The sequence below is a fragment of the Pagrus major genome, chromosome 21, assembly GCF_040436345.1.
Source record: "Pagrus major chromosome 21, Pma_NU_1.0".
NCBI classification, from domain to species: domain Eukaryota; kingdom Metazoa; phylum Chordata; class Actinopteri; order Spariformes; family Sparidae; genus Pagrus; species Pagrus major.
In genome coordinates, this window is record NC_133235.1 from 23020162 (window position 1) to 23162451 (window position 142290).

Here is a 142290-nt window from a genome sequence, read left to right on the forward strand (position 1 = left end):
GTTTTTTTTCTTCTGCCCACATCTGCAAACTCGTTTTTCAGCATGCCTTTGCAGGTTTACTAGGATTTGTCTTATTTTCCAAGTAAAGATTTGTCATACAGAACGCAAAGTTTAAATTTATGGGCTAATATGGCACAACAATATGTTTATCCCTGTCTACATTCATACAGAAGCTGTTGTGCAGTACAGAGAAAATGGTAAGTTGAAGGGGAAGAGCAGTATTTTTAAGATCTACATGGTTTGGTGTGTAAACGGTCAGTGTTTCTGGTAACACAAAGGATTGCTTTTTTAATTCTGTAGGAATCATTTTCCGTATTGTTGTCAGACACACAGAATAACAACCTCAGCCTGTTAGTGGCAAAAACAAGCACTTTTAGTGGGCGTAACTTAACAGTTGCAGTTGCCCCAGAGGATTTGCATTGCAGCCTGGTCAAAGCCTTCAGCTGAGGTGATCCACTGGACCAATGCCCAAGTTTAAAATACAATGAATTTCCCTTCAACTTAGCATTTTCTCCAATATTTTCTACCTGTGTTGCCGGACAGTTTCTGTATGAATGTAGGCAGAAATAGAAGATGGATTAAAATATCTTTGTGCCAGAGTCGCCCCATTTCCCCCCATTCTTCCCCCTGTAAACTCCCTCATACATACATGCAGCATAACTGAGACCTACATCCAAAAACAAAATCATCGGAAACATGACTCCAGACATTACCAAAAGGCAACATTTTAATGGCAGTGCATCAATCACTCCCTCTAACCGTGTTTCAGTTTAAACACGGCAAGGATCAGTTGTATGCACGTCTTGATTGGGTATTTTCCTCCCTCTTATTTAACACTCGTGTGTCGTAATGCCACTGCAGGATGTGGGGAGTTAACCACCTCGCTACGATTTGTGAAAAGCACCTAATGGCATTCAGTAAGCATTTCAAATCCCTTCCACTTCCTCGCTTCGAAGCTCAATTAGGTGTGTGTGTGTGTGTGTGTGTGTGTGTGTGTGTGTGTGTGTTGTGGGGGGGGGGGGGGGGGGTGGGGGGTGGGGGGGGGTCGATTTGCATGCAGAATCTGAACCACCTTCCGCCTGGGAAGCTCAGACGAAGGGGAGACACTGGACAAAGGATGGAGAGGGATGCTGCCCTGTTGCTATGACAACCACCGGAATGTACAGGCTGGATCTCGGTGGTTCTTGTGTGAAGTGGGAGAAAATGAAAAAAAAACGCATGTTACGTAAGGAGGGGAAAAATGAAATGGGGACTCATAAATGGAGCTGCACATTAAACCCCCCCTGGCCAAACACTATGTTAAGATGCTAGTCAGTTAGCACGCACTTGCACTGTGGCGCGCGGTGCAATTGCCCTCCAACTTTGTGCAATTTTTTTTTTTACATTTTAAAAATAATCACTGACTGCTAATGTTAATCTTTAGCGCTGCGAGAAAAACACCACGTGCACTCAGCATCTATCATTTCTAGAGGTTATGGCTTTGCTGTCAGTGCATGTTCTGTATGGTCCTCCTCACTTGTGCTGTGTTGTTGTGTAACACATCGTACTAGTTCAAACCAGTACTGCCTCCTCTTCCTACACTGCGTAACAGGAGAAGGGACCTCTGCATTAAGGACACGTTTTAGGAAGGATGAGGCAAAGATGAAATTTGTAAAACAGTTTAGAAAAGGAAGCTTTAGCGTGGCGTCTTTGTGCAAAATCCTGTATAGGACAACTGTAAGAAATGGAGAGTAAATGTCAGTCTAGGACAAAGTTGTCTCACGGCTCATTTCTTGGCAAGAGGAGTGTGAAATCCTATTAATGAGGAAAAGACAACAGGATGAGTTTGAGCTTATCTGAAGGGAGTTTTCTTTTGAATAACAGGGAGAAAAATGTGAAAGGGTTTTGAGAAAGAACAACTTTAGCCATTCTTGCAGATCTCTCTCCCACACATTCACTCTCACGTGCATGTGCACACAGGGGAGAACTGTCCACACGTGCTCACGTTAACTTAAGGAAACACATGTGATAACACAGCCCTGTCTGCAGCGGCTGAGAATAACAAGCTGCTGCATGTTTACAACCCCCGTCAGTCGCACAGTCAGAGTGATCGGTATTTTCACACGGACAGATGCTGTTCCCTGACCAGGCGCATCCCGATTGGCTAAGCACTCTGGTGCGATTGGGCTAATGCTGGATCTCTTTCAGCCACTCTTGCTTACCTGCGCCGTGATTGGTTACGCGATTACCCATGACACAGTGACACAGTTTTGACTGTGCTGCTGCAGCACACAAACAGTCGTCTGCCTTTGTTTCTATCAGACAGCAGGTAAATACAACGGATGACTGGTTGTGCTTTTTTGCAGTGCTGCAGGGTAAAGAAAGGTAAAGTGAACAGATAAGTGATGGGGGTTTATAGAAAACAATGATTCTGCATCATGAATGTGTTTTTAACCCTGCTTTTGCCAAATAACGTTTGATTAAAGCTGCACGATGTAGTTTTGAGGAAGAAATTTTAATCAGAAGAGAATTTTTTTTATGCCAAAACAAACTCTCCTCGTTTTCATGATTGAAGAAACAACAGACCTTAAAGGAAAACACGATTTCATACTGGACATACAAAACTGTTAAAATCAATGCTTTATATTTTAGTGCACAAACTCTTCTGCTCACAAGCCGTTCTGCTCAGTCTCACATCAGTTCAATCAGTTCACACTTCCATGACTTGAATAGTTGGCAGAGCGGGTGGCCAGACGCCAGTACTCTCAGTTCCTAATTCACAAGGAGGGAGAGTGCTCCCCTCCCCCCAAAAGCCCTCCTGATGATTTATCTGCAGGGGTTGTCCCCTTCTTTAACACACAAAACAATGGATGACCCGCACACCCCCCATGAGTCCACTTTCTGTGTAATTTTCCACAAGAAGTGGAAAAAAACATCCATGTCCGAACAGAAATCTGAGGATGCTGACAAAAGGTTTTCTCAGTTTCACACTTTATCCAGTGAAACTGTGTCGAGTCAATTTAAAAAAACTTTATTGTTTTATGTGGGGACTTAGCAGCAGCAGACAGTATAAATATAAAGAGCAGGAAGATAAGGATGCTCAGAATACTAATACATGCAGATTATTAAAATGTATTGAACAATTTAACATTTACATAATGAAAAATACAAATATATCACACATTCAATTACTTACATAAACATGCCTAGATATTTTTTGAATGAGAGTCAGAGAGGATGGACTGAAACCTGATCACATGTGATCATAATTGTTGGTGTAATTTCTAATAATTAAAAAAACAAGAAAACACATCTTGAGAGATTGTGATTTTATAATAATATGTAGGAGATGTGTTCAATAAGATCTGTCCTGATGTCCTTTTTTATTTCATATTCCTGTTCTTAAAAGAAATAAACATATATATCCAAAAAACATAAACGCATTCATGTATGAGCATAAGTTGAATTGCATGTTGGGGTTTCAAAAGGTGTAAAGAAGTCATGTTCATGCTGCGTGACGCTAACAGCTGCCTCTCACGTGACAACATTGCACTGGGCCTGTTTAAAAGATTGACCTGCAAACAGACCAACATTTTATGTCAATTTCAGCAGAGAATGGACACTTCTGCTGAGCAGACACTTAATGAACCACAACCACCGTCGCGTGAGTCAGCCGTAAATGCCTGCACACTAGAAGCACACTCCCTGACATGCACTCTCCCTCAGTGTTAGTCACAGCTGTACACACCTTGTTCTGGATAAAGGTGCAACAAGCAGTTCTGACGTAAGGTTGGCCCGCATCGTCAAATACCAACGCTCCACGATGGTGCTGTCGGTGTTTGCCTCACCTTTGGTGAGGCATCGCTTCCTTGATCAACACGTGTGGGGCTTTTTGAAGAACAGGACTAACTGGATGTTCGAATGTCTGGGAAAGACAGAGGTGGAAGAAGTGCTCAGATTCTTTACTTGAATAAAAGGAGCAGTACATTAACGTAAAAACACTCCATTACAAGTAAACACATTCAAAACCACACATGAGGTGCAAGATGTAAGAATTTTGGTTCAAAACATTAAAAACTGATCTAAAAATATCAACAGAATGTGATAACGTGCTAACCAGCTAGCCCCAGCCAATCCTGTCTGGTAATTTAACCCCGACCTCCCAGTCTGGGCTGATAGCTGTCTGGATCGCTAGCTGCACAGCTAACTGAGCTAGCTAGCTAACGCACCATTTACCGGCAACTGTGGTTTGATGCTGCCAGCTACTCGTTTGGAGTGACCTTGCTTCAACAGGTGGCCAATTCTTACATATTGCACCTTTAAGTAAAACAGCAGAAGTCTTATCAGCTGAATTTACATTAAAGGACCAGTGTGTAAGATTTACTAACTCCCTCGGGAGATAGAAAAGACTAACGCAACAATTTTTACATTTGTTTTATTCTTAAACACTTTTCTCTATTTTGTATATTTCGCTAATATTTAATATTTTGTTGTCTACATTCTCTTAAAAAACCTGAGCCCAGTTTGTGACCCTGACCTGGCGAACCCACTGGTTGGTACTGGTTGGTACTGGTTGTCACTAGTTGGACTGTACTTTTTTTAGAGCATTTTTTGGCACAAGAACAAACAAGGATTGATAAAGTTCTGTCTTATCTTATCTTATCTTATCCGTATTGTATATATGAAAGGCAAGTTGCCTTCTTTGTCTACAGTTTGTTAGTTTAGTCCATTGGTTCTGAACTTTGGGGTCAGGCCCTTCAAACATTCATAAGATACATCTAAGAGGTTGTGAGATGATTAATGAGGCTCGAAAGAAAAACATCCAAAGTTCTGGTGCCCAGATCTGTTTTTTTGTTTTTATAAAAACCTTCCTCTAATTAAGGAGCCAGGTTTGTTTTTGTTTTCGTGAAACATGTGACTTTGGCCTCTTTGGCCCTCAAAAAGCTGTTTAAATGAAACCATCTGAGGAGTCTGGAGGGGAAATGACTCTTCGGTGTGAGTCCAAACAGCTAAAACATGACAAGGAGCTCCGCCCAGACACTGCTTTCTTGGAAAGAGTCACGAGGCAAAAATGTTGACATCTTTAACATCACGCTATATTCTGTTTATGTGAAAAGTGACCTGAAACTATGGTTGTCAGATAAATGAGTAAAATGTACAATACCTCCCCTAGTAAATGCACTTACTGACTTTCCACCACTGGAGAAGCACAAATCACTGGTGGTACAGTAATGCACTTTCACTATATGTAGTATGACCTGTAGCTGCTGGGTGGGACAGGGGGTAGATGAGGTAACTTCATCACATGACTCACGTGCAAGAGGAAACTAATTAAAACCGCATGGTCGTGTGTGTTAGAGGGTGTTTTTGCAGCTGCTCTTGTGGCAGATGTGAACAATAACATATATACATCAAAGTCTTTATTTGTCTATGTACAGACATTTCCTCACTTTGCCAACAGTTTCAGGATTTCAGACACGTGGCTTCAGATGCTGTGTGTTGACCTGGATCCTGTTTGAACCTGTTGACACACAGCTGTCTGTTAACTGCGGACAGTGGACACACTAGACGTATCTTGTTTCGGTACATTGACTTACCTCTCCACGATGAAACCTATCAGTTGATTATTTACATGTGCTTTTTATGTGACCCTGGCATTTGCCTTAGCACTTCCTCGTTTGGTCTTTGGTGGCTGGTGACCCTATGTGCAAATATCAAGCAACAGCAATCAGGTCAAGACCATATACTAAAGAAGAAATACAAAGTGGATGTCTCATGACAGAGTGGTTGGCTACAGGGCTAATTCTTGATTGTCTATTTGTCATGTAGGAGTATACAGTAAAACACCCAGGCAAGCAAATATTTGAATCAACTTTGGACATGATTCATGGATCAGGTTGGAAAAATAGGTCCCTGTCAAAAAATATCAGGATTTATGTTTTAACAACTGACCAGAGATGAGTAATCTGGTGGTGTATTTAAATAAAAATCATGTTTAGTACTGTGCTCTGATTATCTTATACGAGATACTGTGTTGAGAGAGGACAGATGTTCGTTGAAAATCTTGTTGGCAGCTTGCAAAAAGGTGCCATCACACAGAGATGGTATCAAACTGAACCACCAACACAACATGAACGGCTGAAAATTGTGACTGAAAGATATGAAATGGATCAGTTAAACTCATGGGTTTGAACTCAAGAGGAACAATGTCGAGAGAAACGGGAAAAATGGACAATCTTTACATATCAACGACAAGACTAGGGAATGAAACACTGAATATAAAATAGTAATCTCTCTACGACCGATATCTCCAAAACTCTGCAACACAGACCGAAACAAGATGTAGATGGATAAATACTATAAGCCTACAACCAACCCACTACTTTCTATATAATAAACACTTACTTTTAGTTCACTCTGTAGCGAGTAGTGCACTGTGATTGTTAGCAGAGAGTAGTATACATGATATGGACACTAGTCCGTTTGTTTGTTTTTGTCTCTCCATGGGAAAAGGTTGGGCACCTCTGGCGTAAAGCATAATGTGGTGAATAAGGAATTAAACAGTGTTTGTGATCTCTTTAAAAGACACAGAAAAACAAAGAGAAGTGCCGCAGCAGCAGTGCTTCTTGATGTAAGAAAAAAGGCTCGATAAAAAACTTTCAACATGTGGGGACTCAAAGATGTGATGTGGGAGTTGATTACTGAAGTGATTTATTACCCATGTTGTCAAATGGGTTGGGTTAATGTTCGGCCTGACCCACTAACCGAGAACATCGGTATATGATCACCAGCGTTGAGACTCAACAATCAATTATCTTTCTCCAAAATCGCTTATTGCTCCTTTTTTCTACAAATAGAAAATAACGGTGCAAAAGCAAACTTCCTCATATCTGAATTGGCTCATACTTCTGTAACCACATTTGTACTTCCCAGCGACTACTGTAAAACCTACTGACGTCAAAGCTTTGTGAGGAAATGAAAATATTACAGTAAACACATGGAAACCAAGGAACTGACAAAATGATGGTACTGTAGATAAAGATGATAAGATCGGCTCAAATACCGATGAGTCTTCTAAACCTGTGATATGTGACATTCAATAACCTACTCATCTGCCAGTGTATTTCTCTATGTGCTGTTTTCACTAGTTTAGTTAGTTATATAACCTAACCAAGTAGTTTTAGCTCCTTAACCTAACCAAGTACGTTAAGCTCCTTAACCTAACCAAGTAGTTTTAGCTCCTTAACCTAACCAAGTATGTTAAGCTCCTTAACCTAACCAAGTAGTTTTAGCTCCTTAACCTAACCAAGTACTTTAAGCTCCTTAACCTAAACAAGTACTTTTAGTTCCTTAAACTAACCAAGTACTTTTAGTTCCTTAACCTAACCAAGCAGTTTTAGTTCCTTAACCTAACCAAGTACGTTTAGTTCCTTAACCTAACCAAGTACTTTTAGTTCCTTAACCTAACCAAGTAGTTTTAGCTCCTTAACCTAACCAAGTACTTTTAGCTCCTTAACCTAACCAAGTACTTTTAGTTCCTTAACCTAACCAAGTACTTTTAGTTCCTTAACCTAACCAAGTAGTTTTAGCTCCTTAACCTAACCAAGTAGTTTTAGTTCCTTAACCTAACCAAGTAGTTTTAGCTCCTTAACCTAACCAAGTACTTTTAGTTCCTAAACCTAACCAGTACTTTTAGTTCCTTAACCTAACCAAGTACTTTTAGCTCCTTAACCTAACCAAGTACTTTTAGTTCCTAAACCTAACCAGTACTTTTAGTTCCTAAACCTAACCAAGTACTTTTAGCTCCTTAACCTAACCAAGTAGTTTTAGCTCCTTAACCTAACCAAGTACTTTTAGTTCCTTGACCTAACCAAGTACTTTTAGCTCCTAAACCTAACCAAGTACTTTTAGCTCCTTAACCTAACCAAGTACTTTTAGCTCCTTAACCTAACCAAGTACTTTTAGTTCCTAAACCTAACCAAGTAGTTTTAGCTCCTTAACCTAACCAAGTAGTTTTAGTTCCTTAACCTAACCAAGTACTTTTAGCTCCTTAACCTAACCAAGTACTTTTAGTTCCTTGACCTAACCAAGTACTTTTAGCTCCTAAACCTAACCAAGTACTTTTAGCTCCTTAACCTAACCAAGTACTTTTAGTTCCTAAACCTTACCAAGTACTTTTAGTTCCTAAACCTAACCAAGTAGTTTTAGCTCCTTAACCTAACCAAGTAGTTTTAGTTCCTTAACCTAACCAAGTACTTTTAGTTCCTTAACCTAACCAAGTACTTTTAGCTCCTTAACCTAACCAAGTAGTTTTAGCTCCTTAACCTAACCAAGTACTTTTAGTTCCTTAACCTAACCAAGTAGTTTTAGCTCCTAAAAATAACTCTTGTTTTGTTATGTTCGAAAAGGAAAGAAGGAAATGACTGTGATCATTCAACAGTTTGAAAATCTGATGGGTTCAGCAAAGAAATACCAAAATTGTTTGCTTTCTTGCATGCAAATGCTCAAGGGTATTATTTCTTCCACACATTCAATCCCTTAGCCCACTGACCCTGGTACTGCACTACACAAACAGCACACTGCATGCCCTGAGGATATTAAGACAGGGCTGAGCTCATAAGGCAAACAACCTGGTTAAAGTCCATTGGTGGTTATGGTGAACAGGCAGAAAGAATGGCACTGGGACAGAGAGTAAAAACAACTGCTTTGTCTTTCTTTGTTCATCCATCCATGTGCTTCTAGTCCTGACCAGCTAAGACAGGAGAAGCCTGTTTGTCATTTTCCTATTGAACACCTCTCCCTATTGTTTATAGGTGTCACAAAGGGAATGCTTATTCTTCCAGGATTCATGTTGACCTGACTTTCACCTCCCTTTAAGCACACACACACACACACACGGATGCTAGAATGCACACATATGTCTCTGGCAACTTGAAGCCGTATTGGGGTGTGTTAAAGTTTGCTCAAAAGTGAAGGGACAAAAACACAAAGTCAAAGTGTTTCTTCGTCATTAAACAAGATCATACCTGACCGGACTGTTGATAAGGCACATAACAGAGAGATGGAAAAAAAAAAGAGAGATTACACACTGTATTAATTTAATCTTGTTTGTTTTGGCTTGAAGGCGCAGATATGGCAAACTAGTGTTACATAAGATGACCAGGTGACTGGATGAGGCCGAGAGGTAGATGACGTGACTTTGTGACGTCAAAGAGATTAACATCCATCAAAGTTGATGGAATGAGTCAATTAATATTTGCATTTTAAAAAGGCTATTGATACACTTGATGCTTCTGAGGGGGAAAAAACGTTCTTCTTTCATCTGGCTCTTGATTAAATTCTGTTTTCCAATTTAATCATGCTTTTTTTCTGCGTTGATTTTATGTTATATAAATTTGTACATCATGGAGCGTTCTCATCATTTCTTTCTTGTTAACCACAGTGGTAGAAGAAGTATTCTGATCTTTTTGTAAAGCCAAAAAACCTTGGTGTCTGTGCATACTGCAACATGAAAGCAGAATCTTAATGTCATAGTCAGTTTTACCTACCTTATATATTCTTTGTCATGCTAGTAGCATTTGGCCCAGATTGAAATATCTCAACAACTTTTGAATGAAATTTAGTTCACGCATTCGTTGTCCCTGGAGGATAAATCCCGATTACATTTTCAAATCAGGAAATTCCTGAAAAACTATAAAAAAAGGAACTGCTGTCAAGTCAAAAGGAAGACAGATCCGGTAACTATTTGGCTTATTTCCGGCCTAAAATGGATTCAGAAACAAATTTCGGTCAACTATTATCGTTATGTAAAAGAAAGTTTCACAATCAGGTGGGAGACTGGGAAAGACTCACCTTCTATACACACACAGGTGACTCACAAAGGAGAGGCTTGGCTGGTAACACGAGTGCAAGTAGGTACATGTTTGCTAATTAGACATCGTAGCCAACGTACTATGAGTTTAATAACCGGCTTAGACGTTCCCACTTTATTACACAGCACCTAAAGATGGGGGGACAAATAGGCTCGTTGTACCCTACAGAGTCTCTAGCATGGCTGACTCTTGATTTAAACTGATAACCTGTTCTGTATGAAATCTTAATTGCAAACTAACTCTTAAATAAATGCACAGGAGAAGCACATACAACGTTTACATCTGAAATGTAGTGAGGTAGAAGTATAAAACAGTAAAAACACTCAAGTACCAACAAGTACCTCAAAGTGGTACATAAGTACAATGCTTACAGGTAACTGGATGTACCTGTGCTCCACCATGGGTTATTCATAGACACATGAGGTATACCTTGTTTATGTAACATAATTTACATGTAAAAAACTAAGCAGGAAATGAAAGACACGACAGGAGACTTGAAGGCCTCCTCCCCTGTTAGTCATGCTGGGGCGGTTACTTCAGGACAAGCCTGAGGCCTGAGAGTTATGTCAACCAGTCCAGTAAGACTGACAAACACCGGTGAACAGCCCACAGACTGAGTGTGTAAACCTCAGATAACCCTGTGGTGTAAACAGGCGATACAATGGAATCTGTAACGGTTCGATTAGTAACGATTACAGAAATAAACATATTTTGAACCATATTCTGCTCTGCACCTGTGTTTACTCATCGCCTTTTTATGGGTGATGGTGACCTACTACACTGGGATTATGTAATCTCCAGGATGTATGGCATGTCCGGGTGCTACAACACATGAGCAGATTTTATACACATGATTAGGCATGTAAAAACACACTGACCCTCTGTGAGCAAAGCTGCTGGATTTTGTACCCGTTCACATAATTAGCATGTCCCCTGCCATTCATGTTTACATAACGCACAAAAAAACGCTTCTGTAATTGCTCGTGTGTGAGACGGCGTAAAAAAGACAAAGCTCACATGACGGTTATAATTTGATTATTACATAACGTCCTAGCAATTAGTTTCTCGGTGTATTTGTGTCATCTTTCCTGTGCTTTGGCTCGAGTCTACATGTGTTGTCTGTGGGGCTTACCCCTTCAAATTGAAAGGGGAACTAGTCATAGCCAGTATTACTCAGCCTGCGAGAACAGTTGTGTAAGGTGAATTTGTTAAGTCAGAGAAAATAACTGTTAGGCTTAGAGATGGCACATTTTTAGCCACACTACTTCTAGGAATGGCAAAGTGAGTCAGTCGGTTGGTCATTTTGTCAGTCCACCCCTCTGATCCTTCAACTACTGGATTGCAATGTGACTTTGTGCAGACATTTATGGTTCCTGAAACCCTAGGATTTTGGTAGGGTGACTCCACGGATGTAGACTGCTTGTATTAGGGGTGTCAACGGTTAACCATTAACCCAGGAGCGATTCAGGATCAGACCTTTAGGTTTAGGGTGCTCAGCTCCCACACATTTAAAAATATATTAATGAAGTGTTTTTTTTCCTCTCTCTGATAAACAGTTACTGTCTTGCCGCTCAACAATCTTCACTATCTGTCCACTTTCTTATCTGGTTCTTCCTACTCTTGCTCTTTCTCTCTGTTCTCATCCTCGTCTTTCACTTTTCACACTGACAATCAAACACAAACATACCGTATGCAGCTAGAAGATAACGTATAATCTGATAATAAATCATGAAAACAGAATGTTTTTGACGTAAATACACGTAAGAGGATGTTCCACATTTGATAACAGAATATCAATACCCTGCTCACTCATGTGAAATCATTGTGGCGTCCACAGCAATTAGTTAAACAGTAGCTGACTTGGCATTATGACTAGAATGCTAACACACTAATGTAACATACTAAATGTTATACCTGATAAGTGTCAACATTTCAGCATTGTCCTTGTGAGTATGTTAGCATGCTAACACATGCTAATGTTTGCATTAGCTCAAAGCGCGACTGTTTTAGGGACCACCACTTTCAAAAAGCTTTATAACGGGCTAGCCTCAGCTGTAGGCTACCTGTGAGCAAATGCTGGCATGCTAACACGCAAAACTAAGATGTACACATAGTAAACATACCTGATAAACGTCAGCATTTTAGCACTTTCACTGTTACCATACTGATATTAGCATTTAGCTGAAAGCACAGACTCAGGAAGCTGCTTGCATCCCCGAAGGCCTTGACTTGTTTAAAATCTATCTCTCATGAATACCCCAACTATACTGAACTGCAGGAATAACCCATTAAAGGTCCTATTTGTAAGAAAAGTCCATTTTTGAGTGTCATTCCCAACTCATCAAATACTGACACTTTGGGATGGCGGCCGGCCCGACGTACGTACAATCCCAGTGCTTCAGTATTTGACGCTTTGGGAGTGAGACTCAAAAATCAACTTTTCTGACAAATAGCACCTTTAATAAATCTTATCTTTCCATCAGTCCGTGAAGGATATATGCATTAATCTCATATCATCTCTACCGTGATAGATATGTAACAGCATATAAAGAATTGAATGGCCTTTAGTCGATTTAAAATAACCATTTTTTGTCTTCAAATTACAACATGTACATGTCTCCACTGAGCTGTACATTTGCACTCACAGCCTCGTTTGAGTGTTTGTAATCATCGGTTACATGGATTTCACTAAAGAAATGTGAATTAGAAAAAATAAGAACTTTACAGCATTAAAATGATTCTTTCTTTCTTTCTTTCTTTCTTTCTTTCTTTCTTTCTATTATTTGGTTTATTTCTTACTCTCAGTCTCATTCTTATTCTAAACGTGGTACAATTTGCATTGTGGTGAAAATAAACCACGCTCAGCCCTTTAATCTTTGTTCCCATCGAGTGTTGATGCAAATCACAGAAGCAGACTGGTTGCTGTTGTTACATAATTGCCAACAGTGTGTGAGGGTATGCAAGTCATCTAAGACAGACAAAAGCTGAGGCCACACACACGCGCACATACGCACAAGTTAGCATGCCATTGCAGTCATTCAACTCACTACGTCTTTTGTCAGATTCTTGCAATCTGCCTGCACAACAACAGCAGATGAATTGCTCGCTGAACACTTAAGACCTGTCTCTAACGCCAGAGATTTAAAAATGATTACACGAAAGCAGTGCCCTTTCCAAAGCCCCACACCCACTAGAGCTCTTGTAAGATTAAGGGCTGATCATGTATCTGATGGTGCCACAGCAAGTTTCCAACTGCCTTTAGTCTGTTGCAAGGGCATAATCCCAGCAAATCCTTTATTTTCCTCAGTACATCCAACACACACTGCTGCCAGCCTTAACACAGGCACAACAACAAGTGGGGTAAATGAGCGAAGTACGAGCAAAGAATAAAAAAACTGCTGTGTCGCTTCTCAAAGGATTGTCAGCATGGTGAATCAGTTATCTTCTAATCCACGACCAGTAATCAAAAAACAACGCACAGCGGACGGGAATGACGCATTTTCCCATAAGGCTGTGTTCTCGATGTCCGTCTGCGACCTGTTCAGACTAATAGGATCACTGCGGTGGAGGGCAGAGGTTTTAGGGAGGTCATGAAGCAGTGGGGGTGCAGCAGGCCGCTGAGAGACCTGTGATTGGACAGATGCATGTCTAGTCCTCTCCGAAGCCGAAAAACATGCGTCAAAGCATGTGTGGCGAGAGCGAGAGCTGCGAGAGCAGACGACGCTCTGAAGATACATTCTGACAATGTGAGTTGAGTTGGTGGTGTTAGCCATGATAACTTTCATTACTGTTTTAATGTTGTAAACTCACATTAATGTGATAACAATCTACTATTAACTGCATAAGTAATAATAATGTATATTTCAATTATGTAACTGTATTTGACAGCACTGTCAAATTGTTTACCGATTGGACTCTTCTTAGTTAATTGAGTTAAATGACCATAAATATAAATAACAATCTTAAACTTAGGAAAACCAGCAAAAAAAAGCATGGGAAACATTTTTCAAATACAAGCAGATTTAAGTGACCTAAAGGCGCCGTTCCTCCAAGAAGTTTTGTTTAGTTCCCTTATTTTTACGTTTCCATTATCAAAAGTTTTGGATGGTACCAACGGTGCCACTCCTCTCCATCCCGTTTTTTCGTTATGCTTCTGTTGAGGTATTGAGCACGCTGCTACGATGCTATAAGGTGGAGTTAAAACACTGCAGACCACTCGAGTGAATCGAGTAACCTACTATTTCATTGTCTGCCCTTATTTTCTCTTGTCTTGCTGTCTACAGTCTTATCTCAGACATAGCTCGCATCTGTGCCGTAATAAACAACCACATCAGGAAGGAAGATAAAGATCGTGTGGTTGAGTAAGTGAGACCGACAGTGGCAGAAAAGTGACGTGATCGAGTCTCGTCTGTTGTTTCCCAGCTTCTGGAAAAGTGAAAGGGATTAACCCCAAAGCCCCGGTTACAACCTTCCCAGTAACGTATGAGTTTATGAGGAAGTATACAAAAAGTGCTTTGGTGGAAACGAGACTTGAGAAAACATGAAGACAGAAATGCTGCAATTTTTACGGAATAATGAAACTGAAGCTCTGGCTGTAGTCAAAATGTCATCAGATTACTTCTGAAGGGAAACACGTTCACGGTTGTTCCCAACACTCGTGGATGGAACTAAAAATCTGAGGCAGTCTTCAACCCTTTAAAATAATCCGCACTGCCTTCACACCACTTCCTGCTGCTCTGAGTCTAGCTCTAACCTTGAGGGCTCCTCTGAACAGGCTGAACAGTTTCAGGGCCGGTCTTTGCAAAGTAAATAAAGTACATATCACATTGATAATCACTCTTGTAAAAAAAAAGCCAGGCGGAGCAGCTGTCTCTGCAAGACAAACTACGTCAGCAGCAAGGTGAAAATACTGAGATTACAGGGTGGATAGACGGAGTATAATCTTTCTCATACATGTTTGACTTTCACCGGCTCAAACAGCACGCTGAGGAGACGGGGACATGCAGCTCTACAATTAAGATAAAGAAATGTTATCAGTTTATTGTTTTTATCATGCATGAGTATGTTGTCACATCTGATACCACTTGTAGTGACTACATGTTAAAGCCTATCAAATCTGTGAACGTGAATTCATTGGACCCGAGTGTGAATGCACTGTGAGAACTCTTCAGAGCTGCAGGAGGAGGGAGGGTTTGTTGCATCATGTACTTCCTCCCTGCAGGCGGTTTTGTTTTTGCACCTGCTAGTTGTTGATCTGTCAGCAGGACATCCCAGAAAGATCCCATAACATTTGCTGGAAGTGATTTGCATTTCTGATACTTTCAGAATTTGTTGAAACATGTTGTCGTGCACATACAAGGGCTACAAAATATATTATATTTATATGATCTTTTTCCATATGAGAGGCATTGAGAGAATTGTTCAATAATGCAGAGGACTTTCGTGCCACCCAGAAGTATTTATATTAGATCAGAATGATTATTTAGTGTTAGTTTAGTATTTGTTCACAAGCTCAATAACGTTTGCTGCAAACTGTAGCTGACGTTAGCGAGTTAGCTCAGTTAGCTTGCAGCTAGCAGTGCTTAGCTTTTTCAGTCCGGACGATGGACGTACAGTGAGAAGTGGATACGGTGTCAGAGGCCGAGCCAGTGGCCCATGAAGCCAAAAAAGTTTGACCTACCTGCTAACTTCTGCTTTAGCACCTGGCTAACTTGAACGGGGATAAAATGATTTAATTGTGCAGCTCTTCTAGATTTTTCCAAATGATATCCGACTGAATGGATCAAATTCTGATAGTGACATGAGTCATTTTGTGGGAGTTGTGACGAGAAAATGTATCCACCATTTTACAACTGCTTCTTTCATAACGTAAGCTTATAGGAAAAAGTATTTTTGTGCGCCAGTGCATCATGCAACGTTGTTATTGCACCGCTTAGTCGCTATTTAAAATTGCTCTCTTCTTGGGGGCTTGGTCCGGACCGATAGCTTGTAGCACTTGTGGATTGTTGGCGGTCCAAAGCTCCGTGAGCAACCGGAGCTTTGGACCGCCAGGGGAATGAGGTTTTCAGGCACGCGGCAGGCGGGAATGCCGGCAGGGAGCAGCGCGGAAATGGAAACGGACTCACCGGCCTGCCAGTGAATGGGGCCAAACCAGCACCAGACACAGCGTCTTGGACCAACAAAGGCTAATTTGACCGTTAATTTTTGGGAATTTTAAAATAAAATTCATACATATTGCACCTTTAAAGTTACACCTGCAGTTACTTGCTGTTTGTCCACCAAACCACAGGCTCATGGCCTCCGCCAACAAATAGGAATTAATTTATTTTAAAGAATGTGGGGAGTTTGTTCATGTCACCAACTGGCCAAACAAGATCTTGGCATCTCTTTGTAAGATATTCTGGTGAGTTCCTTTCTGTTTTAGACTTTCAGACCAAACTGTCAACTTCTACAGAACTTGGTAGATTGGTGGGATGGTGTTAATGGCTTTAAATCAGCTTTGATCCTTTTTAATGTGCTTACTATCATTATGGGAACTAACAGCAGCTTTAAACTGACAGACTTTGGTTATCATTTGACTAAGTGTGACTGAGGTTACAGAGTAGAGCGTGAAATATGCACATCATACCTGACATGTTTGGAGAAAAGCCCCACGAGGTCGGTGAACAGAACGCCCCTCAACCCGGTGCTTAAACTTTTCATCCCGCCTCAAAACCAAGTGAAACCACTGTGAACTCTGAAGCTAGGGATTGCCCTCCAGTGGTCAGAGGAGATGGGCTTTAGTGGAATAACCTCAAGGAAACACTGTTTAGGAATATCATATATGTGTAATATTTCCGAGCAGTGCCGTATAATGGGCCCAACTACATTTTATGCAACATTAGAGCATAAGAAGTAAAAGTTTAGAAACAGATGAAGCAAACCGAAATCTGGTCAAATTATGGTCACAGTTAATTGATCTTGTACACTGAACATTGAACTGTACATTTAATCAGATTTCAGTCAAACATTAGTAGATGCATTCAAGAGTTTGTTAACTCTCGACAAACAGAAATCTGGTCATGTTTGGTTTTAAATAAAGCTGAAGGGAGAGACTGCCTGAGTCAGCCTCACAGGATTTACAAAGCCTTTCACTGTGCCGGTCGCCTCAAGGGGAAATTCTTTATGTTCAAATCCCAAACAGCCTTGAAGACTACAGCAGAAAAACACACACCTTGACCTAGACGCACTTTGTTTCTCTTTTTCCTTGTCTGGGTCAACTTCCTCTGCAGCATTTTCACATCTTCTTTGTCATTTAGGGTTCCCAAAGAAAGTTTTCACAACAGCACTGCAGAAAAGGGTCATTCTCTTCTTATCTTTGTATAAAAGCTTCACCAAAAAAAGTGTTATTGTCTGCTTTTTCTTTAACATTTCCCCTCCCTGTTCTCTGAGTGTCATTTAATCAGTTCCCTGGCATGCTAGGCTGATAAACAGAAACTCAGGTAAGCACACACTGGTGCTCTCTTACACCATTAACCACACAGTGTGTCCCAGGTTGCCCACTGTATCGTGGGAACTGTATCTGCGGAGAGCGGACCATTGTGGCACAGGAGCTGTCAAGAGGGACAGGGGGATAAAACGGGAATTGTCCTCCAGCATGGACCCAATTCATTTAGCTGGCACACAGCAGCCTGTTCGTGTAACATCACCCGACTCGGCCCGAACCGAGTCAGGCTAGAAGCATCTGATTGTTCCTCTCGGGGGTGCAACACTGAGTACAGACTGAAGGCACTATTATTCAATTTTCCCTGCTACAGTGCAGCACATGCACACACCGGCAGACATTTAGCTGAGCCATCTTAATTAAAACTCAAACACAAAGACAACAAATGGCCTCTTTATGTTTCAGAGCTGAACAGGAGACACGGTCAAGTTGAAGTTTACTCTCTGACACCTGTTTTCTGTGGCAGGACTTGAACCTTTGATGGCGTCTTAACACACACAGATTGCATCTTTTTTTATACTAGAACTACAACCAGAGTCTCCACTGATTAAACATTTTATTGTGGAGGATTAACGCGTATCAAACCAGCCTTGTATTCCTTCCTTTTTATTGACTCCTCACTGTTCTCAGAACATTGTGATGATGATGATGATTAACTTTGTGGAAAATGACTTTGAACTTTTGAACTGCGTGATCTGTTCACTTACAAAATTCTGTGGTTGCTGACTCTCTCTTGGGGAGTTATATTTGTGTCGGTGATAAGTGATAACAGCAATGGTCATTACATAAAAATAGAGCTGAAGCAAGTAGTCACCTCATTGCTCAGACCAAACTTGTTCCCTTCAAGGGCCAAAATAGAAACTTAATGGTGGATCATGTGCCAAAAGCAAGCACCTGTTGAATGGTATTGTTCAGATGCAGAAATTGTTCTATGACTGTATTCCTGCACAGCGTCTCTCTCTCAAGTCCGACCAGTGGCCCTCTGCTGCATGTCATCCCCCCCTCTCTCCCATCCCGTTTCCTGTCACCTCTCAATGCTGTCCTTTCAATAACGCCATGAAAAGGCCAAAAAATACATTTAAAAAAAGAAAAGAAGAAAAAACAAAGAAACATCTGGCGTACAAATGGGACCTTTTGGCAGCGGAGCCCCCAAAGAGGGGCCAAAAAATGTGTCAGCAGACTAATTGATAATGAAAATAATCAAAAGTTACTAATTTCACAATTGCTAAATCAATCATATGGTAAATTATTTTATTTTGGCCTGCAGCTCATTTTCCTCATTGATTAAACTGTCAGCCATTTTCTCGATTAATTAATTTGTCGACTGGTCTGAAAAGTGTCAGAAAATAGTACAAAAAGTTATCAGCATTATTTTCCACCGTCTTTATTTCTCATTTATATTTTGGTTGTATAAGATACCCATTGTGATATAATTATGAAGGCCTAAACATTTTTGAAGAAAGAAAGGTAAAGATAAGGTCATTTTTAACAAACTTTTTGAAACCACTGTGTTACATTTCTGTTTAAAAAGCTAGTTGTGGATCTACCTTTGTCCTCGGTTGACTGTGTGCACCCTGGTGTAAATGTCAAGAGGTCAAGGAAAGGTCAACAGCGTGAAAAAAGTGGCAGCTGCTTTTAGGAAACCTAATATATAACTTTGGACTACGGGACCGAGCAATGCCTGCAGGATGAAAAACAACCCTGTGGTCATTGTTCTGAACTCAAGTGCAGAGAGTTACATGTATGTGCATTAAAATTCCACGAAATCGGAAAAGCTTTGAAATCAGATCAAAACGTTTGAATCCTATTACTGTTTTTTAACGCCAGATGAAAAGCTCACCTCCTTTCAATGCAGAGACGTATCATTTGCATCAGCTTTGGTTTTAATGATTATATTACACTGCAAAGGAAAGGCGAGGTTGATGTCGCAAACTCGTCCGAGCTCATCATAAGACAAAGTTCAAACCAATTCCGACGGCATGAAATTCAACTCGGAAACTCATTGTTTGTGGCTGTATGATAATTAGAGTTGGCCTTCCTGGCTGTTTATGTAAGAGGGACTTGTTTATTCATAGTGAGCCCCATCGGATCTCAATGGCTCCATTATTAGGCGAGTGGCTAAAGCCTCTTTCAAACTTCAAACATACGAAGCCTCCTACTCAGGCACACTGGCCCTGTGATCTGCAAAAACTGAAATGTAATCACTTTGCATATGTGCAGCAGAATGAGAAGATCTGAATACACGAGGCCCGTTCTCCCCCAAACGTTATGCAAGCTCTTTAATGGGAAAACACCTGAGTATGTTCCTGTTTCATCTGCGGCCATTTCACCACAGAAACACACACGGCTGAGAACTCATTACATCTCCACTGACCTGCTAACAGAGCTCTCCGCATGTTCTCCAACACCAAAGAGTAAAAAAAGGGCCGCACACAGCTGGGTCATTGTTCTTGACGGGGGTCCAGGAGTGTGCAAAGCCTCATTAAGAGCGGATGGCTATAAGCCTCTTTGACTGTACTCTCTGCATCGCACCGGCAGACACTGAACCAGGTGGAGCGCAGCGAGTAAAAACCAGAATGTTGCGTGTTCAAATCCCGGTTTAAGGAAGGAATAGAAACGGAAATCTTTAGCTTGGAACATTCCCACAGCAGATCAATATATTAGCTTTATTGTTGGGTTGTGTATGGTGGTGAAAGCTGGTGGGGGATTAGCTCAAAGAGGAAATCTGAAAATGGAGCAAGTCTTCTTCCTCTTCTCCATTGGCTACTCCCATCCTGTTTTCCTGTGCACAGGGGACACTGGTTCCCAATAGCTCCAACAAAAATGCCAAAAGAGAAGATAATCCTCATACAATGATCTGCTCAACAATGTCTTCGAACAGTCTGATTTCCTTTGCACAGGAAAAGGGGATGCAGCTGATGTGTGAAGCTCTTTCTCATGATGCCGGTGCATCATATCAAATAAAATATTATTGCGCTTTATGCTGTTTTGATTTGTTTTGATTGTTGTCTTAGTTGCCAGAGGGGATCTGAAGATGAAATGACAGGGGCCATTCATCGTCTGGCTGTGTGAAACCACTGTCTCTTTTACGGCTTCTTGATTACGCTGATCTCACCATCACACAGGCTGCGTCACATGGCCCGCCACATGCCAGTCACAGGGTAAGTGACACTGACACCTGGCACAGTGATCCTGGCATCTCACAGAGACTTTGAACTCAGCCGACAGGGAAAGTACTATAAGTGACAAACGTATTTGAAACTGTACAACTGAACTTCATCATATAACATGGTTGACTTGAACTCATATTTTGTTCTCCATTGCTGGTGTTGTAAAATGGCCATTAAATGAACCTTTAACCTTCAACCTTTAATCGAAAGTTCAGAGCTCTTTTAATTATGTAATTTAATTGCACCCTACTCTCCTTCTACAATCTTTTAAAGGCACCTGACTGGAGAATTAGCTTCATCAGCTGTTTGTCTCAAACTACCCAAATCCTGATACTCACATTAAAGTAGAACATGCATGAGCATTTTATTTCACCAATTTCCTGGAAATTAAAATGTATGGGACGTTCGGATGGAACCCAACTATGCTTTCCTCCCCATCCATGCAAAACAATGTATTTATTTGGAAAAGGCTTTTGTAAATATAGCGTTAAACTGTTGAGTTGAGTTCTAGGTTAGCGTTACCAATAAAACTGTAAAGCTTTTGGGTAAATATGAAGCTGTTGGTCACAGTTGAAAAACTAAAATGGCAGACATACTTAGCTAAAAAAAAAAAATTGTTGAGTTAACGTTACTGATAAAACTTTTGGGTAAATATGACATTACAAGCTAACACTGTTGATGTTAAACGTCTTTGAACAGCCACACTCTCATTTTATAGTGCAGAGCGCCTTGATTTACGATCACACCCCTTGTCACCCTCTTCAGTCTACTGGAGCATGAAATCCATTTTGTCCGAGACTTGTTAAAAGACTCAAAGTGGAACCAATCCCCCCTTCCTCCCTCGCACAATAATGACATCTGCAAACACGCAAAGGAGTAAAACCGCCACCTCCAGTGTCTTCGCAGTGTCAGACTCCTAAGTATGCAGTATGTGAGCATGATGCAAGGGATGTGACTTTGTTCTTCATGAGTCAGCTGTGTCAATGCCATGAGTCAGGGAAAGTCAAGGAAACACCTGCTTCCGTGTGTCGTCTGACTTTTCTATTTCCACTGTGAACCAGAAGCCCTGTTGCCTCGATAAGAGCAGTTGTAAAGCTAGACTTGTAAAAGCTCAATCGGCTTTCCAACATATAGAAAGACACGCAGACTCAGACGATACTACGCATGATAGTGTGTCTTAATAATTTTGTTTGACCTCTTTATGCCCTCTCCAGGTGTTAAAACAACAGCCCTTTCATTCTCAGTTACACATCCTAATGTATGGTTTCCAGTTTCACGCAGTTCTTTCTTTACTTCTTTCTCTCAGTCTTCATTCAGCTCGGACACCAATAGGTGATGTAATCGGATCATGAAGAGAGGAGGAGTTGAGTTTTGTTCAGCCTGTTCAAAACCAATTTGAAAAGCAACAGCACAGTAACTGGTCTGGTAAGGACCTTGATTTCACAGCCTGTTGTTCAGATATGAACTTATCAACTCTCTCAGTTGTTTTCTTATCTTATTCCGTATTGTCCGTGCTCCTGCGGGTGAGAACAAGATAACTGTGGCGCTCATAGCAAATATAAATTCATTATTATTGTTAATGAAAAGCGCAATTCTTCAGTGTGATAAGAGTCCACAGCCGTGCTCGTGGCTCCGTAAGTTGGTACTCGTTTAGCATTTATCTTGAAACACAGCAGTGCTTTAAGCTAAATGCTAACGTCAGCATGCTCACAATATCAATGCAAACATGCTAATATTTAGCAGGTATAATGTTTCCCACGATCACTAGGGACGGAGAAATAATCGATTGTAAGACTCGGTACTCTCTCAAAATGTCTTCATGCAGAAAAGTCAATTATTAGACATTTTAAACCCAACATACAAAAAACATGTGCGTCACTGCATCATATTTATGTTCCCTATAATTCATGCTTTTATTAAACTATGGATAATTACAAAAACCCTTTGTTTTAAAACTGGCAAGTAGTCACAGTGAGGAAAAATAAATCTTGTATAGATATCAAAAATGTTGATGGATCAAGATGCATGGCAAAGTGTTTTTAAACAGCATCGGCGCCTTCTGGATCGAATGGTTGCCGTCTTGTTTTAGCATGTTAGCATGCTAAGTTTTGCTAATTAGCACTAAACACAGAGAGCGTCAGAAGTTGATGAGACTGGTATTAGTTTTTTACTGTAAATTTTAAAAAAGTGACCTTACTTTATCAAACTCAGGAAACCGATTACGTCAGAAATACAAAGTAAAGTAGATTATTAAATTTAAGTTGCACAAGCTAAAATGTTTTGACAACTTAAACTTATTTTTCTGCTTTACTTGGTAATTTTGAGGTAATCCGTTTCCTTGACTTTTTAAGTAAAGTCACTTTGTCAGATTTGACAGTGTATTTGGTCAAAAAACAAACTAGCGATGACGGCACCTGATGATGGCACTAGACGAAAGGTAAAGAGATAAAGTTATGACAGTTCACGGACATACATTTCAGATCCAAATGTCTTGGTAACTGCTTATAGTGGCTATCAAAGATAAGTCAGGAGATCATTGATCTTTTTGTCTTCTGTTGAGTACAACATGTTCTTCTATGTGACAGGAGGACTACAAACAAATGAATACCATTCAGATACAAGTCAAGCTATTCATTGTCAAGGTGTATATACTGGTTTTATCATGTGTGTATAGTCTGATTCCTTTTCCTTCCTATTTGTGGTGAAAGCAGGTCATTCTCAGCATGCATTAAGCAGATAACAGGGTAACATCCTGGACAGGTCACTTGTCTATCACACAGGTTTTTAGATAACAGATTTGAAGGACGTCAAAAGATTAAAGACTACTACTACTTACAGCAGCATCAGAAACACGGTTTCATTTTATTTGAAAGTTGTTAGTATCGCTATAAGTACTGAATATTGTATGACACCAGGGTTGTAAAGGAAAGGTTAGACAGAATACATACATACCCTCCTGACTGATTTTAATATACACAGACACACACACACAGCAGGCTCAGGGAGGATTTATTACGGCGGAGATTATGTTTTATTACATACAGTATGTCATCATCGGCTGTAATCCACTTTAACGGCGCCTTGTTTGCTGACGTCTCGCAGAGAGAACACGCAACTGAAAGAGAGAAATATTCACTCCAAGTTATGGCAAGAATTAAAACTGTTAACTCGTGAAACTTCGACCTGTGACGACACAACAGTGACAATAATGTGGATTTTTAAGATGACTCAACACCTTTGCAAGTCAAGTAGCAATCGTGTCTCAAACCAGGAGTTTAAGCTGCCTCAGCCTGTCTTGATTCACGGACATACATGAACTAATCATTACCTAAGGATTCGTTTATATAGGACCTCCCAGTCTGTTCTCTGGTAACTCATCATTATTGAATCACAGTTATTCAGGCTTGGTTCATTAACAATTCATTAATTATCAAGTAGTTCCTGATTCATTCCTCACTCACTACTGAGTAACTACTCACACCGTTTCTCTGACGTCTTTGTGAAGGACTCGGGTTGGATTTTCGGCGACAGTCCAAAGGGTGTGACTTTATGGACGTTCTCGATTGCCTCGTCTCAGTGCCTCCGCTAATGGAGAACAACAGTAGCTGACATTAGTTTACAAATGGAGTCTGCTAACATAAACTAACAACTAGCTTCCAGCGAACCAGAAAAAAATTTAATGTTCCTTGCTAAGTTTTACGTAGTGCTTTGCATAATTTAGAGGAAATGTGAAACATTTTAATAAAGACTCAACATATTTGAATCATTTAAAATAAAAACCTCTTTATGGTAAGAGTGTGTTAATCTATTTTCATAAAGTCCTGGCAGATTAAGATTGGAGAAACCATGGCTGCACAGTCCTCTACTTCATACATCTCAGCTGTTACGTAACTGGCTTTGAAATCAGCGTTTATCTTGCAGAGCAGACGTGTATAGTTTGTTTAATGTTAGGCTTGGAGCAACTGTTGTTGACATTGCTTCCTTGTTTCCATTTAGTAGAAATGCATTCTCAGTCCATGTGCTCCATTTCTCTGGCAGTGTCATACTTTGGTCGTCGTCCATTTTGTTCTTCTGTCAGCAGTCAACTCCAGCAAAACAGATAATCCTTTTGCAAAAGATTTTTTGGAAGGAGACAGTGGACATGTGATCACGTCGAGCCACTTAAACCACAGCTCTGGGTATTTACTTCTATAAACCTGCCAAAAGGATATCTAAACAAGAACAAGTACCTGGAAAAAAGGCTATTATTAAATTCCACGTGAGATCATTGGCCTCGTCTATTTGCTTTTAAACTGGACATCCACTGGCTGATGGGTCAGGGTTCGTTCGGGGAAGTAGAAGCAAAAAACCCTAGTTTAGGTTGTGGGGGTTTCGCAACGTGACCATGTGTTGGATCCAGAGGAACAATCAAACCGGGATAAGGGAGGGTGCTGTGGGGACAATACTGAGGCTGTCCCCTGTAGGCCCCATGCCACATAAAGACCTGATTATCCCCCCCTCCTGTTGGCTGGCCTTGCAGAGTGGACAGACAGTGGACTCAGTATTTCCCTTCCTCTGTTGAGCAGTGGGGACTCTCCTCTCGTCTCAGCCAGGGCACAGCAATTTAAGGGGTGCTGTTGTTTTGGAGAGCCACTGTGGGAAAGTCATTAAAGTGTAAAGCATCTCTCTTTTATTTATTTCTAAAGGACTGCTGGAAGAGGCATCCACCAAGACGGTGGATGGTAATGAGTGCTGACACAGACTGGCCACCCCCACAGTGCCGTGTGTGCCGATAGCCGCTGCCATGGCAAACTGTTTCTCAGCTATGAAACCGGCCTGACGCACGGCGAGAAGGGTTTCCTCTCTTCCTACAGGTGGCCAGTGTCTACCAGCACACTACTAAATCAGCCCTTTTCTTCCAAAACGGAAAAGGACTTTTAGTCGCTTTGAGAGTTGTGTGGTGGGTATCCTGTCATGAGCTCCAAAGATCTGCCCTGTCATTATTTATTTAAAAGGACACTTGGTGAATACCTGATACGCAACACATGGCTCTCAGTGATGCTGAGACGAGGCCTTTAATTTAATCAAGGGTCATTCCTCAGCCGTCTCCTCTCAGTGATCATATCATTATTATTCCATGCAATATATATTTAAGTGGTGAACTGGACAAGTACTAAACTACCTGTCGTCCTTTCACCTGTGAAATGACCCACATGGGAGGCTATTATCATAGAATTACGAAACCACAGAAGAAGACGTAAGAGCAACGTCGGGTCAAGGGCACAATAAGTACCCATTTGCACAAAAGATTGCCTCAACAGCAGAAACACACCAGGGAGGTCCCTTTTGTGCAACTTCAATTGCGGCATATAAAACAATACTGTGGAGACTGTGCTGCAGTAAAATGATGGCACAGAGACAGCTGATGTTGAATTGAGTATGACAGCCTCTCTTAAATGTGGAGCACTGAAACCGGTCTGAAGCAGTCTGCTGTGCTGTGGAGAAGTGTTATTCATTCATTGTTCCTCAGATTTCTTTGAAAAAGGGGGGCCTCTGCTGGAACCGAGCGGTACCACATGTTGTTTACCAGCCCTGTCGCACCGCAGGTCATCCCGATACTGTACTCAGTTGTGTCGTTCCTCTTTGTGGCCATGCAGCTGTCTCATCAAAAATAATCTAATAAATTACAAAAACGCTGTCCTGACCTGACACCAGATTAATAATACACACAATGCCCCTAAAAATCATGTGCAAACCCTCTCAGTGATGTTTACCGCACAGCCCCCCTCAAAGCAAAACATTTTGGCTTTCTGGACTCACAAGTTGAATATTTTAGCATCCGTCAAACTTAACTATTGACACGCCACCAATCTATTTTCGTGTATTGATTTGCTTGGTTAAACAGTGAGCCGAATGCAAGAGGATAACATTCACAGAAGAGGTCACAGACAGCCAGGCGAGGTGAAGGGAAGAGGCCTAACTGTGGCACGTTAGCGGAGCATGACTGACGCAACATTGATCGGCTCTGTTAATGGCTGCATATACGAAACAGTGATGGATTCGACCGGCCCTGCATTAATGCAACTCACATCAAGCTCACACTGTTATGTGTTTTCTTGTGCCTTTATGTTTCCCGGAACCTCACTGGGATCCTGCCTCTGTGCACGACTGTGTATGTTTCCTTCTCCCAGGGCCCACGTATAGACTCGTGAAAGGCGAGGTTATGCAACAGCTCCGGCCACTTGAATAAACTGCCGTTTACTGAGTGTGAATGGAGGAGTTGAGAAAGGCGAGGGACCCATTGTCAGATGTCATTGGTATGCAGAGCACTGCAGCAATACTACGAGGACCCCTCAATGGTTCTGATCAAAATCTGCTGCATCTTTACCCCCTGAACTGTGGGGCGCCTTCTTCTCCATGTCACCCTCAAAGAGCAACAAAAACAGCCCAGTCAGGAGGCCTGGCCATGCTTGGCACATCGAGGACCAAAACACCTCTATCTGTACTCTAACTGAAGCCAACTCTGATATGTTTTCTCATCACATCGTGTGCTCAAAGGTGACCAATCTTAAGTAAACACTTGGGTTGCAGGGCTGCAGGGAGGGCCTGAAATATGTTGTTGTACTCACCAGTGCAATGAAGCAACAACCAGTGGGGGACATGCAGTCAATGAGAACAAAATCATAAGTGCCAAATAAGTCAAGGCCCTTTTTTCTGACAAAGCAATCTGTAACCTCCTTGCTGACCTGAGTAAAACAGCTTTTGAATGAGAATCGTGTGACACCCATTGTTATCTGAATCGACGGTGCATGGAGATAACCAACTGTCCTGGTTCATTTTGGTCTAAACACTAAGGATTCACCCCACTTCAGTAAATCCTCGTTATCCTCCCTCCCAGCCCGTCTTTGGAAGCGGAGTGAACTGGGTTAGGGTTATATAACCAGTGTCTGCTCTCATAGATCCTCAGCAGCTCGTCTTCCCCTAATCTTTTCAGCTTGATTACACCCTCCATCCCCCTCCTCCGCCGACTCATTCAGCTGAGAGCGTTCTCACACACACAAGCGCATCCACATCGGAGCGCATGAACAGAGCGTCGGGATCCGCCACACTCCGGTTTAGAGCGGATGGGATGCTTGCGATTGCAGGTGTGAGTCCGCAGTGTGTTGTCAGTGTGCAGCATCCTTTCATGACAAACAAGAAGGCATGCGGTTTGCTGTGCAGGTTCGACAACCTCTGATTCCTTTCCAGTTGTTTGCACTGTATCTTGGCATCACAATCAGGCTCAGTCATTACTGCAACTTGATATCAGCATGAACTAGAGTCGTGTTCCAAGATGTCAACAAAAAGAGACTTTACACCGATGGTATTTGATGTACTAACAGCCTTGTCAGTGATTTTGTAACACAGTAGTGCTGAATATAGTGTTATGGAAGAGGTGGTGTCAACATTTACTATGGCTTGTTTACGGCATGCCTACGCTTGTGTACTCTTCGATATTCGACGTTAGACATCGCTCTGTTCTCATTGTTTGCTCAACATTTTGCAACCACTGCTGTGATAAAATACAAATCCAGGCCCAAAGCTTAGATAGTGTGTCATCAGAAAACATTTCTCATCTTATATATTTGGCACGAAAGCAGTGACGTCAACTCTCAACAACAACTCTCACTTTATTTTAGCAATAAAGAAGTTCTTGAACTCAGGAACTGTAAAACAACCATTGCTAAAAGGGATGGAAAGGCCGAGGGAATGTGATCTTTTGACACTCGTGACAACAGGCAGACTTTGCTCTTGTGCTTATAAAAATGGATTTTAAAAGAAGGACACAGGGTTCAACGGGCAAAGGGTTGCTTCCATTTGGTCCCTTTTTTGTAACAAGTCAAAGATGTGCAGCGTTAAACCATGACCTGACCTTTGTCCACCAGGAGCATAAACACGTAAATATTCTCCGCAGGCCACAGCTTACCTACAAACCTGTTCACCTCCAGAAGGCAGTAAATCTTCCAGCCGCCAGCTGGCTAAACATTTAATATGTTTTATGAGCCTCTTCAGTGAAGGCCAACAAGCAGAAGATGCAGGAAGTAGGCATGTTTGACAGCAGTCTCATGGGAAGTGTTCGGTGTAACGCAACATAAACCTGGAAGCTGCAGACGGAGAGGGTTTGAGAGGAACAGCGGCTCTATAGATTTTGTGTTTTCCCGAATTTTTAATTGTTCCACTGTGAGCTCAAGCACAGAAAATCCTGTTACTTTCTGCTGATATGTGACAGCCTCAGTGTCTTGGCTCAGTTTCCCCCTCCTGGCTCATACAGTAACCAGCCTCAACCCACCATCTGCTGCTTCAAACTCTTACAGTTTTTTTTTTACCTCATTTTTACTGTAAATTTATGTAAAAATGCACCAGAATAGAGAAACGGGTCAGTGTTTTTATATGAATGATAAAGCCAAATTAAACATGATTTTAAAATCCCTTTAGACTCAACTCAATCTAAAACTCCGACTCAGAATTGAAACTTTAATCAAAAATCCAACTGTGAAATTGAGCGTCAGTGGTTTTTGGAGCCTCTCTGATAGAAAGAAAAAAAAAATCATTCTCACAGAAGCTCACAGTCATTTGTGAGCTTCCTCAGAAAGTAGGGCACCCTAGATCTGTGCCTTCACCATCTTGTGTGCACGAGGGAGCTTTATCAGCATCCTGAATAATCAAAATGATGGCCATAAAATTAATGCAATTACTCATATCAGCTGCGACTTGAAAAACGACTCACGTTTTTAGCACCATCATAATGATTGTTCACGATTCAGACGACTGACACACTTGGCAGGTTCATCTTGGCTTCTCCTCAGCGCAGTGCTTTGTGAAAGCAGCAAACAGCTTCTAATGATTTTTTGCGATAATCGATATGCAGTTAACAATGTCACCAAATTCTCTCACATACAGTCTGCAGCACCATTAGTTCTGTGACAGCCTCAACAATAGCCAGCAGGGACTTGTAATGATCTGCTGACATCTATTGGCTTGATTTTAAACGCCACATTTATGTAACCTCACTGGAGATCACAGATGGGGCTCTGGCGCCCTCAAGTGGCAGAAACTTTAAACACACACACGAGCATATTGAGGTCGTTAATCAAGGCCGTCTTCGTGTGTGTTAGAAAGACTTCAGACTAGATTTTCAACCAGCCTGCCTCAGATTTTCACAGTATTGAAAAGTTGATTATTTGATGAATTATTTGATTAGTCAATCGACAGCATTCTGAGGGATTTATTACCTCCGCATGTGTCCGTTTGTTTGTTTGTTCATTGGTTTGTCAGCAGGATTACACAAAAACTACTGGACTTTGATGGATGATGGTGTCCTGGCCCAGAATAGACCCCATTAACTTTTGGTGCAGGTCCAGAAAGGAATTTCTTCTCACTTTCTTTAATACTGCATGATTTCCCAACGTTTTCTGACATTTTGCTTAATTTTTCAGGGAATATTGCGTGGATCCAAATACAAATGCACATCTAGTGGATTTCAATATGTTTCATTTGTTATTGGATTAGCCTTGATTGAATTAAAGAGGGGAGCACTCTACTGAAAAGTGCAAAAACTTTGCTGGTCCTGCTTCCTACTTGTGAAGATTTGCAGAAATTAAATGACTTGGGACTTAACGACTTGTCAGTGTTCATGTTGTGTTTTCAGTTCAGCTTTTCTTTAGTATTTCACTTTTTAAAAGTGATACATACTACCACTACTATCATTATAAGATACTAATACCTTGTATTTTCCAGATATAAGACCAGATACTGCAGGTAACCAGATACTCCTTTATTTTGGAGGACTTAACTTGTGTAAAGACTTTACTTGACTTGACCCGAGAGAAAATGGAAATTGCTTCAGACTTGGACCAAATGACTTGAATCAAATGTCTGTCAATAATTAGTTTCATCCCTAGAAGTGACACTGAAAGGAGCCATGGAAAGATGTACTGAATCACGAAAGTGTCCTTTTTAGGTTAACACCTTTTCCCTGACACATCTGGAGAGAGATTTGAGCTTTACGTCTCACTGTTTTCCTACAAGCTGCTGTGAAAGAGTTTTATAGACGCCCTCTTGGGATAAACAGCGCTCGTAAAGACGATCCTGCCCAGTCGCCTGAATAAAATGTTGGCAGTTTACTTCTCTGCAAAACAGGGACAAGTGTAAATTTGACAAGTGACATTTCTACAAAACGTTGAATATCACGGTCACATTACATGTTTGAGATCTTATTTTCATGTCCAGAGGTGGAGGGGATTGTGATGGAGTTACATGCAGGTGAGAAGGCTGCCGAGCCAGTGACCAGAGTTTGTGACTGTGTTTCAACATTTGTGCTGTAAAATCTGGGTATTGTTAACAAAAATCGGGGTCATCTACCCAGTTTTTAACAAGATGTCGAGACATGTCTAGCCTGCTTTATGGCAACAAAACAGGTATTTTAAGCCATAACAAGATCTTTTCTGAACCCTGACCAAGCAGTTTTTGTGCCTAAACCTAGCTAGACCAAAAGAAACGTAAAGTTGCAACATAAAGAAAAAAAAAAAAGATATCTGTGGTCTGCAGAGACATACAAAGGTGACATTTATTCTGGCGACTGGGTGCCGTCATCACGTCCCAAGAGGCGATTTTTATCCTACAAGATCTCACTGAACTTGTTTTAAATTTGAATCTGTAACAAACCCAGTTGGCCGTTTTTTATTCATTCCACTTCATGATGACACAAAATGCAATGTAGCAAGAACATGGTGTCACGCCACCCATACATAATGAGCAACAACCTCATGTTCTACTGAAAGAGCCTTTTTATTCAGATCTTTTGAAGGATTCACATTTGGATCGGTTACTTTTAAAATAAACAAAATTATAATCTTCACAAAAATATTCTATCCTTTTACATTTTTCAGATGTTTGTATATAACTGCTACACAAATTAACATACACAGATAACACCAACACTTCACAACAGGGTGTTTGCATTTCCATGAGTCAGTTCTCTGAACATGCAAAAAATAAGCTCAGCACAAGAGAGAGCATTGACAGAAAAACTGGTCCCTTTGAGGAGCTGTATCACAAATAACAAATGTTAATACTGTATAAGGGAATGCTCTGGTCACTGTGTACCTGTACGCAGGTGTTCACGCCATATAAATCTCTGAGATGGAACATTTAAGCCATTTGCATGCATTTGTTACGTCCACAAAAACAGAAACTTGAAGCTTTCTAACAATATGGAATAGAAATCCAGAGCCAAACAAAGGCTTTCTGAAGAAAAATGCTATTGTGCACTTCTGTTATAGCCCTCATTAGTTTGATCCTGATATCTCAGTCTAAGGCAACTTTCCTTTCAAAGGAAATCAGGGTTTGAATGTCTCATTTGACCAGTCAAGTTCATAACTGACAAGAAGACATCACAGTGATGGGGAACAGATACTTCTTTATGCAATCTGAATATCTAAACTCTTGTCTTGGCTTCTTCATATTGTGTGTACGAGGTCCAGCGGAGGTTAACTTCAGTAGAATTAAATACCGTGGAAATTCACGTGTTCCCGTTTGTAAAAGATGAACTAAAATTCAATAAATTCAAATTCATGATGACAAAATCATCATCAGGACATATTTTAATGCCTTACAGTGAGGTAAGTCCCTATTCCACCTGGATCAATGAATATAAATCACTGAAAACATCATGATCAATGTGTGATTTCAGTTGCAACTACCTTTTTACGAATGTGGGAACATAATATTAAAGGAAAGTTAACAGATAAGGTCACCCAAAAAGTCATTATCCTGCCCCCAGTCGGAAAGTCGGGTGAAGTTTTGTCGTTCTCTGGATCTGGATCCTAACTTGATTTGAAAAGACGTTATTTATCCACTTTTTAAAGCTGAAATCTTCACTTTAGCTGCTAAGCTAAATGCATTAGCGTGCACCCCATCTGAAGTGGGGTTGGGCCGATGGATGATGCCAACGTCCATCGCCGATGGCTGACAGCTATCATAACACTGTGATCTACAAAACGCCCCACCAGAGAGAGAATAAAGTGGTGTGTCCCTTCAGAGCTGCTGTAAGGCAAGAATTGTTGGTGTTTGTGACATGTGGGAGAGAAAATGAAGCTTATGTTGCCGCTCAATGCACATACGTTACGTCTCATTTGTTGTACCATTTATTATTTGCTAATTAAATCAGCTAGGTTAGGGGTGTGGGCAGCTGTTAATGTGTTTCTTTCAATCGATCCGTTGTTATTCAAGTTTTCATAGCTTAGCTTCCTTAATATCGCTAGCTGGCTAACTTTGTTTCAAGCATCTGAGGCTGAAAACAGCTAAGTTATTGACAAGCAAGTATAAACCTGGCACGCAGATGTATGTCGGTAGTAACAGGGTATAGTTTTCTATACTGGGTGGGACAGGGAGGAAACAGCAGTAATGGCAACACTGAGGGGATACACTGCCTGAAATTCAGGTACACATATTACAAAACTTCCTCCGACTTTCCACAGGCATGAGGGTGAGAAGATAATGACTAAATTTAAATTTTTGGGTGAACTTATCCTTTAATGTTGTTGTGAAACTACAGGAACAATGCTCCCACTATCCAACAGTGTACACAGTTGCATGTAAATGTGCTGTTCACATTGTTCTGTATGCACCATTGCTCATTACAAATGTATTGGCTGTAGACGAGCAGTGTATGAAAAGAGCTGTAAATGCCAAGAATTTAATCTTAGGTGAGAGAATATTGCTTTGGGACCCATGTGACCTATAATACTTTATGCCCCCAAAACAAGATCAGCACTGAGAAACGGCACACAAAATGCCAAATGTCACTACAAATGTACCTGTACAGTTCACTGATGACCTTTCACATCTAATCTTTAAGTCTTAAGAACAAAACGACAATCACATTCTTCAGGCGAGCCCTCTCGAAATCACCGCCGACAGCTGAGGTTTCCGTAAACCAGAGTAACAGTGAAAGATAAATGTTTCTGTTTGATTTCTACATGAAAACTTGTCAATAATGCCCCACGTTAAGAACAAAGACCTGTAGGAAAACAGCACGAGAGAGGTAGGAAATTGAATTCCAAAACCTATGATCCACAAATACTCGGATGTTTCATTAACTTTGCATGCTAATTACCAGTTGGCTGCACAGCAAGAAAATCAAAAGCATACTGTTGACGACTTGTCACGACCAGAGATATGGCACTACGTAAACTAGAGGACACAATCACACTCAGCAAGCCCTAGACCCAGAAGGATATTTACACTGCCAGCACTCCGGCCTTGAGAGAGTTTGTGTGCTGCTAGGTGACCACCTCTTCACGTGGCAGGTTGAGCCTCACCTCCCCTCCTGCTGCTGTGGAGGCTGAGTAGACTGCGGTGGCGGAAACAGAAGAAGGGCCGTTGCTCTCCATCATGGTGAAGAGCTTGCAGGGCCCTGGTAGAGCCGCATCGGGAGATTCCTTTTCTGGGCTGGACGCCTGGGATGATCCGGGGGAGGATGTGGGGCTGAGCTGCACAGCTGTGGTATCCTGCAGCGTGTGCTCGCTGGTCTCTATTTCAAACGCCGCCCCACCCGCCAGCCCACCGTGTCCCATCAGCCCCGTGCCCCTGCCTCCCACCTTCGACCTCCGTGAGCTGTGAGGAGGAGGAAGGCGGCTGCACACGCAACAGGCCCCGAAAAAGGAGAAGGCCACCAGCAGCAGGATAGGTCCGATGATGATCGGGGGATTGGCTGAAGGCACCAGTGTGCTGAAGGCGAACGCTCCCACCAGGGTGATGTTGAGTCCAGCCAGCATGATGCATAGGCCACAGGCGCAGCAGAGCGCCGGAGAGGGCAGGCCATGAGGGCGAGACTTCCTCCTCGTCTTCTTCTGGGGCTCCTTTTTAGGTACAGGGGTGCCAGTGTTTCTGTCGGTGATGACCATGTCTTCACCTCCAGGCTCTCTCTTCCTCTGTGTTGTCAGATCTCCCCGTGTCTCAGTCCGAACTCTTCCCCATGGCAACGTTTAAATAAATTCACAGCCAGGAAACATCTTTGTCTGTGAAATGACAACACATGACAGCTGTAATAAAAATAAACTCATTATGCTGCTCTTGTTCTATGCACTAGTATCAGTCTGTGTAATGATCATGGTGGGCAAGTGTCCTCTCTGAGAGGATCTCTGTGTAATCCATCAGTGAACTCTGAACATTCATCACTCTGCTACTCCTGCACGATATAAATATCATAACAATGTTTTTAAGTATAATTACATCCACCAAGGAGGTTATGTTTTCGCCCTTGTCCGTTTGTTTTTTGGTTGGTTGGTTTGTCAGCAGGATTACACAAAAACTACTGAATGGATTTCCACCAAACTTGGATGGAGGATGAGTCTCAGCTCAGAATAGACCCCTTTAACTTTTGGTCCAGATCCGGATAAAAGTGACGGATCCAGGATTTTTTTTTTTTGAGATATTTGTGATTTGAGATTTTTTTTAAATCAGGTGTATTTATGTGTCCAGTATCTATAAGTGAGGACAATTTGATGCGAATCCAAATAAAAAATAGGATGTAGCTTATTTAAATGTTTTATTTAAAATTGGCAGAGGTATACGCTCTACTGAGTGCTATTCTAGTTTTACTGTTTCATGTGAAACTCGAAAGGCACTCAGTAGAGCATGTACCTCCACCAAGGCCTAACATTCCCCTTTTCTACTCAACAAGATCAATGAATTATTCCCTGAGAAACTGAAACAATGTTAAAGAAAGTGAGGTGGAAAATCCTGGATCTGCCCCTTTTTATTGGATCCACACCAAAAGTTAACCGGGTCTATTCTGGGCCGAGACTCATCCTCCATCCAAGTTTCGTGGAAATCTGTTGAGTAGTTTTTGTGTAATCCTGGTAACAAACCAACCAAGGAATGAACATGGGTGAAAAAAACATATTGAAACAAACAATAACAGAGCAACAGTTGAGCGGTATGAGTAGTCATGATTACATGATAACTAAGCCTCAGTGTAAATTAGATGCATGCACCCCATGACTCTTGCGTCACCATTTTTAAAAAGTACTAAGCTGCTACTCAATAATTAAACATGATTGATCAGAATCAATCTTATAGCCTTTAAGATCATGTCTCGTGAAGTAAAATGTGTGCAATCGCACTGCAGCTGCTTCATTCGTGCCAACGAGGCCACTGGAGGAAAAGCATTTCAGTATTTATTTGCAATCAGATCAACCCCTTTTATTCCAACAAAGGCACAGAGGAGGATATCTTCTGTAAATGTGTGTATCAGTAAACATATGAGCTCAGATATGTCACAAACAGGAGCTTTAATTGCTAAGAAATGTATCCTTGCTGCACTGATGTGTTGCATTCCTGAAAAATTAAACGGTGAAGAAAAAAAAAAAAAAAAAAAAGATCTTACCCTTCATGTCGACACACTGAAGGTCTTTCCATGGTTTTCATCAGATTTTCACCGAGATTCCCCAAAATCTAATTACCGCCTGTAATTACTGAGAGGCTGAGAGGACGCAGAGACACCAAACGAGGGATTTTCATCCTGCTTTCGTAGCTTCGCAGCCCTGAGGGCACAAGTCATGACAGCCATTCAATCAGAGGCGGGCGGAAACACACATGAGTGGAGGCGATCCGACCTGCTGAGGACGATTAAATCCGAGGGGAGAGGCAAGAACACTTAGGTGAGATGGCATTTCCCTCCGAGCCGAGCCGAGCCGACACGGCGGCGCGCTGCTCCTGATGTGGACCGAGACGCGCGGAGCACCTGACAGGTCGTCCTTCAGCGGAAATGGAGGGAAGCCGCTAAAACATGCGAGGCGTCATCTCTCCGGCAGACGGTGTGAAGTCCACATGTTTCATTATTTCATGTGTGATCCGCCGCGCAGAGCCTCGACCCTCCTCTGTGGACCTCTGAGGCGACTGTCCTGCCTCCTCCTCCTCCTCACACGTCCATCCTTCACTGTTCAACCTGGTGTGTGTGTGTGTGTGTGTGTGTGTGTGTGGCTCACCAGCTCACCTTTACTCAGGCTACTTGTTGCTTATTTTTATTTAAAAGGTAACTCCACCAATCTTACCCAGTAAAGTGTAAAGTCTTGGAGAGTGGAAAAAGTAGGATAAAACCTTTTGTGGCTCCAGAATCTTGAATCTGATTAATTCACTCCAGTTTATGTCTCTCAGTGGTTATGTTGCATTGTGGGTAATGTAGGCGCCAGGTCTGACAAAGGAATAAGAATGTTTAACCCTTTTCAACCAAAGCAATTCAAGTGCTGGTTCAGAGCCAGTGCCTGCTCTGGAACCAACACTTTGCCGGTCTGGAACAAAGAACCGCTTACGGGTTATGACCACCATGTTTAACTGGTGTAGCGTGTTCTGACCAAAACCCCCAGGATGAGCACAAGGCTTTAAAGCCAGTTTTCCTAGTGGCCAAACCGTGTAAGTACATCGTGACGTGACGCACTGGGGCCCAAAAACAGTTCTTCCCATTAACAAACATGGTGAAGAAGCCTCTTAAAAACGGTGGATACATTTTTTTTCCACGGGACAATAAACCAAAGATTTTTTCGATGGATGCTAAATCGAAGCAACAGTATACAGGTATGCAGTGACTGAATGATGTGACTCTATAGTGGCTCTCGTGCCCGTGGAAAAGCAAACCGGTTCTTAGAAGGTTCCCCTGTTGAACAAAATCTGGTCCGGCACTAGCACCAGCCCAGAACCAGCACTTGGTACACTTTTGGTTGTGTGAGATATCTCTGGTTCTGCTGTATCACATTTGTTTTTAAGCTGTTCAACAGTGTTATAGGATGACAATACCAGACACCTACATTACCCACAATGCAATGTAACCACTGAGTGACATCACTGGAGGCCATTTATGTGATTGCATGCAGCTTCCTCTGTGGCCCCAAAATACTACTTTTTCCCACATATGCAGTAAAACTCTCCATTGTGACTATTAGTTGACATTTTATTGACTAATTGATTAATTGTAAACAATATCTGTGGATAAATTTGGCCAGTGCATTCTCTTTTGCTCAGACATGATTGGTAAATACTTTGATGGACGTCGATATCTCTTTAAATTAAACGGAAAACGTGGATGTGGCTGCGAAACCTTTCAGGGTGATTGGGAAAATGTGTTCTTTGTGGGTGATTTGGGTGGACTGACCCTTTAAATGTTCCTAGTTCTGGTTTTAAGGTGAGGTCCGGGGTCTTTCACTGCCATTTGACAAGTGCATGCTGGGATAGGTAACTGGGTGCCATTGTTTACCTCCGCACAGACACAGAGGGATTGAGGGATTGAGGCACTGTGATCCGAGGCCTGACAATCAAACGGCTGGTTGTCATCAAGGCGCCGCCGCCTCCTCGGGCTCCCGTCGCCTACATTATTCAGCCTCGCAGCACGTCACAGTTTTTGTCAGAGCACAGCATTCTTCCCCACGCCACTTCCCATGCAGCCTCCATCCTGCTCGTGCTGTCCTGAATATCAATGTATTATGTTTCTCTGCGGGGGTGCAGTTCACTGTATGCTGGCAAAAGAAGTAGCTGTTTGTATGTCTGCCTGTTCACATGCATGTAGTACAATTAGTTTTGCTCATGACAAAATCCAAGCAGGGATACTTGAGCTGAAGAGCGTACGAGTCCCTTCATCACATAACGACCGTAATAATTTCCTAATTGCTGGCTGAGAACATTGTGCGTTGATGAGATGAGCTGCACACAAGTGGGACCACTGGGCTTAATTTGCTTCACTCGGTGTCACGATGTATGAAAACACATTACTAACAATCACAATTGCATCTTTGCAGATATTTATTAGAGCAAGTAAGCACAACTTCGCAAGCTGATCTCAACACACAGGACGAGCAGGTACAACAATTACACAAATCGGCGTCTTTTGTCCCACATTTGAAAGAAACGCAATGAACTAGATCAGTTGAATAATTCGTCTGGTCGTGTCAGGTCATGTGATGACGTCATGGCAGGTCTTGATCGGAAGGTGTCTGTTTTAGTTTCCGTCTTGATAGGACATCTGGCATGTCTGAGGACGTCCTGCAACACACCACAGCATGACTCACGTAAGCAGGGAAATAAAATAAAAACACCATGAAGGGACAAAAATGAAAACTTAGAAAATGATATGTTTGAAGGCATCAGTTTACAACGTCTTCCCTCCATTTATGACAAACTGAATTATTTTATCCCCCTAAGTCGTCTGAAATCTGATATAACGCATTAAAATGAACCACAGCGAATGAATCCATTATTTATTTTTTAAAGAGTGAGACTTAAAACATTCTTGTAGTATTTGTTGACAAACGATATAGATCGGTAGACAGCAGTGTGGAAAAATTGTATAATATTACACTATTTTGATAAGTCCTCCAAATGAAATGAAACAACAAAACAGTAACATAAAATTCTATGTTTATTTCTTTTTTTTTAATCCGCCGCTGCAATTAATAAAATTTGGTTGGGTTGAAGATCTTGAAAGAAGAACTACTTGACTAAGAAGAGGGAAAGATGCCAGTCATGGTTCAAAGAAAACAATGTTGACTGACACTACCTCACAATTCACATGGCCGCTACAAGTTAAATGTTAAACATAGCAAACAAACGACTGATGCTGTTCTGGCCAGACAGCTCAAATAAGTGCTTCAGTCTATTATGAGCGAGAAATACATAGATAGTTTGTAAACTGAGAATAAACTTAGGCCAAGCGCTGACCCCTGCTGGATCACAAAGAGCTCTGAGACTTCAACTAAACCCTGTGTTAAACCTGCCACAGAGGCAGCACTTGACAAATAGCAGCAGGAGCCCACCCAGGGCTTATGTTGGATAATCTGATCTTCATGATTTTGGACATGTGTGTGTGCATGTATTTCTTTTAGAGGCACGATTGTGTATTTTATATTTTTCTACTAAGAATATTGTTCCTAAGCAATATTTTTGGATTAGTTTAATATGTTTTGGAGGAAATGTAATGCTTTTTTTTTTTAATCAGTGTTTCAATAAAACAATCATATTGAATATATGTGCACAGGGATGAAAATCTAATATCTAATATCAATGTTAGAGGTGACATAACATTTTTCTCAGGAGCTATTCCTGAAGGGAACACCAAAAGTATTGCCTCGGCTCTGGTTGCGAAGGATAAATACATTTCTACATTTGCTACTGTAAATACAGGCTAATGTTACTGTGGCACAGCAACCAGCTAACCACCAGCTAACATAAACTGACCTAAACTGGAGGTCAGCCACCAACGACAGACTCAGATTCCCACACGGATACCGTAGGCCTACCTGCATCATGCGCCACTGCTGACGGCTATGTATGTGCTTTTATTGTATTTTATTAATATCACTGAAATTACATGGTTGTGTTTACGCCGATATATTGGGAAGGACAAATAATATTTTTCCCAGGATGGGATTTACACCTATTTATCTGCAAAATGTTATTATTTTTCTCTCAACCTTAACGTAACAAAAGCTGAATAATGTGAAATTACGTTTAGGGACTTAAAATTACTTTAAAGATTAGGGACGCATTATGATCTTTAAGGTAACAATCGGACTCAACTCCACCTCTCCATCCTGCTCATCCTGCCCTTTATTGCACTCTGTGAACATCACATCGTCACATCACCTCTTGCTCTTGTGTGTAAGTCCCTCAACTACATTAACTTCATATGAACATAAATCACAGGATATAACACTGGTCTCATACCCCTCCTCTGGGTTGGTCTCCGCCATTGGTCCGCCCTCCACAAAGGTTCCCATTCGACTCTTCGACCGCTCCAGGTTGAGCTGACTCTGAGTTCCTGCCAAGAGCAAAGGAGAGCAGATAAACACTGCAGCATTCATTACAACATGACATGTTTCACCAGTCTGTGGAAATCTGAGAGCTGTACTTAGACAGTGCATTACGATTTGTAATTACAGTACATTGCTGTATGCTGCTAATATAGAGTTTATTTTGGCCTTGATTTTTCCATGAACTGACATTTGTATGAAAATGTCCACAAGGAGTTAGTAAGTGTCTCTTGTCTCTTGTTTTTCTTCATAAAGTAGTTATGAAAAAAGAAACTGTGCCTTTTTTGTTGCTATTCAACTGCACCCCATGAGGAATTAGAGAGATGACTGATAATCTGCAATAACCACCTAGACACAACACCTCTCTCCCTGGTGTTAACTATTAGCTCTCCAGTGTGCACACTGGTGTCAGATTTGTCATCAACAAATAACAGACATGATGGCTCACGGCTGAGCGCAGTATCTGATGTTATATGATAGCTACACATGCTTGGCTGCCACTCTGCTGAAGCATTAAGAAAAGGCAGGCTCGCTCACGCACTCACTCACCTTCTCTTCTTATTGTCTCTATGGGTTGATCAGGAGCCGGGTTGGCTGGTGTGGGGTGCACTCTGAAGTTTCCTGGGAAATGTTTATATTAATCACAGAATGATATCATGCGATGAAACAAAAAGATTTTAAAGTGAAGTTAAACTGGCAACAGACTTATTTTCTGCTTTAAGTTATAATTCTGAAGTAAATGCTGATTGCACAGTGTAATGGCTGAAGCACAATGACACCACCCGCGTATAGATCCAAAACAGGAAGAGGCATTGCTTTCCCCGGTCGCTATCCTCAGGTAACGGTGGGATAACTAGAAGAACCCCGCTGATGGAGGAGGTTAAGAAGGTGAAGACGGAAAGTGATAGAAACCGAGGTAAAACAAGAGTGAACGAACAGGCATTCACTCGATGGAGAGCGCTGGGGTTGTGTCAAAATCTGTTCCCCTGTTGATATGTTTCCAGGTTTCCCCTTCTACTTGATCAGTAAGTAACAAAACCTGCCTTTTTCATACAACCCGAAGTTTAACTCCTTTTCACAGAACTGAGATCGAGGTTTCTTGTTTCCAGGCTGCTAGCGGTAGCCATGTTGCTGACGTGTTTGCGACAGCGGTGCCAACAGAAATGGCACAAAGAAACTCTGAGAGGTTGACAAGTTATAAAGTTGTCTACTTACACTTTGAATTTAAAAGTATTTAAATTGAATTTTCAGATAATAAATATATCAAACAACTTACCAAAGGATGGAAGAATATGGTTGATGTTCAGCCAGGCTTTGATGAAGGGGTAGATCGATATGAGCAGGCCTGGACAGCAGACAGCATTGTTAATTTGACAAACGATATAAAAACACTGCTTTTGCTACAGTTTCCTAATCACTGTTGGTTGTAGGGTTGGGTGTCGTAACTCAATACCTTTAAGGTATCGACCCAAATAACTCAGTATCAAGTAGTATCAAAACGTATCCAGTCAAACCATACTTACACTTGATCCTTTTTGTACCCAGATCGAAAACAGAAAATACTATTTCTGTGGTTTTGCTTGCAATCAATCACCACAAGCATTCTTAGATTTAATGCGACGTGTGAAGTCGGTGAAGTCGAGCGCGGTGTGTTTGACAGAGCTGACTAATTTGAACACTTTCGAAATGTATTTGTGTAAAAACCTTTTGGATTCACATGATGGTTATGGAGAAAAGTATTACGTTGATATCTGTATCACTTTACAGATCGGTACTGGTATCGTATTTTTTTAACGACACCCAGCCTTAATTGGTTGAATACATAAGACGTAGTAGACGACAATCAATCATATTTATTCTTTGCCCTGAAAATATTGCGCACTGCAGACTGTAAGAAAAGATATCAAATTCCACTGTGGCACAGAAGCACAAATCTAATCACTTGCATTTCCTCATTTATCGCAATCTGCTAATTTTATTTTCTCATAGATACATAAATTGCCTGTGAGTCACACAAGAAGATTGAAAAACTCTCTTCTTCTTTATAGAAGTTCTCATACTTGAAGACACCACGACCAACAATGAGATTGTTTGATCTAATAGCCTTCAGATTATTTTTAGTGTAGCAGATAGAGAGTGTGATGTTCCTTCCTGTTCAACTTGAAGTACAAAGTAATATCTGAACCGCGGGGCTTGTGTGCCTCTCAGTGGCACTCTGCTCCAATTCAACTCAGTTATTGATTTCCCTTACAACCCACAAAAGCTGGTATTAAACCCTGGCAGGTCCTGCGGGTGGCTGTGATGCATGTATGTGCTTAAAATGTCATGAAACTGCAGAGGGAGTGAAAAGGATCTGCCGAGAACACTCTGTTCATACTCATTAGTCAGCCTATGTGTTGGAGGAGGCATCAAGGCACATAAGCCCCAAAACACATAATTAGATGCTGCTTATCTGCACAAGTGCTGCCAAAGTGAGTGTCTCTGTCAAGCTGCTGTGCACAGTTTTGATTTGCCAAATTCTCGTGTACATTAGAGAGACAGACTCATTATTGAAAGCTGATCAAATCATCAGTGAGAATACCTTTCACGTTATCAATGCATGCTAATGTTGGCGCCTCGTATGAAACGGCGGTGCACTTTGCTGTTTCTTTCCTTCCAGCAAAGCAGTTTTATCTTGGCAGTGCAACTAGTCAGGCTGTCAGCCGGTTCCAGTTACACTGTTGTATCAAGTGATCAAAGGGTGTGTTTTTCAAGAACGGTGGATGGAAAATGTCACAGACCACAGATCTTTCATCTGAAGTTTTGATATACAGTTATAAAGGCATTTTTTAAAATAAAGCCAGACAAAACTCTGATGAGATTTTTTTAAGCCTTGTGCTTTGTTGACGTAAGTTTTGTTTCTTCGTTGTTTGGCGTCTTGCAGATCTCACTGCTGCATGCATGAAAGTAATCAGTCTCTTTTCACCTCTATCAAAACCATAAATATAGAAAAGTATCATTTTTATATGTTTAATGAGCTATGCTTGAAAAAAGATGGATTCTTTTTGTTTTCCAGTAACTCATCAACAAAGACATGTAGAGTAGCTTATCACACATGGTGATGCAACGTAATGTTTGGATTTAAACTAATTTGAGAGGCCCACAAATCAAAAGCTAGATAACAAGTTTTCCTCCCTGGTTAAATATGCTGATCACAGCCACACACACAGCATACTCCCGCCACCTACCAAGCGGAGTATATGCTACCTATTTAATGTACAAACAAGCAGGTATTGGACATTATGGTCATTATTGATGGATATAAAAAACTAAATTTAAGATGTTTTAAGACAAAGAGACTGTGATTGTATTTAACGAACAACTTAAACAAAAGCAATTTTGATAAATTAGAAAAAGTCATTAAGTATTAAGGTAAGGTAAGGTAAGGTAAGTTTTTTAAGAGGGGAGGGCCCCCAATCAGACCATCACGGTTTATCCACTATTACACAAACTAATCCTTAATCAATATTCAGTGACATTACAGAAATAGACTCGTCTCTGGCTTTAGAAACTCAACTTCTAACAGTTACTTAAAATCTTTCCTACAACTTTCAAACACACTCACCGAGGCCTCCCGCTCCCAGGAAGATACCTCCTACAGCATCAGCATCACACTCTCTGGACACCCCAATGATGATGCAGCCCGCCACAATGCTGAGCAGGGCCGCGCCCACCCGTAGCCCATGGTACTCCCCGACGCTGACGGGGTTCATTCAGCAGGTGGAGGCCCCCCACCTGCCCTTCACACACACACACACACACACACGCACACACTCTGTCCTCACACTGCACTCTGCCTCGACTTGGGCCCTCACTGCCACCTACAACTTTACTGTCATCTGCACGAGCCTCGCCCCTCCCTTTCTTTCACTCTCTCTGACACAGAAAACACTTTCTCTGGCAGAGCCTCTGTCTCTATTCTCCGTTGCTCAAGACGTCTCATGCATCTTTAAAGATGGAGCTCTGGTTTCCATTGCCACCGAAAATGAGAAAGCGTGTGCCGCTGACTCTTATGACAGCGATACGCGTGCTACAAAATCTGATCACAGTGCTCTTCCTACCAGCACTGGCATCGAGTATCACGTACGCTGATGAATGCCTCCGAGTGCGGTTTGGGACGAATGTAAACGAAAACTACAAACAGCTGTGTCGGCTGTCTCAAACATGTGCAGTGCGTCAAGGACTTAAAAGTGAGGCAGCAGTATGACTACGGGGGCAGAGGGAGAGGGTGACAGAGTTAGAGCATGTGCTACTTGTGTGATTTGTCTGTGAGCTTGAAGGGAATGTGTAATGAAAGGTTCAGAGACTACTCTACGGTGGGGGCCCGAGGCCATCCATAAAGGCCTGCAGTTGCCATAGGAATAGCATATCCATGGCAACAGAGGGAAAAAGAGGGTAAGCACGATAAACACCGGTGAATAGGATAACAAATGAACTTTCTGGGTAGAGGAGAAACAGTGACATATTTCCTGTTCAGCAGGTAAACTCCTTCTGTCTTTGTCTAAAGCCACGTCTACATCTATTATTAATCAATTCTGGGGAAATGGCGCGCACCTGTACGTTGCGTGTGTCTGTGACATACACAGCTCATACCTATTGAGTAATTGGATGGTTTCTTTCCACCAATACACCTTAAGTGATCAGTTCGGGAGGCTGAGCACACTCATTACATGTGAGGCAATAACCACAAATTAATCACACTAATGAAACTCGTCTCTCTAACGTCCCTGAGGTTGTTAGCAGTGTGGCCTCTCAAGGGATGTGGGTCTCAGAAGATTATTGATTGCTCAAAGAAAAATTACTTTAGAATATAATTGCTCTTGTACAGTTTATATTTTATTCTAATGTTGTTATATACACTTGTTTTTTATTTATTTATCTGTACTTATTCTATCCTGCTGCTGCTGCAACACTGGAATTTCCCCTCAGGGGGATCAATAAAGTATTGTCTTATGTTATCTTATCTTTAAAAACCAACCTGATGACATTACTGCATAGTTTTATCCCAAATGCTGTAATCTCTCTGTTGGCTTAATACCTTAATGCCAAGTATCACTTGTCTCATAAACCTGTTTGTTCTCACAGAAATAAAAACGTTTTAAAAAATTAAGACAATATGTAGTAACAAGCATTGTTAAGAAATAAAATATTAGCAGTAACTTATTCATATTGGAAGTTTACTTTTGATTGGTGACTTCTCACTACTCTGAATTAAAATAATTGTTTGTTTTCTAAGATAGCATTGTGCTGTTTATTAGATCTGTTGGACGTGATTAGCTGTTAATATGTGCTGCCATCTAAAAATACGTTGAGCGATGACATTTTAACATTACAAGAAATAAGTATTGTTCATAACATATTGACAAATCAGTGAAGCAATGACAAAAACGTATGCGTTGGCCGGGAATCGAACCCGGGTCAACTGCTTGGAAGGCAGCTATGCTCACCACTATACCACCAACGCCTTGTAGATGTGTTTCTTTAGAGCCAAATTACATCTGATCTCAGACCAGTCAACAGACCACTCGCTGTTGACACCTACATCCTTTTTTCCGGTTGTCATGGCAAAAATCATCACCTTCTTCTGCAAAAACATACCAACATTTAGTCATAGTCAGTATTAAACCTTGATCATAACATAAGCCATGTAAAACACGTTATGTAGACTGAACTAGCGTTACATCCCTTTAGTGGTGTTACAGTGGGGAAATAGTTTGATGTATATGTAATAAAAAACGAAAAGTGTCGTGGCCCGTACGGGGATCGAACCCGCGACCTTGGCGTTATTAGCACCACGCTCTAACCAACTGAGCTAACCGGCCATGAGATGTGAGCAGAAAAACAACTGAAGAAATATGTTGATGAGGGCTTTTAGTCATCACGTCTTCGTGATTTTAAGTGCTGTATCATAGGTACCTGGACGTGTTTCAGCTTCTAGAAGACGACACTACTTACTCGATCCTCTGAATGGATAGACTCCACAAAAAAAGGAAAATAACTAAAGGTAATTGTGTGTGTTGTCATGGTTATATTGTATCCAGTTGCCTCACTACATTCAGACCTCGTGGCGCAACGGTAGCGCGTCTGACTCCAGATCAGAAGGTTGCGTGTTCAAATCACGTCGGGGTCAGTCCTTTTCTTCTTACCTCTGCTGTCAACTCAATTATATCTGTTTTCCCTTCTTCATTTTTTTTTTAAAAGGCTGTACTCTAGGGCTGCACAATTACAAAGTACATTACCTGTTGTGCTTTTAATTCTGTTATTTTCAACAGTTTGTTTGGCCAGTATTTCTTTTCTAATGTTGTATGCAGAGATTTCATAGACATTGACACAAAAATTACATTTATTTGTATGTATTTTACTAGTCTATATATTATGTTACACTATATTAACTTTTTATTTTATTTTATTATTATTAAAAATAAAAAAATAAAATAATTAAATTAAAAATTAAATTAAATTAAATTAAAATTTAAAAATTACATTTATTTGTATGTATTTTACTAGTCTATATATTATGTTACACTATATTACTTATTTCCCCTGTTAAACGGTTGTTTTTTTTTACTCCACATTTCTATTACTGTGTGATGGGTACAGACTAGTCCGAAATGTCTCATCTGAACTGTCTCGGCTGCAGACATTGACACTGCCAGCTCCCCTGACAAGCAGAAAATAAAGGACTATTACTGGTAGAAAGAGGTAAAAAAAACTGGGCTCGTCCGGGATTTGAACCCGGGACCTCTCGCACCCTAAGCGAGAATCATACCCCTAGACCAACGAGCCGCACTGCAACACCGACCACTGCGACAGTACAGAAAATTCCCAACTGCCCACAGTCTTACTTTATAGATGATTTTACTGGACAGGGTTGATATTAATAGTGGATTATAATTCATAATTATTACAAAAGTGGCCGTAAATAATGTTTTTAAACCTACTTCTGCCTGAAACACCACTACCAAAGCTAAATTTGCCAACTAGTGTTAGCATGCAATGTAAGCTAACAAGAGACAGTATGACTTGTATTTGATACACGTAATGTTCGCGTTACTTTACTTTATTTGTTTGGAAATTGTTATTCGGTATTAGCAAAATTACAAACCTAAAAAAAAATGAGCTCATTCGTCGCACACCTGTTGGCACCAGCTAGCCCTACCTGCGTTATTAGCAGCTAGCCGGCCCAGTGAGCATAGCTCGAGAGTTAGCCTGCTAGCTTGGCACCATTCCAGCCTAAAGGTAAATGTTTTATTATGTGCAAATCTTACGACTACGGAGATTTATCTGCCTGAGATTTAACCACAATTACAAAACGATGTTTTATTTATTTTTTAATGACTATTTCCATCGCTCTTTACATTCACACGGTGCGTGAGGAGCTTACATCGCGGTGCACCTGAGAAGTGGGGGGTAGGGCCCGGGCTGTATCCACCTCCTAAACACTTCACATGCGTAAAAACAACGTAACACCCGCTTTGTTTAAAGGGACATTTCATGTGACATTTTTTTTTTTTTAATAACCCTGTTTACGTTAAAACGCCACAGTGATACACAACTCACCCCCTCGTTGTTTTGTGAATACAGTACAGTCAGCAAATCTTTCTACGGCATACGGGTTTTATCTGCTGTCATGTGACCAACACTCAGCCATCTTGTGCGAAGCGGAGAGAGAGAGAGAGCCCAGAGAGAGCCACACAACTCGCATACAAACCTTGTGCTGTCAGAACAAGCAGAGGTAAGACAGCCAAAGTTTAATACACTAGGAAGGGAAAAAATCGTACACTTAAGTCAAGTGACACGTCAGAGAGTCCGGTTCTGGCGAGCTGGGGGGTTGCTCGGGACTGTTGTTTAAACCACCATGTTTACTTGGCCTTGCAGCACCGGGCTCTAGTGCCTCCGTGTGCGTGTCCGGGCCGTGAGAAGTGCGGGACGGCTTGACGAGGAAATGTTGTTGTGGATCCTGGGCTGCTACGAAGGCCGCGTGTAGCTAGTTTAGCCAACCTGTTAGCGTGCTTAGCCACAAGTGTTGAGGGGGGTTAGGGATTAACTCGTGCCGGAGCTGTGTTACGTTTAGTTACGTGGAGTGTGTGATAAAATGTCTTCTCACGGGGTAAACTAGATTAGTGTCAGTACATGTGTGGCTGTATTTTAGCGCATGACAGGCGACGTAGGGTTAAAACGCTGCTAGTTGGCCGCTAGCTAACGCGCTAGCATAACCACCTTTTGGCTATCGTCCTGCTGGCTAGCGTAAAGACCCTGGTGTGGTGCGAGCATGTAGCATACTGTAACTTGCCATCTTTAAGCATAACTACAACTCTCCTGTCAACATTTAACCATCAGGGGAAGTGTTGGCTAATGTCAGGCGCTAGTGCCCTGTTATTACCCATCCGTGTTTGGTTGTTTATCCGGCTGGTTAGCTTGCTAGGTTAGCTAACGTAATGTTGGTAACCCGAGGATGATTTCCACTTAACCTTCCCGAGTGACCATCACGGCTCGAAGCCAACTTTAAAACATCACTAACATCAGCTTCAGCGTGATCATCTAACAGCAGGACAGGTCAAGTTTGATTATAGCTTGTGTAGCCGTGTGTTCCCTGCTTCCCTGTTTCAAGATTAGCATTAACGTCACACGTTGGACACTACACAAGGTAGTTAGCTAACTATCCGGACAACTTTGCTACAACAAAATGGGCCGTCATCTTTTTTTTTTTTTCTGCTGACTGAAGCTGCTTCCTACTTTTATTTTGTGACATGATCAAACGGATAGAAGTTGTGTTGTTGCCAAAAGCTGTGGGCTCGTAGGTGATTTCACACGAGTCATAGCGTTATGTAAACTCAGCCCGTGTTTCAGTTGTGACCCTATATGAACACTGACAAATGTGCGGGGCGTGCGGGAGGGCTGCCACAGGGACCCTCCACTCCAGTTGTCGTTATCGCGTTATCTACCAACTTACACGTGGCTTAAGTCCGAGCTCCCATATGGTCTGACGGTGTTGTGAGTGCCTGTCGCCTTTTGTGGCTGATTATATGAGGAAGCCTCGCTACTTTTTAATAAACCTGTTTTTTGTTTTAAGCCTTTGGGGTTAAAGGTTAAAGTCTTGATGTTAACAAACAACTCTCTCTTTGCAATGCATGATTATTTATTTTTCATTTGCTAAAGTAAAGTTGTCAATTACAGGTGTCTGACATGCCCTCCTCCTCGCAGGCTGGGAGACCTCCTAAAATAGCTTCAGCAGATTGAAATTGTACACTGCTCGAGCACTTGTGGGATGGGTTTATGTATCCTGAGGAGTCGGAGTACGTTGACAAACCCTTAAGTGTTATTTCAAATCCTGCAGAAAAGGGTTTGGTAAATGAATCGCCGCAGTAAAATCCACATTAACTTAAACTGGTGTAGTGATATGACAGCGATTTATGAAATTATTTCAAGTTGTGCAAGGCATGCTAAATGTCACGGCCTAATGAACTTTTACTTTCCCCAGTATGTTCAGAAGTATTCATTAGTGTATGAACGACGCGACGATCACAGACCGCTTAACTGTGATTGTTTGTAGTCACAGTGGTGATGCGTGCCTTTGTTTTCTTACATTTTATGCATGTTTTATTTTTTTAAAGTGTACATACTGAGCGGTAATAACCATTTTTCTGTTTTATATTCGTAGAACTTTCAAGGAAGAATGGCCGAAACCCAGACACTTAACTTTGGACCAGAATGGTAAATGAGCTTCTGCATGAATTCATGATCAGTCTGAGGGGAAATGATTTGAAGCTTGTGAAACTGGTTTTCTGTCGGAGGCCCGGTGTGCAGCTTTTTGCATACATGTTCAAACATGCGTATTGCCATCTCAGCTGTAGCGTTGTCTCCCTTCCTCTGTCCCTTCTGTTTTTTTAATACCCATTGTCTCTCCACAGGCTCCGTGCCCTGTCTGGAGGTGGTGGCGGCGGCAGCGGTGGCGGTGGAAGCGGCTGCACGGTTGCCTCTCCACCCCTCTCACCTGCATTGCCAAAGTATAAACTTGCAGACTATCGCTACGGGAGAGAAGAAATGTTAGCACTTTATGTAAAGGATAACAAGGTTGGTAGGCCCCGTACGGTCTGGATATTAGCTGTTGATGCAGGCTTGCAGTCGGTGTGATTTGCATACAAATGATATTACTGCTGAGACTTGATTTACATTCACCTTACTGGGTGTGACTCTTTCAAAGCTTCATGAATATTAACAGTGAAGCTGTGATTGTTTATTTCTGTCCTCTAGATCCCTATAGACCTACACGATAAGGAGTTCCTGCCCATATTGCAAGAGGAGCCCTTGCCGCCTCTGGCGCTCGTGTCTTTTACAGAAGAGGAACAGGTAGGAGAGCCTGTCATAGTATCAGATTTCTATCTTGATGAAAATCAGAAGCTGTTTCTGAACTTATCGCTCGGATGAAATTAAATGTCTTATTGCCCTCAGGCCAGTTGGCTTCTTATACTGATTTCTTGGATTATACCGTACTTCTGCAAAGAAGAAAGCTGAAAACCTGTTCTTCGTCCACCTCGCTCCCCTCCCCCTGTTTGTGTTTGCAGAGAAATTTTTCCATGTCTGTAAACAGTGCAGCTGTACTGCGGCTGACAGGGCGAGGAGGTGGGCCGATAGCAGGGGCACCGAGAGGCCGAAGTACCTCAAGGGGTAGAGGTAAGAACTGAACTAAGAAGATACATGGATGTGTCGTGTTACCTTTCTCACCTGCTTTTACGCCGTGGAAGCACAATGGTGGAATGAGGTTTTTAAATGAGCCTTTATTTATTTAGCTAATCTGTCTGTGGAGGTTCAGAAGTCTTAACAACTGCAGACAGTTAAGATGCCACTGAAGAATCCTACTAATTTGGCCACAGCTTGAGACAAGGGGTGTAATATTAGCACTCTGTAGGTGCTGTGCTTACTCGGCAGACTCTTCCCCAGCTGCTTAAACTCGTAATAAATGTGTCTCAAACGTGGAAAACCCTGTCTGAAATGGGAATACTAGTAGCACGCAGACACTCGGGACACCTTTACACTTCACTCAGTTAGTTAAAGCTGCGTACTGTATTTTTAGATCGCTGTTTAGAGTAGCTCTTGGACAGGAAAAGTTTAGAGAAGTTCAGTATAAAGTAGCTCCGGCTTCTGTGTGCTTCAAATAAACCGTGTGAACTTTTTCTGAACCGCCCTAAATTGAAGGTTGGTGAGAGGCCATGTCATGTAGAGGGTTTTTATTATAAACAGGAAAGACATTAATACTAAAGCATACTAAAGGTAAACTACAGGGTCACTGTTAGCTGATATTGTTTATGACTTAGGGAGAGGACAGATGAATTTAAAAACCACAAGAGCTGTTTTATCGTACATCTTCTGGATGTGAAAGGGAAAGTACAGCATTATGATTCAGCAGATTTGTTCAGTTGCTGGTGGAAGTTTGGTTATGTTTGTGCATGTGTTTGGTAAAGAATATATAAACCATTTAAAATTCAAATGTATTCATCTGAGTACCTGTGACTTATAGCTGCAGAAAGTGGGCTTCTGATCATCTGTTTTGGAAAACATCTAATGTTTTGTTCAACCCTGTGCGGATGTTTTTAAACCACATCTGATCCTTTGATCATCTCATGCTTAGCAGTTTATACACAATCATTAGCAACGAAACCTCTTTACGTCATATCAACCTTTTGATTGTTTTCAGGCCGGGGGAGAGGAGACGGAGGGTTTTACCAAAGAAGTTTTGATGATGTGGAAGGTTTTGGTCGTGGAGGGAGGGAAATGCACCGCTCCCAAAGCTGGGAAGAAAGGTATTCAAATACTCGTTTGTGGTCATGAGTTTTGTTGTTACAGTCTGTCCTTGTTTTGACAGTGTACAGAAGTTTAATTTGTTAAGTTGTTTCTGTTCGGCAGCTGTGTGGCAACTTTTTGCCTTGACTTTACATAATGTGTGGTTTTGTTTCCACGTCAGGGGAGACAGAAGGTTTGAAAAGCCAGGTCGAAAAGAACCAGGTAGGTGATGAATTTTGTTGCTCATATAATCAATACACGATGTGCTCATTGGCAAAGACACTGGCTTATCTCCTTGTTGTTCTCTGTCATCGCAGTCGATGCTGCTCCAGGACATTTTCAGATGAATCACAGTAAGTCTTTCTTATTGAGCTATAGGAGGTTCATATTTCTTTAGTAGGTGTAAATGAAACAAATAACCATTTTCAATGTGATCTATCAGTATAATGACGATGACTTCACCATTAACCATCCCTCTACCCACTCCTCTTTTCAGTCCGAGGCAATTATGAAGATGGAGGAACAGGTCTACCGAGGAAGCACGAATTCACGCGTGCAGAGAGTGAGAACTGGCGTTCTTCTCGTGATGATCAGAACGGTGAGGATGATGAGGGGGGCTGGCGCCTGGCGGGTTCTCGACGGGACGGTGACCGGTGGTGCCCTCCGAGCCCAGGTGGGCACTGCACCGACCACATTACCAATACATTTATCTTTGATAAATTATCTTTGATAAATGTACGTGTGTTCTGCCAGTTTTGATGTACGACCTGTTTCAGAATAAGGCACATTTGTCTTTGTAAACTTCTGTGGCTATCAGAATGATGTTACATGTACCTGGTACAAATTAAGGGCGTATGTTTTATGTAAGAGAGACAATTCAATGGTGCAGTGAGGTGTCCTTTCCTTAACCTCCCTGTGCTTTAGACCTGCACATCTCAATGATAAAAAATCAGGCTGTTTGTTCGGTAGCACAAAAACGAACGACAAGGGGTAACTATTTTTTCCCTAGATGGGCCTCGGTCCGCAGGGTGGCGGGAACACCCAGATCAGCGTCGCCGTTTCCCATTTGATGCAAGAGAAGACGAGCGTGGCTACAGGAGGCCACGCTCAGGCAGCGGCAGCCTGGAGGACGAGAGGGACAGCCTGCCAGAGTGGTGCCTCGAGGACGCAGATGAGGAGGCGGGCACATTTGACTCATCGGGGGCCTTTCTCTCACTCAAGGTAGGACGAGACCTGAGAGGAATTTTCAAATAAATGAGTGAATCACAAGGACTTTTAAATGAAGTACTGATGTGCTTTTTTTTATATATATATGTTACTGTAATTGTGTTCTTTGTTGTGTATTCAGAAGGCGTCCAAGGAGCCGATCTTGGAGGAGGCGGAGCTCGAATTTAAGCCCTTGGAAGAGTGTGAAGAGGGCCTGGAGGAGGAGGACAGTCACCCCAAGGAGACCAAAGAAATGGAAACAGAGGCCAAGAGAGAGGCTGAACGAAAAGGTCAGTCAGTGTGATAGTTTCATTGGTCAGAACATTCAGTTATTATACAGAGAAGCTCCACTGAAGCCGTTACAGTGTCTTGCTGGTGTTGGTTGTCTAATCTGGGAGAAGTTTGACTTAATGGGCAAGCTGCAACTTGCAACATGAGAAAATTTCAACTAATCAAAAGAAACCCCTTATTTGCAACGCATGCATGATCATGTAAGAGGACTCAAGTATTTGCAAATGTATCTACAATTCGCCAGTGACTATTGCTCTTGTGAGGTGTGGCCCCTTCGTCTGGCAACTGCCATTGTCTTGATGGACTATGATGTTCTGTTGCCTCAACACCAGAGTTCAACGAAAAAATCTTACATACCGTAACATTTCATGGAAAAGGATTTTAAAAAGTCACACCGCATTAAAATATACTTGCAGGTGAGATTTTCTTTGTCGGGGAAAGTAAATACATTTTCACTTTTTGTCTTTGCCGTCAACGATACAAAATAACACAATAGACTTTGAAGTTCATTTTCTTCGGTCATACTCTGTTCATAAATCAAGGAGCATAGTTATATTGTCGATGATCCCATCTCATCATTTATAGTTGTTTTTTTTTTTATTTTAGAGTTGGCGAGAGTGTCAGAAGAGGCTCCGCCTGTTGCTTCACCTGTTGCTCCACCAGTCTCAGAGCCCCAGGCTCCAGCCCAGTCTATGTCTCATAGCCAGCCGAGTAGAACAGAAGAGTCTGAGAGACCAGCTGAACGGCAGCCACCCCGGGAGCTCCCACCAGAGCCCTGCAAAGTCCCCCTGCACATCCCCATGTCTAACAGCATGCTTGAGTCCCGACCCATGACCCACATTTCTACCACTCGTACAGGTGGGATTTGTGTCTGCAATCACTGTACTTCTCACTGTTAATGGGACTTTTTTTGGTTCCACCTTCCTGGACAACCTCCTTATATCTGCTTTTTTCTTTCTGTACTGTTCTATGAAGAAGTATCTGCTCCGTCGCCCGCCATCCAGCTACCGCAGCAAAAGCCAATGGAGGTTCCTGTGGTGATGAACAATCCTTTGACCTTCTCTTCAAGTATGTTGGCACCTATTGGCAGGCCCACAGCTGTGCCACACGACACAGATGAAGACGAGGGACTGAAACACTTTGAGCGGGTAAGTTGGTAGATTTTTAACCTGAAAATCTGTCATGAGATGTTCGGTCTATCCTTAAAGACAACTAAAAAATGAGTTGCTAGGAATATCCCTAAAAACAGTTGATTGTGTTGCTTTTAACAGGGATATTATGAGTAATGCAACATCTTCAAAATTCTTTGTCTTTGCTCTCTTCCTTCCCCAGGAGGCGGAAAAGATGGTAGCATACCTACAGGATGGTGTGGTGGATGATGACAGACTTACAGCAAAGACTTCAGAGAAGCCTAAACCTTCAGGTCTGCCGCTCACTCACGAGGCTGCTCTCAAGTGGTTCTACAAAGACCCCCAAGGGGAGATACAGGGTGAGACAGGAAGAGGTTTTATCTGTTCAAGATATGACTTAAAAAATTGACGCTTATTTATAGAACTGCTCCAGTGTTGTCCCTGAATCTCATTTTCTCTGTTTGTGTGCTCTCAGGTCCATTCAGTAACCATGAAATGACTGAGTGGTTCCAGGCTGGTTACTTCACCATGTCTCTCTTAGTCAAAAGAGGATGTGATGAAGTGTTTCAAGCGCTTGGAGAGATCATGAAGATATGGGGGAGGGTACCGTTCACTCCAGGCCCTGCACCTCCGCCTCTACAGGTATGAGTTGGCTAAATGTGTCAGGTTTTATTCCTCATGCCCAAAAGATTTGCTCTGCGATCAGCAAGAGCTGCCAGTCCCAGCCATGACCTGTAGATGGCGTGCTATTCCACTCTTTCTAGCAATGAGATGTGTCAGAGAAGCCTTCGTGTATCAGTTATGTTAATGTTAGCGTTGGGGGACCCTTTCTCTCTGCCCAAAAATAATGCCGGCTGTGATTTATTCTGACTGCAGGGGGATGGTGATCAGGAGAGATTGAAGAGGCAACAAGAGCTCACTGCTCTCAACCTTTACCAGTTACAGCAGCTCCAATACCAATACCTCCTCAGGTACACCCAGCTCAGATCTGACTCTTTTTTTTTTTTTTTTTCATTTGCAGATGCAGCATGGTTGTTCACAAGTTATGAATACATTTTAAAAAATCCAAATACACATGTATAGCCTGTCTCACTGTGTAGGTATAACACAGTGTGTAGGTAGAACTTCATTTCCTGGGTTTCTCTAATTTCTCCCTTTTCCCTTCCACTGTTCAGGCAGCAGTATGCTCAGGCCCTGGCCCAGCAGAAAGCTGCAGCTCTTAGCTCAGCTCCTGTTCAACAGCAGCAGCAGCACCAACAGCAGATCAACCTGCTTCTACAGCAATATCAGGCTCTCAAGCTAAGGTTGATAACAAGCACACACAATATTGCACAGTCATATCTCTTTGTCTCTAAATAAATCTGTGCCTGCACTTCAGTGTTTAGAAATATTACCTTGCATTGACATCAAGGGAACATGGCATTTATTAATATCTATTTATATCTTTATTTTCTTGTATTTCTGTAGAGCGTCTGAGAGCCTCCTACCTCCTGTCACCCGGTCCCTGTCTGTACCAGATTCTGGTTCTGTGTGGGAAATGCAGAACTCGTCCTCTCAGGCTTCCTGCACACCAAACCTCCAACAAGCTGCTCCAAGCAGTGAGTTTCTCCCTGAAATATTCTGTCGGTTTCTTTTTCAAAAAACGTATCATGTGACAGCAGGTGTAATACATCACATTGTATCACTCTCAACAGCGTGGGATAGCAGCAGCGTGTGGGATTTACCTATAGACTCCATGGCACAGGCTCCAACCATCGAGCAGATGCAACAGTTTGAAAAGTCAAAGTCTGCAAAGGTAAATCGTATTTCTACTCACTGTTTGTGGTTGTGGTCAGTGTAAAAATGGTTTGAAAAGTCACAATCGTCTGAAATTTTCATTTAAAGTAACTTTTATATGACACTTTATTTAAAATGTAATTCTAAATAAGTAGTTTTTCACCAATCAGTTGCAAAGAAATGGCTAACAAACAGAAGAGTCACTAGATGGCAGAATTGTACTTTACAAAAACAGTAGGCGAGAGTAGAGAGGAAACAAATCTGAGAGAATCGACAGAATTGAAAATCATGACACTAGTTATGCCTCAGTCCAGTACGTTCGGCTGATATTCTGTGATTTAATTCCAAACGTGCGAACCCGAGACCTACATATTGCTACACACACCCTGGTGCATGGGTTTATAACATGCACTGAATGTTTTCAGGATGAAATGGCCATCTAAATAAAAGCTTTTTAACCTTCTTTGCCAGGAGAGTGCCTTGAAATGTTTCCCTTTTTTTTTTTTTTTTTTTACTGAAGCGTTTCCTACCAAAGAGCACCTTCATTACATTTTGTTTAAACGTGCTGATCAATCAAGACTTTTTCTTTTTAACCTATTTCTATTCAGAAGTTTAAAAAAATAGCTTTGCTAGGCAACACACCTGGGAATGTTTGTTATAGGCATTATTGTCCACTAGACACTAAAACTGGAAGCTTTGCATCAAAATCTATGCAGATTTAACAGAAACCGCTTCCTATTTCTTTAACCAGTGACCTCTTTCTGCCCTCTGGTTGAACCATCGTACAGTTTTCTCAAAACATTACTTTTTTTTTTACAAACCCTTCATACAAAATAACATCATTTTGTGTAGAGGATTTTCTACAACCTAAAAGCATGACAGACCATTGAGAAATATAGCGTAGTCCTCTCAGCCATCTGACTGTACCGAATCAAGCATTTACTGTATCATTAGTCAGAATTATTCTCTCCTCTCACATCTCTGCAGATAAAACCATTAATGTATTTATTTTCTGATCCAACAGTTGGAGCTGGAGAGGCGTGAGGCAGAAATGAGAGCCAAAAGGGAGGAGGAGGAAAGGAAACGACTGGAGGAGGCCCTGAGGGCTCGCCAGGAGGAGGAACGCAAACGTTTGGAAGAAGAGGAGCTGGCAAGGAAAAAACAGGTGGAGCTTAAAGCCTTTGAGCTACTGTTTCATTGTGAGTCACTTATCTCTGATGGCGGTGAGACTGACCCGGTGTTGTCAATCTTAGGAGGAGGCATTAAGACGGCAGAGAGAGCAAGAAGAGGCACAGCGTAGGCAAAAAGAGGAAGAGGAGAGACTGGCACAAGAGGAGGCTCTCCGTAGATTAGAGGAGAGGCGGAGGGAAGAGGAGGAGAGGAAGAAACGGGAAGAGTTCCTTCGCAAACAGGTAAGCTAACATAAACATATCATCTACTTTATCTCCTAAGTGGACCTGAGAAGTTTCTCCCTAAATTGCAACTTCTGCCTCACCAGGAAGAGGAGCGCAGGAAGCAAGAGGAACTCGAAGTATTGAGGAGGCGTGAGGAGCAGAAGCGAGCGGAGGAGGAGGCAGCAGCTGCTGCAGCGGCTGCTGCTCTGGCGCAACAACAGGAGGAGGAGCAGAAGAGGAGAGAACAGGAGGCCCAAAGACAGCAGGAGCTGCAGAGACAGAGGCAGCAGCAACAAGAGGCCCTCCGGAGACTTCAACAGCAGCAGCAGCAGCAGCAGCAGCTTGCACAGATGAAGGTGAGGGCGCAGAGGATTAGTCAGCAGAAATAAACAGTATGAAATGTATTTAAAGTTAACAAAACTCCTCGTCCTGATCTTCAGCTTCCATCCTCCTCAAAGTGGGGCCAGCAGTCGACCAACGCTCTAAACCAGACTCAGAACGCCCTGTCACTGGCCGAGATCCAGAAACTGGAAGAGGAGAGAGAACGACAGGCGCGGGAGGAGGTAAGGACGGCGAAACAGCCGTCGACCTTTTTAAAGTCAGGCTGGTGCCTTTCTTGAGGTAAAACTAATGCCTTTTGACTTCATGCACAATAATTCATGTCATCCTTTTCTGTCCCCGTCCCCACAGCATCGACGTCAGCAACAAGAGCTCCTGAAGCTACAGCAGCAGCAGGCCTTGCAGCTAGCTCAGCAGCCCCAGGCCAAGCTGTCTGGTTGGGGAAGTGTGGCCAAACAGCCGGCTGCCACCAAATCGTTGCTGGAGATTCAAAGGGAAGAAGCCCAGCAGATGAAACAGCGGAAGGATCATCAACCCCCACAACAACACCCCACCGTCACCAACCAGATCCGCACCCAAACCAGAACTGTACGTGACTTATGTGATGCTGCATCTTATTGGTTAAAAGAGGATGAAAGGTTTAGACATCAGCTTGGGCTTTGAGAAATTGTGATGGGTTTTTCTCACCATTTTCTGACATCTTTAAGCCAAACAACTGATTATTCCAGAAAGTAATAGACAGATGAATCAGTAATGACATTTTTTGTGACCTTCAGCCCAAGAAATGCGAATCATGTCAGTAACCGTATCTCCCTTTCATCACAGCCGTCTCTGAGTAACTCAGTGTGGGGGTCTGTGAACACCAGCACTAACTGGGGCTCAGACTCCAGCAGTATTTGGGGTGACACCCAGAACTCGAACATGGGCTTCTGGGATGAGGCTGTGAAAGAGGCTGTCCAGCAACCTCCCCAACCCAAGAAAGGCAGCACGCAGAAGAACAACAAAGGCAACGCCAACCTCAGGTATTTATCAAGAGTTGCCAGAATAGAAGTCTGACTAAACATATGAAGGATATGAGTGATACAGAGTTTAACACCTTCTTTTTGTTTTCCTCCCGCCTTTGTATGTGCGTCTAAAGTAACTCTGTGAGTGGGCGGGTCAATAAGAAGGTAGAAGAGGAGGAGAAGCTGCTAAAGTTGTTTCAAGGGGTCAGTAAGAGCCAGCAGGACACCTTCATGCAATGGTGCGAGCAAACTCTGCACACCCTCAACACAGCCAACAACCTGGATGGTAAGACTTCAGAAATATGTTTTGCAAAGGCACTCCACCCACAACTATTGATGGACCATTTCTGAAAGCCGAATTCACAATTGTTCTCCGTCTGTCTCCCTGCCAGTTCCCACGTTTGCATCCTTCCTAAAAGAAGTGGACTCTCCATATGAGGTGCACGACTACGTCAGGGCCTATCTGGGGGACACTCCCGAGGCCAAGGACTTTGCCAAGCAGTTCCTGGAACGTCGTGCCAAACAGAACGCTAACCAACAGAAACAGGCACCGCAGAACCAACAGCAAGCCCTCAAGCAGCAGCAGGTGCGCCACACTGAAGTCAATCCAGTGAGTTTAAAGGCTCAACATATGAGTACCAAATGTTTAGGTCCCATGTTGCCTCTCAAAAGCCGTGTGATTCAGAACAATCTAAGCAAGTCATCTGACACTGCCAATGCTGTCGCACTCTCATTTACATATGTGGTGTGACGGTCTCCTGCGTCACTCTTTGGATCAGCCTCAAAAGATGTAATTGGTCTGCTTATTTCCTAAAGGGGATAAAATCCAAATCCGTCCATCTGATCCTCTTGTCAGACTGGTCTGGCTCATTAAAGCTGCATATCAAATCATTTTTAAGGTCTAACATGACTTCTTCGGCGTGAGTGTCAGGGTGGGCCTATATGATGATATGATCATGAGATGATTTTTCCGTACCTCTCTGTGGTCCATCTCCCTTTTTAATATTTCTGGGTGTGATTGGACGTCACGAGCAGTCGATCACGGAGTAGATTTTAAATGATTTTTTGCATCAATGTGAATATGCTTTTATTTATCAGGTATATTGATTCATTTTACCGTCACACTACATATCGAGATTTTAATATGCAAGTCACAGATACTGTTATGGATTGTACCCATATTGCCAACACCTACTGTGTAATGTTTGAAGGCAGCATTGTGTTTCTCGTCAGTATGACACAGTTACCTCATCTCTCTTCAACACCTTCTTTTTTTAAATTGGCACAAGTGACTCTTAATGCCCCTTGAACTTCAGGGATCGCCACACTGAGAGTATTTAATTCTGTCCAAACACCATTTGAAAAACTGATCAAAGCCGTTCTTAAAATAAAAAACCCATATAGTTATAATGGATTAAACAAAACTTTGATGCAAAGAATTTGCACCAATTATTTTTAGTAATCGAGCCCTAAGGTTTTGTTTCAGCTCGAGTCTTCTGCATCTCATGATTGTGTCACGATGATATATAATTGGTATTATTTGTAATGAAATCCAAATTTACTGTGATCACATTAAGCAATAACACTTTGCTGGTGTCATAGACCAGAACTTCACAGAAAAGCGTTGTCTCCCTGCAGCTGAGTCAGTCTTTTAAATCCACATTTGTCCCCTGCTCAGGATTCTGTATGGGGTGGAACAGGATCTTCGTCGCTCTACCAGTCGAACCATACGAGTGGTCAGCAGCAGCAGCAGCGCTTTGAGACCGTCACCTCAGGGAAGAAGAAAAAGAAGCAGAAGATGGTCCGTGCAGACCCCAGCCTTCTAGGTGAGAGCAGAATCTAAAAACATCTGCAGCGACGTGTCACAGCTTTTTATATCTCATCTGCTAACGGGATCTCTTTTTAATTTTCAGGTTTTTCTGTGAACGCGTCATCTGAGAGATTGAATATGGGAGAGATTGAGACTTTGGAGGACTTTTAAGGGACTGCAGCCAAGCAAACCTCCACTGACTGTGTCCGATATGAACAGCAGCTGTTTCACCCGAACCCCTGCTGCTGGCCCCTCGACTGCTTCCACAACTGTCACCTTTTACTTTCAGTTTCCCGTTTATCAGACATGACTCTGGTAGTCCCTCATAAATTCTTAATTGAGAACAAACGGTGATCTCTGAGGCACGGCGCGTTTCCTGTTGCCTACGGACCTATAATCTGACGAAACCCCTCCAGAGAAACGGACTGGAGCAAACTGGCCAGTGAAACAACCGACCAGCCGAGAGAGCAATCACAAGATAAACTCAAGGTTCGGGAGAGGCGTTGATCTGCTCGGCGATCATCTGCTCGAATCATGTCCTGTCCCTGGCAAATTTCAAATTTGGCATCCATTGTATGGGATGTTTTTTTTTTTTTTTTAAAAGTGTGGATATACAGATGGGGTGGTTGGGGTATTATGGGAAAGGTCAGAGAGATTATATCCATTGTTTTTGTTTTATTTATTGAAATTTTCCGCTTCACACTTTGATCCCCTCCCCCTTCTCTTTTCCCTCCCCGTTTTCTGCTGGGTGTTCATGGATGACGACGGCAGAGTAGAGCCCAAGGATTCGTGCCCACTTATGTCCTGTTTTAAGGACATCGTCAAAAGTTCCAAGTAGTTATCTATTTCTTGTAAAATACTAGGCTGTTTAAAGAATAAACTTTCAATTCTGCATCTGTATTATAATATATGAAAATGATCTGCTGGAGTCATACTTTTTTATTGCAGTATGAAATAAAACAGTCTGATGTGTGGGCTGTGCACACCTGTGTCTGAACTATTCAGAAAACCCACAAATGTGCAGAATTCATTTGATTCACATGCATTGACCCACTCACACTACAGAGATCCTATTAAGAGCTTTAAAATTATAAATGAAAGTTAAAACCAGGTATCGGCATGCACAATGTTGATGAGCTAAAGAACAATTTAAGCTGAAAATGTTGTATTTAGTGTTGCAACTGGAACTGGAAAGTAACCGTTAACATGCAAACTCACCACTTGATAGTATTGTGTATTCTGCTCAATTGGTCATGGTTGGTTAAATCCACAAAGAGGAAATGAAACCCGCCGATTCCTTCTAATGAAAAGCGCCAACATTTCTAAGCACGCACACAGATAATCAGCATATTGAGCAGGCAAAAAAGAAGAAAAGCCTTGACTACAGTTACAGAAATGTGGCAAGACTAAAAAGAAAGAGTAAGGACAAAAATATCCCTCAGCAATCCACCAAACCTTTATTTTTCCTTTGGCTAACTGCATTAAAACTGACATGACTTACTTAACTTGATTTTCAAATCAACAAAATATGAAATTGTTCCTTTTTCCCTCTCAAGTTAAAGTCATTATATTAATTGTATTAACTCTAGGTACTACTTCGCAGGCAAAGATTTGACCTACAAAACTAGACCGATTTGTCCCATCAGTCATCTTACTAACGAGGGAGAGTAACACTTAATGTCTTCTGAGACTCAGGAGGATATTAGTCAATCTAACTATAGACCGGATGATGTGGTTTCACACATCTCAGATTTGTTTTTGTAGGCGAGGCATTGTTTGCCTCGCCTGGGTCGACTCAAAAAGATGTCGGTGGGATGGGCAAAATAAACTCCCATCAAGAAATCGGCTAATATGAAAACAATGACAGGCTGATTGAGTGAAGTGGAACACAACGGAAATTCAGTCTGACTTTCAAATACATTCAGGGAAATGTATGAGCCTATTTCCACCAAATTAGCTCTGGTTCTTGAACCTGTGTTTGGCGCTATCTAGCAGGTCGGCCCTCGTTTCCACCAGTTTTGAGCAGAACCGTTGCAGTCGAGGATCCCGGATAAACGGAGGGGGTCGCACAATTGCAGGACGACCTGTAGAACACGACGCACCCACTTCGGTCCACATTTCAGATCGAGCAAAACTTTCTCCAACTTCTCAGGTTCCCAACTAATTTACGTTTGGTCGATTTGCTCTGAACGGTTCAATAAAAGGCATGCAATCCAAAACGGAACCGGTTCAGTGTTGGTGGAAAAGCCCAAACAGGAGACTTGGACTCAAACCGATGTACAATTTACAAGGGGTAGTGGTTGAGATATCCTGACTTTATGGCCCAATCACACCTTTTTTCCACATCCTAGCGGTGCTTTATAGGCTAACATTAGCAACCTGTGGTCCTAATCTGCCAGTCAGCACAGATATTGGAGTAGCGGTACCAAGTGCAGCAACTTTGCTCCAGGACTTTAGTTAAATGTTGGGCATCATACGCCATCAAAAGGGAGGAATGCAACATTGAAATGCAGGACTGTCGTGCACAAATCAGCGATGACGGTGTCATGTTAGCTAGCTAGATTGTTTTACGCTCGTTATAAAGAAAGCGACCACAACACTGAACCCTCTATCCCAACGAGAATCGAGACACTGAGGCATGAACGTGGAAAGAGGTGAGACTTGGCCATAAAGTCAGGATATCTCATCACCTACAACTTTGATTTTGACCGTTCATATACTAATCTGTCGCTTGTGAGTCCCCACACTTTTGGAAAGCGCAGAACTAAATTGCCGGAGACCCCCTTTAAAATCCCTTAAGATTAAAACAAGCCAGTCTGTATAATGAGTACTTTTACACTTTGCCTCTACTGAAAAATGCAGGGATTTTATGTATTATAAATAATGTTTACATGGAGAAACTGGCACATTCAGAACTCAGTACTTCCTCCAGCGCTGCCATCTTCAGATTCTGATTTCTTTGCTGTCATATTTTCCTGAAGAGCAAAAGCATAAAAATGTCCAGCAGAGACCTTCGTGATGTGGCCCGGCCAGGGTCAGCGACTGCCGAGTGTTTACCCCCCACACCCAGAGGAGTTTTGGAGAGGGTGTGCCCTGCGATGATGTCCTCATAAAGTCCACACTGTCCAGACGGTCCTATGCACACCTAGTCCCTCCCCTTCTCTCACCCCCTCGGCTGCCTACCTCTCCCCCTCCTGTGCTCCCCTGTACTCTCCTCCTGCTCCTCTCTCAGGGTCAGTTACTCGTTTGAAGTTACCACTCAAGCAGTTTCGCGGGACTCTTTGCTCTGTCTGACGCTCATCCTTCACAGCCAGCATGGTTCACAGCAGCAGTATCTGCAGATTCCTCCTCCTGGTGCTCCTAGGCCTCATGGTGGCCTTTGTACACACAGGTAAACCTACATTTTGAGTGTCATTGATATTTTTTAGCACATTTCTGTGGGATGGGAGACAAGTACGGGACCTCACCAGTGTGTGCTGCAAGTAATTATAGTAGCAATGTTAGTGAAACGGAGGACAAATCTGATTTATATGGAAAAAGCATGAAAGATGTGATTTGTGGAAAATTGTTTTTTAAAGAAAAGGTGACAAATTGTGTAAATAAGTCACATGTCTCTATATATTAAGTTATTTCTGATCTTTTTTGCTTTTTTTACAAACTTTTTACTATGGGTAGGTTTTAAATTTTGTATTCCAAACCCTTTTTTGTTTATCTTGCTGTATGTGATTCAGGGGCTGATGTTTGCTCCCCTGTAGGCATCAAATCAAAGATGTGTGTACACGTGTCATTTTGCCCCTCTTTTCCACACACGCATTCACAGGCCTGCATGTGTGAGTCTGCAGCCTGATGTAAATGATGCAGTTGTTGAAGCACTGCAGGCTGTGAAAGCTGCTCTTTGACAAACGGGATGACTCAGTTGCTTTCATGGTGCCCGATCGTTCACTTGAAACTGAATAAATGCTCTTGAGTTCGAGCCACGAAGCTGAAGTGATTCGGTGTAGTATTGGTTTGAGGTAGTGGAACGTCCTCATCTGTGAACACTTGTGTAAGTGCTGTCTGGCAGATTTGCACACTCGCTGCTCTTTCTTTCACTTTCGCTTACTTCCGTCTGTTCTCTGTTCCTCTTTTGCTCTCAAATCAGTTTTTTTTTTTTAAAAACGCTCTGGACACAGTAGAGCTGCTCTCACGCCCAGAGGTCACAGTGGAGGTCAAGGGGGCAATGACACGACAGGGATTTAGCGAGTCGACGATGTCCTCCCTGTCCTGTGAGAAGAAGAAACATCTGTCACCTTTAGGACACAACTTACTGGGATAGAAAAACAAATGATGTCAGAGTTTTCTAACACTGAGGTGCTATGACTTGCCGACACCGTTCTAAAAATATCTTGCGGCCTCCTCTTGCTTTGGACTGTACAGTTTTACGGTGGAGGCGTTTTAATGTCTCAAAACACTCAGGGATAATTTTTATTATCTGGATGGACCCCAGAATAGATATTTTCTTTTAGATCAACCAACAGAATAATCTGGCAAAATCCACCTCACAATATCAGTGTAACACAGGCAGGAGAAATGAAAACAGGGCAGACTGCGCACTGCTCGGCTCTACACAATTTCCAGCCGCCTCTTATCTGTTTGTTGTGACAGATGTGGTCGTCATGTACATTTTGTGATGTTTTCAAGCGCTGCGGCCGATCTTGACCACAAGCGTGCGTGACAACCAGCGTGACATGCAGACACCGACAGCTGACTCACGGGAAGTCAAGCATGGGAAACAACTGAGATGTGTGAAATAAAAAGTTTCAGCAATAAAGTGTGATGCTTACTCACGCAGTCTCTCTTCAAACTTCCTCAAGATAACTGTAAAAGCAGAGTCCTACGATACAGAGAGAGGTTTCATCACCAGTTTTGTAATTGGGCATGGAGACCAACTCTAGCAGCTTAACCCCATTCCTACTCTCCTCGTTTCAGAATAAAATAAAACACACACTGGTCATTAGTCAAATATTTTACTATGGAAAATGTGGAAAAACACCTGTGGAAGCTAAAGAGGGTGAAGCGAGGACACACGACAGCATCGATGTCATGTTTGGGCTGCGTCGCTCGCGGTTTCAATGCTTGGCCAGGTTGCTTTTCACACACACCCGTCTGCGCGCTTTGTCATCTCTCCGGCTGGTGTGAAAACCTGACCGAAGAGGCCTGAGGTACCAACAAATGGCCTTCTGTGTTTTTAGTGTATGAAATCAGCCTTCCCGATGGTCTGCCAGGCTTTTATGAGTCTGGATTTATGTAAAGAGAAGGAAGGTTCTTGACTGACACATGAAGTCACTTTCAAAAATGTACTCTAAGAGGAATTTCTGTAGGTAATACAGCTCACCCCAAATAAAAAACATTAGATTGTGATTTAATTTAAATAATTATCCATGTGTTAAAAAAGGAAATTGAACAGCCAAACAGTGTTAAACATTCGGTGTTTATGAGAGTATATCTCGAGGTTACGTTTTACTACATCAAGCGCTTGAAATGCTGTTGCATCAGCACAAGGAACGATTAATTTCCCACTTTTTCGGTTAATTTATTGGCCAACCTACTTTAGGTTAAACCATGCCCACTTCTGTATGACAAAATTACTTGACGGCATATCACAGCTACAGTTGCTAAGAATAGCGGTACAGGTATGGTTGTATGATAAGTGCTCACGTCACCAGGGGAGTGTTTACATCGCTCTACTTAGGAACACCATCAGGAGGTCCAAAGGCTTTCAAGCGAGGACTACCAGTCCAGTCAGAGTCAGCTAGTAGGACTGCTAGCTACAGTTTGCAAATAATAATTTGAGTGCGGTTTCATGTAAAGTAATGATACAACGCATCCCGTAATGCTGGCTCTCACTTAATCTCATGCACATGACGAAACAAAAACATGAGAACGAATTGTGTGTCATCTGCATAGAATAGCATTTTAAGCACTCGCTGTAGTCAAACATGGCCTGGATATATAGATTTTTCTCTCTCTGTATTGCTGTCAGGGGGCTCCATAGTGTTATACTTTTCTTTAGTAAATTTACAATAACCAAGTTGCCATATCTGAGTCAATTACAACATGTTAGCATTATGTGTTGCAGTCAGACCGTGCTTGAAAACTAGTAAGAGAATGAGAAGTTGAAATAGTTAACTTCGCTTAAAGTAATGAATAAATGGTTGACGTGTTAGAGTAATGACCAACTGAAATAGTTTGCTTTAAGTAATTGACAGTAACAGTAACAGTTGAAATAGTTAGCTAAAAGCAATGATTAGCAGTCAAAAGAGTTAAATTTAATGGATTCATTGTTATAAATACTTAGCTCAAACCAGAAACAATTAGTCAAAATAGGTAGCTAAAAGTAAAGGATGGACAGTTGTACTAACATTAGCTAAAAGTAAAGGATGGACAGTTGTACTAACATTAGCTCAAAGTAAAGGATGATCAGTTTTAATAGTTAGCTAAAATGGACAAATAGTTAAAAGTGAAGGAAGTAATGATAAACATTTAAGTTGGACCTTTATGGAGTTCAGACAACAGACAAAACCTGGGAATTATGAATGATGCTAGCTGTCAGCTGAGAATAATTTGTAGAGGCTTCAGTCATGTTAATTCCATTAAACTGAAACTTCAAGCTGGAGTAAACCCCTCCTTGTGGAAACAAACGACTACGGAAAACATCGTGTTATTATTTTTTGCCTTCTTATTAAATCAAGCTGTCCAGAAGGCACAACCTTTTACACACAGGGACTATTTAATAAACAAGTTTGTTTGACATCCAGTGCCCGGCCGGTGCCTGGTTTGGGCCTGGCCGGTTGTTACTGGTTGCAGCCTGCCGCCCTCCGTGACCGCACAAGCTGCCTTTTGTGCCCTCGGCTGAAGGCCTCATTGATGGCTAAGCTGGCCAGAGGCCCGGGCCTCCAAACCTCCGGCCAGCTACGGTACAGGATGCTTAACACGACTCAGAGTCAACACTGCAGCATTAAAATACTCACATCAGAAGTGCATATCAGAGTTTAGAAGATGCCGCAGCCAACGTGCCGACACTGAAGACTTGAGATCATACAGTATCATTTGCACTAGTTATCTTCGTTATCGTGTTCCTGTTTCTGCTCTTTCAGAGAGAATAATTCAAGTTTTCTTTGATAATGGCAGAGAAAAGATGTAAAACGGGGTCAAGGAGTTTACTGAGGGGCGTCAGCGGCTACAAAGTAAATATGTAGCATTAAATAAGCTGAGTGTAAATATGTTTGGACTACGGTTTTGTTGGTATGTGTAGAGTTGAGGATAGGATAAGTGAATCAGTGAGTGGGTGGGCTTGTGTGTGAAGAGTTTGGTTTTTCAGGGGTGATGAAGATCAAATTTTTTCCTTTTTTTCCTTCAGATTTCAAAAGAATAGCTGTACAGCCATTTAATTAGCGTCACGGCGACGGCAACCACAATCACCAAGAACATTTTTGATGGTCTATCCTCAACTGCGCATTCAATCGAGTTGTGTTAGGAAAAACAGAAATGTGGTTCAGAATGAGACTTTTTGTTCTTTGGCTACTGAAGAGGTGTGAAAAGTCTCAGGGTAACTTCGTGCTCAGATGGGAGGAATGTCAGAGGACAATTTGGGATGGAAAGAGAACAGACGACTGATTGGCAGAGGATGAGAGAGCAGAGAGTTGTACAGAAAGCTGTTTGTGCCGAAGCATAAAATATCTTCTACTCCACTGAAATAATTAAGCAAACCTTAGTTGAAGGAGTTTTATGGACAAAAGACAAGCTTGGTTGAACCCTCGAGGAAAACATGTGGAGAGGCTTTATGGAGAGGCTCAAACGGACAAAATGTTCATCCTCTACAAAGACATCCTTATGCTCAGGCCTGAGCCGTTAACCCAGGTAGACAGAGAGAGGCTGTTGGAGTCATTACAGACGGGGCCATGTATGCAGCTCAGCATCCCCGAGGCCTCAGCGTCCAGAGAAAAGTCAAACAGAGCCATTAGCAAAGCAGTGCGCCTCGTCAGTGAAATGACTGCCTTAAGAAAACACACAGAGTCAAAACTGCACAGCAGGTCAGCATCAGGGTCTAAGAGACTTTCTTCTTGATCTGCAGAGACGGTTTCAGACCCTGCCTCAACAGACACCCAGGACACAATGTCCGGAGATCCACCCAGTGACGTCACCACCAAAGACCCTTTCCAGGACATGACGGAGCAGCCGTCCACCTCCGATTACGAGGACATCACGCACTCCCAGGCCATGGATGAGGAGGAAGGTAAAACTGACATTTGACGAAGCATTTACAACCACCACATTTGTGTCAATCACGTGTGCCCAAAACATAAAAATTCAGTCATTATCTACTGGGTGAAGTTTTGTTGTCCAGAGCTTCACAGCAAAACAGCATTGCACTGAAGAAGATGGGGAGATTGCTGCAACACTGTTTCGCTGTGAAGCTCCAGAAATGTTTTCAACCCCATGCCAATTTTCCATCGGCATGGGGTTGCGTGGATAATGACTGACTTTTTTAATGTTTGGGTGAACTGTTCCTTTAAAACTGCATCTCTTCCTGTGTGTATGTGTGTGCGCAGGGGTGCTGGGGCCAGGGGCCATCACAGCCATCGTTATAGCAGTGTTCCTGGGAGCGTCTGTGCTCCTCGCCCTCATCGTCATCACGCTCAGGAAATTCACCGCCTCCTAGAGTGAATACATCGCATCTTGTGTGTGTGTGTGCGCGTGTGTTCGTGTTTGTGTGTGTTTGTGCATCACGAGTGTGTCGACGGTTTCTCTTTCGCCTCTTAGCTGGCTCCGTGTCTTCCTTTGAGAGATGAGTTTGTGTCTTTTGCTTCGCTGTAGATGCTAAGAAATTGTGGCAGGTCCCTTTACTATTTACAGATGTGCTCCTGTAAACACTCTGACTGTTGCTCAACGTGTCAACTTGTTGCTAAAGGTGCGATGTTAGAAACTGGCTGGCTCTTCCAGTGGAAATCCGAGCGTGTTCATGTCATTTCAGCATTTTTTTCAAAGTCTTGCATGCATGCTCCAAATGGTTTTTAATGACTTTTTCTTGAGAGTTTGATGTGAAGCATCCTGCATGTGTTTGCTCTTATTTGTACATGAGGTGTTGTGTGCTTTTGTTAGTCTGTGTCTCACTTTTCTCCTTCAACGAGATTTGAGACGTATGCCTACACGTGAGGTTTTTATTAGTCTTTCACAATGATTTCACCTCGTGCCAAAATAATTTCTAAAATATTCCCGCGGTGTCACCCGTGTACAAGTTTTGAAAGTTTGTATTGCACCATTTACAAACATTTGTAGAGTCAAAATAAGAAGAAAACATTTGAAAAAGGCTTCTTCGATGAATGTAAACAGGGTAGTTGGGGTTTGTTTTTACCTGCAGAGCAAATATAAAGTTAGAGCGAGGATGAATGTGTGTTTGCACTCAAGTGAGTGTTTGTAGTTGTTTTTTTTTTTTGTTGTTGTTTTATTTGGAGGAAGTTATTTTAGTAAAATGATTATGTATTTTTCTTATACGCCTCAGAGTCCTCAGTACTCAGCCATACATGTGGCATAAGGTCACTTCCCAATTATTTGTTCACGATTTAAGTTGAATTAATACAATAAATCACATGCCAAATGTCTGTGACTACTGTGTGGGTTTTTTTTAGCACATGACTAGTGAGTCAGCACAGTCAACAGAATGAGATTCATGAAGGGTTTATTTTTTATTGTTTAATTATTAGAACCATGTCTGTTTTTGTTAAAGATGGCACTGTTTGTAATGCCACTTCTGGTGATAAAAAAAGGGATCGATACGTATTAAAGAAGCCATTTAAGCCAGAAGCCAGGTAAAACACAAACAAGAAAATACACACAGAACCACGAAACTTCCCGAGTTGATTTGTTTTCTTTTGGACATGATCTAATTAAATATGCACTCATTTGCAAACACCCAGATTTGTTCTTTGGACGTTTTTTTCCACTAGTGTGGAAGAAGACGACCAGAATAGTAGAAGATCGACCAAAATCTCAAAATGTATCAGCGTGTATCAATGTGTTGGTGGTCTTAAATAAATCACTGTATACAACAATGCACCAGCATACGTCGATCGTAAAGTGATGTGTGTCTCAAATACAGAACCGACCCATCCCGATGCCTCATGGTCCCCAAACACAGAGGAGGATGTAATTTTAAGTGAGAAGAGATGTTGTGTTTGCCTATAGAGACCTCTGGCCTCACTTCAGTCACAACAGTAGGTGGCAGTGTGGCTGGCAGCTTCATTTGCATTTACAGAAACTAAGAAAGATATCCTACACTTATGTGCCCGAAACCTTCTGATTTATTCCAACAACATTTCTCAGATGAATGATGAAGACCAACATCAAAGTGACCAACATCATAATTAACACGTCACACTTCTGATTAAAAAAAAAAGGGCAAAAATGTCTCACACTTTAAATTCAGTTAAGTCATCTCAGCACCTGAAACCAGGAAAACCTCAGACACAATCACAGTCTAAATCTGCCTCTGCAGCTTCTCACGGACATGAAAGAGTAAACACTTTGAAGGCCTCGACTCGCTCTCTCTTTGAGCTAGGAAGATTGATTTCCACAGACACACTCAGACTAATACCAGTACCAATAACACTCCGAGTACAGAAATCACAGTACAGTACAAACAAAATCAAAAGTCTTTGACCTAAAAACCAACACATATAATATAAAGGCGCCTGGCCTTTTACTTCATACATGTTTCAACATCTGTGCCCGTCAGCACATTCAGAACAGATGTTAAAAATAACCATCACATCATCCCAACTATAAGTTGAGTAAACACGTACATTCACGAGATGCAGTGAACAATCACAACCTGACTTCATCTTGATTTAGTGATGGAAATTCCAGTCTGAGGAAGCGTTATATCACAGTTTTATGTGAGAGACCTGTGGTGTTAGCCAAAACTACAGTTTCCTCAATTGTATTTTAATTCATCCTGTTGGTATCATTGTAATATAGAGGGACATGTGGCTAATCTCTAGCCACACTGAGGAGCATTGATTGTTGGCTAGTCTTTCAGTCCATGGTCCAGACTGAAATAACCCAACAACTATTGGATGGTTTAACAATACAATATGTAGACCTCTGTGATATGTTGTGTTGAGTTGTGTACTTAGGTTATCCAAAATGTGTCCAACATTGTTCAAACCAGAGAAATCGAGTGAGGACTTAAGTCAACGTGACTAAACATTACATTAATGAAACTTTATAACATAACCTTATGCATTTACGACAATATAAAACTGAGAAAAACATCAAACCATCCCATTTTTAAAATGATTCAATTAATAGTTGCAGCTAATACAAATGTTCTGGCAATTTGTAGTGACCATGCGTACCTGTATCTTGACGCAGTGGGTAAGAGTCAGGACTAGGCTCACCTCTGCCTTGATTTTAAACGGCTGAACGCACAAGTGAACATACACATGATGTGTGTGGCATGACTCAGGAAGTGGTGATGAAACGACAAAGGTAGAGAAAGCAGAAGTGTGTCTGGCACAGTGCAGACAGTCAGACAGAGACTGTGAAGAATTGAGTGAGATGTTGGCACCCGTGAGGTAAGAGCACAACTAGAATTCACATTTTCCACAAGATATCTAATAGTGAAACTGTGTCAGCTTTGACCTTTAACTACTTCAGTTAAATGTTTGTAATAAACCAAAAATGTGTAGCATGTTTGTTTAGATGTTTAAGTTACAGCAGAGACGTTGGTGTTTTGGGCTTTCACTTGCAAATACTCAAAAATGAGAAGATATAAGAGTATAAAGGAAACAAAATGTTTTAGACTCAGAACAACATTGATTGAATTTGAAAGGCCGTTGATCTTGAATCACGTGAAAGAGGCAATGAGTTTAGTGGATGATTTTTATTTTTTTTGTTGTTTTCTTTTTTTAGATACACTACCACAGAGCTAGGATTTATTTTTGGTCTTTCTCTTTAAAACCATTTTTCACTCCTCACAGTAGCCATATCTTGGGTTTCTGTGTCACAACAGACACTTTCATTTAGTGACGACGCTAGAGTTACTCCAGGTTCCAAAAGAGACCTGAATCTTTGTGTTTTGTTGTGTTTAAATCACTTGACCGTCAGATCCAAATGGTACTTTTTATTAGATTTAAATAAGCTCAGGTGCACTGAAAAGGACAGGAAGCTGCGGATGTCTACAGACAGTGAAAACCCTTATCTATGCTGCACTATCTAATAGACCAACCTATTTCCTTTCATAGCTATTGTGATCTGCAATTTGTTTAAAAGTTTTAATAATTCACCTTCAACCTATCGCTCACTTCTAATTCAAACGTACATTGAACGTATGGAGCATGGGATTTAAACTGTAACAATATATGTTTTGGGCATTTCCATCAAAAAAGCAGATACAAAAAAACAAGGTCGAAGCAGCTGAACCCACATAGCTGAGAAGTTTCAAGTGGCTTGGCACCGTGGCGTCTCTCACAGATGTCTCTGTGTGGGAACAAAGAGTAATGACAGGAAAGACAGATTCATTTTGAAATTGCAACAGAGCTGTTGAAATTAAATCAAATCAAAATTTCTCCCTGCAGCTGCAGCAGCAGCAACAACATGACAGGCAACTGTTCATTTCAATGTGTGGACGAGCTGATGAAGTATTTGGAGCTGGGCATCTACGTCCCCATATTTGTTGTTGGTTTGATTCTCAACGCTGTGGCGCTGTTTGTGTTCTGCGTCGTTCTGCGAAAATGGACGGAGTCAACTATCTACATGACCAGCTTGGCTCTGATGGACCTGCTCCTCCTCTTCCCTCTTCCCTTCAAAATGCATGCCAGCAATCACCTTTGGGGTGCCAACCTCCAACGTCTCTGTTCGATCTTGGAAAGTCTGTATTTTGTTGGAATATATGGCAGCATCTACACCATCATGTGTATAGCTGTGGACAGATGGGTGGCTATCTGTCACCCGTTCAAAGCCAAGCAACTGCGGTCACCCAAAGCAGCTTTGGTGACCTGCCTGGTGGTCTGGGCGGTGGTGCTGGCAGCGATTTTTCCGACCACCTATCGCTTCAGAGAGGCCGGGGACACGGAGTTTCACTGCTTCCACAGGTTTTCAGAGAAAGGCTGGAGCCCTCTGGTGATCATCTGTGTGCAGGTGTTTGGGTTCCTCCTGCCTGCGCTGGTGCTGGTTTACTGTTCGGTCCAGACCATCTGCGCCCTTCAGCAGTCCGGCCAGCACAGCGCGCAGAGCCGGGCCTGTGTGAAGATCATCTACAGCAGTCTGAGCGCCTTCCTGGTGCCTTTCACCCCAAGCCACCTCGGCATTCTGCTGCAGTTCCTGGTGAGACAACCACAAGTTTGTTTGAAGTAAAGTGAAATCTGAAGTGTGAAGTGTGATGAAGGTGAAAAGCAGTAGTTGAAACTTTGAATCACATTGCATCATCTTCATCAGCAGATGGGGTTTAGTCTATTTGTTGTGAAATGTTTAAATTTCCATTTGTTGCTGACCAATTTAGGGACTTCTCGTCCAAATTACAAACTACAACATATCAGTACAAATGTATCAAGAAATGTTAAAGGTTATAATTAATTTTGCAATAAACAAACAATCTGAATGACTCAAGATGATGTCTATCTTATACTAAATCAGGTCCCCAAAAATTAACTCACTTTACCGGAGAGGGGAAATCAATTCACTTAGTCATTGGCTGAAAGTACCTGCTTTGTTTTACATCGCTGTCAGAAGCAGAGTTTCCTGCTTGTTTTTTAAATACTTAATCAAACGAACTACTTACTTTTTATGGCAACACGCATCCAAGCCAGGGCTGTAACCAGGATTTCAGAAATACTATATATATATATATATATATATATATATATATATATATATATATATATATATATACTATATCCATATTTTATGGATTATTTTTTTGCCTGGTCTTGTTTAAAAACCAGTAGGCGTATGGTTTTACTATCTGGATTTTTTCAAACACTTTTCTCAGATGACTTAAGGTCTTATTTTTAAGTTTTAGATGTTACAAAAATATGCGCATGGAAGCAAAGAAAGCAGTTTTTAGTATCAAACATGGCATCTTTTTTATTTTAGGTAGAAAATATTTTAAAGAGAAAAATAAAAGAATATGTCATTCTGAAGCCGGAGCATAAATACATTTTTTTAAAAAGTCAAACTGTTTGAGCAACTGTTTTTCATCTCAACTGAAAGTGACATACTGTATAATAACAGATCGTTTGAAAGAAGAAATACTGAGGACATGACCTCAGTGTCCTCACAGGCGTACAGTAGCTACGGCCCTCATAATTGGATGGTGGGTTTAATTTTTATTCAAATGTGAGACATCTTGTTCAGAACTAAATCATTACTGCAGTCTGACAAATACATTAAAAAAAAAACGTTACTGTAACTCTGCACAGCAGAGATGCGAAGATATTATCTTCAAAAAACCCAAGATAAGAACATACAAAGTTACAGCAGTAGAGTTCACACCGCTGAGTCGAACCCAATCGTCAGAATAAATGGAGGCACTTTTTGCTTCTGCAGACCCAGCATACCTCAAAACTTTACATTTCTTTATGTTGCAACTTTACGTTTTTTCGTCAGGTTAAATTTTCATTTTTATGTTAACAATAAAAATTGTTAATGCTGTGCTTATGGTCCGATTAGGTTTAGGCACAAAAAAAACATCTTGTTAAAAACATCCAGTGGTTTCATGTTGAACAATTTTGAAAGTCCGTCTCCAACAGTGGCCTCTGGCCTGGCAGCCTTCAGCTGTCACGCCATCTCCATCCCCTCCACCTTCCTACATGAAAGTCACCTCATATATATTAATATGACAGGTATTTATTCTGGTGACTGGGCTGGCTGTGCTACTTCAAGTGTTTTTCTAAGATTTTAAGATTTTCATGCTTGTAGGCAGGATGGTGGACTAATGTTTTGTCTGTCCTCCATTCCAGGTGCGCCAAGAAGTGATTCAGGTCTGTAGCTCCAAGACCAGCATCAGCCTGTTCATACAGGTAACTATGTGCCTGTCCAACATCACCTGCTGTCTGGACGCTCTGTGCTACTACTTCATCGCTCATGAGGTGAGGAGCACCAGAAACACCTTCAGGCTGTCAAGGATGAGCCAAAGAAGAGCCACATTCAGCACTTCAGAGGTCTGAACAGGGGACAAAGACATTTTGAGTTAAAGTCGAATTCGTCCTTAGAGGACTGCTGGTAGTGAAGACAAGACCTGGCTTCTTGAGCTGTAGGGCAGAGCACTGAAACTGAAAAAGGGCCAGTAATGTTTCCAACAGCAAGGCAAATGTGGCATGCACCAAGAGCAATGGGTGAAAAACAAGCAGGTCAGAGTGCAATCTCAATTAACCACAGTGCTGACAGTTAAGTAAAATGTAGCATACGGAGAAGATGTGACGAGCACTGAAACATGATTTGGTCCAGCGATAGGAAGCCGGTAGCCACCTTTGTAACCTCAAAGAGCTCTTATACCCAAGATGTAGGCTGCAAAAGGAAAATCTAGCAAAAAGCCACACGGTGAGTTTTTTCTAGATGATTTAAGATCAAGCTTGTGTGATGGTGAGAAAACTGCTTCACATTCCTCATGAAGTGAGATACTGATGTGGGGTACGATTCATTTTCAGACCCAAGGAGCTCAGGCTTTGCAGGGCTTTGTAGTATAATGTATGCGCTCAAAAGTGTCAAGTCAGAGATAAGGAAAAGGCGCTCTTAACGATCTGAAGCTCTCATTCAAGACAAAACCAACTATTTGATTGAAGAAGACGCATTTTGGAATAAACAGATACTGTAAGTAAATGTGTGAAACATCTTATTAGATAACTACTTATGATAACAACAATACGTTTTATTTATATAGCATGTTATATATAAAATGCAAATTTTCACATAAAGTCAACTTGAAACAATTAATAAATATAACATAAAAATTGATATAGTATATTAATAAATAAGTATCTGTAAATCTCACAAAGTCAAGAAGCAATTGTGATCTTAAAAATGAAATGAATGTAATTAGTTATTATTCATGAATAATAATCTAGAATTACCATCTTAATGGCAAAATTTCTTCTTTAAACTTAAGATCAAATATGAAACATTTGTTACTGTTGTAATTGTTGATGTTTTCTTAGTTTAAATCTCTGGCACTTTTTTGTTTTACAAAAATTACTTACTTGCAGCACAAGTAATTTGAAATGTATTAAACCCATAAATCCGCCTGTTCAGACATTTTTATATGATTTATTAGAATTTAATGCAGAGACAAGTTAAATGTATGTAATCATCCTGTAATTATTATTGTAGAAATAATGTCTGAGGCTGAGTGGCAAAGATGTTCTTGTATAGACTTGTTTAGATTTTAAATTTGTCACCGACCTTATTAATGTTCAGGGTGATTACACTGAAACATTTCATAAAACTGTCCTGATATGACTGAGGGGGCAAGTCGGCTGAACGTTTTATGAATGCCATCTGACTGTGCGTTTGTTTTCATTTGATCTTACTGATCAACTCAATCTACAAAAATGTGTGTATTTGACATGCTGTTGGTTCTAGGATATGTACATATCTATATCTATCTATATTATAAGTCATTTTCATAAGATTATTTTTATTTCCTTATTGAATGTAGCTTGAAACATGTGCAATAGTATTATAAAATTGGTAAAAGACAGCTGTTAATGGCAGTCAGCCAGACCTGCGTACTCTTTTGATATTAGTATGTTTACAGGAGGACATTTTATTTATGTAAATACAGTCAAAGCTAAACCTGAATGGGCGCTGTACACGCCGTACATTAAGCCGCTCTCTGTCCTTTTTTACTCATACTGAACAGGCTCACCACATCATATAGGTGGACGGTGTTCTTGGTGTTACACAGCACTCGAATGGGGGATTTACTGAATATTAATAATGATTTTGCAACATGTAATTTTTTATATTGTGTAAAAATATCTGTGTAAGCTCTCTTCAACAGCCAGAAACAAGACATGAAACCTGTCATGTTTTGGTTGTCTTGCATCACTTGCCTCGCAATACTTTCATTTTGCACTAGCCTCCTCTTTATTGAGTTTCAGTGTTTTTTGTGTAGTTTCCGTTATTTTTAATTTCTGTTTCTGTAATTTTTGCTTAAGTTAAATTTGTTTTTGTGAAGCCATGGAGCTTCTTGATCTTACTTGATCTTGTTCTTCTGTGCAACGGGTCTGTAAAATAAAATCCAGACAAAAACATAATGATGTAAAATGTCAAATGAATATTTATCGGAGCAAAGCTCTCGACAAGAGTATAATATAGATTTTTCTGACCCATGGACTGTGTTTGTATTTCAATATAACATGCTTTACTTCTTTGGCTGATGTCTGTTCTGACACTCAGACTTGCATTATGACAATGTAAATTTGACATTTAAAAACTCAACTTTGCTCAATGATTTGCATGACATCCATTTTCAAAACCAAATCTTCCTCTTCCATTTTAAAGTGCTACACGGCTAACCACAAGAGATTCATCCTGTGACGTGTTACATTCACCCGGAAGCTGCCATTTTGTGGCATGGAGAAACAATCAAACACAGATCCTTAGCAACACAATAAACAGAAACTAAACTGATAAGGCTGTGTGTTCATCCCAGATACATTTTGTCTGTACTGGCTGTGAGGAAGTCCACATAAGAAAAATACTCTGTTTCCCTTTGTAAAGACTAGCTGCCTCTTATAATGTTTACATGTTATTGTCAGCACAATCTCCAATTGTTGTCCAAACAACAAGGTTTGGACAACATTGTCCAAACCTATAATTTGGAGATTCATAATGTGTATGCTTTACTGAAAATGATACTGAGGAGTGAGGAGACAAAACAAGTTTCATAATTTATTCTTAAAGCAGCAAGATATTACAAGAAAAATCAACTGTACAGCGGAAATATCCATGATGATGAAATATGAGCACATATCACAGGTCTCTCGAAACAGAGACTTATTTGCTCCAGAAACGCCGATTATTTTTTCAAGTTGAGACGATTCAACATTGTAGAGATAATAATGCCAAAATAGGAAAGATTGGGAACTGGCAAGAGCTAAAGACGACAGGCAAATCCAAGTGAAGAGGAGAAAGAGTAAGACAAAATGAGTTTTAGCCTTTGATATCATCTACAGTAAAAAGCATTCTTTCTAAATATTTCACATATCCTTATCACGAAGCATAGCATCGCAGACTTTGGTTCCTTCTGTCCCTCTAAAGCGCTGCTACTAATTACAGTCTAAAGCCATTAAGTCCAAGGTGTAGGAAAAGTGATACCAAGGGAAATAAAGAGACAAACAATAAAGAAATGATTGTTCACAAAACAAGTTGATTTCAGATAAAAATCTATGCATGTTACAGTATGTTCAAAATCAATTTACAGTATATATTGCTTAGGAACAATCAAAGTTATGTACACCATTCATTAATGATAGAAACCAGCAAAGAAACTACATGAGGTATGTTTTGCCATTTTCTGACACTCAAAACAAAATAAAATGACAACCAAAGTGCACAGTGCAAGCAGCTTCCAAGTATCCATACCACCACCGACAGTGCACTGGGTTACTAAAAAAACAATAAGGACAAATCTGAAATAAAACTCTTCTGATGAAAATGTCACAAACTGACATACATTAACATCTTATGCACAATGCGACAAGCTACAGATATATCTGAACACATTTATAACATTATCCAAATACACAGACTACCTTAAAAAAAGACTAGTACATGAACAATGAAAGAGCATTTCCAACTTGAGACAAAAACAAACAAAACTTTAAAACTGAAAGTAAAACTGTTGGACAAACACTTGCTCTTAAAGTGCAGTTAAACGCGTAAATAATTCAAGAGGTATGGTTTGAAATTGGCTTCAGTGTTGGATGGCTGTGATTTCCACCTTAGATTCAGACCCTGTCGCAGATGACGGTCTCAACCACAAACGTGTTCTCGAAGTGACGAATCCTGTGGCACTTCTTTGTCTCGCGCCTGTCGATACCTGGAAGAGAAAAGAATTCACACGTTCAGTGCTAAAAGTGGAGATTTACACCTACTGCTGTCATGCCTACAAGCTTCCATTTTCAATCAGCAGCGGTGATCCCCGCAAATCACGTCCATATATGTACTCGGGGGAAGTTTGTTGCATCATTTCTTGCTCCAATCAAAGACAGCAACGACAAAGATATCACTCATGTGCATCACTACCTCCTCCGTAGTGTGTGGATGTGTCCACTGCTCTGTGAGTGACTCACATAGCAGGAAGTACCCAGGCTGCACCCACACACAAACACTGACATGATAATCAGGCCGCCAGGCTGTTAAAGGAGGATTTTACAGTACAGACACAATGTCCAAAGTGTGTCACGAGGAAGGCCCTATTTGGTTCTGATTGTATTGGTTTTTTCGGCATTGTCACTCGCTTTCTGTTTGCTCCTACACAAAAACAGAACACCGGATTTCCCTGTGATTCACCAGAGGAATACTTTCCTCCCTGAGTGCAGAGAGATCATGGTGACCTAGAATACGTCACATGACTCAACATATCACAAGATTCGTGTTAGAGAGGGCGAAAAATCAGCGGATGTGAACCAGCACTCATCACTCATAAATTAGCATCTCTTATCGCCTGAGTGGATTGGAAAGGGAGAGGTAAGTCTGTTGAGGACAACACGGGAACTGACAACTAATTACGTAGTTAAAAGTTGGCCCCAAAACTACTCGATTAGGTTTAGGAAAAGACCATGGTTTGGGTTGAAAGTATGTTGATTACATAATTGCATAACTTGCATTATATATGTAAGTACCAGTCAAAGAACAAAGAATGGGGTTAGGGTAGATAGATGGGTCACTCCCAGGACAGAGGTTTGCTCCCCATTTCTTTCTTTTTTTTTTTTGTTAGAGGAAATGGAACTACGAGGCTACCATGTGTTGAATCAATGTGATCTTTTGCACACTAATTTCCCTCGACATGGCCACAACCACAGCTTGAAAAGGAAGTGGATGAGTACTCACGTCGGCGCTGGTTGCGGCGTCTGAGGCGGTAGGTTTCTTTGCCGTAGCAGAGCCTGTGGATGAAGGGGCCCAGCTGTCTCATGTTCCTCACCCTCCCTGTCACCACCATCTCCTCCTGGATGATGTAGGTCTGAGGAAGGTAAGTCCCTCTCTGTGGCAAAGAAACGCAAATGAATCACTCAGTGGGAGGAACACAGCAGACAGGAAGATGGGAACATGCTGTCCTTCGCTATCTCAGACAGCCATTCCTCTCTTACAATGCTTTCACAATGGCTTTCACCAGTGACATCACCAATGAATGCAGCGAGTGCCTCACCTTGACGTTGACGAGCAGCTCCCACAGGTTCCTTGGAGGCATCACCAAGGTGGTGTTCAGCTCAGTGATGTAGCATTTGTCCAAAGCAATGTCATGATAAGCTGTGAGGCCCTAAAATAGATTTAAAAAAAGGTTAAAACCTCAGCACAGTGAATCACTTTAACAAGAAAATGTAATGAGAGCAAACAAGGATGTCTCAACCTACCCTCTGAAAGTCGTGGATGATATCAGCGGGGTCGCTGCCTCCAAAGTGTGGCACAGGTACACTGATCTGCTCGTAGTTGTCGTCAAGGTAGATGCCGACATTCTCCTCAAGTTCTTGCCGGCCTCTCAGAGGAGCGTACACAGAGTCCTCATAGAACACCCGGCAGTGGAACAAGCTGTCCTCTGGGATCTGCTAATGAGACGCAACGGAGCTGAGTTAGCATGTGACAGCTACTTGAGGTTGTATTCTTTGTGCTGTTTTTGTTCAGGATACAATGTAAAGAAGAGGTAGAGCGAACTGACCTGAGGTATAAAGTAGTAGCGATAGACATAGATAGAGGCCAGCACCAGTCCTGACATGAATATCACCAGGCCGAAGGTGAGGCAGCAGAGGCCGGTCGGAAAAGGCTTCTTGGTCCTGACAGGAAGAGCCGGCTGCCCCTGCAGAGAGAAAAGCAGTTTGGTTAGAGGACTACTCAGGTTTTCAAGTTGTAGTAGTAGATGTAGTTTTAATGATGCATAGCCACAGAATACGGGACAAAGGAAGTGTTCTCTACAGTGCAACCTTTTTTATTTAACTCTGAAGCAACTATAGAGAAAATGTTTTAGAAATATTGATAACGAGGCCTAAACTGAAATTAATCCTATCCAGTTTTATAATGGAATACCAGTGGACACAATGTCCTCTCACACTGTCATGATTTCTAGTCCAAATTGTAATAGAGTTAATTCCATCAAGAAGTGGTTGCCAAGTGGTTAGTCAGGGGAGGAGATCTGGTAGACGTGGGATGGGACTGGAATGAGACATGCCAGATGCCCACCCACAGTCTCTCAGTCAATCTGCTGCCTCTCTCTACTACTGTTGCTATGGAGAGCGGAAGCAGGGAGAACAGATGCGCCAAGCTCTGACGAAGATGCTGGCACGTGGCCGTCTGGATCTATTCTTGGCGGCCTACTTCCACGCTCCTTATTTGCAGTTAGCTAGCACCCTCAGTGGGAGTCAAAACGAGCATAATTGCGTGGAGCCGGAGTCCCTCGGTGGAGGTGGACATATTAATAGATCTACACACATTGGCTCTGACGCCTAGCCCACTTTCACAGCCAATCTAAATACACACAGCCTTTGACATCACGTCTTATTCTTCTCTTGACGTAACGAACAGGTGAAAGGTGTTTGCAGAAGTGATGGATACGTCATCAAGTGGCATTCATTTCGTACAGTGTGTTGGGAAATAAAGATGAGGCTTAGGCGGATGTACATCCATTGTGTGTCAGATATCCAATTATGCTGAACTCCTGGGAGGTGGTCCAGAAAGGAACCTAATAAAAGCTGGACTTATTGTGACAACCCCGACTGCTAAATATTTATTTTCAGCTCAAAATATTCTACAGTGCCGACTCTGAGTTAACATTATCTCATATATTTAAGATTACCATGTGCATAAAAAATGATCTCTCTACCTATCTATCTATCTATCTATCTATCTATCTATCTATCTATCTATCTATCTATCTACTTTAAAGCAGAGTTTAACACGGGTTGAGCCCATCTTTAAGAATCAGAGCTTTGAGACTTTGAGATCTGCATGTTGCAGACTAGTTTCAGGGAATCAGTAACACGATTGTAACACAATAAGATGTTAATTTCCCTTCTGAGCCCCCTGGTCCTTCAAATGAACTCAAATCTACTCTGGTTCCTATTCACAGGATACAAAAAAATAGTATTGTTGAGTATCGGTCCATATTTTTCTAATCTGAAATCCTGTCTTTTTATATTGCCAATTTTGACAAGATTGACAAGCTAATCTGCCTTGAAAAACACTGATCACACTTTTATCCTGGATTACCACTCTCACTCACAGGCTCATGCACTCTCCCAGGCGCTGCCTACAGGATTCACGTGTCATAACACCTTGTGACGTCACTGACTGGTGCAGTCACCTCATCTTACAGCTGTGTTGTTGTCTAATTTCGACGAAAATGGAAAGAACTGAGGCTATTTGCACGCCTATATTGATAGAGATTGAAATGTTTATTTTATATATATGTATACTTTATTAACTGCTTAAAAGTAATGGCGTCATATTCTGCTTAGGGTGCGCACACACTCAGGGCAGCCATCTGCAGTGTGTCCTCGAAGGTGGCCAAACAAGGTGACGTAATGTCAACATCCCCAGGCTGGGGTGGCCTGCAATGCTGGTTCTATCTATCCCCTTGTTATTATAACATAATGCACAATAATCTTATTTTCTGACAATAAATAGTCTCCTATAGTAAGTGCACTAAGAAACTGCAAAACATTGTGAGATTTTAAAGCATTCTGTTGCATAAAGGTTCAAGCTAATTAAAAACATAACTGCAGCACATTATTTAAGCATATTCTCTTTCTGTTTATATGTAAGGTTGTTTGCATAACATAAATAGGTAGATCATGGATTACCACTATAAGTCCTATCAGGTGACATGATGATGCATGGACAGACGGATCAAATATTACAGCTAAAAAGAGACAGATTAACGTTAATCTATTGAGCCAAAACAAATGCAAAAGGATAATAATACTTATGATATAAGATTACTGAGACACAAGACAAATGCCACAACAAGAAACAAATTAAAAAAACAAAGTGCAAACTCACGTGAGCCTGAGGTATAACGATCTTGTCTTCATCGATCTCTTTTTCAGGCTTCTGCGCCGAAACTGTCTGGAAAGTGATCTTCACCATGATTGTTTGGTCAGTGTATATTTTGCTTTATCCCGTAGGCCTGTCTGATTCAGTGAGCTGGTTTCATCCACCGAGCAGGGAAGACTTTATAGCGGCGAACGAGTCTCGCCCCCGGGACTCAGTGACATCAGAAGAGCGTCTTCTCTGACGAACGAGCGTTGTGTGGGTCTGAAGGAAAAGCCGCCTCGCCGCTGTCAAAATAAGACTCCAAGTCCGGCTTAAGCGTCTAAATTTAAATGACATGCGCAGTTTTTGGTAGATATGTAACTATAATTACATATTTAAAGCAGTGTATGTTGAAAAAAGCTAATTTTACATGCTGCTGGCTGATATTACACAACACCGTGCCCTTATTCTGAAGGCAAGCACCCGATATGGTAGTGCTTTCCGTATTTTATTTAAAGCTGCATCTCCTCTTTTGATCCATGTTCTGAACACCACCATCCGGAAATGTAGGGATGTTTCAAACTCTGAGCCAGCTACTACACTGCAATAAAGTTAGCATTAGGTTACCACTATTGGTCACAATAATAATGATAGTAAGTAAGTATTTGCACTTATTCATGGGCTCATCAGGGCATGTAATGCATACAGTTTTATACAGTACACTGTGTACTGTGAATTGTGTGTGCCTTGGTTTAGGTATTTATGTGTATTATGATGTAATGCAATGTAATATCAGCATTTAGCAGAGTACGTCTGTAAGTGTACGTTAAAGCAAACCTTACATTTCCAAAATGCATGTTATAACATAGTTTTAGTGGTGTAGTTGATTTAATTATTTTAGAATTATTTTACAAAATCTAATTCTCATTTCATGAATAAAACTTGAAAGGTCATAGTCAAAAAAATCAGATGTAATGTGTCATGTTTTCTTTAACTAATCTAAACTAAAACGTCACAGGCGTATTCACGCCCTAAAACCCAGGCAATCTGTGGAGCTGTAACAGCAAACCAAACTTGCAAATCCCCACCAAATGCAAATTACACAACACATGCAAATTTGCACAGACATGCACACAGCCCTCGTCACCATATGTGAAAAGTCATGGCAGTGTGTTCGCATGACTCACTACAGACACAAGCGACACAGCGTGTTAGATGTGAACAATATAGGAGATTTGAGTTGATTATACAACAATAAACGTTTATCAAAAGCACTACTTACAAATTATACTACAATAGGCGGTGGAAACATGCCATTAAACCTTCCAAATACACGGATGATGCACAACTGAGCCAGCACTTATTCAGGCTGAAGGCTCTTTACACTCTTTACACGTGTGAGTAGTGTACTTGACAAATGGCTCATATCAACCAATTCACATTAGGTTTTTTTAAAGGTTTTTTTACAGTGGGAGTGGAGCACTAAAGCCTAGTCCTCATAGTAGAGTGATGGCTCACAATCAAGCATGAAATAGGCCAAGATGACAATGTGAGAATTGGCAGATATATGGCCTTACAGCGGTGATGACACACATTAAAAGAGAGTAGTTCAAAAAAAGCTAACATTAAAAGGGTAAATGTTGAGGTGTGATGTATTTTTTCATGTGTATTTTTTACATGTGAAGGACTGACTTTTCTCATAAGGGTACTCTTGAGTGTTTGTTGACTTGCATTTATCCCAACAAAGGCTAAATATGTTATCATTTCAACTGATTTAATTGGATTTATTTGATCTTATTTGGTTTTGGCTGCGGCTATAGACCTCGTTGACCATTTCCTGGGTCCAACTCTAGCAGATTTAATGTAAAATGTCACGTTATTGATCAGCCTGTGGCTTCAGACTGAAGTCGGGAACAAAAGCTAACATGACCACTGCACTAATGGTCGGCGGGGACGAGCGTTGCGCGCCCTCGCCGTGTCTTGCTCTCGTAGCCAGTTCACCCATTCACATGTAAATGAACCGTCATATATACCCAGCACATGCCCCCTCGGAGCCGCATTAAGGAGTCCAGCCTCTCTGCAAGCTTTGTTGGCCGCTGGGAGATCGCCCGGCCATCTGTCCCATTGACAAGCTGTAACGGCTCTTTGGGTTTACACGCCGACCTCCGGTCCAGTGGGCTTCTGGCAGCGCCTGGGTTAAACTTCAACAACATGGCCCCCATCCGGAACAACACAAACGGAATGGACAGAGGTGATAATAACCGCAGCGGGATCAAATCTGACAGAAAGGTAAGGGGCCCTCATGTGCGAGAAGTTAACGCCAGTGTTGCTGTTTTTTTTTGTTTTTTTTAACTTGGCTAACAAGTAACTCCATTGTCCTCACTGTTTTTGGCAGATGAGGAAACCTCTGGTCGAGAAGAAAAGAAGGGCTCGCATCAATGAAAGTTTACAAGAACTCCGAGTTCTCATCGCAGATGCAGACGTAAGATATTAGAGTTATATTTGTGCCCCCCCCCACCACCTGCTTCATGTAGTGTTGTTCCTCAAGGTGAATTAAATAGTTTTGTTTTAGCTAGCTTGTGCTGGTTACTTACGAGCCTGTGTTTTGTGTCACCCGCTGCAGTTGCAATCAAAGATGGAGAACGCCGAAGTGTTGGAGATGACAGTGAAACGTGTGGAGGGCATCCTGCAGAGCCGGGCTCAAGGTAAACACTACACATTTAAGTTAATTAATCAACAGTTCCTTAAATATTTCACTTTTCCTTAAAAATAAATAAATAATAATTTGCATAAACTTGCTAATCACTTACACTGCATTCTTCCGCTGAACAAAATAGTTCTTTAAAACTCACAAGAAGTGACTTTATAACGGCTGGCGCATTAATATTCCAATCAACTGTACTGCGGCCACAGGTGCGCGTGGTCATCTTCGAACGCGGCTCAGCCAATCAGAGCAGAGCCCCCGACGTTTATAAGTCAACCGTCCCTGTGTTGCTAACTCCTGAGCTAACGCCCGTGTCGTGTTCTCCTCCCGCAGAAGTGGACGCCGTGAACCGGGAGGCCTGCGAGCGCTTCGCCGCTGGCTACATCCAGTGCATGCACGACGTCCACACGTTTGTGTCCAGCTGTCCGGGGATCGACCCCGCGGTCGCCGCGGAGCTGTTGAACCACCTCCTGGAGAGCATGCCCCTGAACGACGAGGACCGCCTGCGGGTGATGCTGCCGGACGCGGTGGCAGAGCGCCCGGGCGGCAACAGCACTTGGTCCCTGTCAGAGAGCATGTACGCGGCCCTGGTGTCCCCGGCCCCCTCCACCACCTCCTCCAGCGATGACCTCTGCTCTGACCTGGACGAGACAGACTCAGAGCAAAGCCACGTTTCCTCTTCGGAGGAGGCTGACAGCCAGGATGTGTTGAGCTTGCCCTCCTTAACTTACTCCAAGTCAGTGTGGAGACCGTGGTAGATGATTTTTAAAGGAGGAAATAGCGTGTTTGAAACTACAGTAGATGATTTGTGTTAGGATGTTTTGTGGGGTAGGCCTCAGTACATGAGAGAAACACTGCTGAGATGACAACTTTGAAACTTGTTGAAAGGCATCAGAGAAGCTCTTTGTAATTATTGGGGAACTACAATTAAACTAAAAGGTATTTAATAAATAAAGTATGTAATTAAAGCTGTTTTGCAAAGGTCAGAGACCTGCAGGGTCGTCATTTGGAAGTATATTGGCCTGCCTTCAGTGAAGGGGTAAATGCATATGTAAATATTTACTTGTTGAATAAGACTGGGCTGTATAGAAGATAGGTGTCCCACTAGAAATGCATTATTAGTTGTGTGTAAATTATTTCTTTTCTCTTTTTTTTTTTTTATTATTTAGGATGTCTTTAACTTTGTATTTATACGTGTCAAATGACTGTTAGTAGGCTACCTCACTTGATAAGTTTCAATAAAAAAACAAAAAACAAGTGACTCGTTTTAAATTCAGCTTCACAAAAGCCACTTTTCACACACAGGGAGCCCACTATCCACCCACCCACGGCTGTTTTCAAGATATTAGTTATTACTCTGCAATTGTGGGCCATTTGTGTGCACTCTCTCACTCTATCTCTGTCTCTCTCCAAGATCCCTTAGCACATCGTAGGCATTTGTGAGGTGTGAAATGAGTAATCCACTCACTCCTTATATAGGCCTAGTTGAGGACTTGGCAAATGGGTTTTATAACTCTACTTGACTTCAGCAGTTTTAAAATAACATGGGAACAAATAACTTGCTCCGTCACTATATTGTTCTCTTGACTAACAAAGGCACTGCAGTCGAACATTGTTGCCTCAACCATCAGTCTGTCAGTGTGTGGTTTATCATGATATTGTAATGTATTATACCTCATATGGGGCCTTTCCTGCGTGCCAAATATTTCAGCGCATACGACAAATAAAATGTGTATACGTACTAATGAAAATCTACCTACGCGGGCAGAATAAGGGGGTAAAAAGTGCTAAATAACAGACACTTTGAAATCTCTTGTCTGCATTCACAGACATGACCCCTGTACTCCTGGTGAGAGCCACAGACACTGTTCTGCCTCTGCACCATCAGATCCTACAGCCACAAATGAATAAGAAAAGACAGCAGTCCTAAGCTCAGTCCTAATGATGCCTCCTCTGGTGTTCCTGTGATGTCCACTCCAAGTGTCACTTCTGACGCTGTCCACAGTCTGTAAACACCCATACTGAGAGGGGTCTTTGGTGAAAAGACCTGAAAAAAAGATTAACACAGAGAGCCTGGGATTAGAGCAGAGGATTTTATTTATTTATTGGAAAGTAACTAAGTACTCAAGGGCTGTACTTAAGTATTATTCTGAGGTACTTGTACTTCACATGTGTATTTAATGCCTCACAACTTTATTTCAGGGGAAATTATATCACTTCATTTATCTGGCAGCTACATTGCACAACATTTAAACAAAACACATGATCAACTTATAAAATAATCATTAATTATCATAGATTACAAAAGCAGCAGTAGGCTGTATAAAGCACTTCAAATTTTCTCTACCACGACCAGCTACAGCATACTTGTTCTTTACTCGAGTATTTCCATTTCCAGTATCTGCCACTTTACACTTCTACTTCACTACATTTCAGAGGGAAATATTGTACTTTTAACTCCACTATGTCATCTGACAGCTGTAGCCTAAGCAACAGCTATATATTGAATGTACTTAAGTATCAAAAGTATGAGTAAGAGTAAATTATACATATATTTACATGTATGTACAGTATGAAGTGTGTATGGGTCAGCATTTTTCTGATAACTGGGATTGGTGTGGGTTGCCACTAAAACCTTTTTTAAAAAGTGCTGCTATGGCTCTGTTGTATCGCGCAATCTGCAGAGTAACTAGTAACTAAAGTAATCAAATAAATGTAGTGGAGTAAAAAAGTAGCTGCAATAATTAATAAATAACCCCCATACTGTAGGAGTGGAGGTATAAAGTGTCAGAAAATGGAAATACTCAAGTGAAGTGGAAATATGTCAAATTTTTACTTGAGTAAATGTACTCGAATACATTACATCTCTGGTTAACAGTTACTTTGAAGATCCAAAGGTAGAAAATGCTGCTTACAGTTACATAATATATAGATATAAATGTAAAGTAAACTTTTGAATAGGGATTTCCTGCAGAATGAGTAGTTTAAGTATTTTTTCATTGTGATATTTCTACTTTTAGTTACTTATGATAAGAAAGAAAGAAAGAAAGAAAGAAAGAAAGAAAGAAAGAAAGAAAGAAAGAAGAGTTTATTTCAGGAGGACATGTCTTGATTCAGTCCGCTCAGATCTGTGTGTCTGCTCGGTGACTAGACCGGATTTGCGGGGCTCCAGAGGTGCAAATGACCGCTGCAGGAGGGCGGTGGTGTGTAAATGCGGTGGAGGTGTGAAGAGAGGAGGGCCGAGGGTCGCTTTGATCAGGCCTGCTGAGCCGTGGACTGTCTGCAGACACCACAGCACAGCTCGGCTATTGTTTCCAGAGGGCGGCCAGACATCCGTTTGCACCGGGAAGGTGAATGTCATGACTTCAGGAGCAAAAACACAATGACGACTTATTGATAATATTGTGAGATCTGAGGTACTTTTTCCATTCAGCCAATGCCCCGATCAGCTGCTCCCTCCTCACCATCGATCTGCTGCAAACAGGGAGTCATGTCTGAAGTGGTTTCTGCTCATTAATCGGCGCATTAACAGCTGCAATCTTCACTCAGTCCAGTACTTGTCCACTTTAGGGCTGATGTGCGCCGAATTGTGCGCAAGGAAGAAACACACTCCATTGTAAGTTATGCGTCATTTTATTAAAATAAACTTTTTTTTTAACAAATATAAGGAAAAATAAAAAGGTGCGATGTTGTCAGTGTCAGTTCAAACAACAGAAAGACGAATGACAAAATTCAGGAAATGTTCAAGTTGCCAAAGAAGAGCAGTTTTCAAATCACAGCATAAGCTTCAAAGTGCAGGAAAGCTCTCCACACAGTCACTTGACATCTGTCTGAGCTGCTTTATACCCGTGCAATAACCCTAAACCTTGACTTCTGAAGTGGCCACATGTTTGTTCTGGACAGTGATGAGCTGCAGTCACTTCCACAGGATGCTCTCTGCCATATTTATGAGGGGCCAACATCAGAACATTTCAAGTGTCATGTGGCACACTCTCAAACTGGGGAAAACATCAATATTCTCCTCACTTTATTTTTTTATCACCCGCCATAAACACCAGTACAGTATTTTCCAGTCCATGGTGGGAATCGTCCTTGCGTTTATTACACAACTCACATTTTTTTGAAAGAGTATTTACAATAAATATTAATAATCTTGGTCCAGCTTAAGCTTGAATTTCCATCATAACTTAAAAAAAAAAATCTTTGTACAGAAAAAAATATCGTATGTAAAAATATATATATATTTTCAGAGTCAAGGACAAGCATTTACACAAGTGTTGAAATGCGATAAATATACTTTCCTTAAATGAGAGGCATCTGTGAAATCAAAGCGACAGTTTCACAGCTGCTACAGATAAAAGTGCTGCATCGTGAAGGGAAATACTATAAAGAATGAGACCCTAAGGCTGCATCAGGGGAGCTACAAGTAAGACAACTGCAATTCAGAGTTATACATTCTCAGAAATTAAAAATCAAACATGATGGGCTGGTGAATAAATGCACATGTACATTTCTGTTCAATTTCCTCCAAGTGATTATATCTTATACGGAGGACCAAGACTGCAAAAATCAAAAGCAATTAAAAAAAAAAAAAAGCCATTAAATGCACCATTTAAAAATAAAGGCATTAATTAATTTTTTAAAATGTGACATAAATTGATATTTCTGTTTTAATTGGCTCTGTATTTATTTACCTTTTTACTGATTCCCTTCTTCATTTACTTTCCCATTTCATTTTCCAGTGCAACACGACTGTCTTAAATACAAATCCCAGGTCTGTAACAGTTTGTCAGATGTAACGTAGGTTCTGACTACAAAAAAACTCATGTCAACAATGTTATGTGTTGAACAATTGTATGTTGAAGTAAACATGTATGTAACGCTGTGATGTCTCTCTGAAGTTACATAGTGAAGAAACAAGTGATGGGGGGCGGAGTGGCTGAGTTAGGGGCACCATCCACCCTATTATAAGACGCTGTACCGTTAAAATTATTCTGTAGCTGTTATTTTAAGGTAAAAAAGTAACATTAGGTTGCTTTAAATGGGAACATAATTCAGGGAATGAAAACAAAAGGCACATAAAATCCAGAAGCAAATCAAAATATATATCTTATAAATGACTTATGGCTACATTTAATGGCAAATTCATTTTGTATTTAAATTTGATTTTCGGCAGTTTCAGTCCTCCATAGTAACTAATGGGGGCACACGGCGCAGATGTACAGGAGTCTCACCCCTGTTGTTCTTCCAGTGCAGACCACAAAGTGCACTTGTGCATGATGGCTATGCATGACAGGAGCAACTGAAACCAACTTAACTCCACCTGTTCTCACCACATGCTGACGTAGTTGTTGTCGTTCCTCTGTTGTTGAAACCTAGGAAATTGCGTCACACAAAAAAAACTGAATTCATTGATTGCCCGCAACGGTTAGAAATGCCACTGAGCCACTTCCTGACGTGTGAATAAAGTAGTCTGCAATTGGTTCACGTTTGTTTGACCTCTGCTGTACAGCTGGCTGCGTGAGAACATTTTGTTCTGCATCTCCTGATCGGTGCGTAAAAGGCTTTCCCTACGTGCTGCTACACAGAAACAAATGAATGAACACATGTAATCACATAGTCCAGCACCACCTGCTAGAACCAAGAAAAGGTGCAGCTTATAAGCATTTTAAAATCGAATAAGCAGTACTTTGATGTCCACTGCAGATATTCACATTCTACTCAAATCTTCACTGTTTGAGCCAGTTTTCCCCCCCGACATCTGAACAGGCTCAACTCAGAAAAAACAGCAAGACAGCCAGTAATGAAGAGTTTAGTCTGAAGAGTCTGTAAGATGAAGTCCTTCTTCACAGTTGTGCACAACGAGAGGCTGATGGGTAATGAAAGTCACTCCGAGAGTCTTTAGCAGTTTATTGTCTAGCTTGTCGTGCCAAGAGAAGGACCGTGGCAGGAAATGACAACAGTGTTCGTGGGTTCCTCTCCGGGCCTCTGCTGGCAGCCGACCTCCCCCGAGTCTGTGTCAGCGATGTCCAGGTCAGGATGATCCTCCGCCGCCTCCACTACAGCTGCTGCCGCCTCTGAGGTGCCTTCACAGCAGGCGCACACCTGGACGACACACACAGATTCAAATGAGATATGAAAACGAGAAGGAGAGATATGCAGTAGGACGATGAGAAACCATGGAAACAAAGGCTTTTTTTTTAAAGAGATTCCACAATAGAGCGGCAATAAAGACCCTTCATAATGCCATTCTTACACTGAACCAATCAACAGTGGCATAATGTTGCCCCAGTGTGTGATTTTGGATAGCTTACCAGCATTTTTAAAGCAAAAGATGTGTGACGGTTATAACACTACATAATCAATGTCTAGTGTGATGTATGACAAAGGCATCAGGCATCACTTTCTAAACAATAACAATGGCATAACATGGCTATAATAATCATTTACCATCCCAATTATATGTTGGTTAATCTCGTCCTCTGCTTGGAGGGTAAAGAGCTCCCAATTTTTGTCATTTTTGTCAGACATTAAGCTTGCACCAAAATGATAATTTTCTATATATTTCCTGGCTAAAATGAAATGAATTTAACTTAAACTCTCATTCTACCTTGATGTCTATTGCCTTTGGCAGACCTCCCTTCTTCATCCAGGGGTGGACCTCAAACAGCTCCTTCTTCTGCTCCTCTGAGAAGCGTGGCTGGCTCTTGTGCAGCAGTCTCAGCTTCTCTCTGTCCTCTCGGAGCACTCTCTGGATGTCACTGCAGACACACACACACAGCCACATTTAACACTCGACGCAACATTCATATCTGAGTAGTCTTACTGAGGGTCGGGTTTCTGGATAAGTGGTTTGGACGATGGTCTAACAAGCAACTTTGATTTTTGTACTTATCTTAGTTATCAAAGTGTTTAACCTACAGAGCTGATACCATCTACAGCCTCAGTTCACATCGTATCTACCGAGTATAAAAGTAAGGGTGTCATCTAGTGGTCAAAAAGTGCCACTGCAATCAGCTCCAGTGTGAGTCATGTGCACTGATTTCATCTAGTGAAGTTGACCACAATAGAAAATCATGTGGGCAATGTGGCTGCAAGGAATTAAAGTTAGCTCTTTGATGTCGAATTGGTGCGCCGGACCCTGAAGATATATTGTAACTAAATGAGATTAGCGATCACGACACCTTTCACACTTCCTCTGTCATCTATAAACAGGTAACCTGTCTGTAACAGGACAGTGTGCCTGGACCCTCAGCCTTCTATTACAAGCAGAAGGTTGATAAACTATCACACAGTCTACTGGGCCACTCTCTTACTCCTCACAGGCTACACCCCTGTCCTCCAACTCACCACAAGGGCAGCTGATATGTCATCATGACCTTGTCATCAGTGTTGGTAGTATGCAGCCACAGCGGGTCCTGCAGTACCTACTTGATGTAGTGGTCGCTCTGCTCCATCTCCATCGCCCTTCCCTCGCTGTGACCGTTGACCTTCTGGCTGTTCTGGGATGAGTCCACGCTGCCAAAGTAATTGCTACTGTTGTTGCTTCCTGAGAAAACCAAAAAAGCACAGTTCACATTTGTAACAAAGATTTTTTCTACAAAAAGACAGAATATTAAAAAGGACAAAATGGATGTGCCAGAGGTTCAGTACACCTCAACATAATTGATAAGATGTTGAAACAGACCTGTTCCACTGCCGGAGGTCCCGCTGGCCGAGCCTCTGCTGCCTGACGTCCTGCTCTGAGATGTCCCGCTGTTGGACGTCCCACTCGCTGAAGTCCCACAGCCGTTGGACCGTGAGCCGTTGGACCGTGAGCCCATGGACCCCGACGTGGCTGAGCCAGTGCCTGAGCAGGAGTCCTCATGGAGGATAATGTCCAACATGTCGCTGGACAAAGAGTTGACATCGCTGTTGTTGCCGTCGCCACGTGAACTTGCCTGCGAAAACAAAAACATTAAAGGATTAAAACACCAAAGAAGAGCTTTACTTCACAGTTCTGGTCGACAGACTGGAGTACCTCCTCCATCTCCTGCTTCTTTATAACACAGGTGCAGTCTCATCAGCTGTGTTACATCTTGCCTCTGCCTTTTAAGACTCAACTGGGAGCATGTTTCTGCTGTGAGTGGGGAAATTGTCCATCCTGCCAATCACCTGGTACACAATACCATCTGATTACCATCGCTACATGATAAGGCTGAAACCAGACAGTGATGCTGATCCTTCTCCAGCTGATTGTAGTGGGGCGAATCATTAAAATGGAGCCTGTTTCATCAACGTATTAGCTGGGGAAAAAATCATTGCATTCATGTGTAACAGAAGACAGTTGTAGTTGCTCGTGGTCACATCTCAGAATAATACAATACAGAGAAGAGAATTTCTGCACTGTTTTCTTTTGGTCTCCATTTCACTGCTCATGTTTACTGTATGGTTTAAACCTTGGTATGGTTCTTGCATGCAAAATCAAAGCACGTATGCATATGAACATACAGTCCTTCATACAGTACAAGTGTGTTATCTATATTTAAGTTACTCTTTCTAGTGAGTTTTTAAAGTTCCTCATGCTTTATTTAAAATCAGTTTCCCTCGTCAATACGTTTTACTGGATGGACAATGCAAGACTTAAATTTGAAAAAAAAAAAGAAAAAAAAGAAGCTGTTACAGTTATAATTGACATATGGAATCGGGGAGGAATGGGATTGGAGGAAGTGTGGAGGTTTCTGATGAATCGCCTACCTCTTTGCTGCAAGCCCTCAGCCTAGAGAACACTTTATCCCAAGACAAACGCTCACAGACACAGGGCGTGTCCTCGCAAAACAAGGGTCCTGGTGGACCAAGGACACTGAGAGATGGCTATAGGGTGTAAGGGATAATAACACAATGTGTTAACACCCTGGGCCACATTTCATCTGAGGAGTCTAGACTGACTTGACTTCACATGGCATATCAATACAGTAGCAGTACAGTGAACAATGTGGAGGAATCACTGTGACGGTGGCATTAAATCCTGACAGGCTGAGAGACGTATGAATGAATGTCTCGGGGGAACATGCCACAGCCTGAGTTCAAACATGCCACAGTGATACAATTCAGCGGGGGATTGACATTTTTAACCTGATAGTTTAAGAATGTTACAGGTGAGGAATATCAGTCATAGGCATTGGGAGTCTTTCATAAGATGAAGGAAAGAAAAGGGAATGAAGTAATCAAACAAAAAGAGGCTTGTTCTTTTATTTACCTGCTTCAGCTCCCTCTCCTTGGCCTGGCTGCCACTTGCTCCTTTCTCCCTTTCTGCCGTATTATTCCCTTGTCCTCCAGAGGAGAGCGCTGTGCTGTCCTGCCTGTCCACCGACAGCTCCAGCTCTAGCAGGTTGAGGGGTGAGCTGCAGCGAGACTGGAACAGGGGTGGGGACGCCGGGCCTCCAGACTGCGGTGTAGAGGAGCGAGACAGGCCCTCCGCTTGGGCCTTCGGGGTTTCCGAGGACGGGGGGAAGAAGAACGAAGGGGTCAGGTAGCCGGCCTGAGGAGCGAACTGGTTCTGGGAGTTGAACTGGTTCTGAACACTTAAGGAAGGAGGAGCTGTGAAGGGGACCTGGACTGGGAAGGCAGCCTGACAAAAAGGCTGTGTTTGGGTCGGGAAGCCACCAGTCTCTGCGTGGAACACTGGCTGTGGGGGTGGCAGTCCGGTGGCCACTGGAGGGTACACATAGTTGGGCAGCACTAGAGCCACAATGGGGGTGACCATGGGGGCGGTGTAGGGAGGCGCATGGATGATTGGCGGACAGGGTGGAGCCTGGGAGCCCTGATTGTCCCTACAGCCTTGTAGAGTGGGGTCTGTCCGGGGAGCTACGGAGCTGTCTCTGGGGTAAACCTGGAGGGGGTAGCCAGGCATCACGGAGGGGTAGGCCATGGGGAAAGTTGACTGCGATGTTTCAGAGGGAGACCAAGAGGTCGGGTTGAGTCCGTGGTTAAGACGAGGAGGCCGGAGGTGCTGTCGTCTGTGACGAGACACTGTGCTGTCCGAGGACTCGATCTGCTTCGCTCTCTTTGACTTGCTCCTCTTAATACGTGTGCCCCGCCGCGTTGTGGGCTCGGCACCTGGCTTGAGAGAGCGAGCAGCTGGTGCAGCTAGAGGTTAGAGATAAAAATAGAGTTGGTTGAATGATTTCTGATTGTGACAAAAATGATTATTATTGAAAACTTGGCAGTAAACAAAAGTACGAGTTAACCCTAAACAAGTGGAAAACTCCTCTTGGGTTGGGTGGGACTTACAACAAAGTCCAATCAGCCAAAAACAGGAGCAGTCAGAAGATCAGACAGGATCTAAATAAGTCAACACTTTGGCTGGATTATCTCAATGGCTGTTTGGCATTTAACTAGTTGATTGTCACTAGTTATATATAATAATGTTTACAATTGACAGTGAATTATAATTGTACCATTTGCTTTAATTTTCTCCTCTAGTCTTTGGCTAACCTCTGGAGTTTGTTTGAACCCTATATGATCATCTGACATCTTGTATTTTTTGTAATCAGCTGTTAACTTGCTGAGCGAAATATTAAAGAGACAGAAACTACAAAAATAACAACCGTTATCCCTTAAAAACTTTTGATGTGATGTGTCAGTGTGGTGGTCAGACGCACCATCGCTGGCCATCTGTCCTCTCTGGCGCTCCAGGTACTGAGAACAGTTTGCTTTGAGTGCTGTGATGCTGCGATGCTCCTTGAAGCGATACAGAAAGGCCTGCTCCTCCTTCTGCGTATGGGCTGCCAGAACCTGCTTGGTCAACCCCAGCCTCTTGTAGGACTCCCTCTCCTGACAGGGAGGGGAAATAGCAGAAAGAGGAGGAGCCCAGATGTTCTGGACGGATTCTACCGTCTCTCCTGTACCCGGGACATCCTCTATGATTTCTATACAAATGACACATGGAGAAAGCACTTTAATATATTGTAGAGCAACGAAAGGGTAGAGTTTTATAGCTGGAACAGTTTTGTTCGACATTAGCAGTGACGACAACAAAAGCAATGTTGAAAAATGGAAGAAGCTGTCAAATGGAGGCCTGTGGTCGAATGACAAGACTCACCAGTCGGAAACTGTAGTGATGTATCATCATGAGGTCACTTTGGCTACAGTGATTACTACAGTGGCTATTGAATGGATTTGTGACTTTTATATATATATTTAAAAAATTCTACCTTTATATAACAATTTGCACAGATTTGTTTTATCTTTCTGCCGCCACTGTCGTAAATTAAATAGTCCAATGTGCTTCAAAGTTGTCAAAATGACGTAACACTATACGTTCGAGGCGGGTGGATTACTGATTAGGTAGAGCGGCCTTTGAACCAGCTGCTCTGAATGCAGCAGTAGTTGGGTTATTATCACTCTTGCATAATGAGAGAGCGTAATAGTGTATTTTGGCATTCATGTTAATGCAGTTGATAAAACTTTCATGGTAACGACGTAACGATGTCGCGAACGCAAAACTACATTAACATCATTATTTTCGTTTTTGTTATGTGTAACAATTTTGAATGAAATGGGAAGTGGAGATGCCAATCGTGTATCGAGCCTTCTTTTTTGATTCAATTAAAAAAAAGAAGAATTTCTTATCACCACTAATGCGGCCATTTTGGACGGGACCCAATTACCCTGCAAACCTTTCTGCACATTGAAGATACAAGCTGCGTTTAAGAGACAAGTTGCCAAACATCCACTGATAAACCACGCACACACACACATACTCTCAAAAACACAAAACACAGAGAAAGAAGTGCGTACACACACACACACACACACACACACACACACACACACACACACACACACACACAAAGTTTCATTTACAGTGCTGTAAAAAAACATTTTCCTCTTCCCTGATTTCTTCTGTTTCTGCATATATGTCACACTGAGTAGCTTCAGATGTTTAAAATATATTAAAGAGATTAAAATAAGTAACTGATGCTTGAAAATCTGCAACTGTATCTGAGCTGAAGAATTTCTGCAAAGTTTAAGAAACTATCAAACAGTTAATGCAGTTATCGCTGCTGATATAGTGCAACCTATCACTATGTTTACCTTGGCCAATACCTTTATAAGTGAGTGATATGGTCCTCGAATGACTAAACACTATGCTATTCATCTGATCTGACCTCATTGTATATCAAATACCCAAAAACAGAGGTTATCAGGTTGGAAGAAGACACTTTTTGACGACACTGTACCTGACTCTGGTTGAGGTTTCTTGTCCCCAACATGCACTATGGTGCTACTGTAGCTACACTGGCTGGTTATGGACACCACGCTTTCTGGTTTGTTAGGTACAGGTAGGGGCAGCGAGGTGCCCACTACCGCTGAGGCAGCGTCACTGGACTTTTTGTCTCGAACATCCAAAGCGGAGAGACCAGACTGATCCTTCAACAGGGCTGGTTCTGCCAAGAGAACAGAGAACAGGAAATACTAAAAAAGGAACTGGCATTGTAGTGAAAAGTGTGAGAGAGAAGTTTAAAGGGCATAGTGCGAAGGCCTTAAAGGAATAGTTCACGCCATAATTATAAATACATATTTTTCGGCTGTAGAGATATCAGCCTTCTCTCGAATATAATGCAACTAGATGGCACTCGGCTTGTGGTGCTCAAAGTGCCAAAAAATACATTTGAAAACTCGACAGCAATGTTTCTATCTGGAAATCATGACCCGGTTATTCAAGATAACCCACAAATGTATGTTTTTGGTGCTTTAAGCACCGATTGCATTCATGATAAATAGCACTACAGGTAAGAGGAAAGTATGTATTTTTGACTTTGGGGTGAGCTGTCTCTTAAGGCCTTTGCACTTTGCCCTTTTGAAAATCTTTTTTTTATCTTGTGCATATCTCAAGTTCTGTTTCTCATTTACTTTAACTATATAATTTTATAGTCAAACAATAAGTAACTTGTCTTTGAAAGGTGCTATATAAAAAAAGTAATTAATATTATTGTTATTAAAGCTGCTGTAAGCATTGTCGTCGCTTTAGCTAAAGAGCGGTCGGTAATCGCCAGACAGAGCAGCAAACAGGAGGATCCTGCTCTCTGCCTGTTCATGAGCAGACAGGACCGCCTCTTTATAGAGTTCTCTGTCCTGATTGGATAAAGTGGACAGTGATACCAGAAAATTTCTTTTCTCTTTTACTGCATGAGTGGAGGGAGGAAAGACATGGGTTACTGACCATACACTCTATAATATAGAGCACTTAACACTTATTTGAATAAAAATATATCACTTACAGCAGCTTTAACTGTCCCTCTAAGGTGACATTAAGAGTCTGATATCAATTTATGGTAGGAACTGATGTGGTGAAACATACCTTCAGACGCCTGCATGCTGTTAGATCCTTTCTGCTTGCCGTCATCTGAGTTAGATGACGTGGTGTTAGAGGAAGACTGGCACTTCCTCTTCATGGTGATGGGAACATTACAGCTCTCCAAGTACCTGCAGGAATCATAACAACAAAGTGTTCAGTTGCTGTTTTTTTTTTTTTTTCCCCCAATCAATTATTTTCAACTACTTGTCAAAAAGACATCACAGAACATGTGGTGAAGCACTTTAAGTGTGGAGCTGTTCAGGTCGAAACCAAAGATTTTGGCATACTAACTACCTCACGAAACACAGAATATGAATATTCCAGATTGTATCCCATCGCAATATCAATGTCCACAGTGGAGTTTCATAATTTCCTCTCTCAAATATCTCCTGTGGGTCATTTGATGGAAACTTTACTTTTGTAGCACTTCACTTGGTTTCTATGGGTTGCATTTACTAAACTGACTATGTGTTAAAAAGCGAGTAAGCTATAAAATTCACGTGTATAAGGACCATTCTTTGAAATCATGTCTGTCTTCATCCCCGTACCTGACAACACTGTCCAGACAGCTGATCTGCTGGTAGGAGTAGCCGTTCTGATCATTGAACATCATCTCCTCCTGGACAGCGGGCCTACTCTCCTCCATTGTGACCTCCGTGTCCCTCAAGCTGCGAGGAGCCGCTGAGTCTTTGGGCCGCACCACCGCTGAGCTCTTCTGTACGGACTCTACTGGAGGGAGGTCACGAGTTGGTTGCGCTCAAACACAGACAAATAAATGTGCAGTTGTAATGTTCGTAATAAGCTGGACTTACTGCCGTTGCTTTTCTTGTTGTGTGGCTTGGTTGTCTGCTGCTCCTGGCTCTTCTGAAGGTGAATTCCTTTACAGATTTCCTGAAATGTTCGCTATGAAATAAAGACACAAGACAACATCTGTTTTAAAAACGAGACTCCAAAATCGGTTGTTCTAGATTTCACATGTTGGTAGCACATTTTATTTAGATGTTTCAGCCCAAAAAATACAGTATATAACTTGATTACACTGACAACGATGAATATGAATTATTTTTACTCCTTGTTCAGTCTAAGAACAATCAGGGTCAAGTTATTTTGTACAAGTGCAACAACCCAGTTTCTGCTGCTGCCATATCATCCTAATCAAGCAGGAACACATGGGCTGGAACACACGGTGATAAGCTGGAGATGTTTGAATTTACTCACAGGTCTGGCTTTGTCGCTCACTTCCTCCTTCACTTGTCGCATTTTGCTCCCACTGCCGTTTTCGAGGCTCTCGCTAGAAGAGGTCATGCCCAGAATGTGGTCATTTCTGCTCAGGCTGCCGTAGCCACTGGAGCCACTGTTATGAACCGGCTGATCACAGATATAGAGGGAAGAGAGTGATCAAAAAGAAGAAGAGTTAAAAAGGCAGAGAGGATGAAGCAGGGTGAGGAGTAAATTTAAATGTAATAGTTACAAATGATTACTACTACAGGTTTGCAACATCACAGTGATTAGGTCTATACAGTATGTCCCCCTTTCTATCCCTCCTTATCCTCTCTCACCTGTAGCAGGAGCCGATGAATCTGCTCAGTAACCTCCTGGATGTCAGACTCCATGTTCTTCATCTCGGCCACAGTCGAGGACGGGGCCAAGAAAACATCTTCATTTACAGGGCCCCTGATACACAACAACAAAAAGCACATCAGCAGATAAGCTACTGGTTTATAAAATGTCTTTTTATGAATATCAAAGAGTGACGGACCATATATCCGCTAAGGCATACAGGACAGTAACACTCACGTGCGCACTTTGTGTCTCCCGATAACAAAGGAGACCTTGCGGCTCCAGGGGTTAACGAAACTGGACCAGCTGGTGTCAAGAATGATGTATTCGCCATTTCGCGCACAGAACCGGATGGACGAATGGTCAAACGGTTGCCCTGCGTACTGAAGGACTGCAGAGAAAGCCAAAATAATACAGTCAGATCATGATGCCGACAGACAGAAAAGTTTTTTGCCTTCATCTGTTACATTCTGTGGACTCACTCTTTCTGTGAATACCCAACATAATGGGCCGGTCATTGGGATGCAGGTGGAGGAGGATTGGCGTGCCAATCAGGTCCTGGGGGAGGTACCCGAGGAGAGGAACTGCCCTAATGCACAGAAAAACATGAAAAATAACTTCAAATCAATTCTATTATCCTCTGATGGTTTGGTGATTTGTGTGCCAACATGCCGTCATGGCTTACCTCTCATCCACATCCTGAAACACACAACTAGGAGTGTGTGTGGTGGTGAAGATGCGTTTGTCTGTTGGAATTCTGGGTGCTTTAAGGAAGAGAGAAGAATTGAATCATTAAAGGGTAACCCCGACCAAAAATGAAACCAAATTAGACAGAAATTAGCTAGAAAGTCTTCAATTTCTTTCCTCAAACTATCCAAGTGGCTTTAGAAAAGGATCCCTACAATTATAGACCTTTTAGTTGAACTTTCTGTTCTATTTAGTGGTCACTGAATTGACGTCTCAAACCTGCAGTCAGGTTCTTACCATCGTAACCAGAGTGGACCCTCTCAGCCAGCAGGAGGCAGCACAACTGGTCTTCGTGTACAGTGTCTTGGACCTTCATCAGGTAGGGTGTCATGCGGAATGGATAGTACTTCAGATCACCCTCGCACTCCTTCCCACCACTGGAAATGAGTGAGAAGAAATGTTAAATTAAATCAAGTCATATTAAAATTGTCTGTTCTCTTTAAGTACCATCTGTGCCCAAGTTTGTGTGCATTTTACATTTCAAGTTTTTCAACACAAGGGGGCAGTGTTAACTGTTTTTCCATCAGTAACAGCCTACATTGAATGAGAGTGAGTAAATGTAGGTAAGTGCATTCTTAGATTTCTAGTTTGAGACTTAAAGTGTGATGACAATTCATGGTCATTTTTACACCAGGTCAGTGCTTAGATCAGAGCGAGAGTTTAAGTTTTAGGCATGTTGAAGGGGTTTGGAAGTCAATGGAAAATATTGACAGTATAGTACAGGGCAGTGAGGTGTGGGTGAGTGTGTTTTAAATATGTATAACACTGACCTGGAAAAAGCATCTGATTACAGTTTACAAGCATATGATGTCACAAACTAGTTCAAAAACATCTAGAGTGGAACGAAAAGTATGAATAAAACCACAAACAGGTACGAGCAGCAGATGGCCTGACACCATGTTTGAACCAACACCCACCTGATACGACAGAAAAAGGACTTCTCCTGCATGCAGTCAGACGGTGACGACTCTGAAACGGGGAAAGAATGTTTTAATTCAAAAGCAACATGATCCAGCTGAATGCTGGTCACGGTCACAGCTCCCGTAGGCGATCAAGCATTGATTAATTCTATCCAAAAACATCATCTAGGAGCGCAGCTCTGCACTTAACTGCAATGAATTTAATCAGGGTTGAGTCTCATTTTGGTGTATTAGTCAAAATAACATAGGGAAAAATATATTAAATAATGAGACAGCTCAGTCTATTCTATCCAGCTGAGTAAAAACGGGCAACTATATTCATTCTCATTAATGACTGAGGTCAGGTCAACTTGAACTTCATGCCCCATGCTGATGGCAGCCTGTGCATTATAGACTTACTAGGGGTCTTATTCACTCATTTATTTCTCTAATACATTTTCGTATGCATCCAAAGTACTTTGAGAATACTTTTAGACAGTGAGAATGAGCCATGTACATGGCTAATGAAAAAGAATATTCTCCTGACATTCCAGTTTACATGCTTACTGTGATTACACGCCCTAACATGTTATTGTTGGCATGGCAGCTGTGTTTAACCCTCTGACCACTAATCTAGGCTTTTCTTTTGTGCGTTCATCTCTACCTGTTGGTGAGTTTGTTTGTGTACAACGTATCCATGACAACACACAGAGCTGACTGTAAACAGGAAAGGAGCTGTGTGTCACAAACTGCGGTAAAAAGGCTGGAGCAACAGCAACTTGTACCATTTTGCTTCTTTGTGTCGAATTAAAAAAACCTGTTGCTATCCAAGCCTTTCATAATATTTAAAAGCGGCTGTGTTTAACCTTCTGACCAGAAATCTGGGCTTTTCTTTTGTGCGTTCATCTCTAACCCAGCTAACTGTTGGTGAGTTCGTCTGTGTACAACGTATCCATGACAACACACAGAGCTGACTGCGGTAAAAAGCCCTACTGAGACACATATTACAAATGCACTGTATTCATGTCCAAAGAATGCTCCCAAAACCCGGATAATTGAAAACATATCTCACATGTCGTAATCAGCAAATGCTACAGTCGAAACAAGGACTAATTTGGAATACTGAAATATAAAATGCTGGGAATGTGGGAATATTAGTGTGCATGTAAATGCAGCCACTGTGTCTGCAGACATGTACCTGCTCCAGTGCACATGCTCCAGGAGGGCAGGCGGTAAGGCGTTGTGAAGCTGTAGAACACACTGACGTCCTGCGGCGTCAGGAACTCCACAAACTTGGTGTTCTTGAACACATCTCTCTTACAGTTGAGGATGGAGGCAGCCTGATCGGAAATGTAGACTATCCTTCCCGTGTTGAGAGAGACTGCGACTGCAAAAATGTCCTGTTGAAGAGATCCAAGCCACAATCACACACCAGTATCAGCAGCTAAATATTATAATAAAAAGACGTTTCTATTAGTTTAAAGATAATTCGATGACTCACATTGTTTTTGAGGGTGTATTCGGAAGTAATGCTGTCTATCTCCTCTATCGTGTAAGAGGATACATCCAGGCCTGAGGGCTGACTGTCATTGATCATCAGCAGCTGGTAATACTCCTCATTGGCTGCAAGACACAAAGGGATTTATTAAACTCTGGTCAGAACATAACGTACAACATGGAATAAGAAAACAACGTTGATGAACCAAGATGAAGAGTCCAAGAAAAAGATGATGTATTCAAACTGAAGTCACAAAATTCTTTGTCGATGAAAAATGTCTTGTTGCTTCGCTAAAATGCGTCATAATGTGTAACAACCAGGCTGCACTTCTGAACCTCTGCCCGCCCATTTCCATCTGCAAACATTTAGATAGGCTAGAATTAAGCCTCTGCAGACTATTACCCATGAAACTACCGCTAAAATGTTCCTTCCTGCAGGAAGTTATGACTACATATCTTTTGGGGGATTTTATTTAGCTACAATGCATCCTGAATTCCAAAGAAAAGACATTCTTGTTGTGCAAAGTACATTCAGACAGAAATTGAACGCACAGAGAGCTTAAACAAAAATTAACTAAACTTAGTTAGTTTACCTTCCACTTGCTTGACACAGCGCAGCGCATACTTGAGGGCGTTCAATGTGGATGACTTGTTATTGTGTCTCTTCTCAGCGGGCAGGTGAAGCTTCAGCTCCTTCAGAGTTTTAAGCACCTCCTTCTGAGTCTTGGCCTTGGCGGACTCTTCACTACTGCAAGTTGCATAATCACACACACACGTGCACGGTGGCAAGTCAGATAAAAAATAGATTCATAAAAATAGATAACTTCTAGCGTAAACCATACATTTCGTAAGTAGTATTGTCGCTAAACAAAGAGGAGTTTTCAGTGTTAGAGCAGTGTTTGGTCGACTAACCTGCAGCCGCTGGTTGATGGGTTGTCCTGCTCTGAGCTCAGCAGACTGAAGGCATTTGAGCTGCTGGGAGGAGATGGACTGTGGGAGTTGGAGCTGTGGGAGAGAGAAAGATAATTAAAAATTTTGCTACAAAACAAATGACTTTAATAACCTCAAAAAAGAGAAAACATAAACCTTATGGTTTATTACGCCTGTTTAGCACTGTGAATTATGACCTGGCCTAAGTATGAACTGTTTGACCTACTTTTAGACACAGACCTCGCTGATTTATGTGAATGTGTTTGTGCACAGTAGCACTATGTGCTCCCCGGACGTGTGTCGGGTGTTGTGGGTACACCCAAGGCTGTCTGGCTAGCTGGACATCGTTTTGGGAAAATCTCCCTTTCTCGAGGGCTCTCTGAGTGTGCTATAAACTGTAATTTTGTCCGCGTCTCTGCCAGGGTTTGCTTGGTGGATGAGGCTGGCCTTTCAGCTGAAATTGGTTAACTCTGTTCGCTCTTCGCTTTTACCATTTTATTAAATTACACGTGGACAACCTCGTGTGAATCATCTATTATTTGTTCACTTCACGCAGCTTCAGGTCTCATTTAGCAGCCGGGTTACAAAAGAAAATCAATTCTGAGGTCACTCTCACAGGACCTGTGTCAAAAGCTCAAAGGTGCACAGCAGGGAAGCCCTAATACAGCAGGAGTTAAGGGGGCTAAATTCAACTAGGAGCAGGGCACAGCTTGAAAATCAAGGGCAAATGGTAGTGAATAGAGAGTTACATAAATGGATAACGCTCAATGTTTGTGCTGTTTATTTTGACGAAAACTATACTAGGTTATATAAAACAGTCTGACCGCTATTTTCAATAGCTAATATGCTAAACTACAAAATAAATTTGAAAACAGTATATTTAATAAATATTTTATGCATAGTGTGAAAGTTCATACTAGACTCTGGACTCAGTAGCTTTCAATACATCTAATGGGCTTCTTTTGTGGATGCAGCTGAAGAATGCGTGTGTGTGTGCCCCACTGCATTAACCTACAAGCTTAATGGCGCACAAATACATTAAAATGACTCATCACAACTCAGACTGCTAATTATAACCTGCTTACCTGGCTAAGAATAGAAAACACCTTTACAAATAGCCTCTCTAAGCAGAAGGAGCCTAATTCTATCTAATATGGCTTTCAGTGCACAAGAATGCAACAGCTGGTTTTAGACTGGGCAGCCCGAATGGGAATTAGACTGAGAAACAGTTTATCACAGTAAGCTAATTAACTGTGTGGTAGTAAGTCTGTGTGCAACCTTCTGTGGACTAAAACAGAAGTCTTGCATGGTCAGATATATCTCCACAGCTCTGTGTCAGCAGTAGAGAAAGGCCATTATCATTCTGCTATAGGGGAAAAATACTTCTTATACTTGCTGCGGTGGAACATGTAGGGAGGCGAGCCCTGGCATTAAAACAGCCGAAACCTTGCAAAGGAAAAGTTTACATTTTAGCCATAAAGCAGCCTCAGTATGGGTTGTATTTTGTTGGGCCAGTTGTTATTTTATCATTATTTTGTGCTAAATAGCTTATCATTCAGGTAACTTATTGTTTCCTTTTCTCTACAGCAATTTTAACTCTTAAATGATCCCAATTACAGTGTAAAACAAGAGCAAATCCAAAGGCTCTAAAGAATCAGTAGCTAAAATAGTAAACGCACAGAGAGTCACCCGTAGTTTTAGCCAATTTAATTCAAGGACAGTGACTGTGCATCTGTGTTAGTAAGACAATAAAGTCAGGCTAAAACAGAAGTAAGACACTTATCTCTGTGGGTATGTTGTCTACTGTATTAGCTCACAAGCTTACCTTAAGACTATTAGCAGCTGTGAGATACTGACTCACCTGTGCTACATCTCAGGTTACTATATATAACCTGCTTACCTGGCTTGGAATAGAAAACACCTTCAAAAATAGCCTCACTGAGCACAAGTAGGTATCTAATATAGCCCTTCAGTGCTCAAGAATGCAACAGCTGGTTTTAGACTGAGCAGTCTGAGCATGTATTAGTGTTCGGTTAGCTAATTTGTGCCGTTGTAGTAAGTCTACAAATCGTGGAAACAGGTTCCAGAAAGAGATTTCCCAAAGAGGCAGAAGAGTTTCTGCTTTGGTCTCTGCTCCGTGCAGGATATTCGTCTGCTCAAGTTGAAGATCAGGGCAAGGTGGCCTGGTTTAGAAACCTTCCACTGAAAGGCTTTGAGAAAATTTGACCTCTTATCTCATCAGTGGGTGTACGTGTGGATATCTCATTACACTGAAAAGATATATGAGATATATAAGATAAGATATATAAGACATAGTACTGTAATACATACTGTATTGGCCTACACGCTTATCAGTGCACTAATACACTAACATCAGCAGCTTTCAAGAGATACTGACTCATCTTTCAGATACAACATGTTGCCATAAATAACAGGCTTAAATGACTTAGAATAGACAGAACATCCACGAATACCTTCTCCCAGTACAACCAGAGACCTAATTCTACCGAATACAGAGTAGTCAGTTTATGAAGGTTCACCTGTAGAGCGTAATGGTCAAATTCAGAGTTAAAAAGTTCTGTCAAGCTGTATGGGGACTGTGATCGAACAGCAACTTTCAAGTCTGGACCAAATTGAGGTCTGGACAATGTCACAGTGACGTTACCAAACTTTTTCTGTGGGATCATTGTCTAGTTAGAAAATAAAATGTCCCCTGCAGACTGCAGAGAATCATCTCCTCAGCATGATTCTTCAAGCACCATGCTTCATGGTGGGGAGGATGTTTGTTCCTGGCATCATGCAGAGTTTGGCTGACAGCAAATATAGCATTTTGTGTGACAGCCAGAGTGCCCAACCTTCCTCTCTCCCATATACCATCTGGAAAATGCTAGCACCAGATGTCATGTCAACAGGTTTTTATCTCCTTGGCACTTGCTATAACATATTTAATATATCATTTTCCCTCAATTTGGATCCATTTTCACCATCACCGAAGCCCCGTTTCTCTTGATCCATGTCACAAAAGCATTGCTCCATTGTCCACTGTGATTCAATGTTGTAAAACAATAAGCCATGAAACACTTTCTAAGTTTTTACGGAAGCATTTTCTGCTCCTTCCAGTCTTTCTGTTGATCATGTCACGAGTATTCCTCTGTACTGACGCACAGAGAAAAAAAATGGTAGATATGAATCTTCACATGTGACTACAGATGTGATAGTAATCAACCACGCTGTCCAAAATGCGGGACTGTTCCTTTAACAGGCACATTAGCCCACATTGTTCAGCCACTAAGAAAGTAACCACTTTTTCCCTCTCTATTATACATGATGCACAGCTGAGGGCCACAGATGGGTCAAGCAGGATCTTTGTGACAAAAGGAAAAGCTACATATGGCAGACGCTATGGCTTTAATCAGCAAAAATCCCCATCTCAGTCTGGTGGCTAATTAATACAAATGTGTTAATCTCTAGTCATTATTTCAGCATAAATTTGGAAACTGAGTATCAACTAAGTATCAAGATTTTCATTGAACAACATGCTTAATTTGCCCTCTATACATGCTGTTTCCGGTGAATGAGATCCAGAAAGTGAGAGAGAAAACGGAGTAAGAGAAGTAGAAAAGGAGACAGAGGAGTTGAAAAAAAAAAGACAAACAAAAAATCCAAAAAATGGGTACAAAATGTTCGACATTCAGTTGAAGAGAGGGAGTGCTGAGTGAGACAAAGAAGGAAAAAGAAAGTGCGTCATTGGAGAAATAGTTAGTTATCCCGTGAGCAGACGAGGAAGGGAGCTGGTGTGCGTGAGAACACTGTACACTCCGGTCAGGAAGAGGGTGTGGTTTTAAAAAGGCAAAAAGATCTGTAATGAAGGCCGAGTGGGGTGTGAGAGGCAGGGCTTAAAGTGAGAGAGCAAGTATGTGAAATGACGCAAATCTGCTCGTTCCGCCCACTGATAAACAGCCACAAACACTGCGTTGCTATGGATATAACAAAGAGTTGGAGAGCATGACAAATCCCATCTGGCTTCAAGAGAGAGCGAGTCTCCTGCATGACATCAACCCAGTCTTCCCACTTTGAGCAAGCTATTTTATTATTTCCTACCCACTTGGCTTCTGTCCTGGGCGGACTACGTTGTGTCTGAACTTATTTTGGACACACTGTGGTCACGTCTAGGCAGTTTTGGAGTAATTTGGAAATTTCCGGCGGGAAGTGTGTCCCTTATGTCATAGAAGGCCTGAACAAGTTGCCTCGCTGACACTGCTGTGAGCTGGGATGTATGACAGTAGACATGAAGCTTTTATTCACTGTCTTTATCTGTGTGTTTCTGTGTTGTACTGGCTGTGAAAACAAATCCCCCTCAGGGACATGAGTCCAAAAGTAAAATGTTGTCTGGCTGGCACCAGTCTGAAGCGCTCAGCCGGCAGGAAGAATGTCATTGAATGTATTAAACTATTATTTAAATCAATGTCCATCCATATTTTTCTCATGGTCAAAGAAAAGTGATGGAGCGGGTTCACTGTGATTCAAACTGTATGGCCATCACAGCAGCCTTGGCTCATTCATCTACTCACATCAACACTGACAAACACATCAGACGCTGATGGCTTCAGTCATTATGAACAGACTGCTGTGGTGGAGGGCGAAGCGGACATGATTTTTCATCTTTTATTCCTGAAAGACGTCAGTCGATGTACATATGCTGAGGTTAACTACGAGGGCAAAAGGAAGAGAAGTGATGTACAGCATGATTCTTTCAGCATTGGCATTCAAATTCCTCAAAACGTTGGTATTTTTACTTAATTTGGGTGGTGATCGGAGATTGGACAAGTATTTGTCAGCTATGACCCATTTTTTGGGCCTGCTCTGATTTGAATTCATTATTTGATTCGATCATTTCTGCTGACCTACATGTGGATGCCTTCAAAAACGTATTGGTGCTGGCACTGCATTGCTTTCAAAGCAAATACCCCTGCATATTTAATGATTTATACTGCTTGTGTAATTAAGGCTCCATTATGACTGTGTGCCTGAATCAGCAAATATCATTGCTGACAGTAGATTCTTTGGGACAGTAGATCCGGAGAATTATCTTGAAAAAATGAATCGACAGTGTGATTTATCGTCCCCAAAGAGGGTGCGATGACCAGACTGAACATCACTGGATACAGGGAGGATTCCTGCACAGTGTGCTGATAACAACAGTAGCTCCCCACTCTCCTCCTGCTCTTTTACACTGACAATCACAGTAAACGTGCCAGAAAACAAAACAGGCTTAGTAATAACTTCATCATTCCTGGAGCCACCACTGACCTCTTGTTGCTTTCAGAGGACTCAAGCAGTGCTGAGTCTTTACTGTTGCCATTGGAGCTGCCCGTTGACTCATGCCCGTGGCTCTCGTTGCCATGACTCTCGTTGCCGTGGCTTTCATTGCCGTGTGATTCGGTTCCACTGCCACTGGACCCACTGCTCTTCATCTCCACGTCCTCCTCGCGGAGCGATCGGGAGCGGGCGTTCTTGCGATGTTTGTGCGGTGAGGCGGAAGGGTCCTGCCCACTGCTGTCGCTGCCCTCCGATGGGAGGCCTAGGTCAGGCCCGCCTTGGCTGTAGCCACCCATCCGGTGCAGCTGTGCCATGGAGCTGCATCCGGAGGCCCCCCTTGCCATGGAGCTGCACCCTGAGGCTCCGTCCTCATCCTCCAGCACCGGGAAGCGAAAGGGCTTGGAGTCTGAATCTTCTGACATCAGGAGAAGTGCTGCCCTGGGCTTGATCCAGGTTATTTGAATTGATGATGAAAGAAACACCGCTACCCCATTTTCACAAGGGCATTGCCTGAGAGAATCAAAGAGCACGCTGATTGATCTGTTGACAGAAGGAGATTATACATGTTAGTAATGAAACAATGCTTTTTTATTGCAACCATTTTATTACTTTATGACTTTTATTTTATTCTAGCTTATTACAGCATCTATCTTATATTCTGCGCCATGCAGCTCAGGGGGAGACTTTGCTGCAACTTGCTTCACACAATGACGATAAAGACTTTAATCTTGATATGACTCAGTGGACATACTGCACCAGATAATTACCTGAGTTAAGAAATGTAATAAGAAATGTTAGGAGTGGTTCCTGGACTCAAATTGAGATCGTTAATAGGTGTTCTTTGGATAGGGACACATGTAGACATAAAAATAACAAGAAAACCCCAAGGCACTCTACTTAAAACTATTAAAATCCTTTTAACACAAAACGTTTTGACTCCCTTTTAAGATGTAACATGAACATGCTGTGACAGTTAAGGCATTTTAATAGTTCAAAAAGAGGGCCTTGGAATTTTCTTTTGATTTTTATAACTGCCATGCTTAGTGTTGCACTTCAATGGAAAAAAAACTGCTACAAATGCAGGCATGTGCTGCCTGGACAAGTGACAGTAAGTTGCAAGTCTCTGCAAGAGCATTTCAATGCTTTAATGACATGATCTGAAATCAGTGGCCATCGAATAAACAGGAGCCCAACTTTGCTTTGCTTTCAGAGTGCTTTTGAATATGGTAAGCAATATGCAAAGTTGCATTACGAAATATGCAAAAACACAAGCATGGTTATTCAACACAAGGATTCATTCTTTAATTTGCATGCACATACACACACACAAGAGCATGCACTCAGTTCAAAAATCTTTGAGAGACATAAAAGGTGTATTTGTGTCTGTTGTCTGGTGTGATATCAAAGCACATAGCAGGGTTTAACCCCTGACCTCTGAGGAGCCCTGCAGGTGCTTCTCTGATGTACACTGAAAAAGCCCCCTGGTCCAGACAGTATGGCCTTTAAGAACAGTGGCTCTGTCCCATCTGAGCCCTCCAGCCCTTTCAAAGGATCATTCACTGCAGGATACATAAAACGCTAGACAGCATTCATCTGAATGCCACCATAGGCCACAAGTCGGCTTGTGATGCAGCAAGGAGGGGTTTTAAGCCTTTGTCACTTCAGTAGAAGATGCTATATAAATGCCAGATTTAAACAGGAACTTTGATGATTTTCCAACCAGTGTTGAATCAGTACAATGTTGGTAGTATATACAACTAACAATGGTAAACTTCTCCCCCATTTTGCCTGCAACCAGAGCCCCCCACTTTTTTGCTGTCTAGCTGCTATAGAGAAAGTTTGTTAACCAGAGTGGTCGCCATACTGTCTCCAGTATTGTGAATGAAGTAAAAAGAGAAAAAAAAAATACACAATGACAAGCGAACAATGGCTGATCAAAAACTAAGGAACAATGTAAGAATTTATAAAAGATCTATCTGGCATGAACCACCTTGAGCGTTAGATGGATTAAAGTGGCAGACCATATCATTTAGATGAAAAGGTAGTCGCCGCTGCTCCAGCCCATAATGACATAGAACTATGCTAATTATACCATAGTGATGTTATCTAACCCACAGTACCTATGATCATCTCTGTGTGAGGTACTTTTGTACTGTAGCCTGGACAATGTCACAGTGACGTTACCAAATTGAATTCCACATTTACAGTCAATGAAACAAATATATGTCTGACCTGTTCATTAAGGTCAAACTTGAGATTTAGAGCACAGGAAAATAAAAACTGTTATCTCTCACATAATCCTGTTTCTGGGCAACATGTTGAGGTCACATGTAAGCCTCAAGCCCAAGTCTCCGTGTATAACCTCCAGCCTGGCTGTTTTCCATGGATAACCCGGCTAAGCGGTAGCATGGCTTCCTCTCAGAGTAGAAAATAGGAACTTTTCCATTGCAGGTCAGAGTGACGACAGACAGCTATAGAGCTGCCCTCCGTAGTTCGCCAGAGATCTATGGTCTCTTGTTTTAAGGATCAAGCCAGTGCAAGCACAAGCATTTTTATGCAGGCTTTTCTGAATGTGGCATCCACACTTTGCTGAGAGTTTGAGTTTGTATGTAATGTTAGAAAGGTGGTTTCAACAGACAAATGTGGCTGACTGAAGGGAAAAAGTTTAAAGCTTCATGAGCCTAATGATGGCGTTGACGTAAATCTTCACTGACTTATGACCAAGTGTTTAATGTTGCCTCTCCTTATTATTGATTCAGGGAAGCATTTAAAAACACTGGATTTGCCAGCAATAATATTTATTTCAAGGGAGTTTTTAGTGAAGACTGTATAGTATAATGGTCGTATGCTCCGAGAAGCTAATCCTCTCCTATTTCCACTAACAGTTTAGAGCATTAGCTAAACATTGGCTCCACCAAAGAGCACAGGCCAAAGCAATAGAGCAACGTCTTACAAACATTGACCAAGCATAGACACATCTGATATTCATTATTTAGGCAAAACCTACTTAAAATGGCAATTCCAGAAAGAGTATGTGAGGTAAAGACAGGGACATCAGAAGACTGAAGTCTCTTCTCTGAAGTCCTTTTGCAGAGAAGAGGCTGAGGAGACAGCTGCAGGAACTTCCTGACTATGTATCAAGACCTTTATCAGAAAGTTTCTCCAGTCATGGCTGACAAAAATGACTGTAGTTAAACGTTCCCATTAATGATTAATCAATCTGTCAGCCCTTTCGGAGAGCAGCAAGTTCACAATCACCAGTCGGCTTATCACTGACCTGCTGCAAAGTAAGCATCTTTCCCCACAGTCGATGTTACTGTGTGAACTGGGTCAAAACAATCAAAAAGAATCCAGAGTTCTACAGTTTGGAGACCATAAGATGAACTCGAGTGATGGTTGTTGAAGATTTGTGCAGCACTCGAGCTCGGCGCTATGATTAAGCCATTTACCGCGGAATGAGATAAAGAGCTTCAATAGAAAACCTTTTATCACACACTGTGGACCATCTAACTGAGATATTACTCAGCCAGCATATTATACATACTGAACATCGTGCTGAACAAGGATTTTGGTGCACAAAGAAGTTTTCAGTCCGCTACTCTGACTGCTACTTAAAGTCTAGTCCAAAGTTTAAGGGCTGGCTTCCAATGTGGCCGAGTTTACTCAGCTTGCCACAGCAACTGCTAGGCATTCACCTCATTACCTTGTTATAACCACAATCTGTTGGCTCAATACCAGCTGACAGGTCAGAGAGAGAGATAAGGAGAGACTATTTAAACATGGGTCCGACAAGGATGCTACAGTTCAACCAACTCTCCCTAATCCTTAAGAGAAAGCATCAGGTAAGGGATCCACTCCTAATCAAAATTTAGCCTAGTCATATATATTGTGTCACTCAGAAGGGACAAGCTAATATTTATTTTAAAACAATTAGAATTAGTCAGATGACTTATTATACAGGTTTACTTCATTTCTATGTTTACAAAAACCGAGAACTCGATCAAAAATAGTGCGGTTGCTCAAATTTCCCCTTGCTTAAAAGACAATTAACAACAACAGTCAATAAACAGCATACAATAAAAGCCATTAACAGTGTTTAATATTGGTACGTCACTTTTTGACCACCTGTTACTATTCCTGATGTCCAGTCCACCTCTGCAGTAACAATTCTGAGGATACTATCTTTCTGTCATTGCCTAAATCTGTTTCATCCTGTTGGGCGGCTTCAGGAAATGAGGCCGAGGAGAGTAACGTTGATTTCCTGTGTTCCCACTTTCTGTAAAGATGTCTTAGTGTCACTTTTCCCTAATCAACTTCCCCTGGTTTTTCACGATCTATAAATACAGACTATGACATATTTAAATGTCCATTATGATGCTATTCCTCACTGGTGGCAGGTCTAGGAAGCAGTTACATTGGACATTAAGATAGGCACAACGAGGAACAGGTGGCTAACGAGGCAAGATGAGGAACATAACACAATTATAGGATATATTTTACTCCTCTTGGGCCCTTCAGTCATTTTAATGCAATCATGGAATCGTTCTGGGCTATCAAGGAACAGCATCTTTACCTGTTGGGAACATGTTGCTCACTTGGCCTTTCTGAATCTTACGGGACTTCAAGAGACAATTGAGAAGAAATCACTCTTGTAGTGTAGAAAGGATGGAACACTCCACTCAGACGTGGCTTAAAACCATTACAGCTAAGACTGTAAACAGGGAGGGATATTAAAATTTGAATTACTTCTGTTATGCTCATTATGTTCCTCTTTTTGACTGTTGTGTAACTGATGTTTTCCACAGGAAATATTCAGACATAATTGTACAAAACACACGAAATTTGTATTAAAAATTCCAAATCATAAAATATTCCCTATCTCACATTTGCGTGACAGTGCTCTGGTCGTATTATCTAATGTGTCAGTATAACTGTATCAATGACAGAGGCAATAATTCTATTAACTAGAGTGTCCAGTCACCGTCTTGCACAAGTGACTCAATCTGCATGAGGACTTACATAAGTTTACAATGAGTGGGTCCAGACAGGGTACAACGCTGCATACGTACAGCTATTATAACAGTCTAAAGAGCCACTTTGATTCGATTGAAAGCAAAGATAGTAAGTTATCCTCAATTTAGGATTATTTTTGCTGCAACAATTGCTTTTTAAACTCTTCTTGGGGCTAGCAATAGTACTGAAAGTGACAATTCCTCATAAATTAGTACTCTTCAGACTACGGATTTGTTTAGAGAAAATTCAATACTGAAAGTTTACATATTATTATCATTACTTTTAGTTTTAAAAGAAGTACATTTTGAAAGGATACATTTATCAAAAAATTAAAAGTCAGTCAGTATCCTTGTAACCTGGGGTTTCATCAGTCTCTTGCAGCATTCTTTGATATGTTCTTTTTCCTACTTTAATGTGATTTCTCACAGTAATTTGGATTCTTCTGTGCATGTAAATATAGTCGTAAATGTTCAACCCTTAAGGCAAAAAAGTGTCATGACTTTTTTCACGAACAGACATGACTGAGGTTGTTTCCTCGTTGCCTGACCTACATCTATCTTCAACTATCATAAATATTTTTAATGGATCAGATGCACACTAGACACTACACTGCACCTTCCAAGACCACCCAAAGATTTATCCATTTTCCACGTGGCTAAAAAGAGGCACAGAGGCCTTAATGTTCAGACTGAGAAGTTACTGTTCTATTACAGAGGGAAGATTAAATGTGCTATTTTTGGAGTCAGTTCCCAGACCACCAAAGTTCGGATAGTGAACTTCACATTGAGCCACTGACTGTTGGTGGTAAACTGCTGCACAGATGCTGTGGCACATTTTTAATTTGAGATATTGCATTTAAAAACATATACTTTAGAGGAACCACAGGTTGAAAACATAATAAAATATTATCCGCTTTGAAATCATTTGTCCAATCCTTGCATAAAGTTATTTGCGTGCACTTGAGCTCATGCTGAAATTGTAGGCGGTGAAGTTTGTACCCGGCACAATGCCAAACTTTCCACTGACTGCGACTGGAAGACAAACTGGTACAAATGACTGCTCCCTTGCCAGACTTACATGCGTCAGTCATGCTTTCTCCTCCCACTACAGCCAGACTTGCTGCTGACATACTGAGTGGAGCTGGACTTTGACACATTAAGTTTCATATTTCAGTGCTTAATACTGAACACTTTACCGGTTAAGGAAGAAAAGCTATTTCATTGTGTCAGCTTGAAGACATACTAACAGCATTTGCATCACCAATACATGAAGTTTGGATTGCTTTTTCTTTGAATTGGCTTTATGTTCATTTAGGAAAAGTGATAGCCTGTGGCCTACAATCATGGTATAGGCCACAGGTCCCCTCAGACTGGTAACAGCTCCATTTATAAATAACCAGAAATAAACTGACCATTCACCTTAGTAAAAATACAGTAAAAACATACTCCATTACAACTCCTTCATTCAAACTTTCACTTAAAGAATAAGCGAACAAGTATTAGAGGTCAAATGCAATCAGGAATCTGAAGTACAAGTACTCCATGAGTGAGTATTTTTGTGATGTGAATACTGTCCATCGATGCTGATACTGTTAAAAAAAACAACTTTGTATCTACAATTTTGAGTAATTTTACTTCTTGTAATCCGTTACAGCTACAGCTGAATACACATCAAACACATGCTAAAAGTAAACTTTTTTCACAGAAAGCTCACCACAAAATACCACAAAACTGTGAGTACTCAGTTACTACCCATCTCCTCCATATACAGCTTAAAACATCATCGTCAAAACAAGATGGGATGATAAATACTTCCAGGGGGCGATGGATCCTTTACGTAAGGATTTTCCCCTCATGGCCAACTATGCAAACCAGCTGACGCCATCTCTTCAGGGGAAAACCTTAACTCACTTTCTCTAATCGGTGCCTCTGCCATGTGCTGCTGCAGTGGACTTTATGTAAGGCGTTACGCTGGAGTTTTCTCATGTGACAGTGACAGCAGAAAGCGCGTCTACAATGCACCATATGCGACTCCACCGCATATCTATGTCAGCCTCTGCATATGCGGGCTTCAATTACACTATATACTGCAGCCTTATGTAAAGATAAGTCTCTCTGAGTGCAGGTCAGCTGGGCGGTATTTCCTCTCCTGCCTCTGTCACGTCGCTGTCATGTGGGCAGGGCTGTAGTCTACTGACCAGGATTGACCCTCACACTGACACAGTTATGCAACTTTGACGTTTCGCGCTCCCACAGCATTTTACATTCACACAGCACAGCCACGTAACAGATACATCTTCATCTAGTCACATTTAAAAACGTCTTGATCACACAGCAACAAGAGCATAATGCACGTAACAGCTCGCGTGAGTACTGAAAGTAAAAACTCCACCAACCTCGCAAAACAAGCAGATCCTGATCCCGCTCCTGCTCCCAGTGTGGGAAAAAAAGACTTGTGTCTTAAAGCTCGAGTCTCAAGCAGAGATACCGGACGGGTTTCGACGGTCCCAGCCTGGTCTGACACACTGCTCTCGCCCCGTTCAGCTTTCCAGACACACCGGCACTGTGCCCTGCATCTCCACTCAGGCAGTGACCTCATTTCGAGCTCCTCCCTAAGCTCCTCCCCCAGATTTTCGCTTATTGGTCCAGAGAGCCGTCGCTCCCTACCTCACAGCGCTCCTAGCCAATAGGCGCTGCCCGCCCCCACTTAGGGCGGTGACGGCGGCCGCCGCTCCGCGCTGCGATTGGTCAGTGGTGCCGTCGCTCCTTTTACATAAGGGTGTCATCGCTTCACGTGGAAACCCACGGCTACCAACGGCGTGCGAGGAGCGAGAGCAAATCACTACGACGGAGCTGCCGGTGAATGAAGCGGTGCCGATGGTTGGCTCACAGCGGCTCAGTACGGCCGACTGTTATCTAAACGGTTATACAAGTATGTGTGTAGCCAATGTGGGTGAACCGCGCGGTGCGCAGTCATACGCGCAAGCATAAAAGTTACTGGAGTCGCATACAAATGTGATATAACACAATATGTCTTTGATCGGGGCTGTTACCGCATCCATTGTGAACCTTATGTAAAAAAATAAGTGCAATGTTGCAGTGAGGTTGCAGCCATGTTTAATGAATGTTGTGATACATACGCATATTAAAAACAGTTTTTATTGTTAGTGAGTTATTATTTGGTTTAAATCCCCAAGAATTCAGATATGTTGCAGTGTATTTTATGTCCCATATCAGAGCTACTGCGTGTCCAAATTCCAATAGACTGATAGAAAAGACGCATTTATTTAAAAATATTCAGTACTGTGTAGTTTTGGAGAGGAAATTCAAACAGAATTATAATATTTACCCTATTAAGCACTCAATAACACAAACTCAGAAATATTTGTCTTTTCCGTAACTGAATAAGCAAGCTGTGAAGGTCCTCAGAACACTGTTCGAAGCTAGAAAAGGTGGCAGGGTCCGCCAAATATAAACAATGCAACACAGGATAAAATTGTGTTGTTTGTTTATTCAGTCATGAAAACAAATATAGTTTGTTTATTTGGTCGTTTAGGCATAAAATGAATCAGTGAATGAAGATCTTTCTCTTCTGATCAACATTTCTTCCCAAAAACTACATAGTGCACCTTTAAAATGTGTTTTTCATCTATATTTATCTTTCAGTTTCTGTTAATGTCAAAAAGCTTCTATTACATAAAGTATATTTAAACATCAGTTCTTAGTTATTGCATATTAATTGGTAAATAAAGACTGTGCATAAAATGTTCATATTGTCCAGTAACAAAATCTTCATTACAAAAACTGAATGTTTGGGGTGTTTTGAATTCTGTTCTTCTTAGAAGTCAGTCAAAGTCAAATTGTCCCCCTAGTGGCTGTTGTTTGGACTCACGTGCTGGTCAAACCAGATATCACTGGCTCTAGCACCAAAGGTTGAGTGACTGCTGCCAACGCTCATTACCCCGATGGCACAGTTTTAATAATGCATGTGTGGGATTCTCTGAGTTTGGCATCCTTCAGTTTATCACAAAATGTGCTTGTGTTTGTGCTGCTATTTGTTTCAGCCCTTTAGTTGGATCAGCATGCAAACGCTGCCAGTGCCGAGCTTAAAATGTGTTGCAAAGGAGTTGCTGCTATGCCAAATCTATTTTATGTTCTTGCTACTAAAGGCTTGTCTGTTCACTCAAGTGACGCCAGTAAAAAAAAATCTTTCAATGGCTTTTTCACGCTCTTCTTTTAGGGGCTTGTTGACCTACTTGGATCCCTTTGAATTCACTACATTTATAGGCAGATACCTGAAGCAGAATGCACTTCAACAATGATCCCGAGGTGGATAATGAGGGCCCAGTGTACAGCAGATTATAGGATTTATTTAGTTTATCAGTATTTTTTAAATTGGACTCTGGCTGTATTCCAATACAAACAATGTAACAAGTAACTTGGGATGGTTTTACAGCATGTGGAAGAAACATTGGTCACATTTTTGTGGAGAGTAATTATATTTTTTTCCCTATTTTGTCCAAAAAAAAAAAAAAAAGGACTTCACCAGACACAATGCTGTGTGCCCTTATTTTGGTGATCCACTGCAATTACAGCACATTTAAAATGTGAATTAAAAGGTCAGTAGTTCAAAGTAAACACAGTTTGACACACAGACACCTAAGAGGATGTCGTTTAATTATGCACATCAGTGATAACTTCTGCATCTCTGCATCAATAACCAACAGCGCGCCATTAAAGAAACCAGAGCCTGACTGATATATTGGTCGGCTGATGTTGTCTTATCACAGATATATTGATATGGTGTACATGTTGTACACTTCATCCTATTGAAGTTTACTGTTTCAGTGTACTGATGTCATTTCAGACAATAAGGTTTATTGTGAAATGTTACATATGTTTTTCACAAGTGTTTGATAACCACATTTGAGGGATCACTGTATCAGCTATCATCATTTTATATTCCATAAAAACGATATATCAGTCAGGCACTAAAAGAGACTTAATGCCTTAAAATGCAATTAGCAAACATCACTAATCACTTTCTTGATACCTCCCTGCAACCTTTTTCAAAATCCACCAGGTGGGGATGGGAATACCTTCGACAGGTCTCAAGTCTATGAAAGGGCTAACACATGAAGATAACCACATTTACACTCACATCTACAGGAAATTTCCAATAATTATCCTTTATTTCTGGACTATGTGAGGAAACCGAAGCACCAGAAGGAAACTCACAGAGACACAAGCCACCTTTCCACACAGAAAGGCCAATCTGGCTGGCTGGATTCAAATCTAGGAGACATTTTTAATAATAATAGGCACAACAACAAGGACTTTAGTGTCTCAAAGATTTTTTCTAAACATGCAACCAGCCACTCTTACATCCATTCTGACTAACTGGTATGAAATTAACATATCTCTCACACTATACCGACCTCCGTTCACACATTCAGACAGCAGCAGTGACACTGTCTTACCATCTGCTCAAGGCACAGACAGCTGACATCAACTGAATGTGAACCCAAGATGGTGATAAATGGAAAAGAGTCAGTCACCTCACAACTCCATCAACATGCTAATTTAGTTTCACTGGTAATAAATTGAAAACGTGACGATTTGCCGTTCTGTCATGAGTAGAAATACGCCCATGGAAAATTCAGAACATGTGTAAACAAATTCTAAATTAAGGAACATACTTCATAAATATAAAATAATAACGTGCAGCACTGGCAAGTTTTTGCCTAGTTTTTAAAAAAAACAAAACAAAATGTGATTGTTAACCACCAAAACAAACCTGTATTCACAAAAAAACAAACAGATAAACAATGTAAAGACAATCAAGATGGTCGTGTTGATTCTTGCATCATTAACTGGGCCCACAGATGGAACCGAGTCTGTACTGTGACCTATACTTGCACAGAAAAACAAGTCTACAGAGCACCAGATGGTGGAAACGAGCCAGTCTTGACTGGTGCTGGTTGCCTTGTGCGCTGCGTCAGGCTGAGCCAATGCAAAGATAAACGGTGAGAAAATGGGTGAGCACACCAAGAATGTGAAGCCCCAAAAAAATAAGTAGGACGCACACACAATATTTATCACCTGCCACAACCTCATATCCTCTTCTACCCACATAATCATGTCAAGTGCATAGACATGTGATTTTATAGCATTTTAAAGTGATTGCTGTTAGTACGGGCTATGAATAGGAAGTGTTGCAATTTAATACATACTATGTGCAGTTCCTCTTTTAGATGCTTAATATTTCTTGACAAAGTCAGCCAAATGAAAGGTAGGGTGTGTGAGTAGCACAGACAGAAGACGTACGTAAGGAAATTGTGCTTTCCCGATGCTTAGCTTGCTTTTGAGTTTATTTTAGTTCATTCATTAAAAGAGACCAAATGATGCTTCAGTTGTATAAGTAAAAATCTGTCTTCAGCAGATACAATATACAAAATAAAACAGTCACTACTACTTCAACTTTTGAAGTATTTTCACATTTTAAGGGAATGTCAAAAAATGTTATAGAAATAGAAGTACTTCTGAAAAGGGCTCCCTTTGTTTAGTGCACCATTTAACACACCATCAGACAGCAACAAACAGAACAAAATCAAAACAAATGAATAGTCATGACTACTCTGAAACATGATTTCTGAATGGAGACAGTTCTATTTTTAATGTCTGAAGCTTGAAAAAAAAAAAACCCTTTACGTGAATCAGTCAGAAAAAAATGTGTTTCCACTTGCGCTGGAAACAAACCTCAGATCCCTACAGCTGAATCTGCCCTTACGCACTCAGTGACGCAGATGTCCAAATATGTCGTTGAGCGGGGATTAATAATATCCATGATAGCCGTTGATGGCTCAAAAACACAATGAGACACGATGATGCATATGCATGAAGTGTTCCCCTTGTTTGGTGCCTAACAGTAAAAAGTGTGAGAGTGACGCAAATCAGCCCAGCAGTCCTCCAAGGCCTCTATGATAAGAAGGGCATCCCCGTTGTCAGGGGGTTGGAATGAGATGGCTACCATATACAGTATAATCATCAGTATCACCATTAGTATCCCTCAAACTGCATGCAGGAGGCAACATATACACTAATGTCATCAGTCTTTAAATTGAACTGCAAGGCGACAATATTGTGCCAAATTACCACAGAGCATTATTCGTGCTTAATAATTGGCAATATGGCTTCACTATTGGCATCAATAACAAATTAGTTCTTCCTCAGCTGTGGTAACTTTCCGCCAGATTTCATTGAAATCTGTTGTTTTGAGGATGTCGTGCTATCTAACTAAAAAAACATGACCTCCATGGAGGCAGTTCTGTTACTTTAGAGATACTTCTGACACTAAAACTGTCTTTTTATCCAGACGAAAACTATACATGTGTTTTTTTCTGAAGTCTGATACCTACAGACACAGTATACTCTAACACAGTAAGATGACGGAAGCAAAAGTGTCTTCTTCCAGGCACAATACCACAAAACTGGCATTCCATCCCAATACACATCATTATAAATTATGCATTGACGAAATGGACATGAATTATATGGCTAGAGGTAAAAATATGTATTTTACCATTGGTCCAGAAATAACTTGATATACCAAGGTTGTGCGTGGAGTAGAAGAAAGATGCGTGCACTCCCACAGGATATTAAAGCCTCCAGTCTTCCTCCTACTCTCACATGAAGTGGAGCTATTTCGACAGTGACAGCAGTTTGAACTACGTCACTAATAGAGATCCAGAGACTGCTGCCAGAGGATGTGGGATACATTCACATCAGGCTACAGATATAAGAAGCACTGTGAGATGGACGCTGCCAGCTCCCACACTTTCTATTTTACATTTCAGTGCATCTCAGACTTCAAGAAAAATGTAGCTGATGGTTTATCAGAAACGGGAATGTTTTATACTTTTTCCCTTTCCTGCCAAGAAAGTTTCAGTGGTGTGACAGATGGCGCATTTGACATTTTGATTTCTCTGAAATGAGCAAATTTAGTTTCAGCCATAAAGTTCTGTTCAAAGGAAGAAAAAAGTAATGGCACATGACTGTGTGACTCCCACACACACCAAACAGGGACACAAGCAGCCCCCAGCAATTCTGAAAAACAATATGATCATTATCAGGGAGCTAGAAGGGTGTTATCCAGTACCACTCACTTTGCTTTCATTCATTAATTATACATATAACATGCCTATGGTAGATCACTATGGGCTGCAAAAGCAGACAGAAAGCTGCTGAATGTGGAAAAACTCTGCAAATTAAGCCAACAGGGAGATGTCTATCTAGGACTGTCAATCTCAAATCAAAGCCAACAGATTTTAAAAACGTCAAAAGATCTCATCGCCCCAGCAGCTCAGTACAAAAAGTTTTGATAATGTTTGACTCCAACACAAATGTTCAGCTTTCAATGCAGTGTCCAAAAGGGTCCACTACTTTATGACAGGACATCATACAGGTACTGAGGTACATTAAAAAAATAAAAAAATAAATAAGTAGGTTATTAGCATTCTTGCTTTCATATCTACAGTTTTGCTGCGATTTGGGTTGCTATCTCGCCAGGCTACGGTTCTGGTGCCAATTCTGATGCCTAAAAATCTCCTCCCAGCAGTTTGAAGCTCCTGTGCTTGCAGTGTAAACAACACCAACACTCCCAAGTGCTCCAAACTCAAAGTCAAAGGCGGAGTCAGCTGATAGGACCGCTAGCCACATGGCTAAATGAGCAAACTGAGCTAACCAGCTAAGGGTAGCTATAGTTAGGCAGTTACTCTGGTGATATGATGCCCCCAATTTGTTTGGAGTATGAAACTGACAGGTCAGGCCAATTCTTACATATTGCCCCTTTACTGTAAGTCAGTGTACAGGCCATTCAACCTCTGCAGTTGCATGCTATAATCAGCAAAAAAGATTTATGAGTCTTCAGTGGCATACAGAACAACTTTTTAATTCTTACTATTTTTAAAGGCAACTGCTCTGCTTTAGATGGTGCCGGCCTGAAAACCAAAAAAGGACTATAAAAATATTTGTTCACCTCCTTGGATTTAACATTATCAAATTCACACAATATGTCTGGATTAAAAAACAATTTCTCCATATTTAATCTTTCTTATTGCCATTTAATTGAGACCAGAGCTGCTGATGAGTGTCATCATAGTTGCCTTTGATTGAAACAATTTGTCCATTTTATTGAAGATCAAACACCTGCAATGGTGCCGATTCTCTGTCACCTTAACCATTTAAGAAATAAATAACTGTCAGTGCTTGTGCAACTGAACACAAGTGCCAGCCAAATAAACTTCCACAGACAGATACTGTCACTTCTCTATGCTTTTCCTACATCAGCAACTCTCCATCCCACTGCCAATCGGAAGTGATTCCAGTCCTTCAGCTTGCGTGGCATGGAGTGACCACCCTCAAAAGGACACCAGACGCTGTGGAGGAAATATGGGCGGACTTCTTTCGTGACAGTGACAAAATTTTGTTCTGTGCAGAAAGTGTGTAGGAGTTCTTTATGCTGTATTCAGTCCTATCCGGCATACTAACATGACTGTGAACTTGGTAGTCGTTTATAGCAGATGGACCCCAGACATAGGCAGATGTCAGTACATGTACATGTGACACCTCGTGGAATTCGGCCAGAAACGTGATGTATGTCACAGATGGCACTGTCTCCTGGTTAGAAGGTAAATTCAAGCTGTTGTTCACCGCCACCAAACCCCTTTCCCGTGTTTCCCCAATTTCATCAGCCAGCTTATTTTTTTTTATGCCAATCTAATCTAGCTGAAAATTGGACTGCAGACAGTGGAGTGCGGAAGTATGCAGCCTGGTATTAGGTTTACTGCTTGGCGACATTTTGTCAGTCAAGGAGCCAGTAATCCAAATATGGGCAAATATGGGGAGTGCTGAGACTGAAGAGCAAAAGGGAATCACCAGGGCTAGCCTGAGACACCTATAAACTGAGCAAAAATTTTAAGGCTTCATATCTTAAAGATTGGAACAGTAACTGTCAGACTGACTGTTACTGAGGATGTAGTCAAGACTAAAATTTAATGGTGATTAGACGAGCTTTATCTTAAAGTTCCAGTAAATTTGGGTGCAAAAAATAGTAGAAAAGTAGAAAAGGAATAAAAAATCAGCAACTGTGTTTTGAAACAGATGAAAAGGGTTCTCCTCTGTGAACAGTAGCCAAACCAAACATTGGCTCTCCCTTTCAGGTTTTTCACGCTTTCAGAGGCCATCATAGGGGAGGGTGAGACAAAGGGCTTTCAGTTGGTCGCAATTTGCAACCACAATAGATGCCACTTAATCCTGCCACAAACTTTAAGACATCGTCATAGTCCGCTGTGATGGTTGTAGGTTAGCCAAATGCCCAACCTACTCATGTATATAATAGAATCATACATCTTAATACTGTATTTTCAAAGACATTTTCTCACGTGATTTGATCAGCTACAGAAATACCGAGGCTAAATTGAGAGAGATCATATCTGCCAGTGTGCTGAAGGTACTGAATCATCCAACTCTGATGAGTGATTGTTTATTTTCCAGAAAAGGTAAGCATCTCAGAGCACTGTTTTATTATTCCTCTAAAACCTAGTGATGTTGCTGGGGACTAACGAGGATGTTCTTCACTATTCGTAATTCATTTTTCTCTACTGATGATGAGTAATTTTTTTTAGTAGCAGTACTGTGTGACAGTATTGGGATTCCACTCTTAACTCATCCGGGTTTCCTGATCAGCTTTTCAAAAGGTGACATTTCCTGTATGATCCTAATTCACATATGGTTGTGTGATCTTGGGGGCAGAAAACAGGATGCCACAAATCCTCCAACTAATCAGTGGATGTTTTATCAAAACATGCAGATCAGAATTATTTCCATGTCTAGATTTTGTCAGAATACCACTTCCAATATGGTAACCAGAAACTAAATATATTCGTCAGCAGGCCACGAGCACCACTTCACACCTTGAACTGCACTCCTGTTCAGCTCCTCTTCCGCTACTGATGATGACACATGTACACGATTTCACACTTATCTTACTTTTGAATGAAATGGGCGAGATGGAAGGGCCAGTCATTTCTGCACCTTTTAAAATTGGTTTTCTCCTACTATATCAGGAAGATACTGTAAGCTGGAGTGTTATAGTGTTTTTCCATTTTTGTTCTCCGAACTCATTGATTACTAAGAGCCTGCCTGTTTGCTTTTCCTTCATCAGCAACTCTCTCTCACCAAACCAATCACTGGTCGGAAGTGATTCAGTCTCTCCATCTTTCCATTTGCTGGCTGAGGCGGAAGAGATGGTTAACCCTTTATCTGACACCACAAACTGCTCTGGACCATGTGGGTCCATCTACAGATATACCAGTGACTGCCAAATAGGGTTCGTTTTTGGAAAGGCGTAGATGACGGAAAACATTCAGAGCGTTACATTATAAATCATGTTTCACGTTCATGCTCATGTTTCTCGACTGTGAATCCCTTAATAGTTCTTGGAGCCCAATCTGCCTCCATCTGTGAACACGCTCCCTCCCACATGCAGTTTGTCAGTGATGTGTAGGCGAGTGTCAATACCCCTCTATACAAACTCATGGAATTTTCTCTAAGCAAACGTGACATATGCCACAGATGGTGTTGGCTCTACGTCAGTAGGTGCAGTCTCACCATTGCCCACCACACACTTCCTGTACGAAATGATATACCTCTAGGTAGTTTTTAATGCACTAGAGCTAATACTTAAATAATGCACAAGCAATCCAACAAAAATATTGATAACACAACTAGCTACAAGTGCACAGAACAAGGTATTCTTCTCTGTAGAACCAAATGTAGAAATATTATGGGATTTAAGTCAAGATATCCCTTCATGATAATATATTTGACAAACATCTAACTGTTTGAAGTGTGCATGTGCACACCACAAACTGGCCTAATCCCAAAGTCAACTTAGAGGCCAAATGACCCTTGCAAAATTAATATTTGCTTTCCTGAAATCATGAAGACAGTGGATGGAAGTGCTGCTGGGTCTTTATGGTGATCACATACAGGTGATCTTTAGAAAGTTCAGGTGTACTCTGCTTACTGCAACTTGCAAAGGGCTCATTGCATGGCTGAAATATAGTGTTGATAAAATAAAATCTAAAAAGCAAGTCACCTTCAAAAACAATCCAAGGCACACTGTAGGATCTGTGAAAAATTCAAATGCCTTTATCTTACATGGCAATATGAATTTAAAATGAACTGAGTTGAAACTCTCAATACAAACAAGCTGTGTAAGCTACTGCTGACAATGACAATGTGTTGGTCAATTAAAATACATATTACCATGTAAAATATCAAGACTACAATTCAGCCATGCAATGTGACCGTCACAGGATGATCTTTATTCATTCTGTGCCATTTATGACACTCGTGACACAATTACCTCTCACCAACTTTCAAAACAGGTAAACTTCCGGACTGAAGTATTGTCAGCAACAGATCTACCATTACTGGTCTGTGCCGAGTCAGTGATGGAGAGGCTGCTAGTTTGAGTTACAGAAAATCTGACACATCAGATTATCCTGCATGTGCTAACTGTACAGGATCATTATGTATTAATGGCACGAGCACCATTACTACAGTACATCAACAGCCTAGTAAAACTAGACTTGGTACAGCAACCATCAACACAGCCATGATACTGGGTATACATCGCCCCCTGCAGGAATTCAACAGGCATGACTCGGCTCCACCTCACTGGTGCCTCTACAGATTTCAAGGAGCAGCAGGTATTTCTCTGCTCAAGTAAAGAAAAAAGAAAAAATAATTTTAAAAAAACTGTAGGAAAGGAATCAGAGATAATACAACAATTAATTTAATTCATTTTTATATTAACCAGGTACAAAAAGTCAAATTTTACCATCTTCAAGAGGAATTCCCATGTGGTAACAGTATTTTAACAAATGCATGAAAACATTGAATACAGGCCTGATATACTTCTTACTGATGTTAATAAAACTGCTCGTACCCTTTGCCATTATTTCCACAAAATGTGCAAATTTAACACTTGCATGCCACTTTATCCATGATGATGACTAAACGCTAAATAATTTTTAACGTTTAACAAAAGTAAACTTGAGTTCATCAAATCCATTTTCCAAAGTGTCCTAACAACATGAGTGAAATTGTATAAATGCTAAATCTGCATAATTATCAGGTGAATTAATTGGTTCTGACATGCACAGCTCCATGGATGAATACTAGATCAGAGTGGTTGATAGTAAAATTTTAGAAGTCAGTTGTGACCACAGGAGTGACCCCGTGAATGAGCAATGTTGGGCCCAGGTTTTGACTCAACACGTCCAGGTGGTGCAGGTAGGCATGGTAATGGCTTGTGTCTGCTGGTGGGCGGGGCAAATACAGGAAACGTACAGCAGGCTGAGGGGCACCGTGTCTGCGAATGAGATTGTTGACAGCACAGATGTATTCATCGGCCAGCTGAGGAGGAGTACTGGGAAACTCTTGGATACCATCTTCCTTCGCAGCTTCCTCTTGTTGTCTCTGCCAGTGCAGAGCCACCACCTGGTCCCATGCCACCATTTGCACCTGAGCCGAGATCCTGAGCTCCTTCAGCATCACCTGGAGCTTTGTCTCCTCCTCTTTCTTCAGACTGCAACCAGCCTCCACACATAGGAAGAGGCGGAGTCTTGCCTGGCTCCAGGCTCGGGTCTCTTGAAGCACGCTGGCCAGCTGCAATAGGAACAGTGAGCAGACGTCAACATAACCATGACTGTCTGGTCGAAGAAGATTAAGAGGCCACACATCTACGAATGGCCCCGTTTTGCTCCGGTGCCCCCTGATTTTTCTTCCTGACCCCAAGACCTCCTCCCTGTTGAACTGGTTGAAGTAACGAGCCAGTGTCACATTCTTTCCCATTTTTACAGCGTCAGCAATTACTGATACATATTCCTCCTCCTGAAGGTCTTTGGGTTCGTCAGTACCCCGTAAACTGGGGAAACTGGGAGACCGTTGCTCTCGGGGGTCAATGGAGGGACTTGCTGTATCCATGCCATGGCCAGTAGACAGAAGAATTTTACCCTGGAGGTGGTCTTCAGGGGTGTGGTCATCATAAAATCCCAAGACTAGGGTGTTTGGTCTCATTCCCCCTAAATGCAAACATATACATTAAAAGCACATTTGGACAAGAACGGTAAGGTTTGTCAAGTAATATAAAATCATGCTTCAATGATAGAAGTCACTGAAATCAAACATCATACAGCAATTATGTAAACTCTACCAAAGCCTGTGATGAAAAGCAGGTTCTGAACTCCTTGTTGTACAGAGTCAGCTAGGGTAAGATTGACAAATGACTTGATGTTTAGATGGTCCACTAGAGACAGCCAGGAGACATAACTGCTCCGCAGAGGATCAGAGGGCAACCTATCTGCAAAAATCACACACAAAGTAACACAACGTCAAATGTGTGGGAAAAAAGACCTATCATTTCTTCAAGAGCAGCATGAGTTTGTCACAGTGTGTCTGGGTGTAGCCTTGTGAAAGTATGACTGATTGGAGCATACTAAGCATACGACTGGCCAACGATCATTGCATTTATACAACTGATATTTGCTTAACATTGCAGCTGTTCCTTAAAGCCTTTAGCGAGAACAGCTACAACTATCAGCTTCGAAACAGCCACCTTTAAAAGCTTTCTTTAGCTCAGTGTTTAATACTAGTAACTTTAGGTTTAATATGATCAGTTAGAAATATACTTATCCATCTCCTACGTTTGTCTTACCCAGTGAACCCAGCTTTACATGTCCCAGCACATAGAGGCCACTTTTCTTCAGGTCGTTAATAAAAGTCATGAGACCTGTACAGCTGCGGGGGTTTGCCACCATCAGCAGCACCTGGGGCCTCCAGAACTTCACATGATCCTTACGCACATCCAACATCAACAGGTATTTGCGCACCTAAGTGAATAAAAATGAGGTTAAAAAGAGATCTGATGATGTACTTATTAATGCAAAGTGGCACCATATTGTTACTTAATGTGAGAAAGGTGGCCCCTTTGTAACTGTGCACCTGGTGGAAGATGAGAGCCTGGCTGATGTAGCCCCAGTTGCTGATGGGGCCAAGGTAGTGGATAAGCATTACGAGCAGCAGCATAAAGGCTATGCTGGCAAATGCATAAATGGCATTGATCAGGAACATCATGAGAAGGCAGCCAATAATGCCTAGAGTGCAGGTATGCCACGTAAAACAACGAAATGAGGGTCTAAATTAAAAAACGACAAGACATGACAGAATATGGAATGAAAATCACATTTTCAACCATGATTGAATGAAATCCAAAACAGAAAGCCTAACTCACTTAAACACCCTGCACTGTACCTGAAGTTGGGTGCAGAAGCCCATTCCAGAGCCAAACAGGCCAAGTTCACAGCAGCATAGACCAACAAGAAGAAGATGCTCACAATACCAGCAATGGTGTTCAATTTACCAGTAAATAGCACCACCTAGTGAAAGGAGTAAGGCACATTTATTTGGCAACAGATTACATTCAAAACACTCCTTGAGGAACAGCTGTTTAATAATACAGAGGTTTTAAAATAGACACTTTCCAAAAAAGGACCACCGAGTAAAAGTTCCCTGTTAAATTTAGTTTTAGTGCAGAACAGTGACAAATATAATATATAATAATCAATCATTTGTGGTGCTTAAATCTCATTCAGGTTGGAGCTACATGTTTTAAATATTAATAATTAAAATATGTAATACTTCTAGCACTAAAAGTAACCAGACTTTGGCACAAAATTGTTTTAACAATGTATACAAACACCATCCATATATCAAGTCTACATGAAAAGTTTCTGACCCCTGAATGTCTCTTGATCCCAATGCGAACCACCACGATTAACTGGTTTAAAATTACAGCTATACTACACGTCTTATTGCTAAAAAAAAATGAAGAAATATAACCTTGCTATAGTATCTAGCTAATATGCTGATTCTAAGTAACATAGTAGTGAAATGAAGAGTTCACTTACTGTACTAGTGTAAAAGGACACTGTCTTCCTGGCAAAACCTTTCAAGCCTTCAGTGCTCTTTATTTGACAGATGTTTAGTCAATCTGAAGCCGAGTAAAATGTTGTACAAATGTTTTTGCTCTGTGAGTGGTAGGTAAAGGATCATTAGATCCAAAATAATTACATTTCTCATTACAAAGGTACTGCTCTATACATTTCCCCACCACAAACAAATTCACAAAAAAACAAACAAGCAGTTGCAATATACAGGATAATGTCAATGATTAGTAAATTCTAACAATTGTGGATTATTCCATCAGGGCATCAAGGTTTGAACTTTGCCCACTTTATCTTCCTAATTACTAAAAAATGATGGCACCAGCAGAAAGCAAAATGGAAAACAGCAAGTAAAGACAAACAATCGGGGTGTAAATGGCTATCATTTTTCATCTTCTTATGTTGTTCAATATCAATTTAATGTTGTATTACTGTCCTTTACTGCTCATCTTTCTACTTTCGATCAATAAGGGGTTATGGGTAGCTGTCAGCAAACTGTGGTATAAAATATCCATTTGGAAGATGGCAAAATAGTCATTTCACTGGGCAAAATATTGAACTAGGTCACGAACATGTAAGAGCTAAATGAAATCAAATAAGCTCAAGACGAGACTCAACTTGATGCACGCAGGAAAACTGTCACCACTTCTTAAGCAGTATACCATCCTACCTGTATAAGCAACCAGGAGACAAGCACCGAGGCCCAGGGGTTCCCGCTTCGAGATGTTTTCTTCGCCAGAGCCAGGACACCACCTACAGAGATTAATAACATTAACAAACGCAAAGTCACTCTGTCCATCATTTCACATTGTCCTAAATCAGATAAACAACTGAGTCATCCTGCACTCATCCTTAAGCCAAACACACAATGAGAGGATTTTATTTCTTCTAAGAAATTCAACAGTGCAAGCCATCTGTTGTCAAACGAGGCTTTCCAAATTAACATGCCTCCACTCGGAAAATGAGACATGATGAAATTAATAACAAGTGTTAACTTCTCACATTTGAGATGGAGGCCTCCTTCAACAGATGGCTGATTATTAAAATGTTGACTCAGCTTTATAGAAGGCCAGCTGGAGCTGGATATGCTTTCTTATACTCTGGACCATTTATTTAGCCCTGATTATAACCTTAACAAGAAAGATTAGTAATTAAATCCTTCTCACTACACATATGGTCAGAGGCCAGATTAGATAAAAGCCTACTGCCAATGAATAAACAATTTGCTGCTCTTTATTATGCAATTCTTAGTACTAGGCACAATAGGGGAAACAAATTGCAAACACTGGGCAGCAGAACACATGTTGTTCACGGATCTCACCAAACAGGTTGTCTTTGGAGAGGGCATACAGGATCCTAGAGGCTCCTATCAGGTTACTCATGGCAGCAGACATAGTGGAGGAGTAAACCCCAACTGTCAGCATTGGTGGCCATATATTGATGTCCCCTAGGAAACTGTAGTCTCTTTGGAGAAGGTGACTAAGGATAATGGATAAAAAAACAAGAAATTAATGAAAATAATTACTTTATCAGATTAACTGTGTTCATACAACTTCATTTGTTTAAATGACCTGATATGTGAACAAAGACGACAATTCAGAATTAAACTCTTAAAGTACAACTACCGATATTCTATCTCTATAAAAAGACAGCAAAAATATACAAAGTGCTTAAATGCAAAAACATCTTTTGAAAATTCCCAGATTACAAATTCAAGTGACCACAGTGAATTGTTTTTACCATTTCAGCATATTTGAACTAGCACTAGATCAGCGTGTTTGACTGTGTCAGTGTTGGTGCGTCTCACCGATCACAGGACCACGCAATCAGCAAACTAAGCAGATTGTATGTGATGAAAGTTGTAAGAACAGCTGAAATGGTTCCTCTTGGGATGGAATAGCTGGGGTTTTTCAGGTCACCTGGAAAACATATGACAAAAGTTCCCTCTTCACAAAACCTGATCTATTCACACCTTATTGAAGGTGTGAATAAAATTATGCCTGAATTTTACACAAGAAAAATAAAAAGACACATTTAACATTCACCTGTCAAGTGTTGGAATTAAACGTCACAACTTGTGCTGTAATCTTGAATTATTGTGAAATCTATCCCAGTTTTATTTGTACTGCATTTTATAAATTGAGGGGAACTTTTTGGTGATAAACTTGGAAATGTTGTACTTTACATGTTGATCAGGGCCCAATTAATGCACCCTTACTCTCTGATTATAAGGCCAGAGCACCTGACCATATCTGATTAGATTCAGCTAAACCTCCATAGGCTTTGTGTTTTTTGACGGTCATGGGATCCCTCCTGCTTGAAGCGACAACTAGCTACAAAAAAAGGCCCTTGCCCTTTGCAAAACAATCTATTTAAGTAATTTTAACATCTTACCTGACATGTTGGAGCCTGCCATGATTCCAGTGCAGCCGTTGAACATGACAGCAAACACTGTGACAAAACTCATCATGGCACCAGTGGTGTAGTCTACTGTGTATTTGGCTAGAAAAGGGGAAATTGGAAGAAAAAAAAAACAGGAATCTTAAACATGCTAGGTTAATAATTAATTTTTTCTATCCTCCGCTTGAATACTGAAAGTCCTGAATCAACAAATAAGAGCTAATAATACAAAGGGTGGATCGTCTCACACAGGTTCAACATTTTTAAAATAGTTTTAAGATCATCAAACCCTATAAAATGTCCAAACTCAATCCTAATCTCTTACGCAATAGGTTGCCCTCCAAGGTGTGAAGCTGGAAGCCAGAGTAATTTGCAGTGTTCAGGCTGGTACTGTTCCAACTAGATGTCTCTGGTAAAATCACCACAATAGGCCCCATGATGAAGAAACTCATGAAGACAGAAACCAGGACTGTCGTGACTATGATGAAGACAATAAAGGCTGCTTTGGCATAGATGTGGGCTCCGACCTGTAATGACAAGCAAGTTAAATTAAGGAATTATTCAAGGGCCTCTATTATTTCTAATGTATGTAAATGATGATGCATGCAGCTGTGAAATGCAAGCTCTTATTGTATGCTTTGCTGGTATCTTGGAATGATGTCAGTGAGATAGAGAACACTCATAAGTAATTAAAGACTGTACAATAGTGACTCAGACAAAAAGCTTTCAATACATTTGGGTAAAACCGAGTCAATCCTGTTTGGAGCTAAGGGGAAACTCAAGAACAAATGCGTTGAAAGTCTCTTGTAATGTAGATGAAATTGAATATCAGACAAGTGTCTCATAATTAGGATAATTACAGGAACAGTCACTCTTCTGTGAATCCATTCCTGCTAAAAAAAAAAAAAGTGCCAGCAAACTCAAACTGTTGTTCAGATTTGTCTTTTCCTGTCTGCTTATCCATAAATAAAAATCAAACTAATGACATACAGTACACTATCTAGCACCACTCTCAAGTCCAATATTGACTGTCAATATGGCCCAAAATAAGATATCTTAAAAGCTACCAGCCAAAGATTTTGCTAGTTTATATCCACCGCCGTAAGTGGATACTTTTAACAACTCATGATGACCTCTTGACCTTTCCTTTAGCAGCACCATTGTTGGCTCTAGATATTTATAGTCTTTCCTTTAGGGATGCAGTATTGACAAACTCTGCAGTTGTTCACATTCGTAATGAAATTCAGTTTCTATCAACAGAGCAATAAACTCTTATTACCCCTTTGTTTATTGTGCAGTGTAATAAGCAATACAGCCTAAACAGGCTGCCAGTGGGGATTTATAGTCCTTAAATGGTTGTGTATTTAGCAAAAATAGTTCTCAGAAAAAAAAAAAAGATTTACTCCCTCCATTTGTATAAGACAAAGATGAGCTAACAAGATGCATCTTAATTTAAAAAATGAAGTAGAATCTAAACAATGAAGTCTCACCAAGCAGACAATGAAACACAAGAAGAGCAGGACAGTGCCGTAAAGCAGTGACCACCAGTATCCTGAAGGCAACACCTGATGGGGACCTGCAACACCCTCTGTGAGACAGTCAAACAGGGTTAATTATCAAAAAATATATAATTTAAAAAAATTCTTATTAAAACTTAAACAGGTATTACTATTGTGAACAAGATAGTCTGGTAAAATCCCAAGTATAGATGTCTCAACTGTGATGCAAGGACCTTACCTTCTGGAATGCCAAAGGTAGACATGACAGCCTCGACCAGACCCAAAACATAGAGGGCACTGCTGCACACATTGGCAAAGAAAAACATGATCCCAATGCTGCCACCAAACTCTGGACCCAGGGCACGACTGATCATGTCTGAGCATCTAAGTTGAGGTTTTCATATGTATATAAACCAAATAAAACTGGGCACATTATCTCACCTTAAACATGGATAAAGATCAACCAGTGGTCAGATTTAAACCAAGTGCCACTGGTGGATAAAGTAAATCATGGGAGGGAGAAACATAAAGCAGGAACATTTTAATTTTTCAATCCATTAGTCAGGCTTAATCACAGACAGACACCCAAGAGAGGCTTTTAAGCAAAGCATAATTCTCTCTCAGCAGTAAAGGATACAGTAGGCACCTCCAGCATCTAAAGCCCCGTTGGTGGAGATGGCACAGACCGAAAGCACGGTCATTGTGATGATAAAGTAGGCCACAAGGAACATGAGTATGGATTGATAGAGCCCTGCTTGACCCACAACAAATCCTGCAAGAGGTAGGAACACTTGATGTAATGTAGTGTCGTCGAGGATCGAAGCGGTTTCAAAAATTCAGTATTGATATTTATTTATTTTTCGACACCAATATAATGTAGTCCAAGGTTGACCTCAGGCCCGTAACATCACTGTTGCTTGTAAAGTAGTTAGTAGTAGGAATATTTTTCTACTGATATTTTCTATTAACTTACAGTATGGACACAACAGATGTCAACCAATTAAAAAAAATAAACATTGCTTTATATCACTGTAAACTAGTGTTGTAGTACTCGAGATCAGTCTTGGTCTCAAGCCCTTTTTTTGAGGTTCTTTGTCTCATCTTGGAATCGAGGTCATTTTTACTTGGTCTTGTCTCGTCTCGGACTGGGCGGACTCGGGTTTTTTGAATGAGACCGGTCAAGACCACCGCTGATAGGCTTTTTGTCCATGCCTTACTGATAAGAGCGAAAAAGGACCCTCTCAAAAACAGCCAATGACTTAAAATCATTGGTAGTGTAGAGATTTCCCCCAGCTAAAAAAAAAGAAGAACTCACATTTTGATGTTTTGTTATGATTTTCCTTTGATATATATATATGGTCTTGGTCTTGTCTCGGTCTCGACCTCCAAATGTCTTGGCCTTGTCTCGGTCTCGGTACTCTCTGGTCTCGGTAATGTCTTGGTCTCGGTTGGTGCGGTCTTGACTACAACACTACTGTAAACTAAATTTTATCTACATTTTAAGATTTTGGGCAGCCGGACAAAATTAAAGCGCTCACCTTGAGGCTCTGGGAAATTGTTATGGGCATTTTTAACTTTTAAGACATTTAATAATAATAAAAAAAACAGATTAATGTAGGTGGTGGCGGTAATTGTGCTGCAAAATATGCCACCGGTTGAGATTTTATACTTGCTACATCTCAATAGGTAGGTTAGGATAAGGAGGGAGGTTAGCGAGTGTTATCATTTAGCATTAAGGTAGCTAGCATTTTTGACAAAACAGCATTAGCTACAGCGCTTGGAAAAGGCATGCCAGGAACATTAAATTAATAATAATACTATAATGATGACCAATGTTGAGGTGACAGGAACTGACATGACTTTAATGTTTACATTTCATTTGGACTCACCTGAATGGCTCAGAGGCTAGCCGCCATCAACCTGACTGCTAAACTAATCCGGTACAAATTAAACTGAGTGACTTTATTCAGAAGATTTATCCATTTGTATTTTTTCAGTTTGCTCTAATGCGTCTCTTTTTTCAGGAGACTTTCTCCGGCCGCACTCACCGATTCGCAGGAACACAACGACGCTAAACATGGAGAGCAAAGTCGGCACGACCACGCCGAACACCACTCCGAGCTTCCGGGCGGGTTTGTCGTCGGACCGTCGGCCGCCTCTGCCCGCCTTGGTCCCGCTGTGTTTGGACGCATCTCTGGGCTCGGAGCAGGTGCTGGCGGTGAGTCGGTAATGAAGAAGCGGCCTCTTCTCCGACATGTTGGTGATGTTGACGGTTGATTCCGCTCGCTGACGTCACCCGCTTCAGTTGAAAAGCACGGTTTTAAGTGCACGTGCGCAATCTGCGTCTGACGTCTTCTGTTGCTAAGGGTCCGCGTTTAGCTCATTAAATGGCCGCCGTCCACCTCCACCTCCACCTGTGCAGGTAATGAGCTTTGTTATTGGATAAAATGACGTTACTTCCTGTTACTGACCATTCAATTTGCAGTTTCTCACTGATTGTGTCATTGATTAGTTCAGCAGCAAATGTGTTTATATTCATTGAGCAGATAACTAAGCTAGCTTAACGAAAATAGAGTTGGCTAACTATCTACACCACCAACTAGCTAAGTAACCAAACAAATAAGTAACCTGATTAAAGAGGTTTGTGTTTGAAATCAGTTTATTGCATATTATACGACAAAGGTTATGTATCATAAGCAGCGGTGTTGTAAAAAAAAAAAGTGCTCAAAAGACATACTTGAGTTAAAGTAAAGATACTGTGTTTAAACATTACTTTGGTAAAAGTGAAAGTCACCCGTAAGTATCACACTTGAGTGAAAGTCTTGAAGGTGCGCAATGTAGTTTGGGGAAAGAAATTTTAATCAGAAGAGAAAGATCTTCATTGATACATTTTGTTATGTTTAAACAAGCTAAATAAACAAACTTTCTTCACTTTCATGACTGAATAAACAAACTGATATTAAAGGATAAGACAATTTCATACTGTTTTACTTTTTATTATTGTTATTGTTATTATTTATATGTGGCGGACCCTGCCACCTTTCTAGCTTCAAACAGTGTTCTGGGGACCTTATTTTCCTCCGAGAACAGCTTGTTTATTCAGTTATGGAAAAGATAAATATTTCTGAGTTTGAATTATTCTTTAAGGTTCATAGTAAGAGAGTAAAAAGTACAATATTTGCCTCCAAAATGTAATGAAGTGGAAGTATAAAATAGCAGAAAAGTTCCTCAAAATTGTACTTAAGTACAGTACTTGAGTAAATGTTACATTCCCTCACTGATAAACAATATTCTTTAACATAAAGTGTCGCAAAAATGTCCTCTTAAATGCAAAATATGATTATTTACACACATAAATTCACAAAGACGCCAAAGATTTCCTGAATCGAAAAAAGCGAAACATAGAAACACATCTACAGCAATAGAATTTTAAGATAAAAATGTAAACAGAGATAAGATCTAAAAGTGCAATGAGAAAAGCAAAAAAAATCTACTCACAAAATTCAAACCAGAAACATATATCAACACTTTACAGTCCCCTACTACTCTTCAGTCAGTGTCTTTGATAAATATGTATGATTTTGTAATCGAGCTAATGTGCACAGGCCGTCTAGAAGTATCTGCATAATAACCAGAATAAAATTAAAAACAAAACAATGTTGGAACTGAATATGAACTGTGAGCAAAACAAATCTGGCATTAAACATGAAAAAGTGAAGGATGACTTTTATGATAATTTTGATATGGTAATTTTGCACAGTGGAGACTAGGAGAAGCTGCCTGTAGGCTATATAAAATAAAAAATATATTGTAGACTTGCATTGGTTTTATAATCCCGCAACCATTAGGCAATATGAGGGAGGATGCCATACCCCTACTTAGCAAAATGATCCGCTTGTTAACATGTGATTCCCCACTCTCCATCCCCTAGTAGCAGAGAGAGTGTAGGGGTTTGTTTAGTTGAATATGTTACTCTAGTATGCCTGACTCATTGATCCTTTATCTGACTGAGGTTTGTGCAAGTTAGAGTCTATGGCCCCAGTCATGGCTCTGAAATATCAATGGCCCAGCTTTACTGTGTATTGATAAATCCATGGAACTGTCCTCGGTACTGAAGTAGCAGACGGATTTGTATTTTTTTTTCCCTCTTTCAGTCAGTTTTGTCTTGAATCTATAATATTCTCTGTACTTTGTATTCTAAATACTGAATTCTATTATATGTTGTAGCCTATATACTCTATGGACTAGTGTCACCTTCATGATTGAGAGCGAGAGGATCATAAAGACACACAGCCGCCTATAGTAACAAAATATTTTTGGGGAAACATGACTTAGATGATGAAGATGTAGTTTTTAGTTAGAGTTAGTGTTTGGGCCATCCTCCCATTAAAAAGTTTACAAATCACCTGCTGCTCAAAACTAAATTTAAAGTATCCTTAGTTTTATGTAGAATTGTCCTAAAAATGCCTTCCTATTATACATTCAATCATCCGTGATGCTCATCAGTGCAGTCACATTGCTCTTTCATTTTCCTTCTCCAGCTGTAGTTCCTCTTAATGACCAGCAGAGAAGGGTGCATTGCTACTTTTTACTCCTGATCAGTATGAGTCTACACATCATACTATGCAAAAGCAGACTTTTCGCAAATAAGAAAGGCAGCATGGTGAGAAGAAAATCCAGATCCGCTCAGCTGCTTTGCTCTGGTGGATTCTCATTGTTCTTTGTTGACCTGGGGCTTTAGTTGAACTCATCCCCCTGTTGATAAGGAAAATTGGGTCCACTGAAGCTGTTCTTGTCACTGGGAAGTGCATCTGTCTTCCAGGTCAACCATGAACCACTCCAGTTTGCCTGAGATCAGTTGGTTGTACTTCAGCAGGACTGTGTTCAGACTCAAGGTGCTTCGAGGAACACAAGACAGTGCTGGACTCACCGCTGGCCCCTGCTGGTCCAAACAGAAAACACAACAATGAAGACGGTATTAGAAATGAATAAGAACATGAATAAATGTGAGAGGCTGGAACTGAAACCAAAAAAGATTGTGACACAACACCCAACACGGGTGTCAAAAATGGCACTATTTATTAACAGAAACACTGATATAAATGTTTTTTTTGCCAACAGAAATTCACAGATTAACTTCCTAAATTTTAGGATATTATGTAAAACACAAATCACAGGACACCCATCTTGCAGTCTGTCTCACTGGGAAAGTATGCACTGCTATCTTCCTTCTCATCCTGAGGAAGGAAGGCTCGGGGTGACACAACATAACATCATCACTCCCGGGGCACAGATATTCCAGCAAGCGACACATTTATGAGAAACCAGGATATTTCCACACCAGAGGAAACTGATAATGCCTCTCATTCAGATGCAAAACCAGCGAGAGAGAAGCCCATTAACACGTCTACACTCACTTCGTGTGAATATTCATTGTCACACTGATGAATTTTACTTGGCTCTGTTTGTTGTGATGTGTTTGTGTGTGAGTGTAAGAAGACTGACTGCGCCCAGTTAGCTTTGATTTGGTTATTTGCAGGTCATTAAAGCAGCCACGTGAAAGCTCCTTACAAGCCAAGGATGTTTAAAAAGTATTTTATAGTCTTTTTCCTTCTTAACAGCTATTTAAATGGTTATGTGAATACAAGAAAAAAAATTTGCATCCCTATTTAGAGTGATTTTAACCTTGACATGTACTTGTTTCTGTCACTGTGAGCACTTCTTACACTCAGCTGGAGGTGTGTGAGTATGAGCAGGTAGTTGTTGATGTTGTTTTCCAGTCTCTGCAGTGGCAAAGAGGCACATCCTGGCTGGATCTGGGCCCTTACAACCTTCACACCTTCAATAAGAAGCCTCAAGGATGCAACTATGTCCCCTCTTATCCCTTGATGCTGAGGTAACACACACACACAAACACGTTAAGAAAAAGAAAAGCATTGTGTTATAAAAGCAGAAGTAAGCAAGTAAAAAAATTACATTTTGGAATCA

General features: G+C 41.4%; 10 protein-coding genes and 4 non-coding genes across 22 annotated transcripts in view; 5 read left to right on the top strand and 9 right to left on the bottom strand.

Moving 5' to 3' along the window:
- Positions 1-31336: 31336 nt before the first annotated feature.
- On the bottom strand, positions 31337-36350 carry tmem275a (transmembrane protein 275a). The gene is made up of 2 exons (XM_073491849.1): positions 35914-36350; positions 31337-34543 (listed from the first exon to the last, which is right to left on the bottom strand). The coding sequence occupies exon 2, from the start codon at positions 34427-34429 to the stop codon at positions 33806-33808; it is 624 nt and encodes a 207-aa protein (XP_073347950.1). The 5' UTR covers positions 34430-34543; positions 35914-36350; the 3' UTR covers positions 31337-33805.
- Positions 36351-38415: 2065 nt separating this feature from the next.
- On the bottom strand, positions 38416-44076 carry kncn (kinocilin). The gene is made up of 5 exons (XM_073490587.1): positions 43929-44076; positions 41601-41669; positions 40874-40945; positions 40239-40332; positions 38416-38558 (listed from the first exon to the last, which is right to left on the bottom strand). Exons 1-5 carry the CDS (start codon positions 44074-44076, stop codon positions 38483-38485), a joined length of 459 nt encoding a protein of 152 aa, XP_073346688.1. The 3' UTR covers positions 38416-38482.
- A 1679-nt stretch (positions 44077-45755) lies between these two features.
- trnag-ucc (transfer RNA glycine (anticodon UCC)) lies at positions 45756-45827 on the bottom strand. The gene has a single exon. It is a non-coding gene; the product is annotated as a tRNA-Gly (tRNA).
- A 284-nt stretch (positions 45828-46111) lies between these two features.
- Positions 46112-46185, bottom strand: trnai-aau (transfer RNA isoleucine (anticodon AAU)). The gene has a single exon. It is a non-coding gene; the product is annotated as a tRNA-Ile (tRNA).
- A 236-nt stretch (positions 46186-46421) lies between these two features.
- Positions 46422-46493, top strand: trnaw-cca (transfer RNA tryptophan (anticodon CCA)). Its single transcript has one exon. It is a non-coding gene; the product is annotated as a tRNA-Trp (tRNA).
- A 584-nt stretch (positions 46494-47077) lies between these two features.
- trnap-agg (transfer RNA proline (anticodon AGG)) lies at positions 47078-47149 on the bottom strand. Its single transcript has one exon. It is a non-coding gene; the product is annotated as a tRNA-Pro (tRNA).
- An 851-nt stretch (positions 47150-48000) lies between these two features.
- gigyf2 (GRB10 interacting GYF protein 2) lies at positions 48001-62077 on the top strand. 6 transcript variants are annotated; one of them, XM_073490793.1, is made up of 29 exons: positions 48001-48098; positions 50025-50077; positions 50275-50437; positions 50618-50713; positions 50929-51037; positions 52059-52164; positions 52326-52366; positions 52462-52497; positions 52641-52817; positions 53154-53365; positions 53493-53640; positions 54248-54499; positions 54620-54789; positions 54974-55130; positions 55247-55413; positions 55648-55742; positions 55947-56075; positions 56239-56369; positions 56466-56566; positions 57572-57712; positions 57801-57959; positions 58046-58297; positions 58382-58504; positions 58632-58868; positions 59106-59302; positions 59419-59570; positions 59677-59894; positions 60963-61110; positions 61198-62077. In XM_073490793.1, exons 2-29 carry the CDS (start codon positions 50040-50042, stop codon positions 61263-61265), a joined length of 4023 nt encoding a protein of 1340 aa, XP_073346894.1. In that variant the 5' UTR covers positions 48001-48098; positions 50025-50039; the 3' UTR covers positions 61266-62077. The 6 variants fall into 6 exon arrangements, with proteins under 6 accessions (XP_073346894.1, XP_073346895.1, XP_073346896.1 ...); XM_073490794.1 differs by having other exon boundaries at positions 53172-53365; positions 54617-54789; XM_073490795.1 differs by having other exon boundaries at positions 52641-52742; positions 54617-54789.
- A 1426-nt stretch (positions 62078-63503) lies between these two features.
- Positions 63504-70651, top strand: snorc (secondary ossification center associated regulator of chondrocyte maturation). Its single transcript, XM_073491917.1, has 3 exons — positions 63504-64485; positions 69208-69369; positions 69686-70651. The coding sequence occupies exons 1-3, from the start codon at positions 64410-64412 to the stop codon at positions 69793-69795; spliced, it is 348 nt and encodes a 115-aa protein (XP_073348018.1). The 5' UTR covers positions 63504-64409; the 3' UTR covers positions 69796-70651.
- Positions 70652-72661: 2010 nt separating this feature from the next.
- Positions 72662-78457, top strand: LOC141016264 (G-protein coupled receptor 55). Its single transcript, XM_073490527.1, has 3 exons — positions 72662-72709; positions 73712-74459; positions 76094-78457. Exons 1-3 carry the CDS (start codon positions 72693-72695, stop codon positions 76298-76300), a joined length of 972 nt encoding a protein of 323 aa, XP_073346628.1. The 5' UTR covers positions 72662-72692; the 3' UTR covers positions 76301-78457.
- Positions 78458-79012: 555 nt separating this feature from the next.
- On the bottom strand, positions 79013-87000 carry itm2cb (integral membrane protein 2Cb). Of its 2 annotated transcripts, none has more exons than XM_073492072.1 (7): positions 86915-87000; positions 84348-84660; positions 82012-82149; positions 81710-81901; positions 81505-81615; positions 81189-81339; positions 79013-80175 (listed from the first exon to the last, which is right to left on the bottom strand). In XM_073492072.1, exons 2-7 carry the CDS (start codon positions 84432-84434, stop codon positions 80084-80086), a joined length of 771 nt encoding a protein of 256 aa, XP_073348173.1. In that variant the 5' UTR covers positions 84435-84660; positions 86915-87000; the 3' UTR covers positions 79013-80083. The 2 variants fall into 2 exon arrangements, with proteins under 2 accessions (XP_073348173.1, XP_073348175.1); XM_073492074.1 differs by having other exon boundaries at positions 84348-84625; positions 86915-86992.
- hes6 (hes family bHLH transcription factor 6) lies at positions 86214-88281 on the top strand. Its single transcript, XM_073492071.1, has 4 exons — positions 86214-86609; positions 86716-86802; positions 86944-87025; positions 87358-88281. Exons 1-4 carry the CDS (start codon positions 86361-86363, stop codon positions 87780-87782), a joined length of 843 nt encoding a protein of 280 aa, XP_073348172.1. The 5' UTR covers positions 86214-86360; the 3' UTR covers positions 87783-88281.
- Positions 88282-90638: 2357 nt separating this feature from the next.
- On the bottom strand, positions 90639-118860 carry per2 (period circadian clock 2). The gene is made up of 24 exons (XM_073492182.1): positions 118727-118860; positions 111310-111858; positions 105982-106074; positions 105663-105817; positions 105074-105195; positions 104771-104972; positions 103591-103642; positions 102911-103050; positions 102612-102690; positions 102409-102515; positions 102164-102317; positions 101926-102040; positions 101585-101734; positions 101179-101269; positions 100915-101095; positions 100370-100494; positions 99249-99455; positions 97668-97934; positions 96263-97152; positions 95761-95877; positions 94712-94964; positions 94456-94573; positions 93635-93785; positions 90639-93129 (listed from the first exon to the last, which is right to left on the bottom strand). The coding sequence occupies exons 2-24, from the start codon at positions 111738-111740 to the stop codon at positions 92941-92943; spliced, it is 4389 nt and encodes a 1462-aa protein (XP_073348283.1). The 5' UTR covers positions 111741-111858; positions 118727-118860; the 3' UTR covers positions 90639-92940.
- A 10316-nt stretch (positions 118861-129176) lies between these two features.
- LOC141016286 (solute carrier family 12 member 9-like) lies at positions 129177-138686 on the bottom strand. 2 transcript variants are annotated; one of them, XM_073490558.1, is made up of 14 exons: positions 138351-138686; positions 136940-137074; positions 136541-136678; positions 136294-136391; positions 135129-135330; positions 134798-134905; positions 134211-134322; positions 133725-133882; positions 133074-133156; positions 131712-131836; positions 131403-131595; positions 131116-131290; positions 130615-130761; positions 129177-130483 (listed from the first exon to the last, which is right to left on the bottom strand). In XM_073490558.1, the coding sequence occupies exons 1-14, from the start codon at positions 138556-138558 to the stop codon at positions 129606-129608; spliced, it is 2760 nt and encodes a 919-aa protein (XP_073346659.1). In that variant the 5' UTR covers positions 138559-138686; the 3' UTR covers positions 129177-129605. The 2 variants fall into 2 exon arrangements, with proteins under 2 accessions (XP_073346659.1, XP_073346660.1); XM_073490559.1 differs by lacking the exon at positions 129177-130483 and having other exon boundaries at positions 130621-130757.
- A 257-nt stretch (positions 138687-138943) lies between these two features.
- The window catches only part of thpo (thrombopoietin), a 4066-nt gene continuing 719 nt past the window's right edge, over positions 138944-142290 (bottom strand). The window contains exons 4-5 of one of the 2 annotated variants that reach the window (XM_073492061.1): positions 142029-142193; positions 138944-141241 (exon numbers count right to left, since the gene is read on the bottom strand). In XM_073492061.1, the coding sequence (XP_073348162.1) occupies positions 141098-141241; positions 142029-142193 (309 nt within the window). In that variant the 3' untranslated portion in view covers positions 138944-141097. Of the gene's footprint in view, positions 141245-142028; positions 142194-142290 lie in introns of both variants that reach the window. The other variant, XM_073492060.1, reaches the window with a different exon arrangement.

Bases quoted from the DNA above. Each gene is read 5' to 3' on its own strand.
- tmem275a (XM_073491849.1), bottom strand. From the start codon at position 34,429: ATGGTCATCACCGACAGAAACACTGGCACCCCTGTACCTAAAAAGGAG.
- kncn (XM_073490587.1), bottom strand. From the start codon at position 44,076: ATGAACCCCGTCAGCGTCGGGGAGTACCATGGGCTACGGGTGGGCGCG. The intron at 40,946-41,600 runs GTAAGTTGTTTG...AACATTTCCCAG, and splicing joins CCATATTCTTCCATCCTTTG to GAAACTTCAGAGTGCACCCC. The intron at 38,559-40,238 runs GTATGAGACCAG...GGTGTGTTGCAG, and splicing joins GAGACCAACCCAGAGGAGGG to GACGTCCTCAGACATGCCAG.
- gigyf2 (XM_073490798.1), top strand. From the start codon at position 50,040: ATGGCCGAAACCCAGACACTTAACTTTGGACCAGAATG. The intron at 52,367-52,461 runs GTAGGTGATGAA...CTGTCATCGCAG, and splicing joins GCCAGGTCGAAAAGAACCAG to TCGATGCTGCTCCAGGACAT. The intron at 59,571-59,676 runs GTAAGACTTCAG...TCTCCCTGCCAG, and splicing joins CACAGCCAACAACCTGGATG to TTCCCACGTTTGCATCCTTC.
- snorc (XM_073491917.1), top strand. From the start codon at position 64,410: ATGGTTCACAGCAGCAGTATCTGCAGATTCCTCCTCCTGGTGCTCCTA. The intron at 64,486-69,207 runs GTAAACCTACAT...CTTGATCTGCAG, and splicing joins GGTGGCCTTTGTACACACAG to AGACGGTTTCAGACCCTGCC. The intron at 69,370-69,685 runs GTAAAACTGACA...GTGTGTGCGCAG, and splicing joins GGCCATGGATGAGGAGGAAG to GGGTGCTGGGGCCAGGGGCC.
- LOC141016264 (XM_073490527.1), top strand. The intron at 74,460-76,093 runs GTGAGACAACCA...CCTCCATTCCAG, and splicing joins GCATTCTGCTGCAGTTCCTG to GTGCGCCAAGAAGTGATTCA.
- itm2cb (XM_073492072.1), bottom strand. From the start codon at position 84,434: ATGGTGAAGATCACTTTCCAGACAGTTTCGGCGCAGAAGCCTGAAAAA. The intron at 82,150-84,347 runs GTGAGTTTGCAC...TTCTCTCTGCAG, and splicing joins TCGTTATACCTCAGGCTCAC to GGGCAGCCGGCTCTTCCTGT. The intron at 81,902-82,011 runs GTCAGTTCGCTC...GCGTCTCATTAG, and splicing joins GCTACTACTTTATACCTCAG to CAGATCCCAGAGGACAGCTT.
- hes6 (XM_073492071.1), top strand. From the start codon at position 86,361: ATGCCCCCTCGGAGCCGCATTAAGGAGTCCAGCCTCTCTGCAAGCTTT. The intron at 86,610-86,715 runs GTAAGGGGCCCT...TGTTTTTGGCAG, and splicing joins GGATCAAATCTGACAGAAAG to ATGAGGAAACCTCTGGTCGA. The intron at 87,026-87,357 runs GTAAACACTACA...CTCCTCCCGCAG, and splicing joins CCTGCAGAGCCGGGCTCAAG to AAGTGGACGCCGTGAACCGG.
- per2 (XM_073492182.1), bottom strand. From the start codon at position 111,740: ATGTCAGAAGATTCAGACTCCAAGCCCTTTCGCTTCCCGGTGCTGGAG. The intron at 101,096-101,178 runs GTAAGTCCAGCT...ACCTCCCTCCAG, and splicing joins CAACAAGAAAAGCAACGGCA to TAGAGTCCGTACAGAAGAGC. The intron at 99,456-100,369 runs GTATGTTTCACC...TTCTCTTGGCAG, and splicing joins CAGCATGCAGGCGTCTGAAG to AACCAGCCCTGTTGAAGGAT.
- LOC141016286 (XM_073490558.1), bottom strand. From the start codon at position 138,558: ATGTCGGAGAAGAGGCCGCTTCTTCATTACCGACTCACCGCCAGCACC. The intron at 136,392-136,540 runs GTAAGGTCCTTG...ACTGTCTCACAG, and splicing joins TACCTTTGGCATTCCAGAAG to AGGGTGTTGCAGGTCCCCAT. The intron at 131,291-131,402 runs GTGCACAGTTAC...TTATTCACTTAG, and splicing joins AGGCTCTCATCTTCCACCAG to GTGCGCAAATACCTGTTGAT.